Source organism: Xyrauchen texanus, chromosome 6, assembly GCF_025860055.1.
Source record: "Xyrauchen texanus isolate HMW12.3.18 chromosome 6, RBS_HiC_50CHRs, whole genome shotgun sequence".
Classification (NCBI taxonomy): domain Eukaryota; kingdom Metazoa; phylum Chordata; class Actinopteri; order Cypriniformes; family Catostomidae; genus Xyrauchen; species Xyrauchen texanus.
The window spans coordinates 24268063-24412241 of NC_068281.1; the positions used below are offsets into that span (position 1 = coordinate 24268063).

Sequence of the window (144179 nt, forward strand, 5' to 3'; positions counted from 1 at the left end):
TACAGTGGTTCTACATGAGACGTTTGGGCTAGTGAGTGACGGATGAATCTTGATGCAGTCTGCTGCTTCCTGCTGATTGGTCAACACTGACAGTAATGCAGCCAGGGTTTCCCATACGTTCATTTATTTGTGGCGGCCCGCCACAATATCAACGCTGACCGCCACACATTGATTTTCGGTTTATTTTTTATTTTTTACTAAGCCTATTTAAAATCATATTTGATTGCAGAGAGCCGTAGCGCATTCGCGCAGCACTAGGCTACCTCTCGCTCGTCCCTCTCTCTCTCTCTCTCTCTCTCTCTCTCTCACCCGTACCTCTCGCGCTCTCTCTCCGTCATGGAACACCGCTGCATAAATCTGTCCAACACAGCACTCTCAGTTATTACTTATTAGCCAGCATGCAAGGAGCCTAGCTAATAAGGAGAGCTAAGTTATTGTTAGAATACAGCTGGATTTTTGAGGTCAGCACGCTGTATATAGCTGGTAGTAGTCAATATCGATGCACGCGCATGGGAAACACTGGCAGCAGCGCATTATGAAAGACTTCATCTTAGGTTTAACAACCTATGAAACTAATAATGAACAATATGAAACTAAAACGACATAAGCTTAATTTAAAATGGCTTAGGAACTATCTATTTAGAGGTGGATAAACGCAATTTAGAGGTGGATAAACCCACTTTGAAGGTGGGTAAACGCTATTTCCGAATTTTGGGAGGTGCGTAAACGGCGTTTACGTGCGTTTAGCCTCCACTACATCCCTGGATATTTGTGTAAACGTGATTTTAGTGTGATGAAATCACTTACTAACCTTTTCTGTGTAAAGTTATAGCCAATTTAAAAATTTGTTGCATGACAATGTAATGTCAACAAACTCTAAATCCCTAAAATTACTGTAAAAACGACAGTTTAAACAATTTAACAGCTAAAATAATACATGAGTTTTAATAGAAGTATAAGTGTGTGCTTTTATAATATTATAAGCTTTACATTTCTGCCTTTAAACCCTCCAAAAATTGGCCACATTCACTTCCATTGTCCCCAATCACAGAGTTTTATGTAAGTGGGAAACCCTACTATTGCAGTGCAATTTTGCGGCAGTTAGCGATAGAAAGTGAAGGAAACAAACACAGCAACAACTCAGGAATATCTGTAAATAAAGTGATGCAATGGAGAATAAAATTGCAAAATCTTCCTCGGCTCCCATGTTTGTTATTTACACAAGCATTGTGTGAAAATGTTGTTGCTGTGCAGAAAGCTGATTACTGACAGAGCTGCATGTATACGGGAGTAAAGTGTACGGCGCTTAAGCAGTGCATGTAAACAGGAAATGTTTTTTCTCACAATAATCCTCTTTCTGGTGTCCATGTAAACATAGTCATTGTTTAACAGTGGCATTTTTTGGCCATAATTAAAGGTGAGATCATGGGTGGCTTCTTATAACAGTTGTTAGGTAGTTCTGTGCTTTCTTTCTACTTTAGATAGAAATACAATTTACGTCTTTTTTTTTAATAACTGTTTATTTGCTATGAAATAAAAGAATGGCCAAACACCCATCAGGACACGCCCCTGCAACAGGAGTACCGCGTGAGCATAAACAATTGCAATAGAGTGATTTAGGGCAATGTTGCATTTTATTCATGGTTTGGTTCACCTTCACAAGGTTATATTTTAAAACGGACCAAAACTGTAAAATATCCATTGTGGTGATTTGTATCAACCATTATTTGCTTTTGCATTATTTCTGCATTGAACACGCAACAGTTGTGGTGGTGTGGATCTGAGTGCAATTGCAGTGTTCATATATGCATATAAAAATAGAACCAAGCGAGAAAACGCACCAAATCTCCAAACAAATGTTGCAAAAGAGCCAGGTGTGAAAACACTTTTTGGAAGCAATTCATGGAGTAACTTTACCTCGTGAAAGTGCGTGATTGTGTATTTATCCTCTCGAGGCTTGCTATAGATTGTGTATGTCCATATGCAGCTTTCAGTGAGTAAAGAAATTATGTTAAATAAAAACAGACTGTTGTGGCTCTGCTTCCTTATGTAACTTTAGTGTTGGAAAAAACAAAACGCTTGGTGACAGAATCACTATGGATTACAATCACCATTTGTGGTGATATGCAGCTGAGTGCGTTTAAATTAGCTTGACATCTTGTCAGTTCTTCAGTAAAAGAAGAAGCTCATTGGTCACTTGAGGACAGATGTCCTCGGCGACAACAATTTTTTCAAGTAAGCTGGATGGGTTTTTTTCAGTTTTTGAAGCCATTAATTTAGCAGGAAGTCCCGATGGCCAAGTGATTAATGACCTCCTGCTAACAGACGCTAATGCATGCTTCATCTCCCTCTGCCTCGCCCAAGAAGTTAGAGCTGCAGGCTATCTCCAAATGGGGGCAGAATCTCAAAACTATCCTAATAATCTCCATCCCTGAATTGGCTACATCACTCTACCATCTCCTCTCCACCAATAGCTGGTGTGTGGTGGGCGTTCTGGCACACTATGGCTGCCGTCGCATCATCCAGGTGGATGCTGCACACTGGTGGTGGTTGAGGAGATTCCCCCTATACTATGTAAAGCACTCTGAATTTGAGAAAAGGGCTATATAAATGTAAGTTGTTTTAAAACGAGGGTGGGGTTACTTCAAAAGGGGCTGGGCCAACTCCAAAAGGCAGCAACACCTTCAATCAGTTAGGGTTACGGAATGGGTTAGGTTAGGGACTCTCTATACTTTTGCTGGCAGTTTGGAGCTATCCTTCAGCTCACACCTGAATATCAGTGGAAAAATTGGCTAGTGTGGCACCTGCTTAAAACATTTATGTTTTTGAAAGAAACTGATTCTTCTGTTCACAAAACAATCCCTTAAATTGTTCTAAAGTACTGTCAAAACATTAGTAATGTTTTAAATTTGTATTATTGTTTGAAATACGTGTTTATATTTTTATTTATTTTAAAATATATTTTTTTACCCATTACGGCAAAGCCTCAATTTCGTAGTGTACACTGAAAAAATGTTAACCTAAATTGTGCTTGTAGTAACGTAACACCTAAATTAATTGGTCTGATTTAAGTAAAAAAAAATATATATATAATTATCATCACTGAATCAACTTGAATACATTAGGTTACACCTAAATAAATTTTAAGAGTTGCAGGTTACCACTTTTTACAGTGTATATTTAAATCAATTGTGTCAAGTTTCCCATGTGCTTAGCAAATGTTTAGCGTATATTTGTCGCCTATGTAGAGTATTCCAAATCAATTATTTATAATGATCCATGCAGGTCAGGATGCTTTCATAGAAGTTAAATGCCTATGTAGGTAGGAAGCAGCTCACACACACACACACACACACACACACACACACACACACATACATGCACACACTGCTCCAGTTCTACACTACCACTAAAGTTGATGAGATCGGATGACAAGACCTGAATTCAGAATTGAGTCAGATTGATAGTGCTGGATTTCAGAAGTGACACTTCCCAAGCTTTTCTTTTCAAATCATTTACTCCTCTGCTCACAATCACTTCTGAGATGAAAGCAGTGATGTCACAATTACATGCAACAATAATTTGGCACTGAGCATCGCAACAGATGCCATAACAACCAGTTGTCAGGATGGAGGAAGAGAAAAATTAACTGTTGCCAAACAAACAAGAGCACTACAAATTTATACTCTAGCCAATGACACCAGAGAGCCTTCAAATCAGAGGGACGGAACTGCAGCATGCGATAGAGCTCTTTGTTTTTGGAGTATGTTCAAGTATTTTCAAAAGTATGTCACTTTGGCTTTTCCCCAACATACTTTATACCCACATCCAAACTGTCATGCATAAAGAAAGATGGGCACTTACCTTTTCCAAATGGCTTTAGAAAGGCTTACTGTCATTTGAAACAAAATGATGGAGAGGCAAAGTGAATTTAATTTCGTTTACTCTGAACAATGCTCAGGGACTAAGAGCTCTGAAGGCTCTGATGGCTATTTTGACATGCATGCACTGAAATACAAGGATGATTCACATGCACAGTGAAGTGAAATGGTAAATCTCAACGGATCACTCCAGCTGCACATTTCTAAACACGAACACACTGTTGATTCACTACAAAATGAAAGACATTGGAAATGTCCAATGAGGAGATGAAGAAAATCAGTTGTGTTTGAACTTCTCAGCTCTTACATGTTCTGGACTCCTTTAAGATCTTTACCACAGCTGCATACAGCTTCCTGCTGCTGTCAAACATCCTTTCAGTTCTCCTGTGATTACTCCTCAGACTGAAGAGGTGAACATGGCTTTTAATGTTCGTGAAAGATGTTTTGTCACTTCCCTTTTTCTGATAATATATGATGACACTGTTGAAGCTCCCCCTTATACTTCTCTTCCACAGAAATGGTGCTATGCTGGTGCTGAAGCCAGTTCTCTGCTGGTTCATAAGACTTCAGTATTTTAATCCATGTTGTCTAAAGTGATCCACTCTGTTTCGGGTGAGAACAGACCAAAATGTAACTCCCTTTTTCCTGTACATCTTGCCATTGCACTCTCTAAGCATGATCATGATTTCAAACTCGATTATGCTTCCTAGCGTTTGACACATGTACAGTTCTAAATGGCACTATGAGGTGTTATCAAGCTTGAAATCACGATTACCAAGGAGACAAGAATTATAGTGAAAAGGGAGTTACATTTTGGTCTGTTCTCAGTCAAATTCGATTAGATTGCTTCTGAAGTCATACAATTAGATTTAACCACTGGAGTCTTATGGAATGCTTTTATGCTGCCTTTATGAAGCTCCAAAGATTTGGTCACAATTCACTTGCATTGCATGGACCCACAGAGCTGAAATATTTTGCTAAAATCTTTGTTTTTAGTTCAGCAGAAGAAAGAAAATCATACACATCAGGGATGGCATGAGGGTGAGTAAATAATGAGAGAAATTTAATTTTAGGTTGAACTATTCCAAGTTGTTATTGTTCTGAAAACTTTATTTGGTGCTAATATTATTCTCAGTCAGCCTCTGACATTAGAGGTTCATTGTGTAAGACCAGCAGGTTTTAGGGACCGTTGTGGAGCTTATTTTTCCAGCCTGGAACTGCCTTTTCTGAGGTGTTAAGGTTGCAGATCAGGCATAGGCTCCAGCAAAAATGCTGCAGCTCTTTATCTCTCCCTTTCTTTCCCCTTGTCTCACATTCACTCTCTGACTCCTTTTGCATGTTCTTACTGGCCTTGACCACCTGGAAACACTTAGTCCTCCCTCATTTGTTTCTGTATCCTATCCTGTCTCCTCAGTTCCACACAATCCCTTTTTTTTCCGCTCTTTTAGCAGCTCCCCCCTGGATCTGCACTCCGTTACCTTCAATCCCTCGCTCCGTGCCTCTACTCCATACTCTCCTGCTGTTGCTCCAGATATTAAAACAAATCAGCCATGAAATAAGCTCCTTCCTCTGTGCTTAGTGGAGCTGTCGGAGCTCATACCTGTCTACATCAGACACTTCCACCCACCCTGTCCCTCTGCAAAGCTGCCTTCTCCACTGTTAACTTTCCCAACAGACTGCCCAATGCTGCTGGTGCTTCACCTCTTCAGCTTAATCTGATCTCTTCCCTCCTTTCAGGGTAAACAGGGCTGCATTAGATTTGTGGTGCACACAGTAGCTCTGTTACAAAATAAAAATACAATAAACCGGACAAGGCAAGACCAAATTTAAATAACATGATTATTAAAAGTATATATATATATATATATATATATATATATATATATATATATATATATATATATATATATATATATATATATATATTTAATTCAGCACCAAAGTTATCAGTAGGCCTTGTTATTTTACCCAATAATTGTTTATGCTATGTATATTTAAACTAGCATATTGTGCTGTTTGCTTAGCAATACGCTAATTTCAGTCGAGTTTCTTATGCACACTCACTTATGCATGTGAATTTCATAACAAATTTCAATCAAACTGAATTGAGTTTTCTTCAATAAAATAAAATAAACTTTTTGTAATGTTATTTTAAGCTGTATAAATGTAATTTAGTTAAACATTACACAATTCAAAATTATTTAATTTTGTCATGAAACTGAAATGCATAAATCTTAAAAATAGTCTAAAATGGACTCAAGATGGCGCCGATTGGACTCAAGATGGCACCGAGTATTGCTGCTGCATTGTGCGCCCTGACACAACACTGCAGTTTATTGTTTGTTTTGTTTACAGTTTTTTGTCTTGGATGTTGTCTGCCTTATTTTATATGACAGACAAACGCTTTTGGACATTGGTTCTGCAATTACACTGAAAACCGGACTTCAAATTCCTCAATAGTGACCCACTGTTTACAAACACGCCAGCGGATCACTTTGTCTAGGCTGCCCGGCCGCGGAAACGCAGAAGGAAAAGGGGAAAAGAGCCGGCGTACTCATCAGAGTTGAGAGCGCGGATCTCTTTCCAACGAGAGACGAGGGATTGCTGCGTAATTTGCCTTACAGAAACCTGGATGTCTGCGGAGATTCCAGACTCGGACATCGAACCTGCGGGGTTCTCCATGCACCGAGCGGACAGAGCGAAAGACCTCTCAGGTAAAAGCAGAGGTGGTGGTGTATGTTTCATGATCATCAAATCATGGTTTGATCAGAGGAACGTACATTTTATCAAGTCTTTCTGCTCTCCTGATCTGGAATATCTCATGCTTCTGTGTCGACCATTCTGGCTACCGAGGGAATTCACAGCGGTCATTATCAGTGCCGTGTACATCCCCCCACAAGCTGACACAGACCGGGCACTCAAGGAACAGTATGGGAGCATAAGTGAGCAGGAAACCGCACACCCTGAGGCCGCGTTCATTGTTACCGGGGACTTTAACAAAGCCAATTAAAAAATAATCGCACCAATATACCACCAACACATCAGCTTCAACACAAGAGGGGACCGGGTTTTGGACCATTGCTATTCTCCTTTCCGGGATGGCTACAAATCCCTCCCCCGCCCACCATTTGGCAAATCAGACCACTCTTGCGTTCTGCTTCTGCCCGCTTACAGGCAGAAACTGAAACAGGAAGCACCCACCCTCAGAACGATCCAGTGCTGGTCGGACCAATCAGACTCTATGCAACAAAATTGTTTTGATCACGCGGACTGGGAGATGTTCCAGTCCGCCTCTCATGAGGACATTGAGGTTTACACTGATAGCGTAACGTGTTTCATCAGGAAGTGCGTATAGGACATTGTTACGACCAAAACAATACGGATCTACTCCAACCAGAAACCATGGGTTAGCAGTGATGTTCGCAAGGCACTTAATGCGTGGACCTCCGCTTTTAATTCCGGTAACGCGGAGGAGCATAAACAAGCCAGTTATACCCTCCGTAACTCTATCAGAGCAGCCAAACGCAGTACAGGCACAACATTAAAGGACAGTTAAACACCACCGAAGTTTATGGCAGGGAATTAACATCATCATGGACTACAAAAGGAATATAAACTTTGCCGTGAACACTGCTGCCTCTCTCCTGGATGAGCTTAGTACATTTTATGCTCGTTTCGAGGACAATAACACCGCCCTCGCGGAGAGAGCACTCGCGGCCGATGCTACAGAGGATGGTTCACTCTCCGTCTCTGTTGCGGATGTAACCCGATCCTTCCGACGGGTGAACATCCGTAAAGCCGCGGATGTTCCGTAAAGCCGCGGAACATCCGTCCAGACGGCCGGGCATTCCCGGCCGTCTGGACCCGTGGCTGGCTGGTGTTTTTAGAGACATTTTCAACCTGTCCCTCTCCCGGTCTGTAGTACCCACATGCTTCAAAACGTCCACCATTGTGCCTTTACGAAAGCAATCAAAAATAACTTGTTTAAATGACTGGCATCCTGTTGCTCTGACCCCCATCAAATGCTTTGAGAGGCTAATCAGAGATCACATCTGCTCTGTGCTTCCCACCTCTCTGGACCATTGCAGTTTGCCTACCGCAACAACCGCTCCACTGATGAAGCCATTGCATCTACAATACACACTGCTCTCTCCCACCTGGAAAAAAGGAACACATATGTAAGAATGCTGTTTGTAGACTACAGCTCAGCATTCAACACCATAGTGCCCTCCAAGCTTGATGTGAAAATCCGGGCTCTGGGCTTAAACAGCTCACTGTGCAGCTGGATCCTGGATTTCCTCTCTGGCAGACATCAGGTGGTAAGAATGGGCAGCAACACCTCCTCATCACTGACCCTCAACACTGGAGCCCCACAGGGCTGTGTTCTCAGCCCACTCCTGTATTCCCTGTACACACATGACTGTGTGGCAACACACAGCTCCAATACCATCATTAAGTTTGCTGACGATACGACGGTGGTAGGTCTGATCACTGACAATGATGAAACAGCCTACAGAGAGGAGGCGCACACTCTGACATGCTGGTGTCAGGAGCACAACGCCTCCCTCAACGTCAGTAAAACTAAGGAGCTTGTAGTGGACAGGAAGAAAGACAGAGAACACAGCCCCATCACTATCAATGGAGCACCGGTGGAGAGAGTCAGCAGCTTCAAGTTTCTCGGTGTCCACATTACTGAGGAACTCACATGGTCCGTCCACACTGAGGCCATTGTGAAGAAGGCTCACCAGCGCCTCTTCTTCCTGAGACGGCTGAGGAAGTTTGGAACGAACCACCACATCCTCATACGGTTCTACACCAGTACTGTAGAGAGCATCCTTTTTGGCTGCATCACCGCCTGGTACAGCAATAGCACAGCCCACAACTGCAAAGCCCTGCAAAGTGTGGTGCGAACTGCCAGACACATCATCGGAGGTGAGCTTCCCTCCCTCCAGGACATACACAGGCAGTGTGTGAAAAAAGCTTGCAGGATCATGAGAGACTCCAGCCACCCGAGTCATGGGCTGCTCTCACTGCTACCATCAGGCAGGCCGTATCGCAGCATCAGGACCCGCACCAGCCGACTACATGACAGCTTCTTCCCCCAAGCAATCAGAATTTTGAACACTTGATCTCTCACAATCTATATAAGCACTGCACTTTATTAATCTTATATCTCACACTGGACTGTCATAATTATATTCTCCACAATACATCTACTGTATATATATTTTTTATATACTCTTATTTTTATTGTATGTGTATTCTATATTGTATGTATTGTTTACTGGACATTGTATATTATTATTGTGTTGTGTAATTATGTGTACATTTGATATGTAAATTATGTTGTGTTAATATGTTGTTTATTGTAATTGGTATATGTCTCGTCACTGTCATGACTGCTATGTTGCTCGGAACTGCACACAAGACTTTCACCTACTGTTGCACGATTTGATTTAAAAATACTTTTTGGAGTGCAAAGTGCTAAATTTCTGTTTAGCGTGGTGTTTGTGCCTATGTAACATTCCAAATCAGGTGACGTTGACACAAATTCTAAAAAATGCATCAGATTTGCTATGTTGAATATGTTTGTATATTATTGTATGAAATAAATATGTATAACAACAGGACTGCATCACAGCATCTTAGATTCACATTTTTTGATTAACCATCAATGCGTCAAGCATTTTGACCAACCAGAAAGAGCATTTGCTCCCATGTCAATTGACTACACAAAATGGACTCAATAGCAAGGAAGCAGGTGTGCAGACTCACATGCTTTAATGGAGGTAGGGGTGTGTGTGTGTGTACTGGTACATCATGGTGTTAATGATTAGTGATGCCAGTGGCGGGTAAAATGTCATATTTCTGCACATGTCCTTGTGATTTGTTACAGCTCAGTGTCACTCTGGGGCATGTTGCCTACACCAAATTTCCATTAAACAAATCCTCTACAGGGAGCTTGCAGCACAGCGAGCCCTGAAATGTCTGCTCCAATTCTTTTAGATTGAGGTAACAACAGTGGCCTGGGGGTGACTCCCCACTCTCCTCTCAGCAAAAAAGAAGCAGCCAATCACAGAGCAGCAACCAGAGCCCTATTTGACAATGCAAGCAAACAAAAACGATGCTCATCAAATATGTGTGGCCACATTGCAAAGTGCTGTGGTTAGCCATTATTTAGCTAATCGTAGCTAACATTTCAAGGCTAATTATAGCTACCGTCCTTTGTTAAGCTTCTGATATCTGCAACTGTGCTTCGTTAAACAACGTATTGATACAGTAAATTAAAAGACAATTGTTAATGATTTACTCAATTTGAGTTTGTATGAGTTCCAAATGTTTTTCATCTTTTTTCCAAACAATAAAAGTGAATGTTGACTGAGGCTAACAATCTACCAAAACATATCATTCTATGATGCAAAGAATAAAGAAAGGCATATGGTTTTGGAACAACATGTTGGAGTAAACAATGAAAGCATTTTAATTTTGTGTGAATTATCCCTTTATACAATATATAATAGTGCTTCATTAAAAAATGTATTGTTATGAAAGAATTTCATATATCTCCAAAATGAAATTAAAAGGATAATTTTAAAGTTTTAGAGGAGGAAATTAATGGACAAATGGTTAACGAGTCACTCAATCTGAGTTTGAATCCCAAATGTATACATTCATATAAGAAACAAATGTAATTTAAGGTACTATGTTTATATTTATTTAAAAATTATCTTTTTACTTTTGTTCTAAGCTATTTTATGTTAAAAAACGCAGTGGGAAAAATATTCTATTGTTTGTACCTAGTGTGTACCCTGTTAATCTATGTGGGGAGCTGAATATTTTCAAAAACAACAGCCCCATAAGAAGCTATTTCTCCAAATAACCCATAAAATCATTAGTTATTTGCTGTCATAATCACTAAGCCTTAAGCATCTTATGTGCACAAATACAATATTTGTTCCTCTTGCTGCTAGGCATATATTAATCCCCACCCAATCACCCAACCAGCACCTTACAGCATCCCACTCTGCTATCATTGTCTTGTGCTGTTCTTATTTAATTATAGGGGTCCCTGACCCGTAGGTTCATTTTGTGTTAAATGGGTGTGCCTGGGCCTTCATTTTAGCACAAGAGAAAAGGCTCCTGTCCCTACTCTCTGAACACTGCCTTTCACATAGGCCTGGCTGCATGGGGAATGCAAGGCATGAGAGGGGAACAAAGCCCTCCACTGTCCCCCATAGAGAGGTGGGGCACTGCAGCCCTCAAATCGGCCCCTGGCCTCCAGCTCCTACACAGAATCCAGAAAAGCTGTCCTGTCATGGGTGCCTGTGGACATAACACACAAAAATGTTAGACCAACTCATGAACAATTGTTTCATGGATGATTGTTTGCAGAGTGCCTAGAGAGGGCTGCTGCATGACAAAGGAGGAGGACATAGCCCAAGTTCACAACCGTAGAGCAGGAATGAGCAGTATCTGGGGATCTTGTTCTTTTTGCTTTTTGCCACCATTCTTCCAGCATGGTGCCATTCACTCTGCATTCTCCCCATCTTACCTTGTGCTCTATTACTGCGAGTATTCCCACTTGCACATGCCAGAAATTCTTCTTCGCTTGTACACAGCAAAGCAGATTCTAACTTGAATACCATCTTTATTAATCACAAGATTCCAGTGTTTCGCTCATTTACATGATTCAAACTTGTTGTTGAGTGGTTGGGCCTGGACATGCTTTTCAAATGAGTCAGCTTACCATATGATTTTTTTTTTTTTTTTTTGCTGTGGACTTATGTATATGTTTGAAGTTTTTAACATGATCTGGCTGTGTAGACCTGGTTGTGTTGAAAGAAATTGTGTGACTGTGGCAACATTTTTACTAAATGACATGTACTAAATACATTACACGTATCGCCATAGTTCCAAGGTGAAATGTCCACCGTATGGTGCTTAAAGCAAGTCAAATGTTCTCCCTAACAGATGAGGTTTTTAAGATTTATGCTTTATAATGTTTTAAATCAACAAAACCTGCCTCCCTACACTAAATCTTAAACCTAAACCTAAAAGATAGTGTCATAAAAAGTAAATGTGAGATGAAAAACAGATGAGGTTTTGAAGGTTAATTCTCTATCAAGTTTTGAATCAACAAAACCGACCTTCCTATCCTAAACCTAAACCTTACAAATAGTTTTAAAAAAGTAAATGTGAGCAAGTGTGAGACAAAAATGTTAGAGCAACTCATGAACAATTGCTTTATGGATGATTGTTTGCAGAGTGCCTAGAGAGGGCTGCTGCATGACAAAGGAGGAGGACATAGCCCAAGTTCACAACCGTAGAGTAGGAATGAGCAGTATCTGGGGATCTTGTTCTTTTTGCTTTTTGCAAACACTGCCACTTTGTGGTGCTTTGTGGTGCTTTGTGGTGCCTCACAAGGACAATGCTATATCAGTTGAGCTACCACCAATATGATTACATTTGAACATGCTTGTGTTATTATGCAAATGTTAAAAAACTATGCAAATGCCCGAATTTTATAACCGCACATCTTTGATGTGCCTGGAATTATTTGAAGTAATTAGTGGGTCCACAAGGTAGCAACACTCACATGCCAGCTGTTGCTGTCATGAAGAAGAGCTTGAAGAAGATGTAATCACCAGTAAACAACAGGAGACAAATATGGAAAAATTATCAGTGGGTGTGCACACCAAGAACACGTGTGAAGAGATCAGGACATACCTGCATTTGTTTAACTCAAGACTGAAGAAATATAAAGACACCTTTATGTGTCTGAACTCCTGAAGAAATAGTCCAGTGACTTATTGCAGACATGACACGGATGCTCCAACCACCTGTGTATGCGAGCAGTCTAATGAAGTATACTTTGACAAGCTTGTTGCTTAATTACAAAACGCATACAATTAATGGTGGCTTAACTGTGAACAAGGACAAATTTTTCATCATTTTCTTCAACACCAGAGACAGAGACAAGAGAACTTTCTAGCAATTTTGATTCTGTTAATATGGTTGCTAAAAATATTTCTAGAATATTTATGCTGAGAGTGCCAGTAACACAGAAGGAGCTAATTTTGTATAATTAAGTATTAAGTATAATCTTGAAGCAACAGATTTGTTGGCATTATTAAGGAGGTAACCGGTAACCATGTCAGTTATATTACGTTTGGTCTTTAACACTTGTTTTTAGAGGAGCTGTTTTAATACTACTGCTTTGCCTGGCTGAACAACATTGACCTTTCAAGATTTAGATTGTCTGAGCGGACATAATTGTGATTGTGTTGCTTAGACCGCCCTCCATTTATTCCACAACAATCTTCAGCTTTGTGGATTTTGTGTCCATTTGTTGTTTTGTGTGTAGGATCTTCAAGAGATTTCCCCAGGATTCCCCAGTGCAGAGGGAGCCTGCAAATTGATTCTTATAATGTTTACCTTTCCTCCATCTTAATAATTAGCCATTGTCTGGCTTGAAGTCCCTCAGAGGTGTTTTGGAAATGAGCTAGTTAATTACCGTATCATACCTCGGGCTATGAGCCACAAATTAGGAAAAGGGAAGCTTTACATTATTATAAAGCATCTTAATAGCATCTATTTTCATGTGAATGCTAGAGAATGAAACAGTGACTGTGGATGATGATGGTAGTGGGGAGAATTGTCTTTTAAAGATTCAGTGTTTTTTTTTTTTCAGTGTCTATTCTGAACGCATAAAATCACTTTGGATGATAAACAAATCACAATGTAGGTTGTTTTGCACTGCATCAAATCATTGAAAAACTATGTAGACAGTGCTGAATTTAATATTGTGGCCACGCTGATAAAATCAATAAACCTGAATGGTTCTTGCACGTTTTGTGAGCAACGCCATGATGTCATGTTGCATGAATGATGACAAAATTTGTTTTTTGGGTGAACTATTCCTTTAAATGCTTTCTTCTTTCTCAGCTTAATGTACAAAGACAACTATTTGTCAGACATTCGTCGAGATAAATCCCCCAAAAAGTGTAAAAACTTGTGGCGCTATCAAAATATTGCTCTGTTTGCTTGAGCATCCCGACCATCCTGACACAGCAACATTGGCTCAACCAGCGGTAAAAGTTAGGGGTGGGGCTATTTGTTTTTCCAACCATAGCAAAATGAGAGTGTTCTGAACCTCTTTAAAAACAAAAATAATTTAATTTGTTAACACTAAAGGTGCAGAAGTTACATTAGGAAATACGAAACATAACATTAAAGGCCCACTCAGTGATTTTTTTCCTTGTTAAAAAAAGTTGATTTTCTTTTAAAACATAATACAATTATGACCACTTACATGAGATGAAGACTACAGTAATTAAAGTAATCTTAAACAATTGTGTGTTGCTTTACCTGGAGAGGATCCCATCATGGGGGCTACCATGTTATGATCACATGACCACCTGAATACTACTCATCAGTTACTGCCCTGTTATTGGACACTTTCACTTATAGATTAAGGTATTCATGACTGACTGTGAATACTGAATTTCTACAGTGCCATTAGTAACTAAAAACTTTTTAGTGTCAGTGTAAATCCAAGACGATATGCATACAAAATTACAGAGTGCACCTTTGAGTTCGTGTTAGCTGGGTGTTAGCACTTTGTCTACAATTTTGTTTAGAGGCCAATTGGTCTTGTTATCAAAAACTGACAGATGAGTTGACATCCATTCTTGTTCATGCTTTACCTTAGCCAACACCTTTTTAAAAGTGCTAAAAGCCTGCATTTCTCTACTTTCTCTGGCACTTATAATATGGAAGGGACAACAGGTAAAGCATTAGTAAAAACACAAACTGGATATTTTGTCCTGATTGTTCCATAAATGTCTCATCTGGCAAAAAAGTGTGCCCTTCTATTCAGCAAAGCAGCCAACAGCATGAACATTATCCATTTTCTTCTTAGCGCCTGAAAACTAAAACAAATCAGAGAACATTCAAATGGAGGCATACTTGACAGATGAACCACTGACAGGTAGGGAATAGTTACGTTTCCTGCGAGAGAGGCTTAATCACTGTGCACTAGATCAAGGTATGCACAACAATTGGTAGTTCTCAGTTCTGAGCTCAGCCTCCTGGGGGAGAATACATGCAGCATCCGTCCCCCACTAGTCCCTCCACATGCTTGGAAGTCTCAAAGTCAGAGGTTGAAGCATCTGTCTCGACCACATCTGCATTCCTCACAAGCTATGGCTCTCGGGAAAGGCTCTGCACCCCGTTGCTCCTCAGCCATATGAACATACCTCCATACTTGTAAAATCTAGAACTGGTACAAAGGGATGAGTAGCCCATCAGTGATGAGCTCCCACATCACCCCCTGTTTGTATAGCTGGGGAGTGCTACTGACACAGACACCCTTCTGCTGCAAGTAGGTGAGAAAACTGAAGGGGAGGAACCCTCAAGGCATCTTATGCTCTGGTGGGCTCTATTGGGCTGGAAAGGTCACACGCAGAGTGCCCAGTGCTAGACTAACTAGTACACTTAAGCTCTACCCTGCTAAAAAGAGCAGCTACAACAAGCATGAATGTTAATGCTGGTCTACACTCTAAAAAATGTGGGTGACAATTTACAAGTTTCCATTAGTTAATGCAATATAGGTATCATCAACTAACAATAAACAATATTTTAAACACCATTTATTAATCTTGGTTAATGTTAATTGGTGAAAACACAGTTGTTTGTGGTTAATTTGTTTGTTTATATTGGATTAACTAATGTTAACCTACTGTATATGTAACAGGAGCCAACTGGTACGTGAAGAGCCGCACTAGCAACTGACGCTAGGGGCTGTAGCCTTTAGCCTCCTTATTAGCGCACCCACCTCCCATGCTAGCTGCAACCGGTTTGAATCCTGCTCGGAGATTGGAGGTTACAGTGGTGCCGTGACCCTGATGGGAATGAGGTTTAGGGGGGAGAGTGTAATGGGAGCCAGCTGGTAGCTGGTGAAAGCTGTGAGGTATGTGTAAACCTCACTCCCCTGGCCTCAAGAGGCCACTTGTGACTGATGCTATACATTGTAGCCTTTAGCATTTTGTTAGCGCGTCTACCTCCCATGTTGGCTGACAACAGTTAGAATTCCTTTTGGGGTGGGTCGAGCAGGACCGGTTACATATACAGCTTTTAATTTCAATTAAATGTTGAAGTTAACATTAACCAAGTCTAAACATACGTTTACACCACCTAAAGTAATTTATTAAGAGTTCAGATCAGGTTAAAGTAGCTTATTTAAAGCAACAACTGCACATTACACTGTACAAAGTGGTAACCTGCAATTGCAACCTTGTGGATCTATTTCTATTTGATTTAACCTATAAAATTACTTTCATCTTGAATAAAATTCAGATGTTACCACATGAAGCACAGTTATTAGGGTACCTTACAAAACTTAATATGTAAAATACTATAAATATAAAAAGTTATATAAGAAAGGTATATATCGGTATGGCAGGGCGGAGGGCGGGATCAAACTCCGCTCCACACTCCTCCCGGCATTACCTCAGGCCGGGATGTGTATGATCACGACCCGGCCCCGCCCTCGCCCTGCCACAATAGGTATATATATTTTTTTTAATAATTATAATATAAGTATACAGTAAATGGCCTATTACGATCCATCCAGTGTTGAGCAAGCTACTAAAAAATATAGCTAAGCTAACTACACAGCTAAAACATAGCTTAAAGTGTCACAAAACCCAACTAGTTGAGCCCCAATTTTTCACACCTCAGACTGTGAAACTACTCTCAAATGGGTGGGAAAATATGTAAATATCTTGGTGGGTATTGTGGGTGGGAAGATGGAAAACAGAATGGGGTCAAGAGCTACTTTCAAACAAAACACACACAACAGAGATGGCTGCTGAACATCATATTATGAGTGGAGATGAAAACAAAAGAATTTGGGGCTGTATATTAATCATAGAGAAGACGATTGAACCATTTGCATCTACAAAAGGATTTTTATATTTTGTTCAAACTTTTGAGAATGAAGTGAGAACAGAATTCAGAGCAGAAATTCCCACCAAAACCAGCACTGCTTTAAGACTTAATAATAATAATTCATAGATAGTTATTCTTTCAAGGAGTGTTTCAGGTTTAATACAAGTTAAACTCTATTGACAGTGTTTGTGGCATAATGTTGATTACCACAGAAAATAATTTCAACTCAACTCTATTTTTGTAAAGAAACAAATCGCGTACAGTAAGACACATACAATGAAAGTAAATTGGTCGATAGACAAAAACATACACACTATTTTTAAAAGTATAGTCACACTACTTCAGCATAATATGCTTTAACATGACTCTAAAATCGCTCTAAATACAATAAAATCACTTACTAACCTTGTCACAAAAAACACTTGATTTAAAGTTGATCAAAATAAAGTTTGTATTATAACAAATGAGTTTTCAGTTTTCATTATTGTCTTCTGTTTTTGAACAAGCCGTCGTGTTATCCTGTTTATTATCAGATGCATGGTGGCTAGTGCGGTTATGAAGTGGACTGTGTTTCATACTGATGTGTGATTTCAATCTTAACATCTCCATTATCTGACACACAGAGAAGAAGCAATGGATTCAGTGCTCGTAACAGTTCTCTCTCACAAACAACGTGTTTGGAGCGCGACTAACACAGCTGCAGTCAAAAAATGCTCGCGCTGGTCCAGTGAGGGACTGCAGTGTGTTTTGTGGAGAGATTTCAATCTGACAACGGTGTTCAGTGTTAAAGTTTACTCTCATGTCTGTTCCCCGAGTGCTGTTGAAGTCTTGTTTGTTATATCCATGAGTTTGAATTCTCCACTGTGGCTGTAATGCCAGCTCATGCATGAGGAAGCACTGTGATTGGATGGAAGCATTCCTTCTCATGAATAATGTGGAAAAACTCTCAGAATCCAGTGATGTAAATATGTGCTGTCCTATCAATAATAATTTGGAGCTTACACATTTACTTAATTTCTGTGATGTTGCTTCACCTTCCATTTTGAAACCGGAAGAACAAAACAAACAAAAATAACCACTTTCCCCTTAACAACAAACAAAAAGTAGCCTACAAGTGAAGTTTTTTATAAATCCACTTTCAAAACAGTAGCCTATTGTGGAATTACCATGGTACAGTGATGGCATCCTATGGTAATACCATGTTACAATACACCTTGGTACTAAATTTTTACTATATATACAATATATAATATTTTTTATTATTTATAAAGGTAAATATTCCACTTCATCCTATGCAAATTTTGTTCTCTGAAGTATCATCCCCTTGCTGTTTTATAGAAAGAGAAACCGCTCCGAATTCAGTGCACGAGTGAGCTGTCAAAATGATTCAAACTGAACCACGAACCAATTCAGACTGTTTTATTAGCCTCAACAGACTCATTCATTATAACGAACCATCTCAAAAGAATAATTCATTCATGAATCTAGTTCATTATTTAGTTCATATCTCGAGTTATTCTGAACAGCTGACACTAATATTGCGTCTGAATAAAGTACATTCTTTAGGTATGCAGGTGAGTAGTATGATAGATTCCAGACATCGTCCGGGAATATGGCCATTGTCCTGTCACCTGAATATATGACGTGATAACAACAAGCACAATTTATTAAAATATATCGCCTGTACAGGCTTGCAATAGTTTTATACATTGAAAACATTTTTTAAGGATTGGTTCAGATCCACACAAGGGATACATGTGGTGTAACAATTTGCATTCAATGCCCAAGGTGGTCTTGCTGCAAGCTAGTTAAGAAGCCTTGTGGGTACACCAGGATCCCATGCTGGGGACCATCACCGGTCTTTTCAACAGGGTACAGCCATACAGGAAGGGAGAGCAAGTCAGCAGCAGTTGTGTGAGAAGTACTTCTAGATAACATTAAAGGGAATAATAGAGAAGGGAACCTGTAAGGTAAGTGTGTATGTAATGTCTTTAAAAACTGCTGAAGGTCTGTGATGAAATGAAAGCAGTCTTCCTTGTGATTTAAAATGTTGGGAAAGCAGAACTGAGGGGAGTTGTCTGTCCTCACATAATAGTGTGTGGAATGCAAAACCTGCAGTGATGATCCCAAAGAGATCTGCATCCTCAAAAATACATCATATCACTCAAAAGAGCTGCCCCCATGTTTATACCCATACCACTTTCATCTCACACTCCATGCATCATATCACCATGAGGAGGAGGGCAGAGACTGAGAGCACTGATATGGGCGCTCCCCGTTGCAATCTCTCTCAATCTCTTATGCGTATGCATCATAAAAATGGGGGTTTTGCTGGAGTAAATTAACAAGAGCCCTTGATATGCAGATCAGTGCCTATTAATCAAAGAAATGAGATTAGGATTTCAAATGTGGATGAAGAAAGCCTCCATTATCTTACTGGAGTGTCATGTTTAATAACGTGGAACGGCGCTGTAATTCACTGGCACGGCAGGCCCAGGAGGAGAGACCAACCCTCGGCAGGCCCCTGCTCTGCGTCAGGTGACCCTGCAAGCTTGTGCTGGGGTGAGGGGGAAACATTCGATGGTGAGAGGGAGCATGGAGGAGAGGGGTGAGATTGAAAGAGAGAATCAAAAGAGCATGCTCCTTTTTTGAAAGTGGAGGCCCTGCTCATTTGGCTTTGATGTTAAAATGACTTGCCGTGCTTGGTGGGGCTGAATCTACACAGCACATAAATAATGGCTGGCTAAATGTAGAATCTGCTCACTCATGCAGCAGCTGAACAGACAGCACAGTCGGTGTTCATAAGCTTCTGCTTACTGTATTGAGGCCTGAGGTGGAAGCACACATCCATACATCGGCACACAAAGAAAATGCACTCACAGATCTGTTCACGCATACATATGCAGATGTTTGTGCAAATCTATACAAAAACAAACTATGCCTAAAGATCTCGCTACAAAATATTTCGAAAAGAGAGATGAGAAAGAAGACAAAAAAGATTACATTCAATATTCAATATGGGATGGATGAAGTCCCTGCCATATCAGTACTGCCATAAGCTTTTAAACACAGCTTTAAACACTGAATTGCCTCACCGCCCTGCACACAATTGATTTTGACAATCTTTCCGCCATTGGGAAAAACACATAATTCACTGATAACTGCAGGCCTGCATTAATGCCAGCATTAATGTTTAATATTGCCAGGGACTCTGGAGTTGCACATGTGTGCATGTCCTTTGTCTTTGTGACAAGCAAAATGTGCTTCGATGCAAGGCAAAAATCATTCAAATGGAGCATGAGGAGAGAGAGAGGGAGAGAGAGAGAGAAAGAGAAAGTACTTTCCCTTGGTCACTATGCAGTGAATAATGCAGAGAGGGAGGGAAAGCTGGCGACTGGACCGGCACAAACAGGCCAGGTCTCGTTAAGGCTAGGCCCACTGAGAGCTGACCCACACAATTTCCTTACATCTGCTCAATGTATTGAAAGCAACATTTTTGCAGTTGTAGAACTACAATATTGAAAGTTATGTGTACTTACAGCATGTAATCAAAAGAGATGAGATGAATGCTTGTAATTGATATTAAGGTCACAAAGGTGGATAACACTGCCACTGCACCAAATGCCACAAAAAAAAAAACATCCTTTATGTACCTGGTACTGCAATTCTAAAGGATGCTGATCAAACCAAAATTATACAGTTTTCCTGACTAAACACTGGTTGCCGCCACAATGGTGCTAGAATGTTTATGGTTCCGGTCCCCATAAGAAGCAAAGTAATAATTATCAGTACAAGCGATCCAGACAGAGAAGAACCATTTTAAGTGTTAGAGTAGACAACTCGAAGTAATCAATGATATCAAGGTAATTAACCTCATTCCATAGCTTCACATCATCCTCCCACACCTTGAACTTTTTTATAAAAACAAAACGGTCATTGCGACTCTCTAAAGTATTAGCACTCTATGGAGCCACATGGTTATTTGACCATTTTTACAAATTTAATACACTAAACATCACATTATGTGCTAAGAACAAACACAGATGCAAGAGAAAACGTTGAAGACCAGAAATTGAAAAAAGGCTTCCGTTATGAATTGTGCAACATTTCAACGAATATTTCCAGTCCAACATGCTGATTGGTCAATAGCCGTGCATTATTCTCAATAAAGCACTGCTATGACCTCTATATTTTTTTTACATTTTTGGGATTTCGAGATCTTTCTCCTCTACCAGCTTAATATGCAGAGACAAATTTGAGCAAGCCATTCATAGGTGGATTTCCATAAAAAGTGTAAGCACTCTGATGTCATGTTTAGATGTGTTTTTGTTCATGTCTTGATTCCTTGTCTTTTATTTTGAAAAGTTTAGTTCCTGTTCATGTGATGTGTTCACCTAGTCATGTGATGTCCTGTTTCTCCCTCCATGTTCATGTGTCATGTTTTCATTGGTTCATGGTCCTTGTCTTGTTATCTTGTTTATTAGTTCAGTCTTGTGATTGGTTATCTTGTTTATGAGTTCTCCCAAGTCCATGTATTTATACCCTCATATTTGCCATTATCCTTTATCGAGTGTTTGTTAATGTAACACAGTTGTTTTGTTCTAGTCATAGTCAAGTCATAGTCATAGTCTAGTTCTATTCCTATTCAAGTTCAAGTCAAGTTCATGTTTATGTTTAGTTTTTGTTTATTGTCAGGGTTTTTGGAATTCACGTTTTATTGAATAATCTGCACTTGTGTTCTTCACGTCATCTTCTCTTCGTTCAGCAACGTTACAGAATACTAGACCTCACAATGGACCCAGCACTTCGGCTTCTCAGCCTACAGCAGGGGTATCATCCCCTGGAGGAATACGTGGAGGATTTATGCGATCTGGTCAGCAAGGTGGGGTTTAATGAGGTCGCTCGCCCTCAAGGATATTTTTCAGGTGTGACTTAAGGAGCCTATCTCCTCCTTGATGCCTGTCGGTCGCATTCCCCTCAATCTGGCCCAATAAATCGACCTCGCCCTGCAGATCATTGGTTCCACGCTCACTGTTTGGGAGGCGGATACCGAGCCAGAGTTCCTCGACATGGCCGCCGCCGAGCCAGAGTTCCTCGTCATGGCCGCCGCCGAGCCAGAATTCCTCGTCATGGACACCTTTTCTGTCCCAGAGCCTGCACACAACCACAGAAGTCGTTCCCAAGTCTCAGTCCTTGCCCCTGACCACAGTGGACGTTACCAAGACTCTGTTCATGCCTACGACCACAGAGGTCGTTCTCGAGACTCTGTTCATGCCCACGACAACAGAAGTCATTCCAGAGTCTATGTTTCTGCCCATGTACATGACCACGGAGGTCGTTTCCACGTCTCTGCCCATGTACACAACCACAGAGGTTGTTTCCAAGTCTCTGCCCATGTTCACGACAACGGAGGTCGTTTCCAAGTCTCTGCCCATGTTCATGACCAGGCCCGCCTCCGACTCCACCTTGGTACTCAGCCCCATCAGCTCTGACCCTCAAGCCTCTCATGCCCTGTTTAAGAGCGCTAAGCACAAAGCAATGCAATATGTCATACGTGCAATGTCAGTAATCATGGCTATGACATTTTTGTATTTTCGTGCAAGCATGCACCAAGTCTACAGTATGCGCATGTTGTTTTGGCAAAATTGCACGTGCAACGCTCTAATGGGCTGGGTAAAGTGCAATTTAATTCCGAGGTTCTTCTCTGGTTGTTGCTCCGTCAATTTTATAGTCCATTCCCTGTCAAACACCAGCAATATAAACAAAGACAGCACATTCATAAGAATTTGGTACTGTAAATGAGCTGCATGCAATGAATTAGAAGAATAGAAATGTGGAATGTTCTTTCTTTCTCCTTTTATACACATGGAAAATGTGGTTCTATAGAGACTGCAAATATTATTGATCAAATTGATCTACTAGCGCTTAGTGCTCTTAAAATAGGGCCCACTGACACACAAATCAGGGCTAGTACTAACAGTGATTGTATCGGCCTTCCAGGTCAGACTGTGAATGTTTGCACACACTTCACCTCTACCAGTCGATTTTGTTTTCAAAATCTAATAAATTTATTGAAACATGAAAAAAATTTAACCAAAACTTTTTATAATTTTAATTGCACTTAAAAAGAAATGAAAATATAATAAAATAGTCCCACCTACCCAAATCCAAACAATTTACCCTCTCAGACTTCTTCACAGGCCCCTTTTGCAATGACTTAAAAATCACTCTGAGACAACAGGTAAAAAAACACAAATATAAATTAGATCATAAATACAACTGTAAATATAGCCTTAACGTAATAATATAATAATAATTGAAAAATAAGCCATGACCTCTAGAAAGTTCAAATCTCATACATCTTAGTTTCGTAAAACGGCTACAGCAGTGATTGTCAAGGATATAATTAGATATTGCGCTATATTTTCGGTGTTTTGACATGGACTTTATGACCACCTGCTGATGGATTATCCAAACTGCAAATGCAAGAACTGATTTTAGATTTTGCACTGAGATTAGGCATTCTTCTCAAACGTCTTAGCACAATGAACCATTTCTCAGGAAAATAGCAAATTGCACCACTTTGTTAACATACAACACACCCACAGTTTACATGCATATATCCACAGATAGCACATAAACTCCCACCCACACCCACATGCACTTTGTGCTGGCATGAAAATTGCACTTAGAATTAGTGCTCTCATGTAAATTGTAAGAAGATGTAGCGCACAACGCTTAGAGCAGTCATGAAAATAGAGGTCTGTGGATTTTTGTGCCATCACAAGATTGCTGTTTGTTTGAGCTTCCCGACCAGGTGCGTTTCCTGTACAACAACTTAACTCACTGCTTACCACCATAGTATGATGCATTGTTGGAGAAATTAACGAGCAAGCCACAGCTGTTTTTCAAAACCGTAACAATGTCTCACATCCGTCATTCAAACCACATTTGTTCAACAATGTACAGTAGAGCTGCCGTTAATGACATAATGTGGGTGATGGAGTAATACTGTAATTTCTGCGGCAATTAAATGGATGTCAAATTATAGCATGCTTACATGGACAACGGACACCCATTTATTGCGAGAAAGCTGCTTAAAAGCGCCATCCACGTTTGTATGCAATGTGTAATCTGCCGCCTCTTTACCCCCATCTGCATGCGGCTCGTTAAGTTTCCCCTCTTACACCATACTCTGGGGTTCCCCCAGCACATATGAGCACATATGAACATGCGCACCTTTTCAAAAAGCTGTCTAGGTGTTTACATGGCCACATACAAGTAAGTCAGGTTTTTTGACAGAAAGTGTGTTAAATTGCTCTTAATCCCTTAATTGCCGTACAGAAAAAGGCAGCATTTGCATGACATTTCAGAATGCCACTTTCTGCAAAAACACCAGAATAAGCAGTTTTCTGAAGTGCATATAAACAGAGTCTTAAGTCATACTGAATGAAAGATATGTTGAATGAAAAGTATAGAAGCCTAAACAAAGTCAAATGACGTAGACACCATAAACTAACAAGAAACTTTGCTTCTAGCAACAGGTGGAGAGCTGTAGTTCCAACCACACAACTTTGCATTGCTGTTTGCAAATGTTCAATGGAATTATGGTTTCGGGAAGAAAGTTATTGAAGAATGCTGATAATGATGGAACTTGCAACTATAGTTGGATAACAACGCTTTTGGGAGAAGCACCCCAGCCCAACCATGCAACATTGGCTCAAACAATGGCATGAGTTTGGAGCAGGCCTACCTGTTTCTTTGACCAAAGCACGAGTGGGTAAAATTTAGGTAAGCTGTTTGAAAACAATCATTATTTTTGCAATTCCAGCTGTTTGGTGATGCAAGTGCCACAGAAGTTACATACTTCAGATTTAGGTATAGCTGCCTAGCTGCTGTAAGTACCTACCTACTTAACGATTGCATAATTTTGCATTTTACTGTTTAGAATGAGCAAGGATTCTTTATTGCCTAATGACTATGATGACCTCAAGCTCTTATTGGATAAAAGGGGAATAAATAGTTTCACATGATTTCAGCAGCCTGACAAAGAACGACATTAACCAGGACAAAACTAATCTAAACTGTCTGTGAATTAAAAGCAGTCAAGACAGAGAACCAGTGTTCTTATCAAAAGAACCTAGGACAGCCACGGTTTGTGCAGTATGAGCACATCGTCATGCAATACCTGCCTTTGAAACTTTTAGAAAACTTGTGGCAAACATGATGAGATGACTCATTCGCAGCTACCTCCTCCACAATCACTAATAGCACGTGGCAGCACATGGTCGTATAGTGTGTGTGTATGTAAGCAGCAGGGCTGTAATAGCAGTGAATCCGAGAGGCCTCCGACAGACAGAGAAAGAACACTGATCTACATCCTCGTACGGCACAGTGAGTTCAAGCTCCCAGCAAAAAGGCAACACATTGGACATGCTACACTAGCACACCTACAGCCTGACTCCAACTTTCACTGTGATTATAATCAGACATCTCTGTAGAGGAAATCCAGAAGCCTTCAACGCTAATACGATATGCAGTACAGAAGGTTAAAGGGATAGTTTATCCACAATTAATATTCTGTCATAATTCACCCTCATGTTGTTCCAAACATTATTACTTTTTTTCTTCTTCTGGAGAACACAAAAGGAGATATTAGGCAGAATGTTAGCACAAGACATCATTTACTGTCACTGTGTGGAAAAATGATTGGTGAATATGAATGGTGACTGAGACATACTTTCTAACTACATCTCCATTTTTAGGGAAGAAGGCAAGAACACGCATACTTCCTTGTTACTTGCTAGTATGTGTTAATGAATGGTATTGACTTTGGTTAACCAAGAGAGTGAATGTTGATAATAAAAAACAAACAAACAAACAAATAAATAAATAAATGAAGTGATTTAGTGATTCCACCCTGATTAGCCCAAACCAGTTATCTAGCTGGGGCAGTTGGAGGTCTTTATCAGGTTGATATAGAGATTGAGAGAGCACTGAAGACAGATGGGGCCTTTCTATTTGTTAATAAAGCACTGATCCTGAACCCCATGAACAACCCCGGTGAGAAATGTAATCAGTGGGTACACGAAACTGTGCCAGGTGTTCTCACAAACTGACTTGACGATAATATATATTTCTATGAACACATATATAATGGACATAATAGGTATGGTCACACTGCTAAATAACACAGTCAAATTGAACTTCATCACTTACTAACCATGTTTTTTGAACATGGTACCAACGAAATACTATGTTTTTTGGAAATGTATCATGATAATACCAACCCAGTCTTATGACCGGTTATAAACATTTGTATGAGATGGTGAAATCATACCAGTTGGCTTATACAAAAAACATATGACACTCATGTTGAAAATATGGCCGAACCAACAAATGATGTTATTACGATTTATCCCAAGTTTAACTAGCCCAAACCTAAACAGAACTATAAAGTCTAATCTCCTTGCCCTAAACCTTGCCATAATTTTAATGGGAGTATATTGTGTGTTTATCACAGAAGAAAGACAAGGGAAGCGTGTTACGGGTTATTGACATACATCAGCCATTTACTGTATATAGCATAATAAATATGGAATCAGTAACCAAATTTGTTTGCATAAGTCTCCTTTCTTAAAAAGTAAGGAGGCTATATAAATTGGATTTCTGTATTGGATCGATTTGAAAATCTGTTTGTTTATTGGTTGGTCTCTATGGGAATAAAAGTGAAGTCATAAGATATCTTGCAATTTCGCCATCTTGTACAAAGTATTGTCATGAGACTATGTTGGATAATACCACAATCTTCTTTGAAAAACTACGGATAATCATGTCAATATATTCACACATCCATGCAACTTTAACATGGAGGTTAACATGGAAGTGTCGAATAATAGTTTTTGTAACAAGAACCTATATAAACTTTTCTATACATATGCTAACATAGGACTTTTCTCATTACTAAAATGTTCCCAGTCTAGCTTTACTTTCAGCTCTGGTCTCTTTAGATAAAGAGCCCACTTAATCAACAACACTTCATCAAAAAATCTTTGTGGGAATGTGTGTGTCTGTGTACAGGTCAGAATGTCTCCTCTCCACTGTTTTCATAAATCTCTCACTTCTCACTCCTTAACAGATCTTCCCACTTTTCAGAATGAAACACATAACATCAGCATGGTGAACTCACATTAGCCCTCAACCCCGTTGACACCACATCCTCTGAAAATGTGAATGGTCTGACCTCTAGGAGAGTTTCTCGTGGGGCTCGGATTGGAAGCTGAGTGTGGCAGTGGGTGAGGTTTGCTAACCTTCTTGTTAACCCTCTTATTTTGTGTGAAACCTTGGCTCACCTAAAGCATCATCATCATCAGTTAATTTACTGGTTCTCAGGGCATGTGTGATTATCGACAGGCAGCGGTAAGGAGGTCTCAGTGAGTGATTACTAATTACAGTTCAGACTGAGAAGCAGGCGATTTGCAGAGAAAACTGACCCCAACTAGAAAATAATAAAAGAACCATACTAAAGTTGCCTGCACTCCTACACTCTACTTTCTATGTGACGAGAAAGCAGTTAAAGGAATAGACTACTCAACCCCCCCAAGGAATATTCAATCATTTACAAACCCTCGTGTTGTTCCATATCTGTAAGTCTCTTTTTTCCCCGTGCCACACAAAAGCAGACATTTTGAAGACATTTTGGTTGCTCTTTTAAATGAAATTGCAATGAATGATGAGTTTTCAAGCTTTAAAAAGAATCCAAAAGCACCATAAAAGAATTGTACAAGTGGTATATTTGACTTGTGTATTATATTCCAAGTCTTCTGAAGCCATTTGTTAGCTTTGGGTGAGAAACACACAAAAATATTCTATAAAAATCCTGATATCTTCCCTAGCTCTCCTTGTCGAGTAAACAAACAAGCGATTATTCATCTGTGAACTAATTGTTCTTTTGAGTCTGATCTTTTCAATGAATCGGATGATCTGTTGCACAAACCTATCTGAATAATTAATTATTGAATCGGACTGATCCAAGTTTCAATTCACTGACTCAATGATCAGTTCATTGGAGGAGCAGATTATCAGTGTATAACGACAAATTTTAGTATTTTTCTCAACAAAAGCTATTGTAAGATTTAAAAACACTTGGAATATTTCATACAAGTTGTAGGGGTCACTTTATACTTTTATGATGCTTCTGTATCCTTTCTGAGGCTTGAAAGCTCCAGTCCCTATTCTTAGTAATTACATGAAAAAGAGCAACCAATACAATCTTCAAAAAAAAAAAGGATTTTCTCCTTTTCGGGGTTCCACGGAAGAAAGGAAGTCATATGGCTTTGGAATTACATTTGGGTGATTAATTGATGACAGAATTGCCAATTTTATGTGGACTATCCCTTTAAGAGTAAGTTTCTATATATGCCTGCAAGGTGATAACATTTGTACTACTGACAATGAGATAAAGTTGTCACTAAGAATCTTCTTCAGGCATGCTTTCTTGAACCAAGAAATCTGAAAAATGTGTGACCATCAAATGCAAAACAAAAGAAAATGTAGGGAGGGGAGAATAGATACCTCATCTTGTTCCCCCTTTACAAAAACTACAATTTCTGTCAGCCTGCATGAAAGGCATTCACTTCTTGCTCTTTATACACCTTAACAAAGAGAGGCAGACGAAAGAATGGCTGGGACTTAAAAGTGACAACCACATTAAAGGACAGCCTTCAAGTGGCATCTTGCAGGGAAAGTGACATTTAGAGGTGTACCCTGAAAACTGTCTGTTTACTGCAATGGACTATGGAAAACATGAACAGAGTGCCCATTTTAAAACAATTTGATGGCATTGCAGAAAGCATTCATTTCAAAAGGTGAAATGCTACTTGGGCACATTCTGTCAGATGCATGACATGTTGTTGGTTTCATTAGAATGAAAGACAGGGGAAAGCTTTTGGGCATTCATGTGGATGCAATGAATTCCTCATACTGCGTTAAACTATGTCTGTTCTTTGCATTTATGTTAATACACTGCTCACAGGAAAAATGGTATTTGAGAGGCTGTCAATAGTACAAACGTTAAAACTCAATTAAATTTAAAAGGTAATTTATAAGAGCACTGCAATTTTAAGTGCCCATAACAATGTCTAATTTTATGCAGGAGTTAGGAATACACCAGTGCAAAAATAGTCTGCAATTCCATGCCATTACCTTCCCCTTCAATGAAAGGACATTTTTACTGTTTTGACATGACCCTCAAGGTGACAAGGTGCCAACCTAGTATTTCTAGAGAACACTTGCTATTCAGTTCAGCACAGAGCAGACTGGACCAATTTCCAAGAGCAACCTACTTGCCAACACTACCAATTTTTCAGTACGATAAGAAATATAATTGTTACAACTGTACACAATCAGTTAGGGTTGAATGCTGAAATGTTTTATAAAGCTAAATTATAATTTAAGCTTGAATAAGTTATTCTACACTATATATATATAATGTTTGTGTTTGTCACAGCTAATGTATATTTAAAAAGGCATAGACTTAAAGAAATGTTCCAGATTCAGTATAAGTTAAGCTCAAACAACAGCATTTGTGGCATTATGTTGATTATTACAAATAATTATTTTAACTTGTCACTTATTTATTAAAAAATAAGCAAAATTTGCAGTTAAAGTAAGGCTTTGACAATAGAAGTTAATGAGGCCAGTCCATAAACGTTAAAATACACACATAAGACGTAATCATTATACTTATTATACTCAGGGATGGGATGGGTTATTTTTTAAATGTATTCCACTACAGATTACAAAATACATGCTGTAAAATGTCATTTGTAACTTATTCCGTTTGGATTACTTCTTACACTGATTGTTTTGACTATAAAATCTCTGCCAGTACAGTAAGACAAAATACACATGTTAAAAATACATTCTCTGAAAAACCGAAATATCTTATGCAGTGATGTTTCTAAGGTCAATCAAATTGATCTTGTTTTAAGGATTTTTAAAAAATATTTTTACAGGAAAACAATACAAAAATTATTATCAAGAATATGATTTTTGCCCTAATATCAAAGGTCTTACTGGAAAAAATTATTTATGATCCAACGTGAATTTTCTTGATAAAAAAATATGATCGTGCCTGGTATCTTGTGCATGTAAAATGTCTAGAAACAGCATTTTAGCTTAGCTTAAAGCTGACAATTTACACAAGGTTTATTACTACTTATTCTGCTCCAAACTTCAAGCTTACTTCTCTGTCTGCTCATATGAATGTATCACATCATAAGAAAGTGTTTCACCGCTGTTCATATGCACTTTGGATTGCATTATTTATATGTATAAATGTTTTCCATCTGCAAGGACTAAATATTAAATGAAACAAATGACAATAAAATGCAAAGTAATCTCTTCAGTAATCAAAATTCATTTTGAATGTAACTGTATTCTAATTACTGATGATTTAAATTGTAACTGTAGTGGAATACAGTTACTTATATTTTGTATTTCAAATAAGTAATCCCATTATATATATTCTGTTACTTCCCAACCCTGATTATACTTAGTGTGGTAAAAATTTGAATGGTGAATATAACTTTACACAAATAAGGTTATTTAGAGATTTTATATAGGCTATAATTTTTAAATAGTGTGTATTTTAACATTTATGGACTCGCATTGACTTGTACTGAACTCAATATAAGGAATAAGGTAGTAAAGAACAGCTGTGGAAGAGGCAGAGCCCTAAATAAGACACTCCCTCCAGCTGCACTGTGATTGGTCGACCTGACCCAATGAATGGAAAAACAAATGAAGTGTCACAGTGGGAGATTAGATAAATATGTGAGTGAGGAGCAGAAGGTGGACTCGGGTTTATTTCAATTTGACCAGATCACTAGAGCGTTGCAGGGTCTCAGTCTCTAATGACCAAAGGGGGATGGGAAAGGGTGGAAATAGAGAAATTGTGTGGACAACCCCTCTGTTTGGAGGAGGGGAGCAAACACAGACAAATGCTTGTGAGATAAAGGATTAAAGGGAGTCTTTACAACAAGAGTCTCAACTGCCACATTAAGAGTGAGGCATCGTTGAACAGCATTATTATTCAAACAACCCAAGGAGTGCAACGGATTATAATGCTGTACTTTTACAGTCATCATATACTCTTGGTCTTCTTGGTGAGGTAGCTCTTATAATAAAAGTTACTAAACAAAGCGATTAAGCTGAGGGCGTAGGCAAGCACCACAATATTCATGGAGTCAGGGAAGTCACAATCAGCAAAGAGGTTGACTGCAGTGTGAATGGTCACAATAAAGAACTGGAGCTGCATGAGGGGACAAGTAGAGAAATGCAGCAAGTTATTACAATGGAAGCAATGCTGTGAAGAATGTTATGACTATTTCATGATAAGGTGGAATATTATGAATATATACTACTGCGATTTACTTTTTAGTTAGATTTACTCAACACATCAGACTCAGACTCACCAGCTGGAGAGAAGTGAGGTACCGTTTCCACCACAAGTATTTCTGCATTTCAGGGCCCAATGCGGCCAGACAATAATATATGTACATCACCACATGAACAAAAGAGTTTATGAGGCCAATGAGGAATGCTGAGGGAGAGAGAATGTTTTGGTAAAGTTCTAATTAATCCTAATCACCTTGGGGAATCAATGCTCACCCTGAATCAAGCCTTGACACATTAAAATGTGTGAAACTCTAAAACATAAAACATTCATGAGATGTTAAACATTTTATTAATTGCCTAACACCAGTACCTTACTTCTGAATTCAGAATTATTCATTTTTGAAGCAATATATCACCTAGTGGTGCCAGAAAGCAACTGCAAAACCAAGACAAACCTAATGTTTAAGTTTTATATTATTGTATTGTAGATAAGTAACCGTTTGAGGTATATGGATGAATCAGAAACATTCCATATAGGCCTACATCATTTCTGAGAAAGATGAGCACTGTCTTTGTATCACAAAATAATTAATTAAGACATTTCTGAGGCCTTACAGACCTTATTCACGCTAGCGCCACCTTTTATTTTTAATGGGAATGACAACTAGGCTGTGAGGGATAGACTCATCATCATCTCTTCAATGGGCTGTACTGCAGTTTAAAGTGTTTTTGGTGTTCTGCAGACAGAACATTGATTAATATCTGTCCAAGAACATCAGTATAGAAAGAACTCCAAACAACATGAGTTGTGGAAAATCAGATATGATCTAGGAGCTTTTTACAGCTTTATACATTTCGTGCAATTGAAGAGATGGTGAGTCTATCCCTCACAGCCTCGTTGTCATTCCCATTAAAAATCAAAGATGGCGCTAGCGTGCATAAGGTCTGTAAGGCCTCAAAAATTTCGTAATTAATTACTTTATTGTGATACCAAGACAGTGCTCGTCTTTCTCAGAAATTATGTAGGCCTATATGAAATGTTTCTGATACATCCATATACCTCAAACTGTTACTTATCAACAATACAATTATCTAAAACTTAAATTTACAATCTAGTTAAAGAGTCAACTGCATCTCTATTCAATAACTTTTCAAAATTGATAGTAAGACACGTATTGTTACACAGTTCTAAGTGGACTGTTGCTACTTAGAATTTGCATGGTGAATGTAAACATAAAGTATGTGGCAATTGCAATAATCTGGTTTATTTCCAAGGAAAGAACACTTACACTGCCCTCCTGCAACGTACTTGACTCCTGCCCACCAGTTGAAAATCATTGTGCAATGATGGTAGACATGCAAAAAGGTCAGCTGATTGTTTTTCTTTCGCAGAATGAAGAACATCTGATGATAATGACATTTACTCATTAATGCTCACAAAAACATCATAAGACATTCATAAAAAGTGTATTTTGGGAGCAGAACTACTAGATAATTTACTTACTGTATCACTAAGTTCAATTACTTTAGAAAAGTAAAACCACCAACACACTCTGGCCATCTGCAGGGCATCAACGTTACACAAACAGTTCCATGCAGTTACATAATGCTACATCCTAGAAATAATTTAGTATTACAAACATTTCTACAAAAAATAAAAAATAAATAAATATGTTACCCGCATTGCCAGGGGACTTTCAGAGTAATCAACAGGCTGACACATCAAACTGTAATTTGCCAACCAAGATGATGCTGTGAACTAAGAGTAAAACAAACAACATTCAATTACATTAAAATGTATACATTTTAAATTAGGTTTAACTTTAAGGTCTCATCACAGAATATGTAAATGAATAAACATAATAATAATTAAACTATAAGGCTTGTGAATTTTAGTCCATACCTCATAGAACATATAAGCAGAGAGGCACACCATGGAGAAATTGTAAATGATAAGGATCGTCTTAATGTTGACTGGCTGCCTGTGTCGCATTAGTTTTGGGCCAAGCCAGACAATGAAAAGGTAACACAGGAATATGCAACTGAGAGGCACCGGAGAATAGACCAATAACCATCCATCTGTCCTCTTGTCTATGGGAATGTATGAAGTGCTTCATTAGCCATTTAAAGTACTTTGAACAAACAATTTAATACTGGCAGACAATAAAATTATTTGAAAAATACCTCCGTTTTCTAAGACCCATTGATAAACTATCTGGAGCCTTTGCCATCTCGACGGCAAAACGGACACCTGAGCACAGAGAGATTAACAATGGATGAACCAGCACACAGAACAACAAATAATTAATGGACATGTTACAAAAATGGGGGTGGGGGTGTTTTGATTAAAAGTGTCTTTTAGGCTATGTAAAAATACTTATGTATAAAAAAATACTGATGAATAAAAGCGTGAATGACTTACCATTGCACTTGCTCTGTTCATTCAAGAATGCTCAAATAGTGCCATCTATCAGATGGCTCATGCAACAGCGTGAGAAATCGTTGAAGGGCGTACCTGCTTTAAGATGTCAAATATTATGATCAATATTGAAGTCCCACAAAAGACAGATAGTGAAAAGATATGGAGTTACGACGCAGAGCACTCGTTCAACATAAGTCACTGATGAGTTAAGAAGCCTAGTTTACACTTAACATCCTTATCCAAGACGGATTACCAAAATCCCCGGGATAACCTACCGCAACTGTGTTCAGCGGTGTATCTGCCATAACAGCAATTTTGTGAAAACGTTTTTGTTTTAAATAAAGACACGTTTAAATTTTGTATTATTATCATTATTTGAACTAGGCTAAGATATTCAAAAGCAATAACAATTTTAATAATACTAATAATATATATTATTATTATTATCAGGGTCGCCTGCAGGATTTAATCTGACGGTGCGCATAGACCGAATGACTTACCATTGCCTAATAAACCGGGAGATTTATTTATTTTGATTTATTTATTGCAACAACAAAAAACAACACTAACGAGTTCAATTCTGGTGACTTTGAGATAAGCATTTGACTTATTTTTATTCGACTATGAGTAGCATTTATGTAGGCTACCTATTGGCTAAGGCATTTATTTTTCAGTTATAGTTCTGACAGACGCATTTTCGCGCTAAAAAAAAAGAAAAGAAAAGCCAAACGCACCACAACCATTGTTGCCAACTTAGCGACTTTGTCGCTATTTTTAGCGACTTTTCAGACCCCTTTAAGGTGCGTACACACTGCCAGCGACTTTATCGCTGCAGGTCGCCAGTGGCTGGCGGTGAAGTCGCTAGTGGGTGTTCCCACTACTGGTTTTTGCTGTTGACAGCGAATCTCTTTTCTTGCCACTAAAAACAAACATTTTGGAGGGAAAAGACTAAATATAAATGGAATCAGTACATACAATGCTTTATATCAAAGATGAATGAGAAACAAGGCGTGCTGTTTGCCAGAGCGGCTGTTTATCTGCGGCGAAAATGCAAACGCCGGTCTGTCTGGGTCCATAAAATCCCCGCGATCTCAGATACACCTTTCCACGCAGTATTTTTCTTAAAAATGTCCTTGTACGTGGGAAGAGACATAGAGCACTGTAAAATTTCTAACAGCAAGAATTAAGCTGCGTACACACTGCCAGCGACTTTGTCGCTGCAAGTCGCCAGTGGCTGGCGGTGAAGTCGCTAGTGGGTGTTCCCACTACTGGTTGCCTAGTAACGTTTATAAATGACATTCACGGATGTCATTCCATTGCTGTTGACAGCGAATCTCTTTTCTTGCCACTAAAAACAAACATTTTGGAGGGAAAAGACTAAATATAAATGGAATCAGTACATAAAATGCTTTATATCAAAGATGAATGAGAAACAAGGCGTGCTGTTTGCCATAGCGGCTGTTTATCTCCGGCGAAAATGCAAATGCCGGTCTTTCTGGGTCCATAAAATCCCCGCGATCTCAGATACACCTTTCCACGCAGTATTTTTCTTAAAAATGTCCTTGTACGTGGGAAGAGACATATCATAGAGCACTGGGAAATTTCTAACAGCAAGAATTAGCCTTTCATCCGTCTTGATAGAGAGAGAGAGAGAAGGGACACGTGAGCTCTCCCGTCGTCTCTCCTATTGGCTGTCGCTTCCGTTAGTCGCTCCAAAGTTGAACTTTTCTCAACTTTGTCGCGTCGCTGGACACGCCCACATCTAGCGCCAACGGCTCGTGTCGTGTCGGAAGTCGCTGTGCTCGCATTGAAAATGAATGGTATTGAGTCGCTGTCGCGCGCGATGTCGCTGGCAGTGTGTACGCACCTTTAGCGACATTTTTTCAAAAACGCGACTAGCGACAAATCTAGCGACTTTTTGGACAAACCTTAGCAACTTTCCAAATTCCAAATATCGCCAGTACTGCAAGCGTGAAGTCTTACTTCCCCGCTGTGTCTGCTCTGTTCAGTGAGCGGCTGAGAGGAGCAGCACATTCCGTTGACTGCACGCCAGCGGACATAGACATGAATTAGCTGCGCATGTGCACGCTGTGTTAGCAGGAACCAATCAGTGATCACATATCAGCTGCCTTCTCCTTTGTTTTAATTCAAAACATTTAATTTGATTGTTTTTTCTTGGCATGCGCTTATATTCACTACTAATCAGAGTTTTAGTTCATTCCGGTTCGGTTTCTGAACTCTCCGACTTCAGATCGTATATTTGCAGTCTCTATACATTTTACTTATCCAAACACAACAATAAACCTTCTTCAAACTCATAAACATGTAACGTTAGCTAAGTTCCGTTCCGTTGTCTAACAGAAAATATGTAATTGGGAACCGTTTTACTGGACATTTGGCTATATACTTATATAAAATCAGTATGAGCACGGTTTAGGGGAGATAACCGTTATTATAAACTGAAGTAGGCTACAGTACCGACAAATTAGGCAGAATGCAAATACGACGCGATGACGTCATTAATATGCTAATGACGCATGACGTCATCTGGCGACATTTAGCTACTTCTCGAGCATGCTTTAGCTACTTTCCATGGAATAGTTGGCAACACTGACCACAACACAGATATCTCGAGACGCGTTCTTATCAGTTGAACATCTTTTTTAACACAACACAGCATCTAAAAATCAAGTACAGTGAAACATAACGCAGTTGTCAAAGACATCCATCTAGCGAATGTTTACAAGGAAAACGATTGAAAAACAGCGAGAGAAGGAAGCAAATACACGTTCAGTTTGAACAGCCCCTTGTTCACATGACACGGCACTAGCTGAAGATATCTCTCAACAAGACTGACTTTTGTCTCAGCTGACTGTAGGTACATTTCCACTATATTCAGCACAGTTTGTTCTCTGTATTCGTAAATATCCCGATTCTGTTTTTCTGAGTGAGAAACTGCTCCAAATGATTCAGTGAGAGAGCACTCTGAACGAATTGTACTGAATCACGAATCGAGTCAGACAGTTTTGCAAGCCCGTTTGAAAGTTCACTGAAAAGAACCGACTCAGAATAATTTCTCATTCGCAAATTGGACATTGTTAGTTCTTTTAAACAGCCAACAGAAATACGGGACACATTTCCTGATTGTTGAAATATTCTGTGAGTAAATATTACTCAGGTCAGTCAGAGCGCGTAGGCCCCTACTGCCGTAGGCCTACAGCTTTTTATTTTTATGCCGTACAACACTGATTATTATTATTATCTATTTTTATTATGAAAAGGAACATGCAATGTGCTCATTTGAATTTACACTACACAGCCTTACATATTGACAACACACATTGCGAACAAATGGCACATTCCCTTTATTAACATAACATTTTCAGCTGGTAGGCTACTAAATGACAATAGCCAAAAAAAAAAAAAAAAAAACTGTTTGGTTCAGTACTTTTAGATATTCCCTAAAAGAACGGGAAAAACAGATGTAAATGTCTCCTTTGCTCAGCATCCGTATGCAGACCCCTGACTCAGGTTTACAGTGCACACTTCATTAAGAACAGTGAAGAAAAACACTTGATATTCCAAAGACAACGAACCATCAGAATTCCCACATTTACTCGTTCAACATACAATTCTGACACAAGTGCAGCTCTTAAGTTTTCTACAAACATTGTTTTTAAATCAAAATAGACCAATTATTATAAAAATTAAAACCAAAAAGGTACCATAAGACCATTTGCACAGTCACAGAGTGATACTTTACATATGTGAGTGAATTCTGTAGGCTTAGGTCCCTGTATTGTAGTAAATCGGTTTTTGATGAGAATGCTGGGTTGGGTCTTTTGGCTCTTCAGAATCACCTGCATGACTTTTATTTTTTGGAACAAGAACAAAATGATGATGATGCTTTTGCTCATTATTATTATCATGATGATGATGATGATGATGATGATGATGCTGTTTAGTGGGTTCTGCAGCCTGCTTACTGTTCTCTCCAGTGAGCGCAGTGTCGTTGTTTTTGCTGTTGTTAAAGTCTCCTGATATGGTGGAGTTGCCATGTAGCTAAACCAGAGTTTGAATTAATCAACATTTTGAACATTTAAGGGATATGACTTAGCACTTTTTGAAAACCACAGTGTTGTACATATATTGTTGTACATGGCCTCAAAAGTATTTGGACACTGAAGCCACACTTAAAAATGTCTGAATGTCACTGCATTAGATACAAATACATACAACCAAGTGGCATCTGTAAACAAATTATGCTACACCTTTTTCAGAACTTATTTCACTTTTCTTAGTCATTTTCATTGTGACTTTATCTAACTGGTCTGAAAGTGATTTTAGTGGATGTATGAATTCGGTTCCCCTCATGTTCACACAGCTGTCCTGGCATTGTAACCACAGGTGTAGTTCATCACATTTATGTTCATGAACATTTATGTTCTTGCCCATGGGTGTCCCAAACACACACACACACACACACACACACACACACACACACACACACACACACACACACACACACACACACACACACACACACACACACACACACACACAAAAAAATGAACTTTCACTATCGTCAGATTTACTTAATACTCCCATGTTCATATTACTCAAAAATGCATGTAAACAAAGTGAACTTCATTTAACTGAGTTTTTTTAACAAGAAAAATGTCTTGTCTCTGCTTAATCCATTTGCTTTGCGGTAACATTGATATATTTGGTTTGGTTGACTGAAACTGGGCAGGGGATTTATAGTTTATAGTTTTAGTTATAGGATTTACAGGTATACATTGTGTTTACTACTTATTGCTTGATACGTTGAGCAATTGATGTGGTAATAATAGCATAGTGAACAAATTAAACTCAGAAATGTTTCTCACTAGCATGTATTTAGCATGCGATAATTTAATGTCACTAGCTAGTATGTAACTGAAAGTTCCTTTAGTCTAGTTTTTTTTTGGGTTTGCTCAATTCAGTTAGGTTATCTCCACTTGAGTATTTAAATTGAGATTACATGGAAATTTTAATTTAAGAAAACTGATTTCAAATATGTGGAACCACGGTATATTATTGAATTAAGAGTTTTTATTTATTTATTTATTGTATTTTTTATTGTTTTGTGTAATCAAACTACCATTAACTAAGGAAATGTTCCACTAACCAAAAGGTGTCTTTTAAAGAAATGTTTTGTTTGAAAAGTGAATAAATGCACTACTTTAAGTGTGGCTAAAGTGTACTTTTTAAAATCATTGTATATTGTTGTATATTTTCACTCACTGAGCAGTTGCATATATCTTTATGGTATGTGGCCCTGATGGCAGCCTCTATGTACGGGTAGTGAAGAAAGCTGAATGGCAGGACAATATGGAAGGTCAGATATCCACATCTGTGGACAAGAGGAAGAACATAACATTAAAGGGAGCTTGAAATGCTTAAAGAAACCCTCAGATGATCTCCTACAGACCTCATTCTTCAGGTGAACCTTCATATGAAAACAAATTGGTCAAAAGAATAAAAGAGTAACAAGTCAAACTGGTCAGTGTGTGTTGGAAGTTGGGAGAAATGTCTTGTTTATACCTGTCATACACCAAGAAATCATCCTTGTCACCATCTAAAATTTCCCAGACATCATTTTGCAGTGGGTTCTGTTGATACACAGGGATGCCCTGTGCCACCCTCCTTTTGAGCTCCCAGTACATAGCTCTGGACTGTGCCTCCTGCTCATTGACAATCAGGAAAGATACATTAGTCAGCTTGCCCTGGGCCAACTTGTCACGCAGGTCTCCCAACCTTCCAGGCAAAAAGAGGAGAAAACAAGTAAATGTAATAGATTGAATTAATTTCTATTACTTTTCCAGTTGTGATTAATAAATGATAATCACAACATTTTAATAATCACAAATATTATACTAAAGTACAATAATAACAGGCTAATAAAATAATTTATAGCAAATAAAGCTGAGCTGAGCACAACAACAAATAATTATAGAAAAAATAACTCTACCATAAGTTTTATTGTATTAGTTTTATTTCCATGAGTTTTACATTCCTGGAAATAACATTTTTAAAAATCCTTGGTATTTCCAGGTTATTCTGTCATAACTTTTCCAAAGTAGCTTACATTTTCTTCTAATTATAAGTTGACAAAATACTGTACAAACATAAAGTACTTGGCCAGTTGTACCAGTAATAATAATAATATCTCACTCTGAATGAGAGCATTGACAGCACAACTATTGCTCTAACCTGGCAGCCTGCGTGAGACAGAAGAATCAGCTCGCTTTAAGCAGAGCCACGATGACTACATTTCCCAAAAGCTCCTTCATTGGAGTCTTGCCATCAATCTCCCACTGTGGCGCAGGCAAGCAGATCTTCGAGCTAGTATTTTCCTTCTCCACAAACAGTGATGAAGCCCCCAGCAGAGCTGGAAAAGCAGACAACCACAGAGCCCAGACAGCCTGCATTATGCCTGCTGTACTTTGCCCACTGTAACACCTAAAAAATGAAGACAATCAGCTCCTTATTGGGTCATACCTAATGAATTCCACATATTTCATTTTACAACACACAAGAATAGAAGAGTTAGAGTGGATAAGCAAACCTCAACAATTTGTCCCTTGGCCTCCTTAAGGTAAAAAATAAAAGAAACAAGGGTAAGTTGTTTGCTCCACACTTTTTAAGGTCTCACTGGGCATGGCCCTCCCCCTCAACAAACAGAACAAACCAGTAAAGAGAGTTTGGGTGGACTGGCCTTGGTCATACTAAGTTTTCAGGGGTGTCTTTTGTGTGTGTGTGAGGGATCCAAGATAAACAAACTTTGCTGATCAGAAATGCCCACAGAATTTAAAATGTGGGGCAAGAAATGTAATTAATTCCTCTGTTTTTAATAGTAACATCTGCGTTGAAGTTGATTACATTTTATGGGTCAGAGGTTATATTTTCTCTAATTACACGGACAGAGAATATGTAAATTAATTTATTAAAGTTTTTGAAATTAAAGGACATGGTATATTCATATTTTTTATGTAATTTATAGAAAAATATGCCCTCATAATAGTACAAAACGCCACTGAAAATCAAATTAAAGGGGCAAATACAAAGTATATTTCTGACACCGTTGCCATGGCTGAAGAATATTATTACATGTTAACAACAGTTTGGGCAGTGGGCAGTTCAGTGTAGCACACACAGTTATTGTTATGAAGTGTTATTTAGCAGGTATGTTTAGCTTGTTCTATATCCTTTTTTCCTTAATATGACTTTTAAAAGAGGAGAAAAGCACGCTATGAAAGAAGCATTCTTGTAGAATGCTTCTTAGAACCACCACTTAATGCTTCCAAAAGTACCCTTTTATAACACTCAAGACATGGAGTGATTTGAGTGCTTGTTTTTGACCCCATGGATATTTTTAGTTGACATTTAAAGATAGATTGAAGATTTAAAGATAGATTGAAATGTAAAGACCGGGAAAAAAATCATTCAAAAACTGCTGGTTCATGAGTGAACATTTTGTTTGGGTTTCCTACTCTCTGGCACAGTTTGTTAGCCATGCAATTCTGTTTGCTTGAGCTAAACATTTGGTTATCACATCATGTGGAAAACAAGTGCATGTCTCCTTACCTTTACTGATCTGTTCAAATGATGCAATAGAAATATCAGTCAGCAATGTTTACCATAAAACAATTATTCATCACAGTTATTTTTAAAGGCATAATTCACCCAAAATGAACATTCTGTCTCCTGGGTTCATATGGGTTTGGAATTACATGATAGGGTGTAAATAATGACAATGCTCTTTTTGGATGAATACCCCTTTTAATGCCTATGAAAAAAGAATAAAACAATAAAAAAATAAATATATATGGATATAAATAATATGCCAGACTTTTAGAGCATCTTTCGTCTGGCCCTGCTGTGGATCCACAAAAGTTAATATAATTTCAGATTTACACTGAACAAACATTCTTGAAAGGTCTTACTCAATCGCATGAATAGTGGAATTGATTTTAGTTTAGCAAACAGCAGTGTTCACCCTTGATTTGGGTCAAAGTGCAGACTTCAATTTGTGGAGCAACAACCTTCACTAAAGTCAAAATATCCAAACAGACATGAGCCAACCAAAATGGAACGTTTGACCAAAACACGTGTTGTTAATTAGTACAAACAACCAAATGTATTAATCAATCATTTAATTAATAGAAACTGTATTTTAACATTATTTGCTCCCCCAATATCCCCACCAGTCACAATAGTGACCGTAAATTTTTTTTTCATTTCTAAGTCTATAAAAATGTTACTGAATGATCTATCAATGCATTTCCAGCAGATATTGAAATAATAAAGGGTCTCAATGAAATATGTGCAGTGTCGCATGTTTACTGTAAATTGTCACATGACCAGAGCTGTTTACTTCCTGTTTGTGCCAAGAGAAGAGGATGGCAGCAAGAAAGCTCCCAAAGAAAAGGTTAGTAAAGTATGTTAACATAAATATAGGACATAGATTTTTGGTACACATCATGTTTAAGGTGTCTAGTATTGATATATGCATTTGCAATTACTCAACTTTGTTTAATGTGCTCATAGAACTCATCAAACATGTCACCGGCAACAATAGTGACCGTGGGATAACCCATTGTATCTACATGCTAATACACATAGCCTAACTGTTCTACCTTACTTTCTGCTGCTACCTAACTTTCTACCTAATTTTACACAGAAACACACACACACACACACACACACACACACACACACACACACACACACACACACACACACACACACACACACGGACCCAAGGAAGACTAGCTAGCTAGCTAATTCTGCTGCTACCTAGCTTCCTACCTACTGCAACTTTCCACACACACACACACACACACACACACACACACACACACACACACACACACAGACAGACTAGCTAACTAATTCTACCTAACTTTCCACACACGCACGCGCACACACACGCAATTACAGGTAGGCACGCACGCCACACACACACACACACGGACCCCAGGAAGACTAACTAGCTAACTACCAAACTTTCTGCTGTGTTTTCTTTTAGGCTTACTTTGAGTCAAGTTCTTCATTTGTTGGATCAAGATGAGTTCCCAGACAAGGCATGCAGCATTGCAATTATCCCTCAAAATGAAAAAGATGCTGTACTCAGTGATTGTGACAGTGATGGGTCTGACATGGACTATGAGGGGGAAACAGGCCATTTGCCAGCAAGGCTGTTGAATGCATATGCAGAAGTTATGCAAACAGAGCATGATTGGAATGATGGCCTCCCCTTCACCACACCCCTTCCCCTCCCCAACCTCCTTCCCCCTTCCCCTGTTCCAGCTCCCCCACCTCCCGCCATAACAATGAAGGCCAGCTAGAAGACCCAAGGGCCTCTAAGCACCAGAGGGGCCAGCCAGAAGACCCAAGGACCTCTAAGCACCAGAGGGGCCAGCCAGAAGACCCAAGGGCCTCTAAGCACCAGAGGGGCCAGCCAGAAGACCCAAGGACCTCTAAGCACCAGAGGGGCCAGCCAGAAGACCCAAGGGCCTCTAAGCAGCACCAGAGGGGCCAGCCAGAAGACCAAAGGACCTCTAAGCACCAGAGGGGCCAGCCAGAAGACCCAAGGACCTCTAAGCACCAGAGGGGCCAGCCAGAAGACCCAAGGGCCTCTAAGCAGCACCAGAGGGGCCAGCCAGAAGACCAAAGGGCCTCTAAGCGCCAGAGGGGCCAGCCAGAAGATGCAAGGGCCTCTGAGCGCCAAAGGATTCAGCCAAGTCAGCCAGAAGAACCAAGGGCAAAACTGCAAGTGGTCAAAAATAAAGATCGAGTATTTAAGCGATCCAAGAGGCCTTCTACTGCTGCTATTCCAGTATTCATATTGATAGCCTATAATATAAGTCTTATATGTAAAATATTCACACTACAATGAGAGAGCATTTAGAGGCAATGCTGGAACTTTTAAAAGTGATAATAACTAGCCTTTGATATAAGGATTTTATACACTCTTATACACACACACACACACACACACACACACACACACACACACACAAAAACACACACACACTGCACAGGTCAAATAGACCTATATTCAGTCTGTCCAATGGTTGATACAACACCGTATCCCACCGGTCACAATTGTGACCGATCATAAAACACACTTTTTTACACACTTTTCCATGAAAATTTGTAAAAATGATAATTGATTGTTTCAAAGGGATACTAATGACACATGATTTGGATATGTTTGTTTCTGGGAAAAATTTGGGATTAAATGGGTTAATCTGTTCTTTGCGAACAACATCTCAGTAAAACAATCAAGGTGATGATAAAACTAGTCTGTAGGGAGCACAATTTACATTTTTGACACCCGGTTATTCTACCAATGTCAAGGAATATATCAGAGCCATTTCTATGGCAATAATCACCTTATGAAAAGAATAAGTTCAAATGACTACAAAGGGAAGTTGTAACCATAAATTCGGGTTTCCTAACAGAAGTTTATTATTCAGAACAGTACCCTCGGTTTGGCAACTGCATGAGTCATTTGTGTGGTGGGTCTATGACATGAGATGGAATATATCTGACTGCTAAACACTTGTAACACACAACATGTTCTATGGGAAAATTAATAGACATAGCATTACACTTTAAAATAGTAACTTCACAGTGATCATCATACCAATTCTACCATTTACAACTTATCATTCTGCCACCTCCCTCACAGAAAAAAAGCCTGCACTTCTGTATAGGGATAGATCACCCAAAAATAAAAATTATTTATTTATTTATTCACAATCATGTTGTTTCAAACCCATTTAACTTTCTTTCTTGGAACACAAAAGGAGATGTTAGGCAGAATGTTAGCCTCAGTCACAATTTACTTTGATTGTATGGAGATAAAAAACTGTGAAAGTGAATGGTGAGGCTCTCAGTCCCAAACATTTTGCCTAACATCTCCTTATGTGTTCCATGGAAGATAGGAAGTCAAACAGGTGTGAAACAACAGGAGTGTGACTAAATTATGACAGAATTTAAATTTTGGGGTACATTATTGCTTTAATAACACATCTAAGTCAGTTGTCCAACCCGTAACGATTGGACTTTTGGTGTCCATATTATACTGTAACACTTGATTAAATTCTTATTAATATTTGCATTAAGGGAGTGCAAATATTTAGACAAATGTAGCAAGGCAGAAATTTTCATTTCATCAAGGAAAAAGAAAACAATAACACAGAAAAGAGTGAAACAACTGCAGACTGTTGAGGTATTAATGCAAACGGTTTATAAAATGAAACAACAACCTGATAAAACGTAACCCAGTAAAAAAAGAAAATCCCCTCTGTGAGTCCTTTGGCTGGTTTAAGAGTCAATTCAAGCATTAGTGCAGCCTCTTACATGGACACTGTCTCACGGCCTAGCTCTGCTAGTTCATCCTGCATGCTTGTTGTCACCATAATTTTGGGCTCCAGTCGATTGCATGCGCAGCAGATTTTTCGGGCAGTCATTAAAGTGTCATGGGACCACACTGCTCTCCGAGAGCACTTGGCTAATGTTAGTGCACGTATCTGATCCTCATACAGGAACACCTGCAGCCACTTTTCTATTTTGCTCAGTTTGTAAAGACGTTTCTTCATCTCACCTGCCTGTATAACAAAGTAACAATGATCAAATCAATTTAAAAAACCTTACCTGTACTTTCAGTGACTATTCGGGTGATCAGAGTAATCTATTGGTGGACAGGATATATATGATTCATAATGATAAAAAGTGACCTCTCTTTGTAGTCTTATCGTATGCTGCTGTTGCTGTTCCAGCTTGGTTTTGTAATGCTCGCAGAAAGAGCAGGGTCTCTCCTCTTCTGCTCTCTGGACTCCATCTTCTTCTGAATCCACAGTGGGCTTTTGGCGGGCATAACCATGATCCCCCATATTCAAGTCCTTCAGCAGTAAATAAACAATATGATATATTCTGTTGCAGCATACAAAGTGACAAAGAGCATACTGACACATATATATATATATATATATATATATATATATATATATATATATATATATATATATATACACTGGTGGCCAAAAGTTTGGAATAATGTACAGATTTTGCTCTTATGTGAAGAAATTGGTACTTTAATTCATCAAAGTGGCATTCAACTGATCACAATGTATTGTCAGGACATTAATAATGTAAATAATTACGATTACAATTTAAAAAAGAAATTCAGAACATCTTAAACTACTTCAAAGAGTTCTCAGTAAAACAATCCTCCACGTGCAGCACTGACAGCATCCTAGCTGTAAGTTTGTCCAGACACTCAGGTGACATTTCACCCCACACTTACCGTAGCATTTGCCATAGTTGTCTTGCTGTGCACTTCTCACACACATTACAGTCAAACTGATCCCACAAAAGCTCAATGGGGTTAAGATCCATAACACTCTTTTCCAATTATCTGTTATCCAATGTCTGTTTCTTCACCTATTCTAACCTTTTCTTTTTGTTTTTCTGTTTGAAAAGTGGCTTTTCTTTGCAATTCTTGCACCCCTGAGTCTTCTCTTTACTGATGAAAATGAAACTGGTGTTGAGCAGGTAAAATTCAATGAAGCTGTCAGCTGAGGACAAGTGAGGTGTCTATTTCTCAAACTAGAGACTCTGATGTACTTATACTCTTGTTTAGTTGTACATCTGGCCTTCCACATCTCTTTTTGTCCTTGTTAGAGCCAGTTGAAGCCTTTATCTTTGAAGTCTGTAGGGTATGAAATCAGTTTTTTTGGCAATTCATTCCTCAAAACAATGATTGACTGATGAGGTTCTAGAGAAAGCAGTTTATTTTTTGTAATTTCTGACCTAATATTGACCTTAAGACATGCCAGTCTATTGCATACTGTGGCAACTCAAAAACAAACACTAAGACAATGTTAAGCTTCATTTAATGAACCAAATAGCTTTCAGCTGTGTTTTATATAATGGCAAGTGATTTTCTGGTATCAAATTAGCAATTTACTGTGATTCCTCCAGGATAAGATGTTGGAGTGATGGCTGCTGGAAATGGGGCCTGTAGATTTGATCAAAAAATACTTTTTCAAATAGTGATGATGCTGTTTTTTTTACATCAGTAATGTCCTAACTATACTTATGATCAGTTGAAGACCAATTTGGTAAAATAATGTACCAATTTCCTTCCAAAACAGCTAAATCTGTACATTATTACAAACTTTTGTCCGCCAGTTACATTTACTATTGAGACATCTTAAATACACAGAACTGTGACAAGTTCTCCTTTAGCAATGCAAAACTGAAATCAGTGCTGCCAAAATTCCACCATCATGTTGATTTCGCAACCTGTGGTACAAACAATTTAGACTTTGCTTACACAAACATTCATGGTGCTTACTAGGCTGCACCCCGCCCTCACCTCGGCTGCTCGGACCACATCTCTGTTATGCTAATCCCAGAATACAGACCACTCCTGAAACGTGCCAAACTGGTCATGAAACAAGTGAGAACCTGGTCTGAGGGAGCATCGCAGCACTTCAGGACAGTTGTGAACACACAGACTGGAATATGTTACATACACTGTAAAAAAATCCTGTTAAATTTACAGTAAAATACTGGCAGCTGTGGTTGCCAGAAATTCACCGTAAAACAAATCAGGTAACCATGTTTCAGGCTTTACAGGATGTAATTTTGATGCCTATATATTTTACGGTGCATTACCTTCGTTTATATTATTAAATATTAAACTTGATATATTAACCTTCTGAAACTGTAAAAATCTACTTTTCACTTTATAATGTATTGTTAATCACCGTAGTAAATTATTCAATGTAATTATAATCATGTAATAAACATGAACTAAACATCAAAAATAACACAGAACACTCCAATGTACACAACTGATATTCAAAATAAGAAGAAACATAACTATTTCTATAAAATATAATTAACTGGGTCAAACAGAATTCTGGGAACGCCTGATTATTGTTTTTTTTTTACTGTAATTTTAACAATAATTTACTGTAAAAAGTACATGTACTCTCTTGTTAAACATAATATACATTTTTAATGTTAATTATACCGAAAATCATACTTTTTACATTAAAAACATTTGTATGAAATTTTACTGTAAAATAACTAAAGTTTTTACTGTATATTTTAATGTTACTACCCATTAACCAATTAGCATTTTTTTAGTTTTAACATAAAAATTACAAAAAAGATTTACAGTGTACCACAACACCACAGACTTGGAGGAATACACCACATCAGTGACTGGTTACATCACCAAGTGCATAGATGATGTGATGTCCTTCAAGATCATCACCACAGGTGAAAACCAGAAACCGTGTATGACTGCTGATGTGTGCTCACTGCTGAAAACCTGAAACACTGCCTTCAGATCTGACGACAAGGCAGCACTCCACACAGCAAGGGCCAATCTGTCCTGGCTATCAAAGAGGCAAAGCTCAACTATGCAGAAAGAATCCATGGTCACTTCCTAAATACCAAGAACACAAATTGCATGTGGCAAGGCATTTAAACCCTAAAACAAATTGGCCCCATTCACTTCCATTGTAAGTGCCTCACTGTAACCTTTATTTTGCTTTTTTTTTTTTTTTTATGAAATGGAGGGAAAATGGAGTCTAAATAATTTTTTGTGGTAATCAGCATGGCACAAATGCTGTTGATTGAGCTTAACTTGTATTTAACCTGGAGCATTAATTTAATTGATAAATAAAAATGATTCATGAAATTATTTTTGTATACATACCAGAGCATGTGAGCGAAGCGGAGAGGTGTGACACTCTGCTCAATAACCCACTCCATGTATGTGCGCTCCACTCAACTACCGCTCATGCTTACCGGTAAAAAAAGTGTTCGCTTAAATCCTGCTCCAACATGAAATTTCTCTGTAGTAGACTTGTTTCTGTTTGTATACATTTCTTGAATAAATGCCTAAATTACAGTTGTAGATAACAGTTATGATATTTGTGTGTGACATTCTGTTACAGTCTGTCCCTTTTATTAATTAAATTAAATGTATTAAATATATTAATTTAAAAGATGTCTAGCCCCTTGGTAAACTCGTATGAAAGACAATAACTGTCAAATAATATTTGATATTTGCCATTTCATTTCAGTCAACATAACAACAGTAGTTGGTTGAGCAACAGACCATTCAAAACAGGCGTATGAAAGAAAAAGAATAAATGATGAAATGCACGTAGAACTTTCAGAATAAAACACACTTGGAATATTTTCTGGCGATAATAAAACAAACACTCTTTTTAAAATTAAAATAGACCAAAACTGCGGGGAAATGTGGTCTATTGAAAAATGTCTCAATCTTTACAGCACTTTAGAATTTACTTTTAGAAATATTAGCTTGGACAAAGTCTCAGGCTTCAGGCTCATGCGGTGTGCCCGGGAGAGTAATCCAGCGGTAGAGAACACACGCTCAGCACTGGAAGAACCACTGGGGATGCTGAAGATTTTGCGGGCGACCCTGGCCAGTCGAGGGAGGGATCCAGCATTGGTTTTCCAAAATCCTAGGACATCTTCCTACATGCCCTTTCTCATTGAGCCCAGGTACACCTCCATCTCACCTCTGGCATTGTCAACTACACTTGATCTGCTCTCATATGAGCCGAATATGCGGGCCTTCTTCGGAGTGCTTCTGGGTTCAGCCGCTGTGCCCACACTTGTTCCAAAGGCACTGTGTTCTGTCTCCTTCACCAACAGTTCACGAATCTCTGTAAATTGATTGCTCACTGTACCATCCCTAATGATCAATTCAGTTTTAAAATGTAGGTCCAATATAGCCACCAACACAAGGTGCTTGTCACAATAGAATCTGTAAAAAAAAGTAGACATTATCTGACAGTGTCTCTGCAAATGCACGAAAGGAGAGGGAGCGGGTTTCATGCACACTGGACAAAAGCTGTTTAATAACAGCTGGAAGAATAATGCCCAGGTTTCCATGCTCTTTTTGCATATAATTAGTAAGTTCTGCCAGTGGCAATACCGCACCTCTGTCAGGGCTTGGAGTTGATGTACGTCATTCATGGTCAGCTTAACGTGTTCGGGAATGGTCAGTTTTGTTTTGGAATTGCGGGTCTCTTTCAAACATCTTTAATAGGCCTACTGATTCAATCATGCGCAGCTGACTGCTCCACCTGGTGACACATGCTGGGGTGGGACGCACACCTAGTTTATCAGTCTCCTCAGTGTTTAAGGCGCTTTTCCTAAAACTCTTTACTACAAGTTTTGCCGTTTGTGTGAAAATGTTGTCTATATGATTGTTGATGATTGTTTATTGCATGATTGTTTATTGCATCCTTTATGACGAGTTGAAGTAAATGTATGGGGCATCGCATATGGAGGTTACCTTTGGTGATATATGCGGTGCTCATGTTCTCCATGATCTGCGCAACACGGTCCGGCTGGAATGGCGAGAGTGGAACTTCCTCACCTCCTCTTCAGCTGCACCCTCCTCAAACCTTGGGAGGTCGAAAGCCTTTACCATATTGCTGGCGCTGTCGGTCACCACCCTCACAAAGAGGGTGTTCTCTTCGTTGTAAATTCCAGTGTTGCAAGACACTTTCATATTTATGGAAAATATGCTCTGCTGTGTGGTGCCCTTTAAGATGTTTGCAGCCCAGCAGCACTGTGTGACCTTTAAATACTTCATCAAGAAAACAACACCCAGAAAGCTGTGTCCTCTTCTGTTTGTTCAGATGTCTAAAGTAAGCGCAAAGCCATCTCCTAACTGCAATAGCTCTCTAAGTCTGCCTTCTATCTCAATGAGAGCATTTGGCATCAGAGTATCACGTACTCTGCTGTGTGTGGTATAGCCAGGCTGGGCAACGCTGGCAAAATGACGCATACCCTCTCGTTCACCTTTTGTAACAGGTTCATAATCCAAGTAAACCATCTTAAAAAATGCGTCATCTAATTCTTTCTTCCGTGCATTTGACACAGAGAACTGGGGACACCGGATAGGAAACAAAGTCTTTATCTCCTTTCGATCGGGTTGCATTTTCTTCTATAAAGAACAAATTTGCGTACATTACATTAACGTACCATTTACTAGACACAATCTAAATTCTATGCCTAATTACTCAGTTCAGTTTTCAAAATATTTATTTAATTATTATTTTTATTTTTATAACTTTTGTAGTCTTAACTTTAACATTGCCTATAAGGTATCGCAGCATCAGGACCCGCACCAGCCGACTACATGACAGCTTCTTCCCCCAAGCAGTCAGAATGTTGAACACTTGATCTCTCACAATCATACATCAGCTATGCACTTTATTAATCTATAATCTCACACTGGACTGTCAGCATATTCTCCTCAATACAGCTACTTATATAGCCTATATATATATTTAATATAGCCTACTCTTTACTTATTGTATTGTATATTGTTTACTGTACATTGTATATTATTATTGTGTTGTGTAAGCATGTGTACATTTGATACGTAAATTGTGTTGTGTAAGTAGTTGTTTATTGTAATTGGTATATGTCTCGTCACTGTCATGACTGCTATGTTGCTCGGAACTGCACACAAGAATTTCACCTACTGTTGCACTTGTGTACATGGTAGTGTGACAATAAAGTGATTTGATTTGAAGCTACCTTTCAATTGGCTAACTATTAATATTACAGTTGTTTGTTGGCTATTGCTTACTTCTTGCTGCACTGACATGAATGCATAACAAGGTGCCTACTACCTACTTATCTATTCATTTATTATCGAACGGTATAAAACCTATACTAGCTCACCTTTTGCTGCACTATATTTTAGTAGCACATCCTCCCCAGCAGCTGGGATAGGCTCCAGCCCCCCGCGACCCTGTACACAGGATAAGCGGTTGACGATGGATGGATGGATGGATCGTGCTTTCTGGCAATGTGCCGCTTAAGATTCCAAAACAAATCTTTACTCTCACAGTCTCTCAACACTCCCTTTCAATTTCTTCTTCTTCCTCGTTCTTAACTTTGATTATTACTGTGCATTTATGTATAAGGTTTGAAACTTAATTAAAACAATATTTGAACTCAATGACCTTAGAACTATTGCTTATTTAGCACATCTCACTAAGCGCATTCTGGGTTGAGCGAGCGAGCGGCGCAGAATCTTCAAAAAGGCACTCTCCGCTAAAGTGGAATTATCACCGCTCGGCTAACATGCTCTGATATACTCACTATACATTTTTCACAACAGCCTAAAACTTTTGCACAGTACTGTATATAATATATTAAATATAATGCATTTACAACTACCATTGTATTGTATATACACACACGCACACCATTAAATATTTCTTCGATGCCTTCTTGCCAAAGGACATTTGGAAACAAACAAATAAATGGACTTCTTGAGCATAAGACTTAGCAGGTGTATTGTAAAAAAAACTTTCCACTTCAGAAAAAGATATAACGGTAGCTTTAACGGACGTAAACAATGACTATCCTTCTTCTTCGGTTTTATGACGGGTGGCACCAACTTTAAGGTGCATTATCGCCACCTCCTGTGTTGGAGTGTGGACCAGAGTTTACCCATTTCGTATAAAAACATTTTTTTTAAATTCTCTTAATCAGCTCTGTTCTCTTGAGATAATGAAAAACACTCTCTAATCCATAAATAAGTATATTTTTAAGCTTTATTTTTCTACTCCCCTCTTCCCTCTTCATTGTTTCTCGTTCATTAGAATACTTTTGACAGACACAAATAACATGCTCTACTGACTCCTCTATTCCACAGTGCTCACACAATCCTATGAATCCTGTTGGATGTTTATTTATTAATTTAAAAGTTTTATTCAGCATGGTATGCCCAACCCTTAATCTTGTTTAAACAAAATTCCTCTTTGGTGCTTTTTTTAACTATACTCGTGACTCCTACTTCCCGTTGTATTTCAGAAAGTTGACATCCTGCGTTTCCTGTATCCCATTTTTGTTGCCACTCCTAAGTAGTATATGCTTTAATTATTTATTTTGCTTAATATTTACTAAGTGAGATATTCATGATCTCCTCATTTTCCAAAGCCTGTTTTGCTAACCCATCAACCACTTCATTGCCCTTTATCCCCCAATGAGCTGGTATCCACATAAATATTGTCATGATGTTCATATTCTTCATATCACTGACTATATCCTGTCTACTGTGAGATGTGAATGATTGCAGTGACTTTAATGCCGAACATGAATCTGTACAAAGAACAACCTTTATGATTTGTGTCTCTTCTATCCACTGTAATGTTGTTGCAATTGCCATCATCTCTACTGTGTATACTGACAAATGATCTGATGTTCTCCTATTAACAGAAATTGTTAAGGATGGAATACTGAATACAAAACCTGTTTTTGCTCTATTAGGCTCTTTAGATACATCAGGAAAAATGCTTAATATACAATTTGTAGCCTATCTTCAACAACATTTCTTTATATACTTTCATTAACTCTAGAATATAAAAATCCATGAATGCAGTAAACATCCAAGGTGGAGTTATTGACAACGATACTGTAGGAATGTATCTTTTCTGACTTAGAGTAATTTCTCTAGCTTCTTTATCACTATTCCACGCAAAGAACTTCTGTTTAGACCTTTCCTATTCTCAGCACAGGAGTACCTTTACTGTTAGATGATGGTCTTCTGAATGATCTTGAAGGTTTATACAGTAGTTCATCATTAACTGCTTACGTCTGATTTGTAACGACATTTCACCCACTTCAACCCGAAGAGCAGATACTGGAGTTGTTTTAAAAGCACCACAACAAAGTCTCAAAGCTTGAGCTTGTATCACATCCAGCTTCTTCAATAAAATAATAAGTAATACTACCATATCTAACACTGATCTAATCATTTTGATCCTCTTAGACATCTCATCACATTTAAAATGTTTCTGTATTTAGAGGCTATCTTATGAATATTTTCATTCCATGTTAATTTTGCATCAAACCACACACCCAGAAACTTAAAAACATGTTCAATATTTGGTCCATACATCTTTATCTGTGTATCAATGCCTCTTTCCTAGTGAACATTAGTGTTTAGGTTTTCTCTACTGAAAACCTGAATCCCGTACATATGACAATTTTTCTACCACCTCAATTGCCTCTTGTATTTTTCCTGTAACGTGATTTATATTCCTTCCCGTTTTTCACAATGCTCCGTCATCAGCAAACAATGATCACCCAATGTCTCCATGGACTTGAGAATATACATCATTTATCATAATTGAAAAGAGTATTGGACTAATGATGCTGCCCTGAGGAGTACCATTTTCCACCATATAGCTTCCAGATAAGGCTTTCCCAATTCTGACTTGAATAAATGTATAAAAAATATATAAAAAATCTTTAATCCAATTATAAATTCTACCTGCTATTCCTATCAAATCAAGTTTTATCATTACTTCTTTCCAAACCATATCATATACTTTTTCGATGTCTAATAAAACTGCCATCACTGATTCTTTATTAACATGAGCTTTCTTAATGTTGGTTTCCAGACATATAATACGGTCCATAGTTCCTCTGCCTCTCCTGAAACTTCGACTTCCTCTACTTTCCAAATAAATGGCTATTCTTTCCATTGTCATTTTCCCATTATATTTCCTATATGTGAATTCAATGCTATTGGTCTATAATTCTTTGGATTTGATGGGTCCTTTCCTGGTTTAAAAACTGCCTTGGAATAATCACTGCCTCTTTCCATCCAGTTGATAACTTTTCTTTTCCCCAAACTTTATTATGAAAGCCTAACAGCTTTATAGATGCCAAAACAGCCAAATGTTTTAATATTATGTAGCAGATTTCATCCTTCCCAGGAGATGTCATTCCAGCTCTTGCTATTGCCCTCTTCATTTCTTCTATAGTGAACGGAGTATCCATTGAGCTATTCATTTCATTCCGTCTCTCAAACCATCCAGGATAAGTTGATTTTGTTAATTCCCTTCCTCTCTTTCCCTCCTCAGTTTAGTTATTTGAGCTTTGGATTTCAATGAGTGCCTTTGCTATCATTTCTGCCTTTTCTTCATCAGATACTGCTGCCTTTTCCCCCACCTTCAGAACAGGATATTTCCATTCTCTTCTGATTCCTCTCATGCTTTTAATCATGTCCCATACCTCTCCCACAGGTGTTTATCAACCAATTTTATTACAAAACATCAGCCAGCTTTGTCTTTTTGCATTACATATAATTTTTCTAACCTTTACTTGCATTTGATTATATTTAATTAAGTTTCGAAAATTATGAGTTCTTATTATTCTTAGAGCTTTCTTTCTTTCTTTCTTTAACTACTCTATTACATTCATCTGTCCACCAAGGTACCACCCTTCTCTTCATTTTTCCATTACTTTTAGGAATGGACTCATTAGCAGCTTCAATCAAAACTGTTTTCATTTCTTTATCAATCTCCTCAATATCTTCATTTAAATCTATTTTGTCCATTTCTCTCTCGCAAATAAAACTAAGCTCTTCCCATTTAGCACTGTCAAATATCCACTTCCCCATTGTTTTTCCTTGTTGTTTATTTCCCTGTAATAATATTCTACAAAACACTGGATAATGATCACTCCTGATTGATGTTTCATATGATACATCCCACTCACAATTCCCTGCTAAATTAGACACCAAAATTAAACCCAAAACGGACATATTATCTGCGTACACATCTAATCTAGTCACTCTCCCATCATTTAAACAAACCATGTCCTTTTCCTCTAACAGTTAAGCTAAATTATTTGACACCAACATTAAACCCAATACTGACATATTCCCAGTGTGTACATCTAATCTAGTCACTCTCCCATCATCTAAACATCCACGTCCGTTTCCTCTAACAGTTACAGGCTATCTTTCTGGTGCATTGAAAATAAAATGCAAATACGGCTGACGAATATGTTTTACTAGTAAGTGAAATGCAGAGTTTGTTTGAGCCAAAATGGCCTGTAACTTCAATGGGCGATTGTGATGACGTATAATGTGGGCGCTGTCTTTACAGATGCCTGTGTAAAATTTGCGTGTTAATGTGTATTAATGAGTTAAAAACTTGCATTGCGATTTTTCGTCTGTTTGCCATGAAATAAAAACAATCGTCAAAAATGGATGTTACCTTTACCCGTGACGTAAACTCTAACAGGAACGAAAATAGGCTCACATAGTGCACAGGCGGTGACTCTGATGTTTGCGCAACAAAGTTGTGAATTTGACGTTCTTTCAGTGCAGTAAACAAAGGAACAGCCAGGGGAAAAGTCAAAGCAAAACAGTTATTGTGATGAGACTTATGTACGTAATAGATGTATTCGGCTATGATTTGTTAGCATGTCGATTATTTGTCTAATAATACATGACGAGGCTCAGTATTTGCACTAACAGGAAACACATTTGTACTAAAAAAAAAAAAAAGTCGCTGTTTTCTTTTTAAGTGAGAGTGTTTGCTGGTATAGTGATAATTCAGTAAACACAATCGGATTCATTTCCAAGGATTGCCGTTTTCAACAGATGTCTGATATTGGTTATTTCATTCAGTGGATTTAAATTATGACGTCCTCAATGATGGTCCCAGTAATAGATGTGCAAAGCAATAATTTTATAGAGCTGTGGGGAGCAATGGTGTTAGCCATTAAAACATCTTCATTCATTGCCCTTGATACGGTGAGAATTAAACAATGTGTAATTAAAAAATATTTTGGTCAGATTTATTACATTATTTTATTCTAATAGTGCATTCCTCACTTTATGACTGTTCTCTGGTCTCTTTTAGGAACTGAGTGGTCTTGGATCAAGAAAAGCTCTTCTAGCAGAGTAAGTTGTATGTTTGGGATGTCACTTTTTGTCCTCCACATTGCTGTGTGAATTAATGACTGATGAAATTATCACCTGTATTTTGTTTTTCTCTTTAAAGATCCATTGAAGACAGATACAAAACCATATGCCATGCAGCTCGCACACGCTCAATACTTTCATTGGGGATTGCTTGTTATAAAGAACTTAACAACAAAGTAAGGGTCTGCATTCAATGCGTATATTTTCACTTTAAAACTTGTAAACTGATGTGCCATTGCATTGATTCTTTCTAATTTCTAGGGAGACAACACATACCTGGTCCAGGTTTACAATCTAACCCTGCTTTGCTCAGAGGAATACACAATTGAACCCCAATCAGTGCAGTTCCTTGTGCAGCATGGATTTGACTTCAACAAACAATATGCCCAAGGCATTTCCTATTACAAGGGTAATGACAAAGTAAGTGTCTTTGAACGAATGAGGAAAACGTGGAGGTAATAGACGGACACTTTCTGTCAAATTACCTGCAACAATATTACTGAAGTTGTACCATCTCCATATGATTTAAAAGGTTTAAGAAAATTATGGGGCAGTCAGTCATTTTGGTTTTGTTTATGACAACTAGGGGTATGGATGCAGCATCATTCAAATGCAATAGTTTTATTCTATTCTACACTGTTCACCACCATTTCGGGCTGTCAACTGGGCTGATAAACACAATTACAATTCAATTTGAATTTCAAAGTCACCAGAATTTTAAATAGACTTTGTTTCCTTTGTCCACAAGAGGGCACAACGAAAACCTTTAAGCCAAACCGCACAGTGTTATATTATTGCAAAGAACATTTTTAAAATAAAGTGCATAAAACAGAAATAAAAGATTTATCCAGTTTATATTCCCATATGTTAAGTAAAAAGAGCAGAATTTTGTTTTCAATATACAGTTCAATTTTAACATGGTGTTGCGCTGGTTCCACAGTGCTACCCCAGACTCAAGCTTCATAATAACAGCCATACCACAGTGTTTTTCATTCATTACAGTTGTATGTAAAATAGTAATATTCACAGATAGTAGTGGTATTCGGCTGAACTCGTTGTGTCATTTATTTAGCATCTCCTGCAGGAGTGCAGTGTTTTTTAAGATGCCGTGACAAGTTAAAAAGAACTTCAGCCTTTAAAATGTGCCGAGACACCTGCATACTGTAAACTGTATTTGTTGCCCTGCATCTAGCCTTTTTTTCAGCACAAGAATGTGATCTGTCTGAAGTAATTGTCAGTGCTTGGCACACATTCAATATTTGAAAGTGCAGTTTTATGATTATTAGTGAATGAATGAACGTTACATTTATATGGCGCTTTTCTGACACTACACTCAAAGTGCTTTACAGTGAACAGGGGACGCTTCTCAACCACCACCATTATGCAGCATCCACCTGGATGATGCGACGTCAGCCATAGTACGCCAGAATGCCCACCACACACCAGCTATTGGTGGAGAGGAGAGCGTGTAGTGATACAGCCAATGAATGGATGGGGATTATTAGGAAGCCATGATTGATAAGTGCAATGGGGAGAATTTGGCCAGGACACCGGGGGTGCACCATATCTCTTTACGAGAAGATGCCCTGGGATTTTTAATGACCACAGAGAGTCAGGACCTCGGTTTAACATCTCATCCGAAAGATGGTGCCTTTTTACAATATAGTGTCCCCGTCACTATACTGGGGCATTATGACCCCCATAGACTGCAGAGTGAGTGCTAACTACCTCAATAACACCTCTTCCAGCAGCAACCTTAATTTTACCCAGGAGGTCTCCCATCCAGGTACCAACCAGGCTCAACCCTGTGAAATGGCTGCTTACATTAGAATACACGTTATTAGCTTAAATTTGACCAATATTCCCATTTTAATTGATATACAGACATATTACATTTAATCCATGAGTGAAAGTGTCTAACAACAGGTCGGTTACTGAGATTGAGTAGTATTCAGCTGGTCATGTGATCTCAACATGGCAGCCCCCTTGAGGGGACCCTTTCCATGTAGAATAAAACAGCTTTTATAAGGTTACTGATATGACTGGAGTCTTCAACTCATGTGAGTGGTCATGATTTTATACATACGTTTCTAAATTTCTATTCATTTCATAAGAAGTAAAACTTAATAAGTAAAAAATAAACATTGAGTGAACCTTTAAGAAGTTGTGTTTTGTCTGTCTACACTTGTGTTTTCTTTAGGGAGGTGATGCACATGGTGTAAACATGCGATCCTTGTTCATAGAACTGCTAAGGGCAAATAAGCCCTTGGTGGTTCATAATGGTCTGATAGACATGGTCTTCTTGTACCAGTGCTTCTATGCCCATTTACCGGAGCACCTGGGAACCTTCACTGCAGATCTGTCCCAAATGTTTCCCTCAGGCATCTATGACACCAAGTACGCAACAGAGTATGAGCTGCGGTTTACAGCTTCATACCTGGAATATGCCTATAAGAAGTGGTAAGTGTAATGCCTCAATATGCCTGTGTTAAAAGGAAGTTATTAGAAATGCACTGACCCTAAAGCACTGTAAGTATCTTTTTAGTGCCTAAACTCTGATGTATCTTATTTATCTTTAACAGTAAGCTGGAAAATTCCAGAACTATTGAAAGTGGTGGAAATAGGACTAATTTGTTCCTGGAGTTTTGTAAATATACTGGGAAGATGCAGAGCTACATAGACTACAGGCCTTGCTTGGACAACCAGAGTCAGGATGGTGCCCACGGTGTCTGTATTCAGTTCTCTGTGAGTTCATTCAGTTTATTTTATTTATCCATTAGAGCTAGAAATTTATAACAAATCCCCAACGACTATATATTTTCATGTACCTAGAGTGATGGGAAAATTATGTAAATACCTTGTTCTATACTTCCTTTTGCAGTTTAATAAAGATATCAGAATTAAAGGTAAAAGTTTAATGAAAGTTAATTTGCCCAACGGTTGACAAGAAAGCACATCAAAGTAAAAGATACATGTGCTTCCTCAAAATAATCTTACAAGTATGCATGAAAGGAACCAGAGGTCATAACAACTAATAATGTGCCATTAACACAGTAATAAACACATACATTACATTAGTGATGGTTACTAAATTAATATAGTTAAACAGATTTTTAAAGTGGTTTCCACTTGTGGCAGGGCGGAGGGCGGGGCCGGGTCATGATCCTACGCACCCGGTCCCGTATTAGGCTAATCAAGCCTCCGAGGTAGAAAGGTTGACTGCAGGGTGTCGTGCGGGAGAGAGAGATCGTTAGGGGACATGTCCGTCATATGATCTCTCTCTCCCGCACGTGCGTAGGATCACGACCCGGTCCCGCCCTCCGCCCTGCCACACCACTATTTTGGCCACCAGTGTATAGTAGCCGGCTTTATATATATACATTTAAACGTTATTAATGGCACTCTCAGAATAGCTCATCTAACACATATATGAAGATGTGAATGGAAAAATATTTATGGAACACAGTTTACACAACAGTTAAATAAAAAATTTGATTCTGTAAGTCATAATGAGATACTAAGTCATTATTATAAGATACTTTCTAATAATAATAACTTGGTATCCCATAATAATGATCGTATCTCATAACGATGACTTAGTATCTCATAACGATGACTTAGTAACTCATAATAAGGACTTAGTATCTCATAATAATGACTCAGTATTTAATTATAATAATAACTTAGTGACAAAATAATGACTTAGTATCATAATGACTTGGTGACTCATAATAATGACTAAGTATCTCATAATAATGACTTTATTATGAGTTACAAAGTCATTAATATGAGTTACAATGACTTAGTAACTCATAATAATTACTTAGTATCTCAAAATAATAATAACAACTTAGTGACATAATAATGACTTAGTATCTCTTAAAAATGACTTGGTATCTAATAATAATTATGACTTTGTATCTCATAATAATAATAACTTAGTGAAATAATAATGCCTTAGTATCATAATAATGACTTGGTGACTCGTAATAAAGACTTGGTGACTCGTAATAATGACTTAGTATTTAATAATAATGACTTGGTATCTAATAATAATAATAATAACTTAGTATCTCATAATAATAATGACTTGTTGACTCATAATAATGACAGTATCTCTTTATAATGACTTAGTATCTCATAATAATAAAACTTAGTGACATAATAATAATGCCTTAGTCATAATAATGCCTTAGTATCATAATAATGTCTTAGTATCTAATAATAAAAATAAAAGTGACATAATGACTTAGTATCTCATAATAATTATGCCTTAGTATCATAATAATGACTTGATGACTCATAATAATGACTTAATATCTCATAATAATGACTTGGTGACTCATAATAATGACTTAGTATCTAATAATAATAATTTGTGACATAATAATGACTTAATATCTCATAACAAGTTGTGACATAATAATGCCTTAGTGACTCATAATAATGACTTAGTATCTAATAATAATGACTTGATGACTCATAATAACTTGGTGACTCATAATAATGACTTGGTGACTCATAATGATGACTTAGCATCTAATAATAATAATAAGTTAGTGACATAATAATGACTTGGTGACTCTTAATAATGACTTGGTGACTCATAATAATAATAAATTAGTGACATAATAATGACTCGGTGACTCATAATAATGACTTAGCATCTAATAATGATAATTACTTAGTATCTCATAATAATAATGACTTGTTGACTCATAATAATGACAGTATCTCTTTATAATGACTTAGTATCTCATAATAATTACTTAGTATCTCAAAATAATAATAACAACTTAGTGACATAATAATGACTTAGTATCTCATAATGATGACTTAGTATTTAATAATAATAATGACTTGGTATCTAATAATAATTATGACTTTGTATCTCATAATAATAATAACTTAGTGACATAATAATGCCTTAGTATCATAATAATGACTTGGTGACTCGTAATAAAGACTTGGTGACTCATATTAATGACTTGGTGACTCATAATAATGACTTGGTGACTCATAATAATAATGACTTAGTGACATAATAATAATAACTTAGTGACATAATAATAATAACTTAATGACATAATAATGACTTGGTGACTCTTCATAAAGACTTGGTGACTCGTCATAAAGACTTGGTGACTCGTCATAATGACTTGGTGACTCATAATAATGACTTAGTATTTAATAATAATAATGACTTGGTATCTAATAATAATTATGACATTGTATCTCATAATAATAATAATAATAACTTAGTATCTCATAATAATAATGACTTGTTGACTCATAATAATGACAGTATCTCTTTACAATGACTTAGTATCTCATAATAATAAAACTTAGTGACATAATAATAATGCCTTAGTGACTCATAATAATGCCTTAGTGACTCATAATAATGCCTTAGTATCATAATAATGACTTGGTGACTCATAATAATGTCTTAGTTTCTAATAATAAAAATAAAAGTGACATAATGACTTAGTATCTCATAATAATTATGCCTTAGTATCATAATAGTGACTTGATGACTCATAATAATGACTTAATATCTCATAATAATGACTTGGTGACTCATAATAATGACTTAGTATTTAATAATAATAATAATGACTTAGTATCTAATAATAATAATTTGTGACATAATAATGCCTTAGTGACTCATAATAATGACTTAGTATCTAATAATAATGACTTGATGACTCATAATACCTTGGTGACTCATAATAATGACTTGGTGACATATTAATTCCTTAGTGACTCATAATAATGATGACTTAGCATCTAATAATAATAATAAGTTAGTGACATAATAATGACTTAATATCTCATAATAATGATAACTTAGTGACATAATAATGACTTGGTGACTCATAATAATAATAAATTAGTCACATAATAATGACTCGGTGACTCATAATAATGATTTAGTATCTAATAATAATAATGACTTAGCATCTAATAATGATAATGACTTAGTATCTCATAATAATAATGACTTGTTGACTCATAATAATGACAGTATCTCTTTATAGTGGCTTAGTATCTCATAATAATAAAACTTAGTGACATAATAATAATGCCTTAGTGACTCATAATAATGACATTATCTCATACTTGGTATCTAATAATAATAATAACTTAGTATCTCATAATAATAATAATTAGTGACATAATAATGCCTTAGTATCATCATAATGACTTGGTGGCTCATAATAATTACTTAGTATTTAATAATAATAATAAGTTAGTGACATAATAATGCCTTAGTATCACAATAATGACTTGATGACCCATAATAATGACTTGGTATCTAATAATAATAATAATAATAATAACTTAGTGACATATTAATGCCTTAGTGACTCATAATAATGACTTAGTGACATAATAATGCCTTAGTATCTCATAATAATGCCTAAGTATCATAATAATGACTTGGTGACTCATAATAATAATAATAAGTTAGTGACATAATGACTTAGTAACTCATTAAGGACTTTGTGACTCATAATAATGACTTAGTCACTCATTGTGAGATAGTATCTCATAATAATGACTTAGTATCTCATAATAATGATAATTTTGCAAAAATAATATGACTTTAACACATTACGAGAAAGTCAAATCATTATTATGAAATTCTAAATCATAATTATGAGAGTTTTTCATTATTATGAGATACTTAGACATTATTATGAGAAATGTTCACAATATTATAAGATAGCATCTACAAATATTGACTTAGTATCGCATTATGACTCATGGAATCAATTTTTTTATTTAACTGTGGTGTAAACTGGCTTCCATAAATATTTATCAGAAACAAATATTTGTCTTCTAAGAAATTTTGCACGTGACATCTGGTAATTTTTTTCTGCTCTGCTGTGTTGGAAGGCTTATGGATGGTGTCCTAATGGCTCTCTGTGCCCCATGTCACATGACACAGACCTTATAATCCAGCATGATGAAAAGACCAGAGAAGACAAGAGAAAAAAGAGGAAGCGCAAGAATAAAAAGAGAGATACTCAAGGGCAAGCAGATTTACCCTCTGAAACATGTGAGTCCCCACAAGGCAAAAGGAAGCACTTGGGAGGCATGGAGCTGGAGGCAGAGGTGGACCAGCAGGACCAGGCCAGATCTGAACCCACACCACTAGAACATGAAGAAAAGACAGCAGGTCCTGGGACAACAGATGGTGCACATGCATTTGAGCCTGGGAAAACAGCCAGCAAGAATGAAAGTTATGCATCTCAGCCACAAGAATCTTCTGAGGCTCCTGATAAACCAAAAGAGAAGAAAGTCGAAGGAGGAACCCACAGAGCAGGATTTGACGCTTTCATGACAGGCTATATTTTTGCTTTTGCCAGAACTCTGACAGCAAATACAGAGGAATCCCCCAATGCTCCCTTTATCACTGGATGTCTCAATAAGCTGTACCTCAGCGGCAAGTCTGTTCCTCTAAATGTAGTGAAAAGCACCTTCTCTAAGTCTTCAAAGGCCCATGTGCACAAGATGGACTATGTCTGGGGGAAAAATAATTCTGTTAAAACTCAAGGCAGTGCATAAAAATTTTTTTTTTTTTTGGGTTTCTATTCAGTGTAAAAAAAATACATTAAAAAAATGTATTTAAATACATGTTTTAAATTTAAATTGGTCTGACAAGGATTTTTTTGTTGCCTTCTGACTAAAAGTTAAGGCAATATAGACAATTAGACCAACAGTTCTCAGGACCCATATTCTACTTTGGATATCAAGTGATGACCCAACACAGTACCAAAATTGTTTAGCATACAAAAGCATACATAATATCAAACTACAAACAAATTAATATTACTCATAAATGTATCTTCCTATTAACTTAAATCTTCTCCAATTCCATTTTCTTTTGTGATGTTCCTCATTTGTATGTAGCTTTGGTTAAATGTGTCTTCTAAAGGCCCAAAAGTATGCAAAATTCTTAAAGTCCCCGTGAACCGGAAGTTGCAAACGACTTCTCCAGTGTTGTGAGGTATTTCCGAGAGAAACGGAATACTAAATGAGGCAAAATAGTGGGCGTGGCTTTTTTTCCAACTAGCACCTGATTGGATCTAAAAAAGTAGGTGTTTCATTCAGAAATGGAGGCAGATCTTAACGCAAGTTTACAATCGGTTGTTGAGGATTACTCGCCGCCTGAAACACCGCCAGCAGTCCCCTTCCTGCAGCAGGAGGAGGAGGAAGATGAAGATGAAGAAGAACAGGAACACACGGAGGATCATTTCGGGGGAATCAGACCTTACATGTTTGAGCCGTTACATGCGGAGGGTTTGAATGGTAAAAAGTGTTCCGTGAGTGTTACAACCAAAAATGCACCTCCTCGCCATCTCTCGTTTCACACGCTGTCAATGCTCGCAAACACACAGGCATCCTGTCTACTGTCAGTTGGAGAGGCGTGGTTACGGATGTTAAGGAGACACCTAAACCGTCAAACCTACGTCAACAGGCAAGGTCCTCCAATGCAGAGGGGCGGGGAATTTTCAGATTTTGATTAAAGATTACGAAGCCAATTTTGGTGTGGATTGACTTGCATGGATGAATTGTTCACCACAAAACGATCAATTTAGGCAAACAAAGTAAGTATGGTCAATTTTTAATTCATGGGGACTTTAACATAAAACATAGGCTGAATAGGAACATTTAAAATGTTTAAATGCATAAACAGCAGAAGTGTGATTTACCAGTCCAACACATGGAACAAACACTGGACTAAATATTGTATTAGTATTAGGCATGTTTCCAAATTACAGATAATTAACAGCAAAATACTGCACAGTTTGTTAGGACACACACAGCTTTTGGCATCAAAAACAAAAGATATGGGAAGTGTTTTCTCTAACCTTTACCGTTTTGCAGACCTATTTATGCATGATGGGAAGATGAGGGAGGCATTTCAATGGGCCTCCTCATTGGCACCCCCCTCCACCTGCTAGTGCCCTATGCGACTGTCTAGTTCACCTAAGCCTAGAAATGGCCCTGGGTTCACGGACAGCTGGAAAAAAACCAATGCAAATTATTTGCAAATCTTGCATAGTTAAAATGGCAAAATGAATAGGCTTAACTTGAATTGAACTGAAACATTATTTAAGCCTGCTACATGAATCGTGGAAAACTGTACAATTAAATAGGACATTTTAAATTTATTTTAAACATATAAGAGTACAAACATGGGGAATCCTGATCTGTCTTTGGTATAAATATAAATGTTTTATTTAGTTACAAATCTATAATCTACAATAGTTGAGAAAACAGTCAGGACCAAAAAGGCAGACAAATAAGAATAACCTAAAAGAGACTGACAGTTTTCAATATTTACAAATCAAATCATATAAACAACACAGTTTAAACAATTCACAGACATAAAGACAGTAAAATGACTTTTCTCATAAATATCAAAATAAATCCTCTCTATAAAACTATAATGCCTTGGTTACATTTATTGCATAGAAATGTAGTGACAAACAATAATTAAAAATTCAAACCATTAACTTATTTTTTGTTTCAAGTGCAATTACGATTTTAAGAAGATACAGACATGGACTTTTTTGAAGACCTGAGAGGTCAAAGATTAAAAATGATCCAACTTGTTCTGAAATGACTAGCACACATTAGTAGAGGATCAAAACTCACAGGAGCTTTTTAAGATGTGAGTAGGATGGATTACAACACAACGAAAACTTGGAATGTTTGTCGCAGATTTTTTTTGCTAGGCCCATGCAGTGCAAAAAACATACGCAATCACCTTTCTCCTAGAGATTTCTTCTTCGTTCTCTTCTGAAACTAAAAAAGCCAACACATAGAGATGGCCAAAGCTGCACACTTAAACATTTACTTGATATAGTTTAAAGTTTGTGGACAAATTCTAAGCATGTTAAAAAAAACAACAAAACATAATTTGTGGTATGTGCAAACAAAAGCATATTACACTTTAAACGACAACAAAAAAAGTCACAGATTGTGTCTTATCATTAGCCCTGTGTAAGGTGATGTCCATTCTATCTTCCTTCATAGTGTGATGGGGAACAACTAATGCATGGACCAGATCAGTGTTTCACACCTTTTTCCAACTCTCATTTCAGAATAATTTCTATTGTTCATTCCAAGCCCTGTTAGCTTAAGTTACTAGGATTTCCTTTCTTCCGAGAAAAAATATTTACATCTTTAGGTGTATTAAATATTAAACATGAAATTAATCTTTGTTCTCATGACATCTGATCAGTTCAAGCTCAAGAAAGTGTCCCTCTGTTCTACGACAACAATCTCCTGTCATGCTGGTGTGCTCTCTACAACCATCTAGATATCACACCTGGAGAGAAGGTCTGCTGATGTGGAAGCTTTGCAGGCTGTAAGGACTATCGTACAGAGTTCCTGGGGTTCCCCAGTCATGCTCAGAGTAAGGGCATTATTATTTGCGATCAACACGTCCTCCTGGTCTTCTGCCTCTATGTCCTCACAGAAGCCACAGATTCTTCTGTTCTGCATCTGGCTGAGGACTGCCTTGTTATCATTTGAAGGGCTTCCTCTGCTGCTGGAGCAGTCCATGGCCTCTGGGTCTCCCCATCAGAGGGGACCAGAGAAGACCAGCTCTCCACCTACCCTTCTTCCTCTCTTTCACCTCGCGGTCTGTAGGGAGGAATCTCCATTACTGCATCTGCATACTTCTTAGCCCAGCCACTCGCAGCTCTCCTTTCACTGATAGCCTGTACTGCCTCATTTCTGGATGCGGTTTGAAATGAGAAGGTGGCCACTGAGTGGGGAAGCTGGGGAGAGACAGGGAGAGAGTGACACTGCCGAACTGGCAGCTGCCATGGTTCTTGCCAGGATGATGTGGAGCAGTTGATGCCAGAGGCTCCTATGCTGATATTGGGGTGAGGCTGGTATGAACTCTGACTGCCATCGGGCGAGTGCAAATCAAACATGAGCGAGAAGACCGACTTGCTGGGGATGTCATAAAATTTTATCTTGCCACCTTTGAGGTCCTCTCTGGCACTGAAAGGGTTGACTTTTGGTACCCCATCTATGAGCCCTCTAGGTCCGGTGTTGTAGTAAGGGTCCTGGACGTTCACTTTGCGGCCGGGGTTACGAGAGAAGATGTCCGACTGGCTGCGGGAAAGCCAGATGTTGCGACGTGGCCAGGGTGACTTGGGTGGAATCTTGTTATTCTGAAAACCAAGAGAATTTAACCTCTTTATGCCCTTATCACCAGGACCTACAGGACCAATGAGAGATTGAGACCACATTAGTGTGTTTCTATTCACATTTTTAATGCTCAAGTGTGTAATTTTATCAACTCAAATAGTTTGTCATATCCCAGATTAATAAGCACAGACAACTGTAAGTAAACCTTAATGATGCTATCAAAAATCCCTCTGTTTGTTTGAGCATCCGATCAGACCAATGATGCGAGTTTGGGGCAGGACTATCAGAATAAAATCTGTTATCTGTAGAAAGATCTGTTATCTCCCCCGATGGGTGTGCCAATAGATTTTCTCCCCACAATCATTTTTACAATACCATTTGGTGACAATAATGGCAAACAAATTACTCTTTAACTTTAAAAAGGAACAATCTTGAACACTAGGGGTTGCCAAAACCTGTAATGTTCATTTGACTGAAATGGAATTTTTGGAGGGCAAAGAACATAAATCATATTTACACGTAACAAAACTTGGAAAACATGAGTCCTAAAAGTTCTTCTATGCATTAAAGTGTGTTCAGAGAAATAGCATCATAATCTTAGTAGTTCAGGCAAGATAATTATATGTCTCAACTACAGCTAAGTGTATGTTTGCGGCATAATAAAAACAAACCCAGACGGCTTCTCAAGTGTAAAACTTTCTGCATTAGAAATAGACCCAAATTTAAAGGGAGCCTGCATGAAGTGACTGCTTGATATCTGAAGCTTTCAATGAGGCTCTAATCTCTTCCAGCCACACATTGTTGCACGACTTACTCCTCGTTTGTTCAGATATGATTTAGTGCTAAATGGAAATTGGGCTGCAAGACTGCTGAGCAGAGTGGGAGTAAGTAAAGCCTGCAACCAGACACTGTGCAATGTGCTTTATGAAAGTAATTCCCAATAGGCAAGGACGTCCCAGCTCATGAAAGCTTATGGATATTAGATTGTGCCACAATCTCTGGTCCTGCTTTTCTAGCATCCTTGTTCTTAAAAAAATAATTGGCCCTGGTATATTACCTAGGGTGTTGGATGGTACAATTTTCTAAAATCCTTAGGGATGACTTGATGAACAAGCTCTCTGTCAATGTAACACAAAGGGATTTATTGCTTGTAAAATAACGCATATGTTCAAAGCAGTGCCAGAATTCGAAACCTATAGAATTCATAATCATTTTGAAAATGTGCAAATAATAATAATAATTATTTACATTTATATATCGCTTTACTATGCACTCAAAACACTTTAGATAGTATAGGGGGAATCTCCTCAACCACCACCAGTGTGCAGTATCCACCTGGATGATGTGACGGCAACCATAGTGCGCCTGAATGCCCACCACACACCAGCTATTGGTGGAGAGGAGAGCGTGTACTAATACAGCCAATGAATGGATGGGGATTATTAGGAGGCCATGATTGATAAGGGCAATGGGAGAATTTGGCCAGGACACCGGGGGTGCACCATATCTCTTTACGAGAAGATGCCCTGGGATTTTTAATGACCACAGAGAGTCAGGACCTCGGTTTATGTCTCATCCAAAAGCTTTTTAACAGTATAGTGTTAATATAGTGTAGGCATTAGGACAGAGACACACACACACACAAAAAGTATAGCCCTTTTCACAACACACACGATTTCAAAGCAACTTTACAGAAAATCGTGCATTAAAAAAAAAATCAAACTGTAATATCTATTAAGTCTTAGAGTGATCATTGTGTAGTTTGATTAAATATGATTGTAAATTGTGTATAAAAAAAAATAAAAATTAAATTATAATTATTTTCAGAACCCCAGTAAGCAAGCTGAAGGCGACTATGGCAAGAAACACAAAACTACATAATATGTTGGTTAATGGAGAAAAATAACCTTGGAAGAAACCAGATTCACTGTGGGAGCCAGTTCCCCTCTGGCTAACCAGCATGAATATAATGCAAATATTAGTTATGCAGTGTAGGTCATGGTTTAAAATGAGTAAACTAAGTGTTAAGGTTCAGTGTTATACCTAAAAAAGAAAAATTTATTAATTGCAGTTCACATGCATTGTCCTTTGTTAGTTGGCTGATGTAGGCTTTTGTTGCCAATTAAATGATAGTCTATGTATTTCATTTCAAGAGTGTAGTCCATCAATAGACAGAGGTGATGCAGGCAGAGATCAATGAGGTGCATCGCAGTTCAACCAAGCATTTCAGTTTAGTCAAATCAATATTTACAGACATATTAATGGGTGTTTGAGTATGTGTGTAAATAACTGAACTGCCCCCACAAAACACACCTTTCGGGATGGGTTTTTTCTCCACCTCCACTGCAGTTAAAAGCATCGTCTCCCTCTCAGAGTCATCAGCTTTCAGCTTTTTCTGGATCTCCTCCAGTCTCTTTCCTACGTCTGGAAATGAGGGCCTGAGCTTTGGATCCATCTGGGACATATGTTGAGGCAACATTACCAAAAAAAAATATCATCCTCTATATCTGGAGCAGGGACTTAACCCAAAATGTTTTTCCATTTGGGTTTCTGCAGGTATCATCAAATCTAATTTAATGCTTTTTAATGCCTTTTTTAACATTTTTAATGCCATACATGACCCATGACTAACCACGTATATGTATGTATATATATATTATACATATATATATATATATATATATATATATATATATATATATATATATATATATATATATATATATACACACACACACACACACACACACGATAAATTTTTTAAAAGCCCATGTCCCAACTGTAACCATTCAATTTGACAATGAAGCGATGGTGATAATCTTGGATATTTGAGACAATCTACATCATTTAAATAAACTGTATCATTCTGAACTGAATTAGAAATGGCCCAGGAGACAGCTTAAAATATAAAAATTGATTTCCAGATATGTCAATTTTAATTTAAGATAGTACCAATCAACTAGATATTGAATGCTATAGGCATACTGAAAAATCAGGCCATGACTGGGAAAAAAGCCATTATGTTTCTGTTTGTGTAAATTGTACCGCCATCGAATACACGTAACCTCCTTCAACTATAACCACAAATTCTATCAGCCTGGACAGTGAAGGGAAAAACTCTGAACGTTTTAAAGCTGGAAATTAATGTTTGCAAAATTCAAGTGCTATAGAAATTACACAGTTTTAACTGTGTGTAAATAAGAGAATTAACTTTTAGTTCCAACTCATGAGTGTGTTAGATTTGTTTTTGGCCTGCTCAGCTAGTTGATCGACATCATTCTGAAGGCTGGCGCACATCTCCATCAACACCTGTATATGGTCCTGGCTGAAGCTCCAGAAGCCAGTAGTTCAAAATTGTCCTGCATTGTTAATCGCAGAAATAAGTTTATTTTTGAAGTATCTGGCAAGTCCACATTTTAAAATGTAGCTGGTTTTGTCCTTTCCACATGTGAAAGATTTGGCTACTTGTGAATCAGGAAACATTCCCTGGAACAACTCAAACACCTTCATTTGATGCGTATGAGTGGTGCTGCACCTCTGCCTGCAGCGTCGCATTCGAACCAAACGCTGGTCAAAGTTCGATCGATTTTCCTTCGGTAGTGGCTCCGCAGGAAGCGGTGGTCACTACAGCAGCAGTTGTGGTGGTATTAATAGTTGCCGAAGATGTTACTTTGTTGGTCACGGTGAAGTAACTTGAGATAGTTAATTGCTGTCTGCCTTTTACAGCCGATTTGTGGCCATCGGACTGCATATGAGATTTAACGGCTCCATGTTGACAACCATGTCCTAAATTCTTTGTCTCCTAGCCACTTTTGCTGGAATTTGCATTTACCCATTTCTTTGCAACTTTACTAAATTTATGTTCTCTGTTCTAACTCCTCCAGGTCCCAGCCCACCGCTGTCCAAACATCCGGAGTTACGTCAATTTTGCACCGGCCGGAGGCAATTACCAAACTGGATCCGCGTGTTTATCACACCAATGTACATATTTTGCGACAGCAAACCAAAGTTATTAATTGTGAAGGCTCTATTCAAAATAAATTGGTAATTTAATTTTTTTCAAAACTATCTAACATTTTTAATGCCTGTAGGAATAACATTTAATGCTTTTTAATGGTATTTAAGGCCTTAATTTTCGCAAAATCCATTTAATGACTTTTAATGCTTTTTAATGCCCCGCGGAAACCCTCAGTTCGCTCTGAGCAAAACCTATATTTGTTTTGTTCCGGTTCAGACGTTCCACACCTTCCTTTCCAAAAGGTTAACGGTTGGAACAAAATAAAAGAACAGTTAATAACGTTCGTTTTAAAATGATAGTACTCTGCGCTAAGGGGTATAGAAATACCAATTGCAGTGTTGCCAGATCTCGCAAGTGAAACAAGCAAACTGGTCTGAAATAACAAGCCCAAAATAAGCCACTTGCCACATAAGCAAATATTTTCCTGTGTGGTGGATTTATCAGCATAGAAATCATAACAAACATCATACATAGTTGTTAAAAAGGTCTTCATTCAGAGAATGCAACATCCACTACAGGCAATTAGGCAAAGAAAAGTGTGATGCAGCAGTTTCCTTAAAAAATCAAAGCACATGATTAATTTTTTCAGGCAATATGAAGTGCTGTAGTTCCAAAAATGTACTGTGATAAACCCTATGGCCTTTGGTTTCTTGAATTTTCTTTATAATTAATATAACCGGTTATAACTGGTTACCAGCATTTAAAAATAAAATTTTCACTCCGGTACATTTGAAAATCACTTTTTTCCGTTTCTATCAAGTTTTTAGATCCTGATCTGGAGCTGCTGCATGTTCTATCCTAAAAATGAAACCCTATGGCTTCTATACCAAGAATGCTACACTCCACAGAACTTATAGTGGGACAGTTTTGTTTTCATGCTGAAACTATCAGTAGTTCTATCATACAAGTAGTTACTCTGTTGTAAACCAAGTAATTTTATTACAATTCTGAATAAAATAAATAAATACAATAAATAGAGAATTACTCAAAGTTGGAAATCAAGAACAGTTTAATATTCCGTTTTTTTTAATACTTTATGCATATGCTTTTGTTTTCGCTAACAATTCTTTAACTATATCTCTGTACTAAATTATTGTACCAGTGTTTTCTGAATGCCACTGAATCCACAGCACAAAGCAAAATAAAGGTTTGTGACACTTAAAAGATGTAGTTAAAGACTGGTTGTTCAAAAGATAACGTAGTTCAAGATAGAGAAGACAGTTTTGTTGTAATAAATGAGAATTACTGTAAACCAAAAACCTCAAAAGTACTAAAATAATTGTAAATGGAATTGTTAATTACATTAAGTGAAATCTTAACCAGAAAAACTATTTTGATTCCTAGCCTCAGCCTCAGACAGCTGGTTGGACTAAACGTTGTGAGTAGGGGCACATAGGCTTTCTTTTTTTTTTCTACACCAGCCTATTATTGTGGCATAACATATCAGATAAGCTCGTCCCTAAACGGCAAGTAGGAATGAAACAAACTGATTAATTACTTTAAATGTCAGTCAGGTGGCTTTTCCAGTCTTAAAGAGTGCTTCAAGGACAGAATAAGCTGCAATATGCCCCAGATATTTTACTATACAGTTAAAGGTCAGGCTATGCAACACAATTTAATTCCCATCACCAACATTAAGATAAAGTTTTGGTAAAGAATAGTGCTTCCTCACATTGCAGCAGTTGAAGGCGAGCTGTAGGAAGTCAGGAGGACAATCTCCAACCATGTGCTGGAAGGCGATGTAATCCAGGCCAAAGTTCTGCAAGGAGTGCATGGAGAAAAAAAAAAAGCTTCATACTTAGTCATACAGTTATTACACCTCTATTTTGTCCTTTCATGAGCAAGCGATGTACAGTACCATGAAAAAGTATTTGCCCCCTTCCTGATTTCTTCAATTTTTGTGTATTTTTAAATAAAATATTTTTTAAGATCTTCAAACGAGATATAACAAATCTAAGGCAACCTGAGTACACACGAAATACAGTTTTCAAATATATATTTTTTATTGAAGCAAAAAAATTATCCAACACCTATTTCACACATGCGAAGAACGAATTGCCTCCTTAAACTTAATAGCTGGGTTTGCCATCTTTAGCAGCAACAACTACAACCAAAAGCTTCCAATAACTGGTGATCAGTCTTTCACAATGCTGTGGTGGAATATTGGCCCACTCTTCTTTGCAGAACTGCTTTAGTTCAGCCACATTGGAAGGTTTGAGCATAAACTTCCCTTTAAGGTCCTGCCACAGCATCTCAATCGGTTAAAGTCAGGACTTTGACTAGGCCACTCCAAAACATTAATTTTGCTTCTTTTGAGCCATTCAGATTTGGACTTCCTCCTAATCTTTGGATCATTTTCTTGCTGCATAAACCAGTTGCGCTTGAGCCTTAACTAACAGACTGATGACCGGATTTTCTCCTTTAGGATTTTCTGGTAGAGATTAGAATTCATTGTTTCCCCTCAATTATTGCAGGTCACCCTGACCCTGAAGCATCCCTACATCATCACACTACCACCACCATGCTTTACCGTAGGTATGATGTTCTTTTTGTGGACTTTCTGTGTTTGATTTAAGCCAGATGTAAAGGAACCCCTGTTCCACTTTCGACAGATCGGTCCACAGAACATTCTCCCAAAAGTTTGGGGGATAATCAAAATGAGTTTTGGCAAAATTCAGATGAGACTTAATGTTCTTCTGGGTTAGCAGTGGTTTTTGCCTTGCCACTCTTTCATGAGTTTTCTGATAGTGGAGTCATGAACAGTGAACTTTATTGACAGTGAACTTTATTGCAAGAGAGCCCTGTAGTTCCTTGTATGTTGTAATTGGCTTTTTTGTGGATGAGTCGTCGCTGTGCTCTTGGAGAAATGTTGGAAGGTTGGCCACTTCTGGGAAGGTTAACTTCTGTGCCAAGTTTTCTCCATTTGGAGATAATGGCTCTAACTGTGATTATTTGGAGTCCCAGATTATTTGAAATAGCTTTGTAACCCTTCCCAGAGTGATGCATTTCAATCAGGTACTAAAAACGTTTCAAGGTACTAATGTATTTTTTGCAGAATGTAACCGAAAACCGGAACAAAGTGAGTTTCAATTGTTCCGGAGTGAAAACATTATTTTTAAATGCTGGTAACCGTTATAATCAGTTCATTTTGTTCTGATCATTTTTTCATGAAACTAAAGGCCAAAGAGTTTATAACAGTACATCTTTGGAACTACACCACTTCATGTTGCCTGAAACATGTGCTTTGAGACTGAAGGAACTGCTGCATCACACATTATTTGACTTATTGCCCGTTGTGGATGTTGCATTCTCTGAATGAAGACCTTTTTAACAACCATGTATGACTACTACATATACTGTACATGCACAACTAATCCAGATACAAGGAAAACATTATTAGAGGTAAAAAGTGCATTTCCAAGTTTTCACTGAATTATTGTTAGATATGATGCATTAATACAGATTTAATGCTGCCGGGTTTTGCAGATCTGAAAATAAAATTATTCTTAATTGTTTTTTGTTTATCCACTTTTTTTCTCTAAATTTGGAATGCCCAATTCCCACTACTTAGTAGGTCCTCGTGTTGCCGTGGTTACTCACCTCAATCCGGGTGGCGGAGGACAAGTCCCAGTTGCCTCCGCTTCTGAGACAGTCAATCCGTGCATCTTATCAATGCGGAGACTCACAGAACGTGGATGCTCGAGCTACTCTCCGCGATCCATGCACAAAGTACCACACACCCCATTGAGAGAGAGAACCTCTAATCGCGACCACGAGGAGGTTACCTCATGTGCCTCTACCCTTCCTAGCAACTGGGTCAATTTGGTTACTTAGAAAACCTGGCTAGAGCCACTCAGCATGCCCTGGATTCAAACAAGTGACTACAGGGGTGGTAGTCATCATCAATAATGATGAAAGTGGCTTATTTTGGGCTTGTTTTTCCAGACCATGCTGCTTGTTTCTCTTGTGAGATCTGGCAACACTTCAATTGGTATTTCACCCACCCCTTAGCGCAGAGTACTGTCATTTTAAAATAACGTTATTACCCGCTCTTTTATTTTGTTCTAACCAGTAACCTTTTGGAAAGGAGGTTGAGGAACTTCTGAACTGGAATGAAAAAAAAAAAAAAAATACAGGTTTTGTTCAGAACCAACCAAAAAGAAAAACATTAAATGTTTAGTCCCTGATTTCAATCACCTTTTTCCACATTGTGATGTAGTTGGCCATTGCAGACCCAAATTCTCACAAATTAGCTCAACGAATGAGTTGAGTAGAGTCCACTCGGGCCTACTGGGAGATGTTGAAATGTTCAAGGGAAAACAAATTAGGAAAAATTATGGCTTAACTCGCAGATGCACTTAGGTGCATGATGGAATTTTATTTACAGAGCACTATTGCAAAACATGAAGTAATATTTACAACAAATGCAGACGAAAAACCCAGAGTACCAAAAAAAAAAAAAGAAGAAAAGTTAAATATATAAATATACAAATGGGTATACATGCTATACACTCTTTGAAGTTGCTCAAGGCACTACTACTGCACGCTCGCCTGGCGCACTCAGAAACCCCATATATGGAGTCTTGGGTCCGCTCTTATAGCCCCAGACTCCTCCCTCTCAGGAGCATACCACTGATCAGGTAAGCATCAATCACCTTAAGTACTGCATATACATATTTAGAAACACAGAAACAATAAATGTCCTCATTATCAGATCAAATGCTGACATCAAACAAAACAATAAACAATATACCTTTTTAAAAAACCCCTTGTTGTTCAGGTATATTTTCCCCTTGTTCCAATTTTGACAACACGGTTACACGTCGGTTTCTGGCTGCACTGCACCAGCAGTTCAATGCCGTCATAACGGTTCACCATTTTAATTCAATAAATAGCATTATAATACAATGTATTAAAAAAAAATGTATTTTGTGTTTTCTCAGATTGCCTTTGTTTTATGTTATTTTTGTTTACATTTTTGAAACAATTTAGTATGAGTTATCCAGAAAAAAATAAGAAATCATGATGGGGCAAATACTTTTTAACAGTAGTTTCTCTGAAAAACGTTTATTGGACTTCATAAGAGGTTTATAATAGTGCTGGATAGCATAGCATAACTTAAGCTAAATAAATTCTCAAAGTGCTGCTGTGGACTCACTTCAGTGCGTGGTAGGAAGTCTGGATCAGCCTGTATCCTTGCAATGATTTCGCATAAAATAATGCCATACGAAAAGACATCAGCCTAGAAATTAATACAGAAGAATTAAAATAAGTGCTGCTAGATGCTGGAAATACATTTGAAGTCAGAAGTTTACATACACCTTAGGTTAAAGTCATTAAAACTATTTTTTTTTTAACCACTCCACAGAAATCTAATTAGCAAACTATAGTATTGGCAATGACACAAGTAATTTCTCCAACAATTGTTTACACTTTTAATTGATTATAAATCACAATTACAGTGGGTCAGAAGTTTACATACACCAAGTTAACTGTGCCTTTAAGCAGCTTGAAAAATTCCTGAAAATTATGTCAAACCTTTAGGCAATTAGCTTCTAATAGGCTAATTGGAGTCAATTGGAGGTGAACCTGTGGATGTATTTTAAGGGCTACCTTCAAAATCAGTGCCTCTTTGCTTGACATCATGGGAAAATCAAAAGAAATCAGCCAAGACCACAGATAAAAATTGTGGACCTCCACAAGTCTGGTTCATCCTTGGGAGCAATTTACAAACCCCTGAAGGTACGACATTTATTTGTACAAACAATAGTACGCAAGTATAAACACCATGGGACCACACAGCCATCATACTGCTCAGGAAGGAGATGCATTCTGTCTCCTAGAAATGAATGTAGTTTGGTGCGAAAAGTGCAAATCAATCCTAGAACAACAGCAAAGGACCTTGTGAAGATGCTGGAGGAAAAAGGTAGACACGTATCTATATCTATAATAAAACAAAACCTATATCGAAATAACCTGAAAGGCTGCTCAGCAAGGAAGAAGCCACTGCTCCAAAACTGCCATAAAAAAGCCAGACTACAGTTTGCAAGTGCACATGGGTACAAAGATCTTACTTTTAAAAAATAATAATAATTTAGCTGTTTGGCCATAATAACCATCATTATGTTTGGAGAAAAAAGGGTGAGGCTTGCAAACTGAAGAAAACCATACCAACTGTGAAGCATGGGGGTGGGAGCATCATGTTGTGGGGGTGCTTTGCTGCAGGAGGGACTGGTGCACTTCACAAAATAGATTGCATCAGCAGGAAGGGCATTTATGTGAATATATTGAAGCAACATCTCAAGACATCAGCCAGGAAGTTAAAGCTCGGTCACAAATAGGTCTTCCAAATGGAAATGACCCCAAGCATACCTCCAAAGTTTTGTCAAAATGGCTTAAGGACAACAAAGTCAAGGTATTGGAGTGGCCATCACAAAGCCCTGACCTCAATCCATTAGAAAATATGTGGGCAGCACAGAAAAAGCATGTGCGAGCAAGGAGGCATACAAACCTGACTCAGTTACAACAGTTCTGTCTGGAGGAATGGGCTAAAATTCCAGCAACTTATTGTGAGAAGCTTGTGGAAGGCTACCCAAAACATTTGACCCAAGTCAAACTATTTAAAAGGCAATGCTACCAAATATTAACAGTGTATGTAAACTTCTGACCCACTGGGAATGTGATGAAAGAAATAAAAGTTGAAATAAATAATTCTCTCTACTATCATTCTGACATTTCACATTCTTAAAATAGTGATCCTAACTGACCTAAGACAGGGAATGTTTTCCATGCTTAAATGTCTATAAACTTCTGACTTCAACTATAACAGAACCTTGTAAAAGTGCAGAGTACAGCTGAGAATCTAACCTTTTCATTGTATGGCTCGTCTCTCAACACTTCTGGAGCCATCCAGAAAGGAGAACCCACAACGGACAGCTTCTCCCCTTCATAACTGAACACACAAGGACATACAGAATAATGGTGTTCATAGATGAACAGAGAAATTTCCAATGTCACAATGCTTACACAGGTTACATAAATGCAGCTATTAATGGGATAGTCATCCCAAATGTAAATTCTGTAATCATCATCATGACATTCTTCTATAGGACACAAAAAGAAATTCACTTTCATCAACTATCACTTTCATTAGAATTTTTCGTCATGCTCCACAGACGAAAGTCATACAGGTTTGGAACGAGTACGTGTAAATGACGACAGATTTTTGGGATCCCTTTAAGCACTTATACTAAATGGCACCTGAAATTTCAGTTAGGTCAGCTTTGAAAAGAGAAGTCTTTGATCAAACTAATCTGTGGTAAGCAGGCCATGGGATAGAAAGGGTCTTCCTTGAGCTGCTTTGATATTATTAGCTTTCTAAAAGTTTACTTTGGACAGCAAGTTCTCTCCGAATCAAATAGCCCTTTGCTCATATCGCTTGCATCTCACCACCACTTTTGCTTTCAAATTGCCATGAGCAAAACACAGTGTGCTAACACTGCCATTTTACACAGCAAAACAACACATTAACCAGTGCATACGTGACACTGTGGAATTATCATTGGTGCATATTTGACTCTGAATTGGGGGAAAAGGGTAATCTCCACATTTCCTGTTACTCACTCATGAGTGGGGATTTTCTCAGCAAGGCCGAAGTCTCCAACAACTGCAGTGTAACCATTCTCATCTGATTTGATCAGGCAGTTCTGTGATACATCGAAAGGAAGAAACAATGACTAAGAGAACATAGTGCTCCTCCCACAGGACACCTTACACTTGAGATTTATGCTGGAGTCAATTAAAATCACTTATACAAAAAGTAATGATGTAGTATATGTGGAAGCCAAGGGGTGATTCCCAGAGCTTATAATTATGTAAAGTCCCTTAAGTGCTGCAAAGAGAGAAAACAACACCTGAAGGTAGAGACATGTCAATGCATGCCAGTAGTAAATCATAGCACCTTTTTTTAATAAGGATATATTTACTCCTCATTAAGAAACTTTTACCCCCAAATAAATTAATAGAGCTTTAAAAATCTGATTCAGACATATCAGTAGCCTAATAGAAATGGTTTTATTCTACATTGAGCTAGGCTACATCATGTGGACCGCCATGTTGGGATCAAATAACAAGCCAAATACTACTCGATTTATCTTGGTAACCCCTATTAATGGAAACTTTTACTAAATAATTGTATCATGACTGACTGTGAATAGGGCATTTCTACAGTGGTATCAGTGACTGAAAACGTATCGGTTACCTAACGTAACCTCGGTTCTCTCTAGATGAAGGAACGAGTATTGCGTAAGCTAGCTTACGCTACGGGAAAGATTCATCTTTTCTGAGATATTGAAGCCAAAAAATTATCCTTAATTTTTGTATCCACTGTCAACGCAGTGCGGCAGCTGCAGACCTTGAGCGGGCTAGTTAGCGAGCTCATAGGTTGCTCTGTGGCAACTGCTGCAGCCTATAGACGAGCTTGGGCGAACTCGCATCCAATGAGAGGCGTCCGCGCACTCACTGCATCAAAGCCCGCCAAAATGGGCGTGACTAGAGTGCATATAAGCGTAGTTCGTGAGGCTGGAACCCTGGTTTTCATTGACTGAAGCGAAAAGTCGCCGTGGCGCGAAAGCACGGCCGGCTACGCAATACTCGTTCCCTCATCTAGAGAGAAACGAGGTTACGTTAGGTAACCGATACGTTCTCTTCACGAGAGGTTCTCTCGTATATGCGTAAGCTAGCTTACGCTACGGGAACCCATTGTCAACGCTGTGCGGCCAAGCATCCACTGTATGAGCCCCAGGGAATTAAGGGGGACCCGGGAGCCCTTATGAGTGGGGAAATAATATTTGGCCGGCAAGAATGCGGGTCATTGATTGTGTAATACATAAGCACATAGTGGGAAGGGAACGACAGAGCGGTGGTGCCGGTCTGTGTGGAATGTGTCCCATCAGTGCAGCTCACCAGGGGAGCTGTAGCGTATTAAACCGCTAGTAGTTTTGCCTGCAGAGCGGGCACTTCCATATTGTAAAATCTGACAAAGGTGGATTGGGAAGTCCATCCCGCTGCCACACATATGTCGTGAATGGAAATCCCGCTGGACCATGCCCACGAGGATGCCATGCCTCTAGTGGAGTGAGCCCTAATGCCCAACGGGCACGGCAGGTCTTTTGACGCGTATGCAGCAGCAATAGCGTCCACTATCCATCTAGATAGTGCCTGTTTCGAGACGGCGAGACCTTTGGTGCGCCCTCCGAACGAAACGAAAAGCTGCTCAGAGCGTCTGAAAGCGGCGGAGCGCGCAGTATACAATCTCAGTGCTCTGACCGGGCAAAGGAGATTGGCGTCGCGTCAGCTATCGGATGCTGGCAGCGCCGATAGGGAAATGACCTGTGCTCTGAAAGGAGTACCGATCACCTTGGGAACATAGCCGTGTCTAGGCTTTAAAATGACCTTGGAGTCACTTGGTCCAAACTCAAGACACGCAGCGCTGACAGACTCTCCCACACAGGTCTCCCACACGTTTGACTGATGACAGGGCAGTCAGAAAAACGGTTTTGAGTGAAAGGTATTTCAAACCCACGGATTGAAGTGGTTCGAAAGGGGGGCTTTCATAGTTTCGAGAACTATAGAAAGATCCCAGATAGGAACCGATGGGGGCGCGAGGGTTCATCCTTCTAGCTCCCTGAGGAAGCCGGATGACCAGCTCGCTTTTACCCCATGACTGGCCGTGTAGGGGTTCAGCGAACGCTGCAACGGCCGCCACATACACTTTGAGCGTGGATGGGGATCTGCCCTTATCCAGCAGCTCATGTAGAAATACTGAGCAGCTGACTGACACCCCACATGTCCGCGGGTCCAGGTCTCTGTCGGTGCACCATTTTGAGAACACAGATCATTTTGACGCATAGAGTCTTCTCGTGGAAGGGGCTCTAGCGTGTATGATGGTGTTTATTACTCCTTCTGGCAGAGCGACGGGTAGTTGTTGATCACCCATGCATGCAGCGCCCAGCGCTCTGGGTGGGGATGCCAGATTGTGCAGTGAGCTTGAGAGAGGAGATCTGCTCTCACTGGGATGGGCCACGGCGCTGTCAGTGACAGCTGCGTAAGCTCTGGGAACCATGTCTGATTCTCCCAACGCGGGGCTATGAGGAGCACCGAGTGACGCTGCTTCCTGACCCTCTGCATTACCTGTGGCAATAGCGAGACGGGAGGGAAGGCGTAAGCGGGCGCCTGGGCCAGTCCTGGGCCAGCTGGCCCTCGCTGAGAAAAATATTGGGCAGTGAGAGTTCTCTTTGGACGCAAAGAGGTCTATCTCTGCTCTGCCGAATAGGTGCCATAACGCCTGGACTGTTTGAGCGTGCAGGGACCATTCCCTGGGGAATATTGTCTCTGGACAGTCTGTCCGGGCCATCGCTCAGGTGGCCTGGCACGCGCGTCGCCCTCAGCGAGCGCAGGTGGCACTGGGACCAACTCAGTATGCGTTTTGTCAGATGGAAGAGGTTCCTGGATCTGACACCGCCCTGACGGTTTAGGTAGGATACCACAGATCTGTTGTCCGAACGGACTAGGACGTGGTGACCCTGAATGACCGGGAGAAAGCGCACGAGCGCGTACTCGACCGCTATCATTTCCAGACAATTTATGTGAAGGAGCTTTTCCTGAACTGACCATAGGCCGAAAACCGGAGAGCCCTCGCGAGACCGCGCCCCAACCCGTGTTGGACGCGCCTGTCGAGATGACTTTTCGGCGAGATACAGCTCCCATTGTCACTCCCCGCTGATACCATTCAGCCACTGTCCAGGGCTGCAGAGCTGATATACAGGTCTGAGTCACCTTGATGGGCTGGCGGCCTGTGGCCCAAGCCTGGCGAGACGCCGGGTGTTTAGCCAATGCTGAAGCGGAGCATGTGCAGTAAACCCAGCTGAAGTACTGCTGCGGCTGAGGCCATGTAACCTAGCACTCTCTGGAATTTCTTCAGAGGCGTGAGGCTGTTCATCTGAAAAGATGCGGCTAGTCGCTGAACACGGCGCGCGCGCTGTGTAGATAAGTGAGCCGCCATTGCCACGGAGTCTAGTTCTATTCCCAGGAAGGAAATGGTCTGACTGGGCTGTAGTGAGCTCTTGGTCCAATTGACTGCAAGACCCAAACTGTTCAGATGGCTGAGGAGAACTGCTCTGTGAGACAGAAGCTCCATATGTGACTGAGCCATAATCAGCCAGTCGTCCAAATAGTTCAGAATTTGCAAACCCTGACTCCGCAGGGGTGCGAACGCCGCGATCCATGCACTTCGTGAAAGTACGGGTGCTAAGGACAGGCCGAACGGAAGGACAGTGTATTGATAAACCTGGCCGCCGAGGCTAATCTCAAGAATGGCCTGTGACAGGGATTTATCTGAATCTGAAAGTATGCATCTTTCAGATCGAGAGAAATAAACCAGTCCACCTGGCGCACATGCGCGAGGAGTTTCCTGATTGTAAGCATTTTGAACGGTCTTTTGCAAGCACCTTGTTCAAAACCCTGAGATCTAATATCGGTCTGAGGCCGCCGTCTTTCTTAGGAACAAGAAAATAACGGCTGTAAAGCCCCGACTCAGCTCAGAGAGGGTGGCACTTTTTCTATGGCCCTTTTGCACAGAAGGCTTGCTATTTCTGAACGAAGCATGCACGCTGCTTCCGTGTTCACAGTGGTTTCGAGCCGCTCTGAAGCGAGGAGGGCGGCGATCGAACTGTAGCAAATAGCCCTGTTGTATTGTGCTTAACACCCACTTGGATATCCCTGGAATAGCTTCCCACGCTTTGAAGCGTAACGCTAGAGGGTGAATGGCCAATTCGCTCTGATTGCCGCGACACAGAGCGCTGAACAAAATGTGTGAGCTGCTTAGTGTGTTCATGCATGATTGCTCGCAGACACCATGAACAGGCTGTTTTGTGAGTGACTTCCGATTGGAATGAATGGGGAAAGAGTCACATCTGTTACGTGATGCGCAAGCATAGTCATGGGCACGGGACTTACACACAGAGGAATGTTTGCTGGCCGTGTAACAGAGCGGGCAGAGAATGGGCACTCGCGACGCATTTGTGGGCGCTTTCATTGACTCTGACGCTCGAGCGGTTCAGTAATCGCTTTATGTGAGCGTGCTCTGGTGGGGACACGAGACATGCAGTGCTTGTGTGCAGAAGTGAACACTGGATTGTGGGCACATTTTCTACACATAGGGCTGGTCGTGTGACAGAGCCGGCAGAGAATGGGCGCCACGACGCATTTGTGGGCGCCTTCATTGACTCTGACGCTCAAGCGGTTCAGTAACCACTTTATGAGAGCGTGCTCTGATAGGGGCACGGGATGTATGCTTGTGTGTAGGGGCTAACACTGGGTTGTGGGCACTTTTTCTACACATAAGACATGTTTGCTCTTTACAAGATTTATTTGGGTCGCCGTGAAAACGGCGTTTGAGTGCAGGCAAGCGGGCAGTGTCACCGGCTTGTTGGCTGCTAAATTCACCACTGTAGTAGCCTGAGAGAAGGGGACTGACAGGGGCAAAGCTTTGACAGTGGTCCGCCGCGGCGGACTGAGCCGTCGCTTGTTCAACAAAGTTAGGAAGACTTCGGTTGCTCTGGTTTCAGCGCTACCTTAAATCGAGGCCCGTGGGGCGGCGGTCTGCGGCGGCTGTCTGAGCGCTGATCGAGGGCGGCCGCCCTGTCGACGCTGAGAAGTCTGAGTTTGTTGAACTGGGCGCTGTGAAGAGGCTCGTGCAGGAGGCTGATCATGTGAGCGGCCTGCAGAGGAGCTTAGCGCGACGCGGCAGGAAGAGGTTCATGGCTTGGGTGGCTTTCTGGACTTCTGAGAAGCGGTCAACAATGCCACTCACCGCGGAGCCGAAGAGACCGGTCGGAGAGAGCGGTGCGTTGAGGAACGTGGAGCGCTCTGCTTCTCCCATGTCGGCTAGTGTTAGCCATAAGTGTCTCTCGGTCACAGTCAGCGAGGCCATGCACTTCCCTAGAGCTTGGGCTGCAGCTTTGGTAGCTGAAGGGCGAGGTCTGTCGTGCCAGTAGATCAGTAACAGCCTCTGGGTGCCTGCCTTTCTCATCCCACTCCCGAAGAAGGTCTGCTTGTAGGATCTGTAAAACGCCATTGAGTGCAGAGCAGATGCGCTTGGCCGGGCGGCGGAATAGGCGCGCCAACATAGGCGGAAGTCGCTCTGCAGGCCTTAGACGGAGCACAGGCTTGGAACGCCATCTCACGGAGGGCGGACAAAGGTGTGCTGCTACCGAAGTCCTCGACCGGGGATGGAGGAGTAGCCTCTTCAGTGGCGCCGCCCACCGACGCGAGAGAGGTGGAGACGTGGGAACGGGTTCTGGCTGAAAAGGAGCTGTTCCACGACTTTGCAAGCTCCGTATGTAATTCCGGCAGGAAGGGAGCGCCCGGGCCGCAGGTGTAGAGCGGCGATGGCTTTGAAGAAAGCAGCCGCCGAGTCTGTTGGGTGCCTGCTCAGGGGCGGTGACCACTGGAGCCCGAGGCAGTCGACGGCCTGTGTGAGGAGGCGCAGTTAACTCCCTTCGACCCGGCGCGGGTCCTGCTGGATTCCTGGGCCGAGGAGGAGGCTTGGGAGCCTGACCACTCCTCGCTGTCCGAAGCCATGATGGAACAGCTGCCCTTATCCTCCGCCTCGTCATCCGAGATGGCAGCAGTGCGGCCGCCGGGCGGCAACTGTGTGTCCCGGGGGCGGGAGGGTGAAAGCGATGCTCGAGGGAGAGGCTCCGGCGAGGCAGTCGCTTCAACCACAGTTTCCGGCAGCCTTTGTGAGCGGGCGCTTCTTCCTGCGCGGCTGAAGGTAAGGCGGCGCGGCGGTTCTGCTTTGAGCGCTTCGAGTCGAGCCCGCAGGGTCGACATCGGTAGCTCCTCGCAGAATCGCGATCCGCCCTCAGTGAGGGCGAGCTGTGCGTGCCCCAGTCCCAGGCAGAGAGCGCAGATGATGTGGCGTTCTCCTGTGCTGAGAAGGGCGCGACATGAGGTGCAAGTGGAGCGAGGCATCTTGAAAAAGACGCTCGTACTCTTTTGTGAATAGTTCGTGAGAACTAGCTTGCTGAATAAAAGGATACGTCGTCGGATGGCGTAGCTCGCAGGATGGCTGAAGGTGGCTGAGACGGCCGGCTTCTTCTAGCGCTGTCCACGTTGCTTGATGCCCCTCGAACGGCGACGCGGCTTCCAGGTCAGCGATGCGAAGAGCTTCGCTGAAGAGATGAAAATCAGGGTTCCAGCCTACGAACTACGCTTATATGCACTCTAGTCACGCCCATTTTGGCGGGCTTTGATGCAGTGAGCGCCGGACGCCTCTCATTGGATGCGAGTTCGCCCAAGCTCGTCTATAGGCTGCAGCAGTTGCCACAGAGCAACCTATGAGCTCGCTAGCTAGCCCGCTCAAGGTCTGCAGCTGCCGCACTGCGTTGACAATGGATACAAAAATTAAGGATAATTTTTTGGCTTCAATATCTCAGAAAAGATGAATCTTTCCCGTAGCGTAAGCTAGCTTACGCAATACGAGAGAACCTCTCGTAAGAGAACTACTGTTTTTGCATGATGCTGCATCCATACCATATAGCCCAGTGCAGCAAAAACAAAGTCCATCTTTAATGCCAGAGGACAAGTGTCTCTTGCAGTACTTTGAGTATCTTGAATTAGCCCCTGTCCTACTGGGATAAATCAATTATGCTTCCTTATCAAGGCCCTTCATGACGTTTATAACATCAAGCAAATTAAAGACAGTCATAAAGATCATTTGTATTGATGACATTGCAAGTAAGAGCAATAACAAAGATGACAAGAGTCCTGTACCTTGGAGGTGAGATCTCTGTGGAAAATGCCCTTGGAGTGAAGATAACTAAGGCCCATGGCAATCTCTAAGGCCAGCTTGACCCGCATGGCCCAGCTCAGGTACTTATTGCTTTCCAGGAGCTGCTCCAAGTTGCCACCATTAATGTACTGAGAAACAAAAAGACACATCAAATGACAAACAACAGAGGACATGGCATCTGACAATCCTTTCTTATGTACTCAAAGGGATCATATTATTTTCAAGACAAGAGGGTGCAACAGATAGAATGATGGGATAATTAGGAAAAAGTAATATCAGATCAACAACAGCAAATAAATAATTAAACACATGCACAAGTCTTTGAATCAAGCTAACTCAGATAAAACGAAATATGAACAATATGGGGCAATAATGAATCTGTTGCGACTCTAAATTTGGCAAGATGTGGATTATGATTTAGATGGTCACAGTACTTTGTATTTACAATACAGAACTGAATCCACTCAATTTACCATGGCTAAATACAGCAGTCCATGCCAACTCTCCTGTGGACTGGATTTAAGGAGTCACAAGAGCATGCAAAATAGCAGAGCCCAGTAGAAGCCTTTTCAGTTCTTGATATTCATGTTCATGTTATGTTTCACATAGTGTATTTGCAAGACAGCACCATGCAAAATTTATCTAATTATTCTGTAAGAGACATTGTAAAATTCCCTTTGCAGCAGTGTATGGTTTATGTGGCATCTATGAAACAAGTTCTTCAGAGCTTCGTTGATGTGGCACACATAACTAGGGGCTTGATGCATTCATCACAGGGCACTGTTCTCATCGTTGTCCTAATTTTGGCTTGCCTGAAATGATCTGTGCCAACACATACAAGGCTTCATATTTAACTAACAAAATTAGCCATGGATGACTAAACTGAGGAGACCTCAGTATGTGGTCACTCTGGTGATCAACAGAAAGACGAATTTGAAATGAGAGCCCCATCCAATTTCCCATAAAACGTTGGTGCCATGACCCAGCCATGATGGTTGTCCATAGACCAGCTCCTTAGCCCTCCTACCATATAATCAAAATAAAAAATATCACCAAATAGGGTGTGTGCTTGTGGTCTGAGGACTCATTATCATTATTATGACGATGCAAATCTAAGGTAAAAATAATCACGCTTAATCACTTTCTAAGAATTTGCTGTCCACAGTATAACCTTCAAATCATCATGAGCAAAACTCAGTAACACTTCTTAATAAGGTTGTTTACTTTGACAGTTATATTACAAGTTCATGTTAACTATTGTGCTTCCTAATGTTTAAGTTAACATTGACACATGCTATTAACTTTATGGTTAACGTTATTATTATTATTTTTAAACACCATTGACATTTATTCAACTTGACATTGTAACACTTTCATTCAGTGATTTCTAGAATCAATCAGAGCTCATCACAGCAACAGCATTTAGTGATTTTAGGAGGAGAGTTGTTAGTTTATCTTGTTACTCGCATACAGTTTTGGAACTGGGGCCACACACACACACACACACACACACACACACACACACACACACACACACACACACACACACACACACACACACACACACACACACACACACACACACACACACACACACACACACACACACACACACACACACCAATCATTGTCAATTTTATACTAGACACTGTGGTGGAAATGTTCATGAAAAAAAAATTATATATACATATACTGTTGGAAACAGTTAATAGACAAATTGAATAAACTGGTAAGAGAGTGATTTTTTTTTTTTACAAGACTTTACTTTCTAGATATCCACATCTCTAAAAGTGCCCGAAGATGAAGAAAACACAGATAAATACATATACTAGCTATCTCAAAATATTATTTTTTTGGGCTGAAGTGAACCTGCACTGCACCTTCACATCACTTGGGTGTATGCCAAGACCTGTCTATGTGCATGCTAAACGTTCAGTTTAGCCAAATCACACCATGTGGCTGGCTGACCCCTCTAATCCCAATTCTCTCTCTCTTCCAACACACTTCTCATGTCCAACATCTATCCCCATTCTAGCTCAGGAACTCTTCCCTCTGGAGCTACCCTGCTTCTGCTGTCTGGTTGCTTCATCAATCAAAGGGTTAAAACTCAGACTAATCCTGTTGCCTGCATTACCCCATTTGATCAGCATTGACTATTCAATGTACTGTTTGATTGGTCAAACTAAGCAGAGCATCAAGGCAGAAGTAAGGTCTAAAGCTATGCTATTCAAGGGGATTAGATCACTGATGTGTGTCCACCTACTCTGAGCTAATCCTCTCAGTCACCAGTAACCTTGAATGCATGAAAGCTGTTGGGTGTCAATGCAGGTTAATGCAGAGGATGGTAAAAACCTTCATGTAGGGCTTATTTCTTAGCTGTTGAGTGATGAGAGAGCTCAATTAATACACTGTCAACTCACTCAACAGCCTTTAAATGAGATACCCTTGCTGAAAAAAAATTACTGAAATTTCTTAAATGGCATAAGAAACATAAGACAGTAGTAGTGGCTTTGAACAACAGAATAATCCCTCAGCAGGCCAGTTATTATTACCCACGATTACTATTGCACAAATACCTCTTTCCATCAACGTGCATCAGGAAAGCGGAGCAAAGGTCAAATGGGGCAAGAGCAAGAATTCCACTGCTTAAACTTTTTTATACTTTTAAAAGTTAAATGTGCACAAATTAATTTTACTCCGAACAAATATGAATATGAAACATACAGTATGTATAAATCATGACCACTTACAAGAGATGAAGATACCCATCATATCAGTAACCTTATATAAGCTAGTTTATTCTACCTGGAGAGGGTCCCCTCATCAGGGCTGTAAATTCGGATCACATAACTAGCCAAATAGTACTCGCTTAATCTCAGTAACCTCCCTGTTAAATTGACACATTCACTCATAGATTGAATTTATCATGTCTGACTGAATAGTGAATTTTTACACTGGCACTGGTAACTGAAAATTATTGTGTTTGAATCAATGGACAAAGGGGTCAGTGTAAGTCCAAGACGACAAGAATAAAAAAATTACTGAGAGCACCTTTAACCTTGTTACACATGTATCTAGAACAGGTTTCACTGACAGATATTTTGTGTTTTTTCAGCATGTTTGTAGATGTTTATAGTGTTACTAAAATTTGATCTTTCTGCAGCTGTATTGTTTTTAAAGGTTATATTCTCCTCTTCATTATTATTCAGTTTCCTGCATAATAAGTAAAACCCCCTCTAAGATCTTTTACTACTATCCATTACAGTACAGTTTTGCCTTATAGAACATTCATACAGGCATAACACACCCACATAGTCTGAGATGGTAAAAAATACATCATGCCTTGGGGGACTGCCGGTGGGCTCTATAATAGAAAACATCCCCTCTGGCCATTCTGAACAAAGACTAAACTGTTCAATGTCACTGCAAGTCATTTGATTCACAGGAGGAAATGCCACTGGTTTAGGAATCAAAGGTTCCTGCAGGCACTCTTGGATTAATTATTTTTTTCAGCAGTGCAAGCATTTATCAAGATACATTCTATACCTGATTTCTCCATGAAATAGGGCTGAGTATTGGTACAGATTCCTGATTCACTGTTCAGGGGGACTTGCGGATTTGCATATGCAAGAAGTCGAAGTTATGGTGCTTGAACGATGTGCTGAGGCAGGATTTTAAAAGAGACATCATTCAATGACAAATTGCATGAATCTCGTCACAGGACAAACATGCAGTAAAAGTTTCTCGGTGCTAAACAATTTCGCCACTATACCACTCAATCACTCGTGAATCTGAACATTTATCAGACAGTGGCTAATCACAGACAGTTTTATTTACATAATGCAAGATATGGTACAATTACATTTTACAGAAGGCAGGCTACCTGACACCACGCAACAGAAATAGAATCTTAGCGATCTACAGAAAGTCCTATCCAAGAGTTGCTACCTAGATGCTGTCTTAGAAGGCAGCTACATATTCAGGCAGTCTGCAGGGAGGCAGCTCACTAGCTTTTTGCCAAATAACAAGTATAAATACTATCATAGGAGTTTATTGTTTATTTAATTCCATTTTCCATTTTAGCTTACTCAAAATGACCCGTTTTATTCATTAAATTGCAGTGAATGTGAAACAGTAGTTTTGCTCAAGGTGCTCCCCGTGCAGAAGGGTCAAATGCCTTGTTGGTGAGGACATGTGTAGTGGATGAAACATGTCCAAGCCGGTCTGCTAATGGTACTTACCTCTGTGAGAGCATGGAGCTGACCTTCCTGCACACACACACCCATGAATCTACAAGATCATAAAAAAAGAAAAGAACACAGATAGATATTATTTAATGCTCTCTCACATAAGGATTGGAGAAATTTCAAGGGCACATAAAATCAAATGTAAAAACAGTGTGAGAGAGCAGCGGGCATATCCTCAATTAAAAAACCTGTTTTTTAAATGAGGATATGCCCGCTGGATAAATGCCTGTTGCACACAGCAAGCAGCTCTGAAGCAGTACATAAAGGAAAACTTCAGCAGCAAACAACACTTGTTCTTTTACACTGGCAGCGTTTCTTTTATATATAAAGTTATAAAATGTTATCAGGACAGCCATTGATAAGTATTACAACTTGATCATCATTAAATCTTATTTACATGATGCTGGTGTAGCTCTGCTCATTTGAAACAATTTAGTGGAACAGGGAGGGGGAGGACAATGAGCCATTGAATGTTGTTTTGCACAAAAGAGGATGGTTTGAGCACTTGGTTTGGCTCTATTATTCTTAATAATCGCTTAATAATATAGTCAGAAACAAGTAATTATGTTATACCATTAATTAGCCACATCTCTTTGTTTAATCACAAGCCTAAAAAAGGATGCGTTCCAAAAAAGATGTCTACTTGCCATCTGCAACAACAGCCAAGGTAACTCCATCCCACACTTTTTCCTTTGTTAATTCTTATAAAAATTTGAGGGTCATATTAGCATTTTTTTTTTTCTCCACAATAAATTATTGTCATAGATCAATACAAGACTGTGGTATGTTCTGAATTTACTGACCACACATGCTACTGTGTGTGGATTCGTTCACCTCATGATGTCCATCAACAGTGCATTGTCATTTTAATGCAGCATGAGCAGTGCAGCAAAAACAGACTCTGCAGCAGTAGTGCTGCTTCTGCTTATATTTACATTTAGTCATTTAGCAGATGCTTTTATGTTTTATCCAAAGCGACTTACAAATGAGACACTAAGCAAGCAATTTGCAAAACAAGGTTTAACAAAATCTGCAGTATAGGACTGCCAAGTTCTCAGTGGTTGGAGAAGTAAAGATGCTAGTACAGAGGAAAGAGACAGACAAAAGAATTAATTTTATTTTGTATTTTCTCTCTCTACATGAAGAGCAGGTAAAGTCAGTGGTAAAAACAATTAGTGTGGGTTGGATAAGTGCCCGTGGATCAGATGTGTTTTCAGCTGGTTCTTAAATGTTGAGAAGGTAACCGCAGATTGTGTCATGGCCCTGTTTAATTCGCCGGTTTATTCTGCTGTTTTATTTTTCTCTCTCGCTCACTTCTCGCAGGTGGAGCCGGCATGCATGATCATTGTTTCCATGGGAACGTTGATCATTCCCAGGGAGGCTCTGATCATGCCGCTGATTAATGTGCTAGATACACCTGTTCCACTCTGATTGCACTCCCTACTTAATCCTTGTGTGCCCTCACTATCTTTGCTAGATTATCACTTGTGCGGTCAAGTGACTAACCTTGTTATCTTTGTCTAGTTGGTGCTGCCTCGTGTATCTGTTGTTTGCCCGTCTCTGCCTGTGTGTCGGGAAATGTTTTTACCTTCCAGTTTGCCATACGCCTGTCCTCGCCGCCCACGAATTGCCAGTGAAGGAGGCACCACACCACGCTTAAACGGACTCTTCGAATCTGCTCCTGACTACCATAACACATACACCAGTCTATGACCACACTCATCCTTTGCCTGCTGCGCGACCACAACGCGCGCACACACTTGTTTCCTCGCCTCCTGCCTATGAAGCCACAGCTGGGATTCCTATTCATCACAAGCACAGTTTATGTTGATATTTGTTGCATATAAATCCTTTCAACTCTTCTTTTGCTGTTGTGTCTCTGTCTCACTCCAAATCTGACAGGTTGGAATTTCATTCCACCACAGAGGAGCAGAGAAAGTGAACGATCAAGAAACAAACTTTGAGTCACTTTGTGATGGGACCACCAGGCATCGCTTGTTCACAGACTGCAGAGAGCGAGGTGGAGCATAGAACCGAAGTAGTGAATTGAAGAGGGTGCGGTTCCATTGACTGTCCTGAAAGTCAAAGCCTTGAATTTGATGCGGGCAGCTACATGAGCCAGTGGAGTGCAATCAAGAGTGGGGTGACACAAGCCCTTTTTACTGATTGAAGACCAGAAGTGCTTACGATGTGAAAAAATTATGCACTTCTTCTGACCCGATAAGCAGTGTGCAACAGGTGTAAAGAAATTCAGCATTATTGCCCACTACTTGCTTATACTTTTGCCTAGCACCACTGCGTGTCCTGCTCGCAGATTTTTGTGTCCCGAGGCATTTACAGTACACTTGACGCACATCACAATTGCACTATTCTTCAAACGACAGACAGCAGTGCAGAGAAAATATCAGCTAATCCACCAAGAAACAGCAGTGAAGAAGTGCTTTGCTGAACATTAAGTTTACCATTAAGACACTATTTTTATAATTTTAAAACCTAGTCAATATGTCTTTTACATTTAAAATAATTGTATGAATGGCAATTACATTTAAATGCATGTTAATATTTATTATTATCTATCTGTTCTTCTAGTCTATTCTATTTACAAAAGAAATGTTTGGGAGTCTAAAGTGTATATTTTCTATTGACACACTAAACTTGATATACACACACACACACACACACACACACACACACACACACACACACACACACACACACACACACACGTATATATGTACAGGTGCTGGTCATATAATTAGAATATCATCAAAAAGTTTATTTCAGTAATTCCATTCAAAAAGTGAAACTTGGATAATTTATACATTCATTCCACACAGACTGATATATTTCAAGTGTTCATTCCTTTTAATGATTATAACTGACAACTACTGAAAAACCCCAAAATCAGTATCTCTGAATATTGTGAAAAGGTTCAATATTGAAGACACCGGGTGCCACACTCTAATCAGCTAATTAACTCAAAACACTTCCAAAGGCCTTTAAATGGTCTCTCAGACTAGTTCTGTAGGCTTCACAATCATGGGGAAGACTGCTGACTTGACAGCTGTCCAAAAGACGACCATTGACACCTTTGCACAAGGAGGGCAAGACACAAAAGGTCATTGCTAAAGAGGCTGGCTGTTCACAGAGCTCTGTGTCCAAGCACATTAATAGAGAGGCGAAGGGAAGGAAAATATGTGGTAGCTGGAGTCAGTGCTTCAAGAACCACCACGCACGTCTACCAGGAAGTTTTAGAGCACTTCTTGCTTCCTGCTGCTGACCAACTTTATGGAGATGCAGATTTCATTTTCCAACAGGACTTGGCACCTGCACACAGTGCCAAAGCTACCAGTACCTGGTTTAAGGACCAAGGTAGCCCTGTTCTTAATTGGCCTTCCCCTTGTGAAGAGGAAGATGCGATACGCCAGACCCAACAATGCAGAAGAGCTGAAGGCCACTATCAGAGCAACCTGGGCTCTCATAACACCCGAGCAGTGCCACAGACTGATCGACTCCATGCCACGCCGCATTGCTGCAGTAATTCAGGCAAAAGGAGCCCCAACTAAGTATTGAGTGCTGTACATGCTCATACTTTTCATGTTCATACTTTTCAGTTGGCCAACATTTCTAAAAATCCTTTTTTTGTATTGGTCTTAAGTAATATTCAAATTTTCGGAGATACTGAATTTGGGATTTTCATTAGTTGTCAGTTTTAATCATAACAATTAAATGAAATAAACTTTTGAAATATATCAGTCTGTGTGTAATGAATGAATATAATATCCAAGTTTCACTTTTTGAATGGAATTAATGAAATAAATCAACTTTTTGATGATATTCTAATTATATGACCAGCACCTGTATGTATGTATGTATATATATGTATATATATATATATATGTATGTATGTATGTATGTATGTATGTATATATATGTATATGTATATATATATATATATATGCAAAAGTTTAGACACCCCTGACAATTTCCATGATTTTCATTTATAAATAATTGGGTGTTTGGATCAGCAATTTCATTTTGATCTATCAAATATCTGAAGGACACAGTAATATTTCGGTAGTGAAATGAGGTTCATTGGATGAACAGAAAATGTGCAATATGCATCAAAACCAAATTAGACAGGTGCATAAATTTGGGCACCCTTGTCATTTTGTTGATTTGAATACCTGTAACTACCTAGCACTGATTAATTGGAACACACAATTGGTTTGGTGAGCTCATTAAGCCTTGAACATAGACAGGTGCATCCAATTATGAGAAAAGGTATTAAAGGTGGCCAATTGCAATTGTTGTTCTCTTTCACTCTCCTCTGAAGAGCGGCAACATGGGGGCCTCAAAACAACTCTCAAATGATCTGAAAACAAAGATTGTTCAACATTATGGTTTAGGGGAAGGCTACAAAAAGCTATCGCAAAGATTTAAGCTGCCAGTGTCCACTGTGAGGAACATAGTGAGGAAATGGAAGACCACGGAATCAGTTCTTGTTAACTCTTCCCCGCCAAACACGGAATTTTCCGGGTTTTATGAAAAAACGCTTCCCCGCCAAACACGGAATTTTCCGGGTATCCGTGTTTTAGGTGGTATACGGTAAGGAAGACCCGCGCGCATGTTTTGAAAGAGTACGCAACTCTTTGATCAAAGAAACAGACTGCGATCGTCTCAAACGTGAAGTGGAACACCATACTAATACTAAAGCACTTGTTTGATAAAAATGCCTTTTTCTCAGCTTTTTGTCCGAAATGTTGTTTTTGACAAAACCTACACCTCTGTTCAAGTGGCAATAAAAAAAGAACAAATGAAGATAAAATAAAATCGTATTTATCGTATTTTTTTGCCTAAAAGCAGAGGCTCAGATCTTTATTTTGATATATAGCATCTTCATATATTCATGGAAGAAAATATTCTGCGGGCCATTAAAGTTTAGCGAAAATCGTCAAAAACCCTGGCGGTGGCTGGCAACTTTTTTTAAAAACGCTGGCGGGGAAAGTTTTAAGGCCAGAAGTGGCAGGCTAAGTAAAATATCAGAGAGGCAAAGGCAAAGGATGGTGAGAACGGTCCAACAGTCCACAGACCACCTCCAAAGACCTACAACATCATCTTGCTGCAGATGGTGTCACCGTGCATCGTTCAACAATTCAGCACACTTTGCACAAGGAGAAGCTGTACGGGAGAGTGATGCGGAAGAAGCCTTTTCTGCACACACGCCACAAACAGAGTCGCTTGAGGTATGCAAATGCACATTTGGACAAGCCAGCTTCATTTTGGAAGAAGGTGCTGTGGATGTGATGAAACAAAGATGGAGTTATTTGGTCATAACAAGGGGCGTTATGCATAGTGGCAAAAGAAAGACAAACACTTGCTACCCACAGTAAAATCTGGTGGAGGTTCCATCATGCTGTGGGGCTGTGTGGCCAGTGCCGGTACTGGGAATCTTGTTAATGTTGAGGGTCGTGTGGATTCCACTCAATATCAGCAGATACTTGAGAATAATGTAGAGGAATCAGTGAAAAAGTTGAAGTTACGCCGGGGCTGGATATTTCAACAAGGCAACGACCCAAAACACTGCTCAAAATCTACTCTGGCATTTATGCAGAGGAACAAGTACAATGTTTTGGAATGGCCATCCCATTCCCCAGACCTGAATATCATTGAAAATCTGTGGGGTGATTTGAAGCGGGCTGTCCATGCTCGGCAACATCAAACGGAACTGAACTGGAGATGTTTTGCAAGGAGGAATGGTCCAAAATACCTTCATCCAGAATCCAGACACTCATTACAGGCTATAAGAAGCGTCTAGAGGCTGCTATTTCTGCTAAAGGAGGCTCAACTAAATATTGATGTGATATTTCTGTTGGGGTGACCAAATGTATGCACCTGTCTAATTTCGTTTTGATGCATATTGCACATTTTCTGTTCATCCAATAAACCTAATTTCACTACTGAAATATTACTGTGTCCTTCAGTCATTTGATAGATCAAAATGAAATTGCTGATCCAAACAGCCAATTATTTATAAATTAAAATCAATTGTCAGGGGTGCCTAAACTTTTGCATACGCCTGTATATGTTTGTGTGTGTATATATATATATAAATGTAGGTTATATATATATATATATATAACCTACATTTTTAGTGTACACGTGTCCTATTATATATGCAGTAGAGCTTAGAAATGACATAGAAATGCAGTAGTCTTTCACTAATTTGTTCTTAGCCATGACAACGCATCAATGTCTCTGAATGGCTACCCTACACAAGTCATTGCACAGGATACAAACTTGCCTGTGTATTTAGAGTTATGGCCCCATAAACTAGCTTTAATTGCAGGTCTGTGTTGGGATTTCTTTAACAAAGATCCCCTCAGCCCTATCCTGTCTGCACTAGAGCCCTTCCACCCCCATTCAACAAGACACAACAATGGTACAATTGTAAAACACACACAAACACTCTCTTTTTTTCATACGTCCCCTCTAGTCCACACACAAACTCAAATTCTGCTGTACAAGTAATAAGTCAAGAATTACAAAAATTTAATTTTTTTTTAAACGGATTCAAATGTGTGCAGCTACACTGTTTGTAGGACATTATACAGCATAACAGTTTACCATTATAAGTGGCCTGTCATCAGACGAACAAATTCATTTCAGCATCGAAAAGAATTTTAGCTCTGCAGAATTCAGAGTATTTTCCCCCTCTTTTTCTGAAATAAAACCCCAACATTATGTTGCTCACAGGTATACATAACAGCTCTTATAGTTAGCTCAAGCTTATAAACAAAGTTTAAGGCTGGTAACTGAAAGGTTGCTGGTTCAACACACTCTAGGAACAAGAAAACGAGGCACCTAGACCTTTACAGTACTGTCTTAGGCACATAAGATGTTTTAAAAAAATACAATTGTCTTAAAATTGTTATTTTTATCTTCAGTTTTAGTGTGTCAATAGTAAATATACATTTTAGATTCCCAAACATTCCTTTTGCTAGTAGAAGAGAAGAACAGATAGTTCAGCAACAGATGACATGGCCCCCACAGAAGAGACAGAAGCAATTGAGACAGACTAAACAGCTAGAAGAACTGTGGTGAATTCTCCAGGATGCTTGGAACATCCTATCTGTCAACAACCAAGAAAAACTGTGTCCAGGAGTACCTAAGAGAATTGGTACTGTTTTGAAGGCAAAGGTTGTCACACCGAATATTGATTTAGATGTTTTATGTTTACTGGACTTTGTATGGTGTTAATTGATCAATTAAAACTATTTATGAATTTATATTTGAAGACATCCACATTTTTCACAATTGCCTAAAACATTTGCTCAGTAATGTACATAAAATCATCAACTAAATGCCTACCTACTAGCTGGTATATTAAACTTTTCGTACAAATTAGGGTGAGCTTCATAAACGAAAAAAGTTATATTGCACAAAAAAATTAATCAAATGGGACACACACACACACACACACACATATATATATATATATATATATATACACACACACACATACAGTATCTCACAAAATTGAGTACACCCCTCACATTTTTGTAAATATTTGATTATATCTTTTCATGTGACAACACTGAAGAAATGACACTTTGCTACAGTGTAAAGTAGTGAGTGTACAGCTTGTATAACAGTGTAAATTTGCTGTCCCCTCAACACACAGTTATAAGAGGCAATTAATGTCTAAACCGCTGGCATCAAAAGTGAGTATACCCCTAAGTGAAAATGTCCAATTGGTCCCAAAGTGTCAATATTTTGTGTGACCACCATTATTTTCCAGCACTGCTTTACCCCTCTTGGGCATGGAGTTCACCAGAGCTTCACAGGTTGCCACTGGAGTCCTCTTCCACTCCTCCATGACGACATCACAGAGCTGGTGGATGTTAGAGACCTTGTGCTCCTCCACCTTCCATTTGAGGATGCACCACAGATGATCAATAGGGTTTAGGTCTGGAGACATGCTTGGCCAGTCAATCATCTTCACCCTCAGCTTCTTTAACAAGGCAGTGGTCGTCTTGGAGGTGTCTCTGGGGTCGTTATCATGCTGGAATACTGCCCTGCGGCCCAGTCTCCGAAGGGAGGGGATCATGCTCTGCTTCAGTATGTCACAGTGCCAATGTTGGCATTCATGGTTCCCTCAATGAACTGTAGCTCCCCAGTGCCGGCAGCACTCATGCAGCCCCAGACCATAACACTCACACCACCATGCATGACTGTAGGCAAGACACACTTGTCTTTGTACTCCTCACCTGGTTTCCGCCACACACACTTGACACCATCTGAACCAAATAAGTTTATCTTGGTCTCATCAGACCACAGGACATGGTTCCAGTAATCCATGACCTTAGTCTGCTTGTCTTCAGCAAACTGTTTGCGGGCTTTCTTGTGCATCATCTTTAGAAGAGGCTTCCTTCTGGGACGACAGCCAAAACAACAACTTGACCAACCCATTACTCATTTCAGACCATAGGTATGAGCAATCTTATCTGACAAAACTTACTAGCCTTCAAGAGCTGACATAAAGAACCAACAGTTTTGCAAAGGACCGCGACCTCAATGAAATCTAAACTCTGGATGTCATTGCAGTCCATCTATTCTTAATGGATTTCTGACCTGACTCCTGTGGAACGGGGGAGGAAGAGGTCATCCCTGCGTTTCCATCACAAAGGACAGAAAGTGAAAGAGATTCAAGTTGAAAGCGCCACTCCCAAGACTCACTGTGAGAAAGATTAAATTAATTATTGAACCACTGGCAGTACATAAAGGGAGACACACTCCATGTTCAAAGAGTATGAAACTTAATATTAAGATTAAGCTACACCAGTTACTGCTTTAAAATGAACACTGGTGCCACATTTTAATTTAGCCATTTATTTACAAGCTTGTTAATTTTTGTTTTTTTACATCAGCTCCATAGTTTCTTGTTTGCGTAAACCACAATATGCAATAAAATGCACCAATTTTACAAATTAACCACACAGAGACTCGCAGAAGTAGAGAAATTAAGGAGACCTGATTGGCATTAACAATTAAAAATCTCTCTGCACGTTGGAGCGTTGGCCTAGTTTTTGGCTCACATGCCCCGACACATTGAGCAAAGCTTAAACTGGTGCTAAGACTCCAGATCACAACATTTTCCAATTCTCTTGCAACTCTCTCGCCATCATTTTGTTCTCTCTCTTTCTCAATCCTACCAATAAAAATGGCATAAAATACTCTCTGCATGATTACTTTATACAGTGTTAGGGCTACAATGATCACCGTGATAACCGCCCCACTCTGGTGGTGGAGTGTCAACAGCGGTTATGTGCTTGTAAATGGGTCAATGGTCAACGGCCTATTCGCAATGCAAGTTACTCATTTTGCATGCAAATGACTGGTAATTCAAGATCAGTTGTGCATTTGCTTAATGGTCTGTACTGATGTACTGTAAGTTGCAATATTCTATTTATGTTGTTCATCTAGCTGATTCATCTCATATATAGGATGCATTTAAGTATAGTTATTAAACCAACTGTAAATCACTTCGGTTTAATTTCGTTTATGAGTTTAGAACAGCTTTAGCGTGTAAACATCAGAACCCCAGTGAGGTCCTCTGTAAAACCAGACAGTGGGCCTCATACACTAACCGTGCGTACACACGTACTGGTGCGTGAAATCTGCGTATTAATGTTTTCACAAACAAATCATGATTCATAAATGTATTCTAAATTCCCCCCAAAAAATTAGGAACAACTGAAACTAATGTATGCAAAAATCAGATACTCTCGTTGTCCTTAGAAACATTGAGTTAACACGAGATTAATGAAATACACACCGTTTATAAGCTTATACTGTATATGTACTGAGAACCGCCACAGATTTCTTACCACAATGGGAAATGCTGTATTGACAAGCACAGCTTATCTTCACAGATAAATCCTCCAGCTCAAGCAGCACTTCATGCCTTCAGTTCGGGTACATACCATTAAATCATTCTAAATTGTAATATTGTACTGTTTTATAGTGTGTATGTTCAATGTTTCTTGGCTTTTGGCTTTTGTTTGCTTTGCTAGCACTTTGCTAGCCCGGAAAGGAGGGGGTGGTTGGTGTACGTCATGCCGGGGGCTCCACGGCCTGAAGCAAAGGAGGGGGGAGTGCGGGGCAGGGCCGTGATGAGGCACGCCCAGCCCCAATTAGGCTAATCAAGCTGAAGAGAGGGATAAAAGGTATTTTGCGTTTATGTGTCTTTGTGTTAAGTTGATCATTAAATTATTATTTATATTGTCAAGCCATAGCTCGCCTCTTCCTTTCCCTTTTACCTCGCATTACATATGCATCTTAATACCAGGCAACAAACAGGGCACACATGCAGCGGGAGTGTGTGTGTGAGAGAGACAGCGATGTCAAACCTGATGCACTAGGTGAAAATGTTTTCTTATTATTCTGTCAAAATGACAGACAGCATTTGAAATTTTCTGTCAATCTTTAAAAAAAAAAAAAAATTTTTACAGTTTCCGGTTAACACAACCCCTGGTTACAGGGAGTGCAACTGATTTGAGAGTGAGCAAACCTGAGGATGTTGGGGTGGGAGAGTCTGTTCATGAGCTGAACCTCTCGCAGCATGTTGGCACGGTTACTGCTCAGCTTGTTCATCTTCAGAGCCATTACCTGGTCTGAGGCTCTGTGACGTACCTAAAACACACACACACACACACACACACACCCACCAACGGGCAATTATATAGTATGCCACACTCCACATATAATAGCACTAAAGCATGTAGAACTGATTAAATGTTGTCATATATTCTGAAAGGTCATATAATGAATTGTGTTGAGTGAATCTTGGCAGATTGCTTTTCATGTGCTACTATGAGTTCAAGGGTTGTCCATAAATTGTATTCAAGGAAAAAGTAAAACCCATATAAAACTGAGGACAGGAACCTATGGCTCGCGTGCCAAAAGTAGCTCTTTGTTAAAAATCAAGTGGCTCGCTGTGTGTCTCACCATTGACCAACACATGATCGTTTAAAACAGGGGTGTCAAACTCAGTTCCTGGAGGGCCGAAGCCATGCACAGTTTAGTTCCAGCCTTGCTCCAAAATGCCTCCTTTTAATCTTCAAGCACTCCCGAAGACCTTGATTAGCTGCTTCAGGTGTTTAATTAGGGTTGGAGCTAAACTCTGCTGGACTGTGGCCCTCAAGGAACAGAGTTTGACCCCTGGTTTAAAACTTTCAAGGAGATAATTTTCCAACAGAAATTGTGGGTGTGACTGCAAACCTCGACTTCAATGACACTGTTTTGATTTCCTTTCTTCTGAATTTGTTCCCCGCATGTAAAGAGTTTTAACTCCTTTTTCTTAGTTTCATTCTACTGAAAACTGTTTGCAAGAATAATGTAGTCTATGAAAATGCTGCGATCATCTCATGAGGTGCTGTGAGTTTCGCTTTATTTCCACAGAGCAGTTCGCTCTTACAAATTGTGAACACAACTCTGCAGGTACAGTAATATATACAGGTATCTTTGTTTTAAAGAAAAAAAGACGGACGTGATTAAATCATATAGTAATACAAGACAAGTTCACCTTGAACCAAAAACTGATTTCTATTTTCTTTTCTTTAGGCAGCATTAACTGCATTACCAAAATGCAATATAAAACACATTTGATAAGAACACACATTTGGTAGCATTTTTTGGGAACACAGGGGAATTTATTAGGCTTATTTATCATGATGATTATTATAATTATCGTTACATTTATAATTGTCTATAGTTCTTCATTTGTGAGCTATTAGTCATTTTTCACACTGTGTCATTGACGGATGCTTGCGTCATAGCAAATGGGGCTGTTGGAGACGGTAAATGTTTGGATTTGGGGAGGTGGTTATATGTATGATTTTTTTAAATCACTTTGCTATTTTAATTGTTTTTTTTCTTTTTTCGTTTAAAGTACGAATTGAATTTAGAAATGTTTTTTGTTTACATTTTCATGTTTCAATAAATGTATTTTTTTAAAGCAAAATCAATAAAGCAAAAATATTCACTGACCCTTTGACCATATAATCGGATAGTGTGATATTTTAAAAGGCGATTATCATTAAAATATTTTTTACATATTGCCCAGCCACAAAAGGGTAACATTTTTCATGAACAAGGAGACCCGCGCACACACAAACATGTACTTAATTCCATAATGCAATATGTTACCCATTGATTTTTGTGTACTTGTTTTTGAGTAGTTTATGGACAATATAAAAATGTTTTTGAAAATAGTAAATTATTTGTTTGTGCTATGGCGCTCTTGAAAAAAAATGCATCAACCAAAAATTTCAAAATTGGCTCCTTAGTGAAAAAAGGTTCCCGACCCCTGCATTAGACAACAATACAACTGAAATGTTATACTTTGCAATAGCAAATGAGCTCTGAAATAAAAAGAGATTGTTTTTAAAAATGTATTGCACAAACAATATTCTAGCATGATCTGAAGAAAGGAAATCAACACAAACACTAACTTTGTGAAGATAAGCTCAATGACAAATATGCCAGTTAGGGGTTTCGCAACATCTCTGAAATGTGCTTCTGCAGAACTCTCTCCTAGTTTCCTCTTTGTGCTTTCATTGAGCTGACCAATTAAAAGACATTTAAGAAAAAAAGCCAACCACAGGATGTCCTCATGAGTGAAAATGTATTCATCTCCTATATCTGTAAAATGCTGACTTCCTCAAGCTGTATGCAGAGCTGGAAAGACACAACACAGCTGAAGGATTTGAAGTATTCAAATTCAGTGCCAAGATGCCAAAACACTGAAAACTGTGGTAAACGTTTGCCACTACTGAAGCAGTAAAATGCATATCCATGTTTTCAAGAGTGTTACCTCTTATTTTAAATGCATGAAACTGATATAACATGAAATGCGAATTATACTAGAAACTATAAACTAGAAATTATAACTGAAACCAACCTCACTTCTAGCCCAAAAAGCCAAGGAGGAGTCTGTCTTGTGCAACCACCTAGCTAACCACCTAGCTGCCCACCTGCCAAGAGAGCCACCTGTCAGACACAAAGGCCCACATGCTGCCTCCACAACACAACCCAGACTCACAATCTGTTCTGCTATTATCATGTGCAAATCCAGTGTCCTAGGAAAACATTTCAGTTCCTCAAATGAAGATGGATTACAACACTGAGTAATATGATTATTTAGGGATTCTCCATCTTCCTGTGGGGGTGCTAAAGATGTTTGTACAAGCTCATGATAATGTCTATAAGAATCAGACTAATTTGTTCAAATCGACTAAGAAAGAATATAATTGTGATAGCTTCTCATACAGGTTCATGCAGAAGTCCCCAGCACAGCTTGCATTTGGCTCACCGCATTATCCTTCCTGTGCCACATGCAGACACCCCCTGCCTGCCACCTTAAAGCCAACCACTCGAATTTAAATCTCAGCCATCTGTGTGGGGAAGGGAAAATAAGTAAAATAGATATACTTAAATGGATAAATGTCTATCAGATTCTTAAGGCTGGATATCGATACAATTTGATCCAGAAGCTCTTGATTTGATTAGATTCTGAATAATTTGGTTATTTTTCAGATATAAAATGTAAAATTTGCTTACATATAAAAGCAAATTGTGGCCTGGTCTGCCGCCCTTTGCAGACGTGCTTATTTCGATGGAAGGGCCGGACGGGCTTTCCACATCCGGGGGGATCTCCGCATAACCCTTATTAGAGTGCGCAGAGTAAGGGGCATGGCGCGTTATTACCAGCTGATCATGCAGCTCCGGGATGAATGGTACCAGGCGGCAGGATGCAGAGTCGTGCCGTTTTGCTAAAAACAGCTCATCAACCTGAGAATGATCCGATTCAACAGGCGAAGGCCTATCAAGCCAGAATTTCTCAACAGCCCGGGAGAGAACCTGGTTCAACTCTTAATCTTAATGCACTTCCTGATTCATTCTCAAAGTGGTTACTTCTGACAGAGTCTCTCCCTCATCAATGTCAGACTCCGGTTCAAAAATATAGGGCTGAACATCACTATTTTCGCTGTCAGTCATGTTGCTTATGATGTCTAGTTATCCAAAGCCGAGATATCCATCTTATTCTGGATACGGAACGGGGAGCACCAGCTCATTTACATTTAAAGACACACACACAAAAACAGCAAATTTTTATTCCCACACAAAAATTTGCATTTTCAACATGGTAATAAATAAATTATCTATAGGGTATTTTGAGCTGAAACTTCAAAGACACATTCTGGGAACACCAAAGATTTAAATTACATCTTATGAAAAGGGGCATAATAAGTGCCCTTTAAGTCTAGGCACAAGCTGAAGTGTCAGTTAAGAGCTAATGATTAATCGTAGCAATAATCAACTGAATAGTCAAATAATCTTTCTAATAAATGTTAGATTAGTCGATTATCAAAATAATAGTTAGTTGCAGCCCTATTAACAATTTGTTAGACTAATAATATCGGTTAAATAAATAAATGATGTGATTTGGGTTTTACATGTAGGGTATATTGTGCACACAATGGCGCTGTTAACACGTAATCCGATACTGACGTTTTTAAACAGATCGGCCCGACGAGCCTGTTAGTCGTGTTCGTTACTGTCAAGCTCAAAAAATTACATAAAAGAACCACTAATGGTATGCAGGTGCATGTAATCAGAACTCAGGCAGTGAGGGAGTAAGAGAGACTTTGAAAAAGGTGCACGATTGAGATATATACATTTACATTTATGCATTTGGCAGACGCTTATCCAAAGCGACTTACAGAGCCTTTATTACAGGGACAATCCCCCCGGAGCAACCTGGAGTTTAGTGCCTTGCTCAAGGACACAATGGTGGTGGTTGTGGGTATCAAACTGACAACCTTCTTCTTAACAGTTTAGTGCTTTAGCCCACTACGCCACCACCACTACATATATTACTTTATATGAATGAAAAGGGAGTTGATTTCTAACAACTAAATTGAACAAAAAAAGAGATCTGAATCCTTTAAAGTCCAGATACAAGTAGTGTTGTCAAAAATACCGGTACTCCGGTACCAAGTCGGTACTCAAACCAAAAATGATTTACGATACCAGAATTTCTGGAGCTACAGGGGTACCGAGTACCGGGTGTACCATGCAGAGTTGGTGAAGTTTCGAATGCTCACAACAAGCAAAAGATGACAACAAGCAAAGCTGCTGCAGAGTCTCAACTGAATCTTGTCGAAAAGAAAAGTGGAAAAAGCCAGGTTTGGAAATTCACAGGTTAGGGAAACATCATAGATCAGCAAAAACCTATTAGTAAACGCTGCTTTCGCAATTTTCTGACAAAAGGAGGAAACACATCAAACTTAATAAAGCACCTGAAAGACAAGACACCCAGATTAATTCAAGCAACTAAAGCAGGTTAGTTTAAAAGCATATTATAATTTGCATTAGGGCCGAAACGTTTAGTCGACATTATCGACATCGTCGAAAATACAAAATTGACGAGAAAAATGTTCGTTGTTGAATAGTCGTTTGATCTCATTTAACGTAACATGAAAATCACAATAAACTGTAAATGACGCGTGAGACCAGCAGTTCACGCCTGATGGAGGAAGAATTACACAGATCAGTCCAGATGCCCTCTAAACTTTCACAGTTTATTTTATGTGGAGGCAGAGCTCTTTAAAGGAAACATCCCGGCGTTACATCTTAAATGCAGTAAAATGTAATGTGTTATAGCTTTATTAAAGTTCAAATAATACAGAAGCAGATCATGTTAATAACTATAAACTCAGAAACTGGCATTTCTCTGTAAGGTAAGCGCCTCTTCAATGAGTTGCGCGAATGTCCCAATCTAAGGGGGAGAGATTGAAACTGCACCCGGCTAAGAGAGACGCTGCCTCGGTGACGCACATCCCTCGATCGCGGACGCTTAATGCAGCTCGATTAGAACTTATTTAATCATAATATATGTATGTCCATATGCATTTCTTATCATGAAGAAAAATGGCAAAATGCAGCTTTATTAATAAGAGAGCACTTTGCACATTAGTTTGGAAATTGTTTTTTATTCATTCTATTATATGCTTGTTTATTTAGGTTTTGTTTTTTAGTACTTGGTAAAACTTTAAATTAAAAGTTGCAAAAGTTGAAGCCAATCTTATATAAGTGTTTAAAAATACTTTAAGCATACATACAATTGTTCAATTTTGTTATAATTAAAAAATTATATATTTAAATTAAAGTGTTGCTCAAAGGCATATTTTTGTTCTTAGCTCTGCTGCTAATGTTTTGTAGACTTTGTTATTAAGAGTGTTGTTTAGTAACCCGTTTTTGTGTTTTGCTTTGGTACCGAAAATGGTATTGAGTACCGTAAAATTTCACTGGTATTGGTACCGACTACTGAAATTTTGGTACCGTGACAACACTAGATACAAGTTGGGAAAAAAATTGGCTTCTTTTCTACTAATGACTTATATTGGAATTACTGTGAATTTTTGCTGCTACGTTATCCAGTATACTAATTAACAATAAAGTTTTTTCTAAATAAACTATACATTTAGATTGAAATAATGTGTAGTTAGAGGTTTGTGATTCTTTATACTGTATATATAAAAGAGTACACCCAATTAATTCCACACAATAATGTAAAGATATTCAAACTGATTATGCAAAAAAACAACACTGGTATTGGATCAGGATCGGCCGATACATAGATTTCCGAAATCAGATGAGTGGTATTGCTGCATCCCTAGTCACTATAAAAAAATACTGTAAATGTCAGAACTCAAAACCTAATCCACAATGCAATAAAAGCTTTTTTTGAGACCAAGCTGCCAAACGCCTCCTCTACATCAATATATTAGTGAAAGGGTACTCATTAATTCATAACCGCCTCTATAGTAAAAACATCAATGCCTACTTCACATCATCGCAGTTCATAAAGAGTTAAGAGAGCAGGATATAGGCCTACTGCTCTGCCTCTTGTTATTCTGTGCTTAAACTGCTCAACAAACTGTTATTTCATCCATCTGTGCTATTTTTAGATGTTGGTGTATGTAAACATGCACTAAATGGATGTCTTTGACCATTTTGAAGCATTTCTGGAGATGTGCACCTCAGTGCAAAATGATACTGAAAACTGGATGGGTGTGTCTTCAGAGTGCTTTGAACTATGCCTGTGCATAATGTGGATGTGTCATCTGCATATTTCAGCATGGATTGCATGCTTTGTTGACTGATATCAGCGTGGATTGCTGGTGAACCAATCAAAAAATGTTATTGAAGGATATGCGGCAGTAAAAAACACATGGACCCAATCAAAAATGTAAGTAAACAGTTCCATTCATTAATATATATATAATGTCATGACTGTTCGATAGTTTATGGTGTTGACACCTTGTCTACACTGGGCGTGTTCCTTGACATGGCGGCTTGAGGCTGAAATAATTTGTGTTGCTTGCAATAGTAACATCAGCGCAAAATGGAACGGGACACCTGTTTACTGTTGGTGTGATGTGCTGCAACAAACAGCATTAGACAGCATTATTGATTATAATGGGATCTATTGCTTTTGACAACACGTCTCTCACGTCTGATGTAGACAGGGTGAGTGTTAACAGTTGTGCTCGAGAGAGGTTCATTCTCTGCCGATTGAGTTTCAATCTATTTGATGGGCTGCAAGATATCAGCCAGTCAGAACAGTGGGTGTTTACACTGAAGTTTAAAGAAGTTGTTGAGGCCAAAACCAAGTGTTTAGACATAGGGCCAGAAACAGGGTGGAATATGATCATATATTACTAAATGATGACTGTTTTGATGGGTAAACCTTCACTAACATTACCAGTGGACCTCAGGGAAGATAAAACCATAAAAAAAAAAAAAAAAAAAAGATCATTTCATGAGCCCTTTAACACACCAAGGTTCATCTTGGTGAAAACGGTTTAATGTGGCCATGTGCTAGCATAAACTGCATTCTGGTGGTTGTTTGAAGAGTGCGCTTGCGTGGAACAGACTGGGATAACAAACGTCAAAGGATGGATCAAGTCAGCACAGCAGAAAGAATACACATTTTCAGTGAGTACAGTGGGAATATCCCAAACACTATAAACTCTACTCATTTATACACACAAATGTAAAATATCTACTGTACCTAGAGTTGAGTATATGTGTTCAAGTACACTGGGGAAATCCCAGAGTTTTGCATAAGAGGGAAACCCCACTACTGTATCACAACTCCGCTGCAGGTCACGATATAAAGGAAACAAGCACAGCAACAACTCTGGAATACCTGGAAATAAAGCGAAGCAACAGAAAATAAAATAACGAAGTCTTCCTCAGATCCCACGTTTATTATTTACACAAGTGTCATGGGAAAATTACATTGCTGTGGAGAAAGCCGCTTACTGACAGAGCTGCATTTATATGCTGCTTACACAGTGCATGTATCCAGGAACTCTGTTTTCTAGCAAAAACCCACTTTCCGGTGTCCATGTAAATATAGTCATTGTATTACATGTGCTGACAGGATGAGGAGAAACCATCTGAAACACTTTTTCACAATTGGACCTCCGAGACATCAGTGTGATTTCCATGAAAGCTGCACAATTGATTACATTGAAACTGTAATCATGGTATGATGTTGCATGGTTGCTAAACCACAAAGGACAGTTTAATCAAAATGACTGTACTCACGTCATTGATTTGGATAAACGCTCTCTTGCTCAGTCAAGTTTAACAGAGACTCGCATGTGGTAAAAACAAACAGTTCTGTAACCCAGTCCGAATAGACCGGTGACCCACTTTTGGGTCGCAAACCACTAGTTGAGAAACATTGCTTTATCTCACAGACACACTCACTTACGTCAGACCCCCTCAATTCTCTCTGACATTTTCTCCGCTGCATGTGTGTGTGAGTGGTGCATGTTGACGAGTCTGACAGGCAGTCAAGGAGGAAAGGAGATAAGTACGTGCTGGTAAGATTCTACGTCTGGTTGCATTTTTTTCTCATTACCGTAGATACGAAAATGTACACTATGAATACAGTCATTTTTTATACCATGGTATACCACTGCAATCCTAATACTGTATACATAAATTTTTGTTGTTCATGTTTTAAATCTGCATCACTCCACTTCATGCAGTGTAGTCTCACGTGTCAAAACAAACACCACAAGGCATCAGTGAAGTGATAGTTTTTATTTCACCTCTAGAGGCCGCTCTCATACTATATAACTACAGCAGACCCTTCCCAGCAGCTCCAGCACTGGCCGCAATGGGGATAAACTACTGGTGTGGATTTTTGTCGACAACCGATAGTTCCAGAAATCTGTTATCGGTGCTGATTAATTGTCAAAACCAATATATCGGTCAACCTCTACTTCACTGTGTTATTCAGTAAATATAAACCCTTAGAGCAGGGGTCTGGAACCTGTGGCTCTTTGTTAAAAATCAAGTGGCTCGCAGGGTGTCTCACCATCCACCAACACAAGATCGTTTAGAACTTTCAAGAGATCATTTTCCTGCAGCAAGTGTGGGTGCGATTGCAATCTTGAAGTCAATGAAACTGTTTTGATTTCCTTTCTCCCAAATTTGTCGTACAGCCTACTCCTGGTGAACTGGTGAAGGTTTGAAATGAACTCCAGCCAAATGCTAATTATTCATGCAGAGTATTTTGCTGATGTACCAGCCACTGTGGAAAGCGACCTGTAAGACTTCTCGGAGTGATATATTACAAGAAATTAGACACAAAGATGCATGTTTGATGAAACATGTTTGATTATATTTTGAAGAACAGACAAAGATGCAAGTCTGATTTGATCTGAGCTCTGCTGTTCACAAGTGCAATGAAAGCGCTTCTCCAAGACATGCACATTCATAGAGTTCTGGGCCTATACTTTTGACATTCGGAACTTCCCAGGAAGTGTGTCCGTTTGTAGTCAAGTTCACTTCTTATTCAAATTCTGGTTTAAAAAAAAAACGCACCTCCAGTACCATTCTAAAGGCATATTATAAGTGAACCGAACTATTGAGCTTCTACATCTGATATGTTATTTGTGAGCAACACATATGCACCGTGTGAAGGCTAAAAATTGCTGAGATTGTGTGTGTAAACAGAGCAGCGCCACGTGCATTTTATATATTGCCTTTTGTGACTCAAAGACCAATCACACGTCTTCAAGTGGCTTTGAATAAAATGCATGAGTCTAGGGCTGGGACAACGCGTCGACGTCATTGATGACGTCGACGCAAAAAATACGTTGAGGCAAAATATGCGCGTCGATTCGTCGGACCCAAAACAAAGATGGCGGCGCCGGCGAGTAGTAGCAACACGAGTGGCTCCTCAGACTATCAGAAGTGCAAGGCGGCATGCACTCGTTCCTCTAAAGCAGTGGTTCTCAACCGGTGGGGCGCGCGCCCCCACTCTCCCGGGGGGGCGTGAGTAGGCTACGATGGAAGGGAAAAAAAAATTTGAAAAAAAAAAACAATTTTTCCACATATTTTTTTAGCACTAAACTACTGTCATAAAAAGTTATAGTTTTGTATATACATAACTCCTGAATAAAAATAAAAATGTGTTTGGACTGATTTAAAAAAAAAAGTTTTGAACAAATTTGATTGGTTTGTCGATAGTGGCGCAAATGCAGGTGATAAGCATAAGCGGTTTCATTAAGCAAGTCATTGAGTCGTTCATTCAAACGGCCGATTCATCAAGAATGAGACAGATGTTTGTGAATGGGTCATTGAATCTTTGACTCAACCGATTGGTTCACAACACTGAATCATTCAAAACACGATTGAGTATTGCTGTGAGATGCGCTATGGCTATGCTGTGATCTTTGTTTGGATTCATCGGATCTATTTTCGCTGCTAAAATAGACCAAAACAGTCATTATTTCGTCTAAAATGTAAGTGACTTAATATTATTAACTTGTTTGTTGAACTGTCATATGAAATCAGTGTCACATTTTCAATCGTGAGGTGATGATAAATTAAGTGATGGTCAATTGTCAGCTCTCTTGGTCGCCAGGTCGTGGTGATGTATGTTGCTGAACTGTATTCAAATGTTATAAATATAAAAACACCACATTTTGAAATTTAACTGCAGTATGTCAATTTAGTTTATTTGTGTGTGCTGCGCTCATAGACTTTAGAAAACGGCGCCATTTGTTTGATTTCAACCTGTCTTTGCAAGGCCACTGAAACTCATATTTTGCTCCTTGCAGACAAAGTGCACGCCTTCACACAAAAAATAGACCTCTGGCATGGCCGCGATCAGTCGAGGGAACTGCGACATGTTCCCCAGCCTTGCAGACTTTATCACTGATGCAGGCACGTCACACGATTTCTCCTCCCTATTTCAATCGGCGTCTGAGCACCTGTCAGCAATGAGAAAACAATTTGCGACGTACTTTAAAGAGGATTATCGCTTTTTTGCGTGGGTTCCAGATCCATTTGTGTGCACAGCAAACGAGCTATCAATTGATATGCAGGAACAGCTTATTGAGCTGAAGAGTGACAGTAGACTGAAGGAACTCTTTAGCTCCTGCCCTCTTTCGTCATTCTGGGCAGCATTGATGCAGGAATACCCTGAACTCTGTGACGTCGCCTTGAAGATTCTCCTTCCTTTCGCGTCGACATATTTGTGTGAGGCAGGATTCTCAAAAATGACTGCACTCAAAACGAAATACCGCAATCATGCACAAATCGAGGATGATTTGAGGCTATGTTTATCAAACATTGAGCCAAGAATTGAGGATATTTGCAAGGCAAAGCAGGCTCAGGTCTCACATTAACATCACCTACCAGCAAGCTTCTGTAAAAAATGCAGATGATGCCTACTATTAGGCCTAGTAATAATAACAATAATAAAGCATAAATTAATATCAGAGGTCTGGTGCCAATTCCCAATTATAGCAATAGCCTAGTAATGATAATAGGCCTACTGATGATGATAATAATAATAATAATAATAACAATAAAGCATGTAACCTCATATAATTATATAGCAATAACCTAGTAATGATGATAGGCCTACTACTACTCATAATAATAATAATAATGCCTGCAAGCTCACATTAGAAGTCTGGTGCTACTGCCAATTATAATAATAATAATAATAATTATAACTAGAATGTACATTTCCTTAAGAAAATGTGAGTGGTGCTTGCCATGGCAAAACTCGTCAAATAAATAAAGCATGGGGCGGGGCGGGGGGCACTGGGGCCCCAACTGCAATGAACCAGCTTTGGGGGGGCCCAGCTTGCAAAAGGTTGAGAGCCCCTGCTCTAAAGTATGGGAATTCTTTAATTTAAAAGGAAACAATTCCGTGATATGTCGTCTTTGCAAAATGGAGATGGCCTTCCATTCTAGCACCACGGCAATGCACCAGCATCTGAAGAGGCGCCACCCGGGAGCAGCTGCAGATGACAGAGCACCGTATGTTTTTTTTCAACTCCCCACTTTGCACTCGATGTTGGAGTAGGCTATAATACATTGTCGACACCTAAAGTTTTCGCTTATAGCTATTAATAATGCGCTTATAGCTATGAATGTCGTGAAAAATACATAGAGGACACTGACAACGCGCTGACAGACAGGACCAAGCAGGTAACATTTAATAAAGTCTCAACTTTCAAATTTGGTCATTCAAAGAAAATTAAACCATAAATAGGCCTACTATTTTGTGGCTCTTTAATGTGTCGTGACAGACTGCCTCAGTTAAAGCTGCTCGTGAACCCATCATCTTTTCCTTGGTTAATTTATAGCATCAAATAGGCTAAACATGAATGTAGCCTACATCAGAAGGACAGTTGTTTTAACCGCGGAAAGATGTCAGTACAGTAGCCTACAATCCATTATTCAAATTCAAATCCACCGACGTTAATCTTCTCTCTCCTGACTACTTTGTCGGACAAAAATGGCGTATTATGATTGATTGATCAGATCGTCAGTCAATCAAACTCCCGGCAAATGTTTTTTTTTTTACATTTTGTACACCCCCACCCCCGATGAAACCGGTATTACCGGTGTTGTCACAAGAATCGGACTGAAAAAAATTAATCCTTAGATTAATTGATGCATCGAAAAAATAAATCGCTAGATTAATCGTTTAAAAAATAATCGTTTATCCCAGCCCTACATGAGTCATATGAACTACTGTGTTTTTATGGTTCTTTTAAGTAATTTTCTGAGCTTGACTGTAATAATCATGACTAACACATATTAATGGACTTGGATCGGGCTCACCGGACTGATCCGTCTAAAAAGCTTCAGTATCGGAACCAATACCGATCCAGGTGTCGGATCGGTGCCTCCCTAATTTTATATGCAGAAAACAGCTACCCAATCCCACATTACAAGAGATGAGGTTTAGCCACTCGAATAGCCTCTACAGAGCTCTTTGTATAAAACATGTGTTATAACACAGGAATGACAATTCTTCAACTTGTCACTGTTATACACTTCCTCTGGTAATAAAGGCAGTCCTTTGTTTCCAGGCACAAAAATATAAAAAAAAAAAAATTACATTGTACCATGAATAACACACTGAGAACTGTGAAGATACTGGTCATTTCAAGTAAAAGCCACCAGCCTGCTACTTTAGCTCAAAAAACTTATGAACACTACCATGAAGGGGTGTGAAACAGTACTGGTTCTCAAACAAATGGCAAAACACTTCAAGCAAACCTACTTTAAAAAGAAAAGGGACCAACTAAAACAATCCTCTAACATAAATTATATATAAAAAAAAACTTACAATGGGCTTTATTTGCAAGGACAAGCACACAGAGACAGGAAACAATTGGGGTTAAGGAGTAGGAAATTGAATCAGGACATGATGCAGGCCAGATTTTAACCTTTGAATCATCCGCCAATAGCTCTAATGCACTACATTGTGCACCATAGCTCCAACATTAACCAAGCAGACTATTTGAAGCAGAGTAACACCACTACTCAAAAAAATAGAAATGCACCAATGTATTGGCCAAACATCGGTCTTAGACCTCTTCCATTAAGGCCCATGTATACTTCGGTTGACTGCGTTCCATATCAGATTGTGCTTTCCTGAGTATACTCCATTGACCCTGACTGCAGAGGGACACGTTTGATGCATGCGTAGTACTAGTATACTCAGGCCTTTAAACTCTCTCCATCTTTGAGAAATGCAACACAACAGTCAACTGAAGGTGCTTAATAAATCTACAAGTTATTCTAGATGACAAAAATGTGTTCCAAATCTCAAACAGCTGAAAAAGCTTATCAATATCTTCATGTTCACTTGAAAATTACAGGCAAGTGTGCCAAAGCAGGCTTGGAACTAAACTCTGGAGGTGGTTCTCCGGGAGCCAGACTAGCACTACTGAGCACTTGGTGTTCTTCCTGGGGAAATGTGCACCTTTCTGCAAGTCATTTCAGTAAGACAGTGTTGACGTGGCTTAGAAATTTAATGTCAATGACTTGTTGTCGTCAGACAACCATCTTACCTTGTAGACCTCTGAAAAAAACCCAGAGCCAATCCACTCGCAGACAAAGTCATCAAGTCGGGTCAGGCAAGAAAAGGCACTGATGAGGGCCCTGTAGGAAGAGGGACACATTCTGTCCAGCTGTGCTGGGCCCATTTCTGCCCCTCCTCCTCCGCCATCCAGGTCCTCCAGACGATCTGGCCGTGTGGGGAACCCAGCAATAGAGTTGCGCTTGCTCCGCTCCATTGCTACTGGAAGACAACTGATCTGGAAGAGTACCCCTCAATCACCTGTTCACATTTTTGACGGTCCTTGGCAGACCTAGAAAGGATGAAAAAGTTAAATATTTATGTTAAATGTGTGATCTCCCAAATAAGCCATTCTTACAATCACTGGATATTTGACTACTTGTGTTATTTTGATTCAAATAGTGAGGCAATCTAGTCAAAGAATGTCAAACAGATTCAGTAGACAGAAGATTATGGAACAAGCTTTATCTTGAAAATAATTTGGCCTCTGTTTTCATAGAGAAAGAAACTAAGGGTCAATCTCTTTAGAAAATTCTGTTTTAAAAACCTATTTGATTGGATAACCATTCACACAACTCAGGACTATGTGCCAAATTAAAGCATAAAATTATTAAAGATCTGAGATTAATTGGTGAAAGCAGGACTAAAAAAAAAAAACCCTGGTAAACAATAAGTAGGAAATGTGCATTGTCTTTCTAAAGGCGGGTGCACACTATACGATTTATAATAGTCCTTTACGATTGTTGCTTGTCAGACTGTACGATATGAATGCATTGATATTGTCATGGCACACTGTGAATCAATATGTCAGACTGCACGATATACATCATAGCCAACTGTGGTCCCAATTGTCCAGATCAGTGAACGTGACTCACGTTACAGGAGTGTTGCGGAATAGAAGTGAAACAGCAAAATTTGCCCACCACGGAGGAGCATATTTTCTCTCTCTCTGAAAGTGAGGACATCAGCATTTCCATTGCTCCAAAACTACTCCACCACGAGCATAGGCTAACATTTACAATAAATATGGATTTTGTCAAATAGGTCCATAAAAAGACAGCTTGATCACAAATACAGAAAATTACAGATGTTGAGAATGCGGGAGGTAGCCTATGCCCTACAGTAATAATGAGCTACCACAATGCCATTCATTGTGGAAATAAAAAGACTTGTGGCATGAATAATTGCAAACTTCTCTGTTCTGTTCACATTGGAGAACACAAAAAAGGTGGGATATAGTATGTATTTCTCCTCTTTTTTTATTAATAACCTATCGGCCATGCAAAATTTTGAAAATTCAGAAAGGCTGATAATATATCACACTTACAAATTCCCTATGGATGACGCACAAACATGACGTAGATTTCTATAATTGTATCAAACTGTATTTGCTGATTTGGATTAAAACGTCCCATAAATTCTTACCAGTATAAATTGTTCAATCTTTCTATTTTATTTTATTTATTTATATATAAAATTGGAGTGATATTAATCTTAACTAAAGACGTTTACAGATGTTTGAAGTAAAATTATTAAAAGTAAAATAGTAATTATTATAATGTTGTAAAGAAAATGCATGATAAATGTAAAGAAAAATAATGAGAAAATACAATCATTTATTTATTTTCATTTTGTAAGCTATTTATTTAATTCAGAGAATAATGCTTTCATATTGCTGACGTGTTACACTTTTCTCCAAGTATTTTCTGCTTTTTAATTAAAACGTTTTATATAAAACGAAAAGAAGAAAGTGCTTGAGTAACGATAACTGTTGTAGTGATAAGTGATAACAAATGTTGCTACAGTGGGGCAAACGTGGAGCAGGTTTCTTTCCAAGTGAAGGGTGCGAGAGAGGAGCAGAATATCTCATCCTGTTGTAATAGCAGTCACACTCTACAGTTACGATGCTAAATTTCAGACACTGCCAGTACTCCGTCGGAGGCTAAAGATCATCGCTAAGGCTATTAATCGGCCATCTGTGAACATGTCACACTGAATGTTTTAATATTGACGATTTTCCCCTGCGATGAGAGAAATCCTTTAGGATTCCCGAAATTTGTCTCAGATGAAATTATTTACAATGTCCAAGTAATCATAACGTCCATTGGCAAAGCAACTAGGCTTTGTTTCTTTAAACAGATCCCATAATCAAGCTTTTCACACTCTTTCCCCAAAAAACGTAGGATGGATATGTGATAAATTGTCCCTTCAATGTTCCATTTCTAAGCTTGGTAATGAAACAATGAAAAAAATAAAACAGAACTCTGCTAATATCTGCCTTTCTACTTTTGCAGTGGAGTGCCGCACCCCAGTAAAAAGCCACTTAAAAACAAACAAACATGCATGCAGGCACTAGGCCACTCAACAGCTGGCTCTACTCTCTAGTGTGATAAATCAACCTAGTACATTTCAGTAGATGTCTCATGTGGTTTTCAATGTTGTAATAAAGGAGCAAATCATATTGGCAAACCAATGATAAAAATCCAGATGGGCTGTTTCTCTCAGTTTCTGCTTCAGGAAACATTCACTAAAATGTGATTTGCAGCAGAAATCAACCACAACTACTGCACAATTAGGGTACAAGTGTCATAGGCTGGACCACTAAAGAGAGGACCAAAACAGTTGTTTTGATCACAGTTCCAATAGCAAATTTCCACAAAGCTAATTTCAAACTTGATTATCAATTAAGCAAATTTAAGGTCTGACTTAAAGGCAAAAAATACAGTCCAAAATTTAAAGTCCAGCTTATTTTTACTGAGGTCTCGTTTTCTCAAAACAACATTCTAAACCTTGAAATGAAGATGTCACACAGGGAGGCAACAATGATAAGGAACTACAAACAAGTTCCTCTGAAACAAAACAATGCCAGTTAGCTGATACAAAACATTGCACAGTTATTTTGATTTAACATTACTCCAATATCTGACTCATGTATATAGGACGAACATAAATTCCAAAAGATGCTGTAATGACAAAAGGTCACAGGTATTTTAAATCACTCAATCAACTTATTTTACCTGCCTGACATTCCAGAGATTTGAAATAAAAAGGACTGAGCTGCCTTGTAGAGCCAGGAATGTTTCTGCTCATACCAGAAACGTCTGCATTCATTTGGCATAATTTAGAATTCAAGGTAGTGTCTTAATAAATTATCTTAACACTTTCAAAGCTGATAACTATACTTTTTTCTAAATTCTCACCAAAACATTCCATCTTTAATGAACAAGACTACATATACATGGTGGAGGAAAGTTCTTTAAATGTGCACATGCACAAGCATGATCACTAATTATGGCAACGTTTCCTAGAAATCAGCTGAACTGTATACACTAGTATCTGAGTGAAGGATAATCAAGTCAAACATGGTAATGTTTTACACAGGTTTCACAGTTATACAGTAGTTACTAGGGAAGCCATCAGCAGAGGCGAAAACAACTCGAAAGTGCAAGTTGCTGCAACCCGAGATCGCATAATTGATGCCGACCGAAAGTAAACTCTGTTGCTGCATCTCTGTCGCCTGAGCAGCAAAACAATAAGCGCCAGAATACCGCTGAGAATAGTGATCAGGTGCAAATGCATACTGTCATTAAATTGCTACATACATACACAGGTGGATACCAAATCGTGTTATAATTGATAACTGACACAAGCGATTGAGCGCCAGTTTAACGCACTTTAAAACAAAGAACAAGACACCCTTTTGATCCCTCTCAAAGTAAGTAAGTCTTACCTGGTCATCAGTCTTGAAACCGAAGCAAAGATATACTGACGGTCGAAAGGCCTCACTTAGTTTCATTGCAAGTCGACGAGGCCCACACTCTGCAATCCTTTATTAACATGCAGGCAGATATTATTGCTTGTTTTGACCAAGCGTCAGTTAGGCAGAACTCCCCCCACACACACGACTTAAACTCAGACGTCGTGTGAGCTTCTAAAACTTAATTTATGGCGAGTATCACAAACTTTCCGCAGCCAAACCGACTGAACCGCAAGTCTGAATGTTAAACGTACACAAGCGGAAAACTGTGTGTGTTTTGTCTTGCTGTCCACAAAAATGAAGTGGTCAAGAGGAAATAAATAACGCGCGAACCCTTTCCAGAGACTTCTTTCTGTATCCTGTCAGGCTGAGCTCTCGCCAGCATCTCTATGACTAATTTGGTAAGAAGTGCATCCCCAAAGACGTTATTCCACATAGAGTAAATAAATAAAAAAAAAAGTAAAGTAAATTCAAGAGGCAGCCACTTCCATAACAGTTGCCTCTCCCCATAGACCAAACTTACGTTTTCATTTGATGGAGACAGCGACGAGGCTTCTTTCCCTGTATTGTTTTGAACCAATCATCGGGGAGGAAGATCTAACCATGGGCGTGTACTTTGATGGATTGATTTGTCTTTACGCGAATCAAAATGTTCCCTACATGGTCAATTGACCAATGATAGGTATGATGGTTTGTCATTCTACTACCACGAAATAAACAAACAAATAAATGGTGAGGCCGTCTTCAGCATCTTCTGTAGTATTTTATTATTTATTTTTTCCCTTCCCCACATCCTGCCAAATATTCTAATCCACATTCCTGTCCAGTAGATGGCGATAAAGCACATATAAGATGGTTTGCCAACCACCACTACAAAACCTGAGAAGAAGAAGCAGCATCCCTGTAGGCTTTTATAACAGAAGTAGAAGAATCAGCTTTATTGCCAAGTATGCTTACACATTCAAGGAATGTGTCTTGGTGACAGGAGCTTCCAGTGCACAGCAATACAAAACAGCAACAAGCAAAACATTTAAAAAAATGTTTTTAATAGAAAATAAAGTATATATAGAATACACAATATGACTATATATACACACACACACACACACGTACATTCTTAGTACATATATACATAGACATATGTAGCTATGTAAATATGTAAAATACTAATTTGTTATACAGTGCAAGGGAATGTAACGGCAGAAGAGGTTGGATATGTTGGATAAATATAAAAAGACTAGACTGTGAATTGCACATAATTATTGCTCAATGGGGCAGTTTTAACTGTTCATGAGATGGATAGCCTGAGGGGAAAAAAAATGTTCCTGTGCCTGATGGTTCTGGTGCTCAGAGCTCTGAAGCGCAGAGGTGAGTGGTGTCCAGAGGGCAGGGGGCCACCAATAATCCTCTCAGCTGTCCGAACAGTCCTTTGTAGTCTTCTGATATCCGCTTTAGTTGCTGAACCAAACCAGACAGTTACTGAAGTGCAGAGGACAAACTCAATGACTGCAGAGTAGAACTGAAACAGCAGCGCCTGTGGCAGTTCACCAGTTGAGGAAGTTCAACCTCTGCTGGGCCTTTTTCACAATGGGGTCAATGTGGGTCTCCCACTTCAGGTCCTGTGAGATGGTAGTGCCCAGGAACCTGAATGACTCCACTGTATGCCACAGTGCTGTTTAGAATGGTGAGCGCGGTTAGTGTTGGGGTGTTCCTCCTAAAGTCCACAATCATCTCCACCATTTTGTGCGTGTTCAGCTCCAGATTGTTTTGACAGCCAGCTGTTTAACCTACCATGCAGACTCATCATCATCTTGGATGAGGCCGATGACAGTGGTGTCCTCTGCAAATTTCAGGAGCTTGACAGAGGGGTCCTTGGCAATGCAGTCATTGGTGTAGAGGGAGAAGAGTAGTAGGAAGAGCACACATCCCTGGGGGGCACCAGTGCTGATTGTACAGGTGCTGGAAGTGAATTTCCCCTGTCTCACAAGCTGCTGCCTGTCCGTCAGAAAGCTGGTAATCCACTGACAGATTGACGTGGGAACAGAATTGATGTAATTTATTCTGGAGTATAGCTGGGATGGTGGTGTTGAAAGCCAAACTGAAGTCCACAAAAACGATTCTTGCAAATGTCCCTGGTCTGTACAGATGCTGCAGGATATGATGCAAACCTACGTTGACTGCATCTTCCACAGACCTTGAATTGAAAAGGATTCCGAATTGCAAATGGATTGTAATGGCGCCATCTATTGGGAGACAAAACAGCATTTCATGGGAGTATTGCCAGAGGTCATAGGAGAGAGCGTCACGGGCCACGGCCAATGAGATATATCCACCTCCAGCCCCGCAGCGCCACACACGTTTCAGGACACACACAATCCAGGCCACACGTCTCAGGCCGGAAGTGAAGGCGAACCATATATGGTTTATGGCGGATCTGGTCTTATTAGCGTCGCGCCACCTACAGTGTTGTAGCGTATTTTCTCTTTTTAGATGTAATACGATTTATACGTTATTTTAAAATGGTTTTTGAACGAATTTATATGTACAATATTTAATAACAATACCTGACTGACTAAAAATACATAATCTGATTATTTATTGATATTAATTTTGATCAATGTATTTAACTAATTTAATGTTGCATAGTATATTCCATTTGACTGAAGGCTATTCTGAGATATTTAGTTTGTTCATTTTGAAACACTTGGAAAGACACAGAGAATGGACATTTCAGTATATTTTATATTTTGACATTAAAAATAAACATTAAAGAAAAAAGTGCAACATGTACTCATATAAAAAGACAGTTTAACAACAAAAATATAACTAAAACTTAAACAGAAGTACACTTTTAACAGACATAATAAATAGCAAATTATCAACTTAATACTATTTAAAAGAACAGTTTACTCTCAGTCCCATTTTGTCATGGCATTCAGACAAAAAAGACTCCATGTATTTCCTGAATGTAAAGCAAAATGTAAATGCCTCTATGTAACCTTCCACTTGTTTCAGGAGATTTTGGAAGGTCATTTCCTTGTCCTCCTCTTCCATATGGAGGAAAAGGAGCTTTTCCACGGGGCCCCTGAACAGGGGCGGGTCTACGTGGTGGCCAAGGGGGGCACCCCCCTTGAAATTCGATTGGCCACCCCAGCTGCCCCCCCATAAGATGTCTTGTGATTGGTTCATTTTACGGCCAATCAGTTTATAGACTCTACTGAAGTTCGTGATTCAAAGAAGTTTTTTTAATGTATTTTTTTTAAAGCCTAATAAAGTCATCTTTATTGCCAAAAAAAAGGATACAAATCACAAGTGACTTATCAAAATATACATACAATTTTCTCAAATAACTACTGTCTACAATTGCCGTAAATTGTTTAGACAATTTTTTTTTATTTATTTTTTTATTATTCTTCAACAACACAAACAAACAAGGTACATCAACAAATCTCTGAATATAACCTCAGTTGATCAGCCATAGGTTGAGCATAGCTAGTACAAAGAACAGAAAACACACTATGAACAAACCAATAATTAAATAGAAACAAAACAAAAATAAATAAAAAGGGACTTTTTAAATTAGTTTAAACGTATCCAAAAGAGAAATCAGTTTAAGGGCTTTCTGATTTTTAACAAATTTTAAAGATTTGCACAAGAGTTTAACCTCATTCATCCAGTGATTAAAGTTGGGTTTAGATTTAAACCATCTGCATTTATGAATGAAAAACTTTCCAAAACATAACAAGAAATTAATAACAAAATCACAATCTTTGTTTTCCAGACAAACACCAAACCTAATTAACTTCCACGTGAGAGGTGGGAGATCAACCCTCCTAGACCTTAACCAATTCTGCACCTCACTCCAAAAGGGGCACCAGATCACAATCAAAGAAGACATGCTCTAGATTTTCAATATTTGTTTCACAAAAAACACAATTATTCACAATTAAATTTAAATCTTAAAAATTCCTTAGTAGGATAAATCTCATTTAAAATTTTGAAGTTCACCTCCTTAGCTTTAGGAGGGAGAGGAAAAGACAAATAATTTTTCCTAATTTTTTTTATTTCAACCTTATCAAAATCTTTAAGCACGTATTCCCGTCTAATTGGGTTTGGGTAATAAGCCTGTAAAAAAAAATTCTAATGACTCTATTTGTACATTTTTTATCACAAAAATCATAACCTTCTAAGGAGAGCTGTCTCAGTACTGGGGAGATTTTGGAGTACAACATGTGTTCTTTAACCATTAATCTTAACGGAAGTGGTATAGCTCTAATCATTCTATTAAACATATTAACGGTACACTGTACTTGGAATTTCTCACAAAACTCTGTATACAGTAACAAATTACCATTATCATCCAAGAAATGGGCAATAGCCCAAATCCCTTTAGATATCCATTCTTCAAGATATACAGATTTTCTGCCAAATTTTATATTCCAAACTGGAGTGTTGTGAGGAGTGAAGTTATGTTTGAACAATAGTTTCCAATAGAGCAGCTGATGGAAGGCTGAAAGTTTAACTGGTAACGAGGTGCACTCAAAGTCACAACATAACAGAAAGTGTATTCCCCCAGTTTGTTAAAGATAGCATTGGGGACAATAAACCAAAAGGAGTGGCTATTCTGAATGAAGGATTTTAACCATTTAAATTTCAAAACACCATTCATAATGTCAAAATCGATAGCATTCACCCCACCGTCTTCATATTTTTTAATCATGTCCTCCTTTCTAATGTACTGACACTTATTTCTCCAAATAAATTTAAAATTCACCTTATTTATTAATTTAATCATTTGTGTCGATATGGGCAAGGAGAAGGCTGGATAGATGAGTCTGGACAAACTATCCATTTTAGATAAAAGAACCCTTCCAAAAATGGTAAGATCCCTCTGCAGCCATCTATTCAATATGGACTTACATTTATCTATGTTATTCAACACATTTTTATTCTCCATAACATCTTTATCTTTAGAAATAATAATCCCCAAATATTTAACTTCCCTTTTAATTTGTATATTAGATAATGACTGCAAAGGAAACTCATGCAGGGTTAACATTACACATTTGTTTAGGTTTAAATGTAGCCCCGAACTAGTTAATAGAATGTAAAGCTAATGGAATTTGATATTCATTCTTTAGAAACAATGTTGTATCGTCAGCAAACTGACTTATATGTATATGTCTATCCAACACTGAAAGACCTTCAATACCATTATTTTTAATCAGTATAGATAATAACTCTGCAACCATTATAAATAATAATGGTGAGCTTGCCAGTCACCACCGAAACAGAAGAATCCAGCTGTTTTAGTTGAGGTCTGCCTTCTTTCTTTTTCGACTGTTTTCCTCTCTTTCTGCTACTGTTTTTATTGTTTCTAAACTAAAGACTGTTCTTTAATATATTAGCAGAGCACAATGTAATGGTTCCATATTTTATTTTTAAACTGTGGTGTTTTCATTTGAACTGTTACAGTGCTAAAACTTTAACTCTGTGTTACTCAGCTTTTTTGTAAATTAATCTGAAAGAAATGTTGAATGAAACACTATGATGTTTTGGCCAAACCATTTGAATTATTACAGTGGGGGTTTTTTTTTTTTAAATGATTATTATTTGAAAGAGATTGTGAATAAAACTACTGTATTTTGTAATGGCCAAACTAATTAAAAGAAAATAGTTGACATCGTTTCTGCTTCTGGGTTTTTAAAATTGCTTTTATTTTATAAACTTGTTAGTTTTATGAAAACACTAAAAATAATAAACACTGGCTCTCAAATTTAACTTAATGGATATATACAGGGATGACAAAAAACTAAATTAATCAAAAATGTGCTTTATTACTACATTTGTTTACAAGTAACTTTATTCAAGTTAAAAAAAAAAATAAAATCAATAGGATTTACGTAATATACTGTAGAATTTAGCTTTTTATTTTGGTCACTGGCGGCCACCCCGTTTGGAGGCAGTGCCCCAGCATGGCCCCCCCACTGAAAATGCTCTAGACATGCCCCTGCCCCTGAACACGTCTGTTGGCATGAATCCATTTTACAGCCAATTTTAAGTGTCTGATTATGCAGAGTTCCTTCATAAGAAAAAGGTAAAGAGTAATACAAAATTTAATATTTTATATTAAAGGGCACCTATTATGGAATTTTGAAAATTACCTTTCATGTAGTGGGTAACATAGATTTAAGTGAACAAAAACATCCTGCAAAGTTTTATATTTGAAAGTTCACCGTAAAAAAAGTTATTGTCTCAAAAGTAGGAGTCGACTCTGAGTCAATGTAATGAATCGTTTTCCAACGAGTCATTTTCCTTTTCGTTGTGACGTCAAGACGGAAAATTATCAAATTGGCCGCGCCCACTCATTGCGCACGCAGACACCAGGGAAAACTTGAAAACATCTTGTCGACAACAAGACGCTGTGTTCTGAAGTGCATATCAAAAGCGACCTTTTTTTCACTGCCCAGGGACGAGCATGTGAAGAATCAGTGGCCAGAGTTTATATTTACAACTATACCACACAAGTATAGCCCGAACCTTGTGCTGTGCATTTTAATGAGGATTGCTTTACGAACATGAATGCTTTCAAGTGTGGATTCGCGAGCCGGTTGATACTGAAGGAAGGTTCAGTACCAAGTTTATTTGGATCAGCTTCCTCCTCCGAATCACAACCTGTAAGTATTATTAATAATTGTTGCTTTTATGTGTTTTTTAGCATGCTTAATAAGTATTTGTGTGTGTTGTGTAAGTTACGCTCAGCGCAGCTTCTAGGTCTCCAATGTCAATTTTTTTGAAATATGTGAAATGTTTGTCGATGTTATTGAAGTTGTCATAAAGAATAGAGCAATAACTTGTAGTAATGCAGTGCTTTACCAATATGTTTATGCGTTGGGCTAACGCAAACAATAACTGATTGGGTGTTTACCACCGAACTTTGGGCTATGATCGCTAACATAAATCAACTCAAATTCCTTCTCTGATTTAGATTTTTTTACTACAAAGCGGTGATGGGCGTTCCGTTTCCGACAATCTCTGCACAGAGTAAACCAATCACAACTGACTGGGTCATCTGACCAATCACCGCAGATTAGCGTCACGCAAAGGAGGGGTTTGGAAAAATGAGTCGTTGAACGAATCATTTGGGAGTCGGTGAGCAAATCAGGTAAACATAAATGCATATTATAAGACAACAAAAGTGTTTTTTGTCATTGCATGCATGTAAAACTGTTGTTGGGGACTCCCAAAACAATATTAGGAACATTTTAAATGCCATAATAGGTGCCCTTTAATGTAATATTTGCAACAACACATACATACTGACAAATGCCTCACAGCTGCTTGGTGTAGCTTGTAGTATTTTGGAGGTTTTCTGTCCTGTAAAATATATATATATTTTTTATTTTTTTGTTTAATTAGTATTGTTTGGAATAGGGTGCAATGTAGTGCGAGCTGGAGGGAAATTTTTTGGAGGGAAACGCTTTTTTTTTTTACTCAGAGATCAGAGCAAGAAAGATGTAATGCCTATGTTTTGGAATCCAGAAGAAACAAACATATGCTGCATTGGTTGTTCTGTGTGTTTCCTTTCAATGTGTTTTTTTATTTTATTTATAAGGATGCTGCAAATAGGGCATCTTTTTTTAATGACAGGCCACACACAAACCCTGCCTGAAGAAAGTAGCTGTTCAGGTTGCTGGTGTGGTCACTGTTTCACTGGTTGGTATTGGGACATTTCTCATTGCAGTTTTGTCTGAAGTGGGAACCAGATTATGTTTGCAAATGGTTTTCAAAATCCCTTCTCTTTAAAACTGTAGTTGCACAGTATGGACAGTGATGATAATGAAGTACAGCCTAGTCCACATCTATGTGTGGTGAAGTCTAAAACAAATAAATAATTTCCTTAGTCAAGTAATATGCTACAAATAATATATATATATATATATATATATATATATATATATATATATATATATATAAAACAAACAACTCATTCCTGTTCATACCTCCATGGACAACTGCCTTGCTGGAATGGATCTGGAGATGTAATTTTAATTTGTCCAGTCTGGTTGGCTTAACATTTTACAATAAGGGCAGTGGTAAAAGCTGCAATAGGTTTTGCACGGTTGCAGTTGAGGTAATTCTTTACCTCTCTGAACTGTAGTATGTCTCTACAAAGGATGAAATGAAAAATGCATAACACAAATATTATCTCAACTTTGACAAATATAAAGCGGATTAGAGTGACATACCATAAACCCATAAACAATACTGTTACGTCCCTTTTTATGTTGTCTAGGGAATAAGGGAATAACACTTTTAAAAATTGTGTGTGTGTGTGTGTGTGTGTGTGTGTGTGTGTGTGTGTGTGTATCTCAATGGGCAGGACAGAGCAAGAAAAAGAAACCGATCTCAAAACTCATCTCGAAAGGATTTATTAATCCATAATGTCATAATAGAGGAGTGAAGAAAATAATATTTACAATATATACAAACAATAAATGAGATCAATAAACAAAATAAACATACTAAAACACAAACAAAAACCCAAGGTGGAAAGGCGAGCACGAGAGATGCCAAATCAACAAATCAATAAAACACAACAAACTAGCTAAAGATTAATTAAACTAATTAATGTAGAACATTAAACATAACATAAAATGTAGAAAAGAAAAGTCTTCGGCGTCAAGACGCTCTAACCAAAACTACGCTAACTATTATAACAGAACTTACAAGATGGGCACTCTCCTAAACTAGTGTTTCTAACATTCACAACCTCCTAAATAGAGCAAAGTGTATATCGCGCGACCTACTAATCTGCTCCCTCCTTCCCAGCCTTACAGGCTCCGTGTTAACTGAGCGGGACGAACAGTAAAATGACAGAACACTTAACACCATTTAAGAATAGATTGAACAAACAATAGACACACAGACTGTCAGTGACAGCGAGTCAAACAAGTATGCCAAAATGAGCAAAAGCTGTCGACATGGAAGTAATCACCGGTATTTGAATGAAGTGGTGAGATGTGATTGGATAAGTTGAACCGAAACGTCATCGTCCTTCATGAAGATGGTAGATTGAACCAACGAACACCTGAAACACACACACCACAACAACAACAACCACCACCCCACATTTCCATATTTGAATACGTACGAGTACGTAACAAATACATATAATAGAATAAGAACGAAATATTACATATATTAAAAATAACAAATACAAAACATAAAGTGACTTCATCGCAAAACCCATTTACAACACTAAATCTAAAATGTAATCGAACTGTCCGCAGTAATATACTGAAAATGATATACAACTATTTCAATCTTCAATAATAAAATGTGAAAGACATAATGGGGTATTTAATCGGTAATCACATATTCGGTATTTAGAAGATGAACACTTAATATATAAGTACATTGTTATTCACATAATGATAGACACATTACAGATGTTACGAATGCAGACGAGGCAGACGAGGTGGGGATCTAACTGTGGGTTCTTTATTAGTCAAAGTGAAAGTAAACAAACAGAAACAAGAGAAACATCCACGAGGGGAAACAATGAAACAAAAACACGGAAACATCCAAGACGAACACAGGCTGGAGAAACATCCACGAAGGGCAAGGAAAACATACAAGCATCTACATACATCAACATTCAATGATCGACCAGGAATGGAGAAACAGCAGAGTTTAAATACAGAGGAGACATGATGATAACAAACGACAATCAGGTGAGAACAATGACACAGGGCTGGCAGTGATGAGGGCCGGGAATTGTGGGAAGTGTAGTGCATGACAATTGACACTGCCAGTGAAACACGGGGCAGACAACAGGGGATCGTGTCAACAGACAACTCACCTTGATCTCTTCCATGTTGTTATGTTTAAATAACTCCACCCCTCACTTCTGGCCTGAGAGGTTTGGCCTGGATTGTGTGTCCTAAAACATGTGTGGCACTGCGGGGATGCAGCTGGATACTTATTTTTTTTTTTTAATAGAACAATATCATGTACAAACAACAATCATACATCATGCAATATAACAATGCGATCAGGTGCAAAAGTGCATTACATGAAAAAATATTTAATATAAATAAATGAAACCAAAAAGCTAGGGTTTGTTTTTCAAATAATATTCTTCTATTATATCAAAAAGTTTTTTTGCATTTTTACTTTTCATCATTATACGGGCATTTGTATAAGAAAGAAGCATATTGTGAAATACAGAAAACCTGGGTTTCACTTTCAAATATTTAGATTTGTGTATATAAAATTTCCCAAGAATAAGGATGTTATTAACCAGAAAATCATCTTTGTTGCTGTTCATAACAAGTCCATAGAAAATATCCTTATGAGAAAAGACTTCAAGAAGAGAAACCTTTGGGGGCTGCAGCTGGAAACTATTCAGGAAAATTATCAACCAGCATGTTATGACAGTAAGTTGCCATTTTTGGACACTTTAAAAACAAAAGAGGAGAGCCGTAAATTGACAATTACCTGTCGCAAAATGATCAGTGTCTTCTCTTATAAAACGGCAATGGACAACTTTTGTGCTGCCTTTATTTGCTTTTTGGAGATTCAAAGTTTTGGTCACCATTCACTTGTAATACGGAGCTGAGATATTCCTCTTAAAATCTTTATTTATGTTTTTGCAGAAGAAGGAAAGTAATAAACATCTGGGATGGCATGAGGCTAAGTATATGATGAGAAAATTTTCATTTTTTGGTGAACTACTCCTAAAAAAAAAAAAGAATCAAACCATATCAACCAGGCTTAATTGTGATGATCCATTAACAAAATATATGTACTAATGAGATCAGTATAAGTTATATTATTTTTTCCATTGATACATTTATACAAGACAACAGCAACTACTACAACAACAACAAAAATTCATGCTTTTCCTGTCTCTTTAGGTATTGCTTCAGAGTTTAATATGTATGGGTATCCAACAATAAAATTGTAAGTGTTTACAGGAGCTCAATTATTATCACAATGATTATTAACCATAAGAGATTTTACATCTCTGAATTATTTGTACTAATCAATTGTTGAATTAAAATAATCATTATAAATTGCCTTTCTTCAGACTTCATGTCGTTCCAATGCTATTTACAGTATAATCTCTACTTGTTATCCCTTTGTCATTTTCTGTTGAAACTAGACCTGTGGTAAGACCACTTTCTAGTGTACAGTTGTTCCAGCATGTTATGAGTCATCGTGATCTTATCTTTGTTTACATTGGTGGGGAGTCGCTTCTTAAGGTAAATATTATGCTAAAAGAATGTGAATAAATATATGTCATTTCTATGTACAACCTCAATTCCGAAAAAGTTCTGATAGTATGAAAAATGCTAATAAAAACAAAAAGGTAAATTATTATAATTTACAGATTTAAAATGTACAGTAATTTCAAATCAGATGACTACAACACGCTCCAAAAAAGTTGAGACTGGCAATTTGATGAGTTAAAATAACAAAGTAATGTGAAACAGGAGATGTTATACAGGTGAGGCAATCATGTCATTGTATATAAGGAGTCTCCAAAAACAGCCTAGTCCTTCAAGAGCAAAGATCATTTCAGACTTGTCAATTTGCCAACAGATACTTCAGCAAATAATCCAGCACTTTGAGAACAATGTTACCCAAAGACAAATTGGAAGGATTTTTGGCTTTTTATCCTCTACATTGCACAATATACATAAAAAGATTCAAGGAATCTGGTCAAATCTGGTCAAAGACATAATGGATGAATGGGGGAAAATTCCACTTTTTAAATTGAACAAACTTGTGTCTTCAGTGCCCAAATGCTTAATAAGTGTTATAAGAAGAAATGGTGATGTTTCACAGTGGTAAATACTCGACTGTCCCAAATTTTGGAGCGTGTTGCAATCAAATGATTTGACATTTCTGTACATTTTAAAAAGACAAGGAGATCAAGAAAAAACAAGGAAAAACATCATTTAATGTTTAGTTGTAGTGCTTTCAATATAGCAAATGGTGAATATAATTTACAAATCACTCCTTTTGGTTTTTATTAGCATTTTTCATACTGTCCCAACTTTTTCGGAATTGGGGTTGTACAATTATAAAAGTAATTTTGAATAAAATATGTTTTAAATTAAGGGCCAAATGCATTTTGATGACTAATAGACCACGAGCTTGCAGCTAAACTAAATTAGTTTTAGTGTATACTCATTATAGTTATACTCATTTCAGGAGGAATACTATAAAGCTGTAAATGAGTATGTTGTCCACACATATTTCTTAACTGCCTCGGAGGAAATTCTTCCGAAATTAAGATTTGCCTTTTTCTTTGGGGGGAGAAAAAGCTTAAAAACATATTATACTTCAATGTAATCAGAAGAATTACTTAAATACATCAATCTCATTATTTCTTGTCATTATAGGCATTGACTCTGGAGGAAATTCCTGTCATTGCTGTGTTCAAAGTTGGGACGTTTCACCTGTACATTAAAAAGATTTCCAACAGTGCATTTGCAGGACATAACTTCAGTAGGTGAATGTCAGAAGCTGATAGGGACTGTAAGCAGCAAAATGTCTTTGTGTCTTAGCGTCTCAGCTCCAGGCTGTTTCCTCCCATTGCTTCTCGTAGGGTGCCATTCCAATTTGGCGCAGGTGGTAGTGGAATGCCAGGGCATCAAGGCAGAGTGTGACTAGGAAAGGGCACCAATAATGATAATTAGAGAGGCGTGAAGAACGATGCAGCACCCTCAGAACAAACACTAGCCCACAGCAGCCATGTATCCTGAGGGTGTTGATCTGCTGCACTTCCCCATTGTTGAAGAAGGCCTTATGAAACCAGTAGTTTAGCAAAAATGGATCAGCACACTGAACCTGGACTCGGAACACAGCACTGTCAGATGAGTCCTCCACAATATGAATAGTTAGCACATCCATGAAGCTACAAAGACAAGGGATAGTGTGTGGAGACTCCAACAGGTATAATGTATAACAACTTCTAGATTACCTCAAAAGAAATACAGAGTATATAATTATTTCAGAATTAAAAGGTTTGCTCTGTTTGATATTTGAGCACAAATAGTGTTATATTATGACCCTATTACTGCTCACTTTTGTCCTATAACTGCAGAAACATTTCAAACAATCATGCGGTAGTGAATTTTCTCAACAGTTGGCTGGGCATTTGTAATAACCTGTTTTTCATGTACAAATGTAATGATAAATAATTGTTTATATATAGAAAACCTCACTCAGAAAGCAGATTTCATAACATGATCATCCAATAATATGTTGAACTCATAATTCAATATGAAAACTCTTCTCTATTGAATATTATGTATATGTGTGATGCCCAGTCAACACAGACAGTCTTTTAAAATCAGTAAGATGGCAGTGGTCCACTGTTGAGAAGTTTATGAATTACTTACCTGACATTATTTGACTTTACTTAAACGGTCACTTACACTAACAAAGATCAGATGACAATCTTTCGAGCATTGACTGAAAAATAAAAGTTGTGAACATTTCTAAAATATAGTAAATATTGCTGTGAAACTGAAAAATAATGCGTAATTTGAGCATTTAAGACACTGAAGAATATAATTAAAATGTGTATAATATTCAAAAGTAGGCTACAATGAAGCAACAAGTACTTACCCAAAGTTTTGCAATAGATTTCATAACCATTATCACTATAAAAATGGGGTTGTTACCATTCTTCTTCAAATTATGAAAATACGGAGAGAGTGCTCCAGCTTTGTTCTGTCATGTAGCTTATTTTGTCTAGTCTATCATCCAAAACCCTCCATTTAAGTCAACAACTTCAGTGTGTTTGTTTAAGATATTTTGCACAACTGAATGCATAGTCAGTGAACAGAAACAACATGTCTGGTAATAAAATGTTAGATTAATTGTTTCATGTGAAAAGGTATAAAACAGTTTAAGTACTTTGCATATGATGTGGCCTAATGATAACAAAGTAAAAAAAAATTATTACCCCTTTTCTGAACATTTATATAGAATTTCTTGATGACGATCCTGGGTAAATCGAGAGCGTTTCCCCTCATACTTCTAAACTGAAAGCTACAGACTCAACCAGATGGGAGAACTAAGTAAGCTTTTTTATCATCTTAACTTGAGCTAAAACATTAAGATTACTGATTGGTTTATATAAATAGGCCTGTGTGTGTGTGTGTGTGTGTGTGGGTGTGTGTGTTCACACATTTATTTGTACTCTAACCCATCTTAATTAACATACACTACATTATCATTAATTAACACCATTTCTATGATTGCTATCTTTCTGCCACTAGGTTATAAAGCATAATGTTGCCAATTAAGATCTGACATTCATCCAAGACGTGTGTGAAATTGATGCTTTGACAGATTGTGTTTGTTTGAGCATTTGCATACGTGGATAATCTGTTGTATAGCTACAATATTTAACATTTCTCACACTTTCCCCAAAGATAAACATATGGCATTGTTAGTAGTAGATGAGAAGAATCCTTCTGAAGAAAGCATTCGGTAAGAGACTATGCAAAAAGTCTTATTTAAAAAATGTACATAGAAACACTAAAAACCATTACAATAGCCAGTTCTTCCCTATTTTCACACCAAAACTAAAAATATAAATAAAATAATAAAATAAATATATGAAAATAAATAAAATAAAAAATAAATGCTTTCCTTCTAGTTACAGTAACTCTGATGGAAAAGTTGGCTACAGAAAACAGAGATCATTACCAAAAGTAAGTACCAAATGAATATACAGTATATTAGAGACTATTGAAGTGAATGTGATTTATTATGTTAGCTATTTCTTTAATATAAACTAAGACAATCAATATTGAAAATATGCTTTTTTCAGCTAGTGAATAACAGTTTGGTAATAGGAAGGTAATGACTAGATCAACGGTTTAATCATGGAGTGAGTTAAATGGGCTACTTCAGTGGGAACAAACTGAAGTAGAACCATATGTAAAGCCATTTACAGATGCATATCAAACAATAGATTTACAACAGAGGTCTGATTTCTCAGTTTAACTATAAAAATATATACTGTATATATTACTATAACTATAAATGTTCTGTATATATCCTGTATATATAATTTGATTTTGTTCCTCTCCTTTGAGAAGTTGTGATGCCCTCCTTTATTGTACTGAATTTGTCCAATGATGGATAATTATTTATGCCACAAAGTAATATTGAGACCATTGAGGATTTACTTAATTTCCTCAACAGTGTTCTGGATGGCAGAGAAAAGATATAAGAAGTAAGACTTTACTCTTTGTAATGTTTTGTCATATAACTTTCTACTTGTTTAATGCAATGGGTCACTTCTGATAAAATTCCTTTTAAACAAACAGTATTATTGCAGCACGCTTAAGAGACTTTTTCATAAAGCAAAGGCTACTGTGGTGGTAAGCCTGACTCGCATTCTGTATTATTACAGCAGAAGGATAGATTCACTCTTATTAATTAACCCCCCATATTTACTAATACAACAAGCACGGATCACTAAAACCAAAACACACTGCTGATCACATCTTCATCATATATTTACTTGAGGCTAATATTTAGGTCACTGTTGTCTGTTGTCCTAGTAACTAATATAAATCTCTCCGATCTCAGTCAATGTTCCAGGCAGATGATGAGAGACCAGAGGAAGGTACTCTCTTGGCCACAGACAATACTGCAGTACTGTAGATTCAGATGGAAAGAAGGCAATAGAATTGCAGCCTGACGGCAGAGAGAAGACTTCAGAACAAAAGAAACATGATTAACATGGACTGAGAATTTATGGTCATAACCTGGGCGAACAAAATTAGCTGTTTTTGGCATCCATCATTTAAAATGGAACTACATTTTTGAAATTAAATGAATATGAAACAAGTTCTCTAGTTGTTTATACATTGTAAATGTTTATCATTTCATTGTACTTTTTGTTGGAGCTCTCTATGTATTGCAGTTTTTCCCCCATTAAAGGGATTGTTTCACCCAAATGAAAATTCTCTCATGATTTACTCACCCTCCTGGCATCCCAGATGTATGACTTGCTTGCTTCTGATGAAATTATTTTTAAAAGAATATTTCAGCCCTGTAGTTCTTCACAACACAAGTGAATGGGTGCCAAAATGGTGAAACTCCAAAATCCACATAAAGGGAGCATAAAAGTAACCCATATGACTCCAGTGGTTAAATCCGTGTGTTCAGACCAGGGGTTGCAATAACCGAAAATTCTCCGTCATTTACCGATTTTTATTTTTTTAAACATTGACGGATAATTTAAAAAGCTTTCCATCATTTTGACAAAAAAAAATAAAATAAATAAATAAAACTAAACAAGAAAACCACTTAAACCAAGCGCATCTGTTTTGATTACATCTTTCACTCCCACGTTGGATGTGCATGTCCTGCCCCTGTTTATTGCCTGGTATCAACTTATATTTAGGGTGATCCGATCACAAGTAGACAGGCGGCATCGCCTTTGACAGACACATCACCATTTACAACTGCTCTTATATGCATCTCTTTTGACCAAATATTTTCGTATCTTTACATCAGTCATACATCAGTCATTGCAGTATGTCAATATGTTTCTGCATGATAGTGCGTGGGGAAAAATACGCTTAACTTTTCTGCCAATTATAATTGCATTTAATCTTGGTATACTGCAAACATGAAATTTAGAGCGGGATTCTCCTTTATTTTAATGGAGAACCTGTTTTAAATGAGCTTATGTGCTTAATATCAGACACACTGAATTTCAGGGATGTCTGTACATGCAGTGGTTGCACCAGACGGTTATTTCCTTTTCAAGCCACACATAACTGGCAAAGTTTACAAATCATGTTTTATGGCAGCAGTTGATTGACAAGTAGAATTTTCACCCTGGAACTCCTGATACAAAATACTCACGCTTGAGTCATAAATCTGTTAGATATGCTATATGCTATTATAATGGATGCTACACCCCTGAATGTAGCTTCATTATTTATTAAATGAAAAGAAGTAGGCTATGATGGTTAAAAAAATTATAATGTCAGGCATTTTTCAACTCTGTCTGTCAGAGAGATGGATAAAGTTTTTTTTTTTTATTTCTAGCGCAACCTCTGGTTCAGACATGATATGATAGGTGTGGGTGAAAAACAGAACAATATTTAAGTCATTTTTATAATATATTCTCCTCTCTGCTGAGTAGGGGGCGATATGCATTAAGACTGTGAATCACCAAAAAAAGAAAGAAGATAATTTATACTAAACAAAACAACAACAACAACAAAAAACAAAACAGGTTAAATATTGATCTGTTTCTTACCCCACACCTACGATATCACTTCAGAAGACATTGATTTAACCACTGGAGTCATCTGGATTTCTTTTATGTTTCCCTTTTGGACCGTACATTTTTGAGCTTCAGAATTTTTGGCACCCACTCACTTGCATTGTATATACCTACAGAGCTGAGATATTCTATTAAATATATTTATTTGTGTTCAGCAGATGAATGAAAGTCATACACATCTGGGATGCCGTGGGGGTGAGTAAATGATGAGAGAATATACATTTTTTGGGTGAACTATTCCTTTTAGGCCAAGTGTCATAGAGTGCACAAAGCACACTTTGTGTGTTCTGTGCATGTTTCATTCTTATTCAAACGGCATAATTCTGACCTGTGCCTAAAATAAATGTAATTAGCAATATAAACTCTACTTTAAATACATTTTAATTTGATTTATCAGTTAAACCTCCTCATCAAACAACTTAAATACCTCAAATCTGTCAATGAAACAATTCAATGTGGTATTAAGGCGCCATCTGTCGACAACAATAGAGATCACTAATGCTGAAAGTGATAGTTTTACAAGCCTACTAGACAATTTGGAAGATGGAAAAAGTGACTTGCATTAGCCATAACAAATGTAGACAGTTCTGTGAAGAGAGCTGATTGTGATGATGGCAAATTATTACAAAAACTAAAAAGGATTATATTTGCGTACATTAAACGCGCAACGCATATCATCAGGCGGCGAGGTGCCTTCACCTTAAGAAGTGGATTGCCTCGCCTTTCGTGTTACAAGACCAGTAAATGGCGTTAACAGTGTTATGAAAGGCGATAAGAAAGAACTTCTGCCGAACACTGCAAGTTTTCTTCCTTTTTTCCCCCCTGGAAACGGTCTTCCACAAAATCAGCGGGAATCAGAACATTTATTCTGGAATGACTGGTTTTTGTTTCAGGTACAGAACATTTAAATTGCTTTGACATACGACATACAAGATATAATACTGCATTGACTACATAATTTTGTCCTTTGACGTTTCCGTGACGGTACGTGGATTATAAATATTGTGGATCGTTGTAATTATTAGTGAGCCTGAACATAATTGTATTATTATTATTAAATACAATAATGTACAAATTAATGCGAGAGAATCGATGCTCTGCACGATTGTTCAAAGACTTAATTTGCGTGTGTGGTAGGCCTATCTACTTTTGTTTTCTCCAAACACTCAATACTGCATTAAATGGAACTGTAAACCAAAGTTTGGGAGGAGCTAATTCATCTAACCGTGACAATCATTCTGCTGTAAGAGAGTATAAACACCTGCCACCATCTTCTGCCTGCCTTATTTTATCCATTCATTACTAACATTTTTGGCTTGCTGTACAGATAGAGCTCGAGCCTCGACTACTATTAGTCGAGGCTCGAGCTCTATCTGTACAGCAAGCCAAAAATGTTTACCTTCATCATATACAAGGATTAGGCCTGTATGAATATGCAAACTCGTGGACCATTTTATTAAACTTTGAGGGATGATATCCAAATGAAATATGAACGCTTACTGGCTACATAAACACAGCCATAGACACTTGGGGAAAAAGTATTGAAATGGGAAAATATCTGCTGCCCTATGTGTGTACTAATGTTTGAGTAATAACTAATGTTTGGGGGTTGCCAAGGAGGAGCTTTCCAAGAGAAAAAAAAACAGTACACATCTGTTGTTTCTTGGATCTTGGCTATTAAGTGCACACAGAGGTGTGGCTTTGCTCTGTCTCTTGAATGTGCAACTAGATTTCTTTGGACTTTAATCTGTGTCAGTAAGATATGTGTCTTTAAATGAGGGCACAGAACAAATTGAACATAAAACAGACAAAATCACCTAACCCTAATCCTAATCATAACCCTAACCCTAATGTCAGCACACCTTCACCCCAAACTTTACTTTATCAAACACATGTGCATTTGATGAAAAAGAGGGCCGCCACTACACACATACACATTTATAAAGTCATCCGAAAGGCTGTTTCTACCATTGTCTAATGCTGAAATTTACCAGCCACCAGTAAACCATCAGGACTTTGGCAAGAAATGGAATGAGATTTACGACAACAATTTGCCCTCTCTTGCTCTTTACTGTTTGCTTCATCCTGAGAATGCTGCTGCCTCTCAGGTTTTGATTGAGTACATGGACCGAATGGTGGAGTATCCGGACAGGATGGTGTCCAGTGCCCCAAATGATGAGGTGCCGATGGGGCACTCCCTAACTGGGTTTGCCACAGCATACTATTTAATTTACACCTTTCTTGACACACAGAGACAATTCTGATAGCTTGAGAAAGTATAATCAGTTACAGAGCACAAGCACAGAGGGTGGGGGAAGAAGTTTCTACAGAACCACCAGCCAACTAAAATATTAGCCATCCTCATTGGAGCTCATGTGGCAGGGGAGCATAATGACCCCATAACCAGTGGTGTAGTGGTGCCTGGAGAAGTGGGTATACTCTTAATTTATGCCCCCCATTTTTTTAAGTGGCCCAGCAAAGGATGAATGCCCTGTGTTATAAACAGTGACATGTAAGACTAGTCTTGCATATTTAGTTCACCCCCAAATGGTCCAGTAGTATTTGCACATTGCCACTTAACTTCTGCTGCTTGGCTTCACGGTGTAAGGATCATTATGAAATTAATATTATGCACAGAAGAGGTGCAGATTTTGCAATAAATACTGACCCAAAGACTATAGAAAGAGACAACTACATAATTATGAATTTTGAGTGAACTATTCCTTATTCCTTAGTCCATCCACACATGAAAATTGGACAAATATTCTCTAACCTTGTAAGTAGTATGTGTGAGTAGTTTCTTTTGTAAACTATCTCTTGGAACAGCTGATTTGCAACAGATAATGTAGGCCAGAATGTGCCACCATTATAAATAAGTTCAAGGGACATTTTGAAAATATTACTGGTCCTACACAGGCCTAATGCATGAATATAAGATATATGCAAGATGAGGCAAGCATGGTATTTCAGTCAGAGATTAGTTTATTTTTAACAAACATTAAAATATCATCATCATTCAAAGAATTCAACAATATATTCAAAATAATATAAAAACAACAATATTTATTTAAATATAATGAACAAAAATATATACATTTTACAACATATTTATGAAAACCACAGTGAAATACTCTCTCAATTTCTAAATAAGTGCTCATATTTTTTTCGCTCAAGGGACTTAACTTCAGGTAGGTAAGTAGTGCAATATTTATTTAAATATGAAATAACAAATAACTGATTTTTAGTTAAATATAATGAACAAAAATATATACATATGACAACTTATTCATGAAAACCACAGTGATATATACACTCTCAACCCAATGCAGGGTTTCTTAATAAGTGCTCATATTTTTTGGCTCAAGGGACTTAAGTTCAGGTAGGTAAGTAATGCAGAACTTATATAAATACGAAATAACAAATAACTGATTTTGAACTCAAGATTTATTGTTGGTGCAGGTTTTGAAACCTGTCAACAGCCTGTCTACTCCTGTACTACAATATATTCCAGACAGACGTGCTCTCTGCAGGGGTTTTCACACTGCATTGTCTAGAACGCACAGAAGAGGCAGCACGGTGGCTCTTCAACCAGGTCCTTGTATACTTTCTAGGATCAAACTTGGAAGTAGGGGGTCAGTTGATGTTAATCATCATTAAGTTTGATATGTTTGAGACCAGTAGGACAGCCCTTTTGTCTGTGCTGATATTGTTCATAAGGCTAAAGTTCCTTTCATACTGTGCTGTGCTGACAGGGAATGTTTTCATACAGTTAATGAGCAGTTTTAGGTCGTTGGGCTCACACATTCAGTGCTTGGTCTGTGCACAAGTTAAATAGCTTGCACAGTCGCTTAACTTGTTCTTCACCATGGCAGATGCTGGGGTTTGATGGACATTATTCTGAGCATGGATGCTGAGTTTCTTGATGGTTTCATCTTCGAAAGACAAGCATTGCTCAAGATTGTTCAAGGCTTTGTAAGAACTGGCCTGGATTGCTAGACTTGAGATTTTTGTTTCTTTACAAGGCTATAGATCGATACACCCCACTCTCTTTTGCTTCTAAAGCCTCACCATATTTCTCACCTGGACTCTCTTTAAATTAATGTATCACTCTGATTGTCTGTTTCAGCAGATGCTCTGCTATGAGGAGAGTTATAGAATGAGTCTGAAGCTCCTGTGACTGGACACTTAGTTCATGGAGTGCGTCATACATGAGCCCAAGGTCACAAAGAAATTCAGGACTTTGAACATGGTCCGATAAACCTCTGTACATTTGCTTCTCATTTTTGGACCTCCTCTCATCAGAACAAGCATTCTTAAAGTGCTGTACAAGAGCTTCCAGTGATGTCCGAACAGCATGAACAGTCCAAAAGCTACTGGCTACCCAGCGGACATCCAAGACTCTGCCAATGCGAAGAAGTTGTGAGCCTACTTCAGCTGCTGCATCTTTGAGTTCACGCTCATTTTTGTTTGACATACTATACAGAGAATATAGCTTGTGCATAAAAGCTTAGTGACAGAGTTTACCTCATCAACTGCATCTGACACATCTAGTTCAAGTCTATGGTTCATACAGTGCAATACAAAAAGCTTTTGGAATCTCAAGGTCAACCTGGCTGCTCCTGACTTTTTTCCTAACATGATGCTGGCGCCATCAGTGACAAATGTTACCCAGTAACCAAGAAGCCATTCTTCTGTAAAGCCAGCATTACTTAAACAAGTAAACCCTCTACTATGCCATCTGCTCTCAGATTTTCCAGTTCAACAAGCTCAAGGAATGTGAATTCAGGGCTTTCTTCTTGAACTGATGCTTTAACTGAAACTGTCATGACAGCTTTGTGACTTAAAGATGAGGCCTCGTCATTAGGATGGCTAACTTACTCGATGATGCTATTATGCTAATGACAATTTTGCTCTGCATCTCATTGGCAACATATTTGGTTATTTGTGTTGCACTGTAACGTGAATGAAGTATTGAGCCCATCTTTATACCATTACATTCCTGCAGCTCAATGAGGTACTCATTGTCAGAAAAGGGTTCTTTTCTTTTTGGCCAAATGCTGTTCGAAACACAGCTTTGGTTTCCTTCATGTAGGTCTCAGTCATAGCCTCCACCGCATTCTCATTGACCGCTTCTTTCTGTTGTTCTGCTCTTCACAACTTGAGTGTGGGCCTTAGACAAAGCATGTTTCCTCACCTTATTTCTCAATATTGACAGACTTGTCTCTCTACTTCCCTGGCCAAACGCATGAATTTCAAAAGAGATACACCTTGCTCCTTGATGATTCCAATGGAGTTCACACTGCTACAGACGAGACATCCTGTGAAGCATAAACAAACAATGTAACTACTGTATTCATATTTGTATGTGTGTAGCGTCCATTTCTCCCACATACATAAAAGCACACAAACACACACACTGTATATTTCTCTGTGTCCCCTCTTTTAGAAGCTAACAATCTAGGCTAGCCAAACTTCAACCTAGGGCACGAGCACACTGACCAGAGCTCCTTCACACTTGGTCCAAATGGACAGGTTTTTGTTGCAGAGGCCCTAAATACATCTATCTTAAAAATGCACTAGTGTTTGCCCCCTCTCCCACCATCCAGTGTTATCAGCCATGGGAGGGTCAGTTTGGGTAATGTTCAAAGTGGCTGCGATGGGTAGAAAAAGAAGTTTGAGGTACTGCAGGAGAGGTAATTTCATCAGGACATGTTGTTTGTGAGTGGAGAGTCTGTGTAAGCTCATTCATCTGGCATGAAGCTAAAGAGCGTGTTTCAGGCCCTGGTGCTTCTTAACTCTCAAACGTTACTAGTGTAAGACCATGTAGTGAAACAAGAGCACTCCCCTCTCAATTCGCTCTTTTTTTCAAAAATCTTGACATCGATTTCAGGTGCGTTCCTCACAGATCTTTAGAAAATACTATGGAGCGCTTATGGATGTGTGGGATGCCCATTACAAAAATGTTTTAGCTTGACACACAAGGATCAAGCCCAGTTGCCTGGATACAAGAGGCAGAGCAGGCAGCAGAATTCAAGAAGAGATGGACACGGTTCATAAACCTTTCCCATGGAGAGCCCTGTCACCAGAGTGGCTTACCTGATGCATGGCCCTTATGTCAAGGTGTCAGAGTGTAGATTTAAGACAACAGTAAAAATGGAGTAAGGCTATCAGTGATCTTAAATGACACAGAAACTATTGTGTCATTTGCAACAAACTCTATTGTATATTGTATACTCAAAGTATATTGAGGCTAGTTAGCTACTTAGCTAAAGCTAGTTAGCTACTTAGCTACTTAGGCTTTGCTAAAACATAGACCAGTCCAGTTTGGCCAAGGAATTCAAACCTTGCCAGGTCAAATGACAGAAGTTTAGTATTTGACTTTGGATTGCTGGTTAATATTTCTGCAGTTCTTACTCTGTTTAACTTGGCTTTCGTGATAAGAAAAAGAAAACTTCATGTGTCCTTCAATATGCTGTTCCATTGCTCGCTGATCTGTGTGCTTATGGGTGACTGAATTTTGTAAATTTATATATATATATATATATATATATATATATATATATATATATATATATATATATATATATATATATATATATATAAACTGCAAAACAGCTCCTTTGCAATGTTAAACGGAGAGACAACGGCACATTTGACGACTTTATTGTCTCTGGAGAGATCCCAAATATCCTCCCTGTCATGTCCATCACATCCATGCCAGGTTCAGGTGCTGAGATCCTTCAGCACCTTTTTGATAACAGCTCTGACTTTGTCTATCTCAGAATCCCTTCCACTTACCTGCAATTCCCTGTGTCCTGATTAGTCTCACTTGTGGACTCTTGTGAGTGGTCCAGAGCAGATGCACATAATGGACAAATTAAAGTAATGCAAGGATGGTTCCACTCTGTAGTCCACAATGGGAAGCTGCACCTGCAGAACACTGAGTTGTACAAGAGCAGTGTTGAGTTAGGGAATAAAATCAGAGAAAAAAGTGAGTGAAGAAAAAGAAGGATTCTGCTTTTAGAGCAAACAATTACTGGTGGTAGCCGGGTTGTCCACTTAGACAGAGGATACATACAGGAGCTGAGGCAGCACCTGGTCAAGTACCCAAATTTTCAGCCAGTGTTGAGGATGGGCAGTGGCGGCTGGATTTTAAAGCTGCCGTTTCTTCATGAGGTCATTGTTCGCTCTCTTCACTCAGTTCATGTGTTTAGAGAACCACATGCATGGATTTATTTAATGCTGTACAGCAGTAAGCCAAGACTGTACTTGCTTAAGAAGATTAAAAAGCACATAGGCAACATTTTTAAAAAGAACAGTGATGGTGTGGACCGAGGGTGTACTGCAGTTCCTTTAAAAAAATATCCTCTTTCAGCCAGATCCAAATCCTATACAGCTGTGTAAAGCGGGTTAAGGGAAAGGAGGAGGCACGAAGTGGCTTGACAATAATAGTTTAATGAAGAAATAAACGAAAAACACACAAACATAAACACACAGAGTAGCTGCATGTCATTCTCTCTCCCTTGAACCATCGTCACCGGCTGCCTTTATCCCTCGTGCGCCCCTTCAGGCTTATTGGAGACCGGGCGTGCATTGTTCCAGCCCGGCACTGCCCTCCTCCGCTCTAGACTCATTCCAGCATTGCCTCAGGCCGGGGTGCCCCCGGCATGACGTCCATCCCCCGCCTTACACCCCATCTGCCGGTGGGTCATCCCCGCCTTGCTCGACCTGGGAGGAGGCAGGAGGTTAAAAACAACAACAACAAAACAATATAGGCGAGGG

The 144179-nt window shown here is 38.7% G+C and overlaps 4 protein-coding genes, 1 long non-coding RNA gene and 1 pseudogene across 7 annotated transcripts; 3 read left to right on the forward strand and 3 right to left on the reverse strand.

The window, feature by feature from the left end:
- Positions 1 to 30697: 30697 nt before the first annotated feature.
- LOC127645311 (elongation of very long chain fatty acids protein 4-like) lies at positions 30698 to 34118 on the reverse strand. Its single transcript, XM_052128885.1, has 8 exons — positions 33655 to 34118; positions 33417 to 33483; positions 33136 to 33323; positions 32911 to 32991; positions 32737 to 32793; positions 32522 to 32636; positions 31310 to 31437; positions 30698 to 31146 (listed from the first exon to the last, which is right to left on the reverse strand). The coding sequence occupies exons 1-8, from the start codon at positions 33673 to 33675 to the stop codon at positions 30979 to 30981; spliced, it is 825 nt and encodes a 274-aa protein (XP_051984845.1). The 5' UTR covers positions 33676 to 34118; the 3' UTR covers positions 30698 to 30978.
- A 2811-nt stretch (positions 34119 to 36929) lies between these two features.
- selenop2 (selenoprotein P2) lies at positions 36930 to 40369 on the reverse strand. The gene is made up of 5 exons (XM_052128014.1): positions 40265 to 40369; positions 39910 to 40158; positions 39241 to 39453; positions 38941 to 39049; positions 36930 to 37716 (listed from the first exon to the last, which is right to left on the reverse strand). Exons 2-5 carry the CDS (start codon positions 40125 to 40127, stop codon positions 37441 to 37443), a joined length of 816 nt encoding a protein of 271 aa, XP_051983974.1. The 5' UTR covers positions 40128 to 40158; positions 40265 to 40369; the 3' UTR covers positions 36930 to 37440.
- Positions 40370 to 55758: 15389 nt separating this feature from the next.
- Positions 55759 to 65724, forward strand: LOC127645061 (target of EGR1 protein 1-like). Of its 2 annotated transcripts, none has more exons than XM_052128582.1 (7): positions 55759 to 56344; positions 56454 to 56494; positions 56595 to 56691; positions 56777 to 56935; positions 58716 to 58975; positions 59098 to 59260; positions 63419 to 65724. In XM_052128582.1, exons 1-7 carry the CDS (start codon positions 56231 to 56233, stop codon positions 64088 to 64090), a joined length of 1506 nt encoding a protein of 501 aa, XP_051984542.1. In that variant the 5' UTR covers positions 55759 to 56230; the 3' UTR covers positions 64091 to 65724. The 2 variants fall into 2 exon arrangements, with proteins under 2 accessions (XP_051984542.1, XP_051984543.1); XM_052128583.1 differs by having other exon boundaries at positions 58827 to 58975.
- A 1243-nt stretch (positions 65725 to 66967) lies between these two features.
- On the reverse strand, positions 66968 to 119580 carry LOC127645059 (dual specificity testis-specific protein kinase 2-like). 2 transcript variants are annotated; one of them, XM_052128580.1, is made up of 11 exons: positions 119030 to 119580; positions 115292 to 115591; positions 101389 to 101510; positions 90810 to 90858; positions 86550 to 86696; positions 79338 to 79420; positions 78582 to 78666; positions 76873 to 76956; positions 73387 to 73473; positions 70010 to 70151; positions 66968 to 67766 (listed from the first exon to the last, which is right to left on the reverse strand). In XM_052128580.1, the coding sequence occupies exons 2-11, from the start codon at positions 115514 to 115516 to the stop codon at positions 67150 to 67152; spliced, it is 1641 nt and encodes a 546-aa protein (XP_051984540.1). In that variant the 5' UTR covers positions 115517 to 115591; positions 119030 to 119580; the 3' UTR covers positions 66968 to 67149. The 2 variants fall into 2 exon arrangements, with proteins under 2 accessions (XP_051984540.1, XP_051984541.1); XM_052128581.1 differs by lacking the exon at positions 73387 to 73473.
- Positions 119581 to 131760: 12180 nt separating this feature from the next.
- Positions 131761 to 133783, forward strand: LOC127645757 (uncharacterized). The gene is made up of 4 exons (XR_007970800.1): positions 131761 to 132025; positions 133067 to 133158; positions 133516 to 133573; positions 133743 to 133783. It is a non-coding gene; the product is annotated as an uncharacterized LOC127645757 (long non-coding RNA).
- A 4517-nt stretch (positions 133784 to 138300) lies between these two features.
- The window catches only part of LOC127645677 (dermatan-sulfate epimerase-like protein), a 6933-nt pseudogene continuing 1054 nt past the window's right edge, over positions 138301 to 144179 (forward strand).

Bases quoted from the DNA above. Each gene is read 5' to 3' on its own strand.
- LOC127645061 (XM_052128582.1), top strand. From the start codon at position 56,231: ATGACGTCCTCAATGATGGTCCCAGTAATAGATGTGCAAAGCAATAAT. The intron at 56,692-56,776 runs GTAAGGGTCTGC...TCTAATTTCTAG, and splicing joins ATAAAGAACTTAACAACAAA to GGAGACAACACATACCTGGT. The intron at 59,261-63,418 runs GTGAGTTCATTC...CTGTGTTGGAAG, and splicing joins GTGTCTGTATTCAGTTCTCT to GCTTATGGATGGTGTCCTAA.
- LOC127645059 (XM_052128580.1), bottom strand. From the start codon at position 115,516: ATGGAGCGGAGCAAGCGCAACTCTATTGCTGGGTTCCCCACACGGCCA. The intron at 78,667-79,337 runs GTGAGTAACAGG...TTGTGTGTTCAG, and splicing joins GAGAAAATCCCCACTCATGA to TTATGAAGGGGAGAAGCTGT. The intron at 76,957-78,581 runs GTTAGATTCTCA...ATTAATTTCTAG, and splicing joins ACGAGCCATACAATGAAAAG to GCTGATGTCTTTTCGTATGG.
- LOC127645311 (XM_052128885.1), bottom strand. From the start codon at position 33,675: ATGAACAGAGCAAGTGCAATG. The intron at 33,324-33,416 runs GTATTTTTCAAA...ACATTCCCATAG, and splicing joins ATGGGTCTTAGAAAACGGAG to ACAAGAGGACAGATGGATGG. The intron at 32,794-32,910 runs GTAACATATTTA...GATGCCCTGCAG, and splicing joins AAAGTCCCCTGGCAATGCGG to ATGGCCAGAGTGTGTTGGTG.